Below are 142421 nucleotides of genomic sequence, written 5' to 3'. Positions count from 1 at the left end.
ACCCTATCGGTTGGGGTGGCATGGCACCCCTCGATAAATAATTTTTTTATATACAAGGTCGTTTGATAGTTAGTCAAAATTATCCCGGAATTATAATTCCGGAACTAATTTATCTCATCTCTTGAGATTATTTTATACCATCTAAAAGATGGTAAAAAATAATCTCAGGATAAGTGGGATAAGAAGGGATATCCCATCTTTTAAGTTGGGATGCATTTTATACCTTGTATGGTATAAGGTATAAATTTATTCAGAACCTTTTACCAAATATGACACAAAAAATTAGTGCTGGGATATCCCAGCTTATACCATGCACCAAACGACAAGTCCTTTTGTAATTTGCTTAAATTAGATTAAATATTTGATCCTGCCACCCCCAGTCGTAAATTAGACAAAGGTGTCACGGCTAGTAGACAAGTTTGAATATATCTTGAACATTTTTCGACTCCCATTTTTCTTTGCGCTTTTTTCTTCCTTTATATCAGTAATTCCCTTTTCGGCCCCCCTAAGTTTCTATTTATCTTTTTATTATTTATATTGTCTTTCCTCTTTTCTATTATTTTATCTGTGATCTCTAGCGAGAACACACAAATAAAAACTTTAAAATCCCTTAAATTAAGCATTTCTCTTAATCTCAAATCTGTGAGTATTTAAATCGAAAAATTTGGATCTCAATGGGAATTTTGGATTAAGATAAAAAAAAAATATTTTTTTTATAATTTCTTTTGTTATTACTCCCTCCGTCCATGTTTACTAGTCTATATTTGACTCGGGACACTCTTAATAAGTAATAAATAAAATGAGAAATGAATTAGAGTACTTAATAATAAGGGTAAAATAGGTATAAAATGGTAAATTATGTCTTGGTTTTTCAAACTCTATAACTTACAAATAAAAGTGGACATATATTTTTACTATAATGGACAAATAAAAATGGACGGAGGGAGTGTATTATAAAAATTTATGTTATTCTATAATTGTTAAATTCAATTTAAATTACTTTACTACTTAAATTATGATGGAAATTTCGTAAGTACTACTTAGAAAAAAAATGAAATTTATGATTTATTTTTGAGAACTTGTAGCTTATCTAATTCTACATTTACTTATCGGGAGTATTTATCTATTGAAGAGTTTTTCTATTATTTTTCTTATTTTGATTAGCGCAATTCCCTTATTGAAGATGTTGTTTTACTTGTGCAAATTCATTTTTTTATATACATAAGAGATGCAAGTCCCTTGGTGAAAATGTTCATTTTACTTCTGTTGTTAGTGGGTGCGATTCCTTGTTTAAGATGCTAATTATGTTCGTTTTTTTATTTTTGAGGTGTAATTTTCATATTTGTAAAAAAAAAAAAGATCCTATTAAGTTGACCCGAATAAAATAAAAGGTGATTGATCCGACCTAAATACACGTTCCTAACAAGATGTACATTGAAGAAGATTATGGCACCCGCCACCTTCAAATCCTAGATCCGCCTCTGCTAGTGCTGGCAGAATTCATCTAACTGCACACAACAATTTTAGGGATAATTACATTTTTGGACCGTTAAAAAAAAAAAGCCAATAAATGTATAGATTTTGTATATTAAGTATAAATATACATAATTAAAATATATATTTTGGCCAGCGTTCGTGAATTATTTCGGCCGACGGGCCAAAAATGAAAAAAACCTGGACTATTGCTGAATTTTATGGTTGCTCTGTTTTACAGCATTGGAAGCAAAACCAAATGTCAAACATGCCAGCAGTGTTAATGCCTGGAGATGAAGTACCAAAGTTCATAGCATTGCCATGTCCATGTCATCCTCCCCGACCAGAAAAGCCAGTTGATGAGTTACAGCAGCAGCCGGCATCCCCTGTGAAGCCACCAGATATGGCTGTTGGTGTACCTTTCAATCAAATTCGTAGTCCTTTTTACTTGTAAATATCAATGAAATATATGAGCAATTTTCTAGTTCTTTTTCACTCCTTGAGGTTGCTGAGTAATGTTTCGTGTCATGGATGTCGTATCTAAATTCTTTTACGGTAATGTTCAGTAAATAGTGGCGAAGGTTCGACCAGTAGCACTCCGTCAGACACTAATTCCGGTGATATTACTAGCACTTAGTGGTCGGTTGGTAGGTAGCCAAAATTATCCTGATTATAATCCCCGGACTAATTTATCCCACTTTTTGGGATTTACTTTATCCCATCTTTCAAATGGGATAAAATAATCCCAACCTTAGTGGGATAAGGTGGGATATCCCACCCTTGGGATTATGTTTCATTTTGTATCGTGTTTGATAGGAGGTATAAATTTATCCCAGGATGGATAAATTTATACTTCCTACCAAACACTGTACAAAAAATTAGTACTGGGATATCTCAGCCTATATCATGCACCAAACGATCCCTTACAATTTTTGAGTGATATCACGCTGTTTTGAGCAACGAATGAAAGTGGACAACAATTACACCAGAATGGAGTTCAATTGTGTGTACGAACAAAGTTTCATATTTATCTTATAAGAAAAGGAAGCTATATGGTGTAGAGATATTCTTATAGGTTTGACCACTTAAGAGAAAGCTTTGTGGATTTGATTCAAAGTGTACAATATCACACCATGTTAAGCGTGTTTTTTGGTTTTGTTTTAATGCAATAATTAGCATCAGAGCGAACGATTTGATGAGACGAGTATGAAACGGCAAAGTGATGACATGGGCCCCGCTTAATGTCTTTGCCTGTTTATGAGTCGGTTTACTACCTTTACCTGTAGCTTTTGAAACTCCGACACAAAATAGAAGTAGTGACCATAAAAAATACTCGGATAATGTCAGTGGCACATAATGAATCTCTAGATTAGCCCATGATTATTGGTACTATGTATGTGAAACTTAATTTGAGGAAGAGATTGTTGGTTATACAAATAAACTTTAATATTTATAGTTGAAATGAAAAGTAAGCTACAATGTGAGGCTTTTAGAAAAAGGAAAAAAAAAAAAAAAAACTAGGGAACTTAACTCAAAGCAAACAATATTAAGCCGTGTTAAAAGCATCTCTAGACTGTTTTAGCTCGTCAATACTTACTTGAGGAAAATAAAAGAGGGAAGAAACAAAAAACAGAAACGGCGAAACATGTGGAAAAGGATGAAATGCTCAAAACAAATAAAACCACGAATGTGCTGGTAGTCAGGTATATCAAGTATTCAACTCTTACATCGTTTAAACAAACCAGAAGGACGAAAAAGAAGATACTCCATTCCATATGCAATTGAGATTATTTGAATACTTGGCGATAATATATTAGATCAGGATTTGGTACTTAATAGTGAATTTAATTTTTTTTATATTGATAATATATAAAAAAATTGCATCATTAAATTAGTATGACATATAATACAGGTAAGTCTTAATAGCAAGTAAAATATGTTACATGAAAGCTAGAGTAATAATAAGGGCATAATTATGGTATAACAACAACATTGTACTTATAATGAGAACTTTTAAAACAATATATATAACTAAATTCCCTTAAATAAAACGTAAAAATTAACTTACATAAACGGACATTGCAAATATTTCTTTACACTTTGATGTAGTTAATTAATCATTGCATTAATACAACTTATACTTAATACTATTTCATTACTAGGGATTATTTTTAAAATAACTTTGATAGTGCAAAGAATTTATAGAACACTTGTCATGTTCCGCATCACTGTAATTCCCAATATATATAGTTAATACTACAAAAGGAGAAATCTAATTCAATCGCTTTCTACTTTTACCACTCAAAGTTTTCCTCTTCCAGCAGATTCGTTGTGTCTCTATCGTACAATTTAATCCAAGTCTATTCAATTGTCATAGTAATTAATTTTTAATACCAAATCTCTTACATTGGACAAGTGTTCAAATCAAGTCTTATTTGATCAGTAGTGCAGCACATACAGAACACAAATGATGGTTGATCATGAAGTGCAGCACATCATTCAAAGTTCAACTTCAAAAAAAATCGGGTAAGTTTCTAGTCAGGCCCTCAAGACAGAACCATGGACAAAAGGTCAAAAAAAAATCGGGTAAGTTTCTAGTCAGGCCCTCAAGACGGAACCATGGACAAAAGGCTAAATCCACTTCCAATCGATTGCCCCAGTGCACAACCGTTACACTTCAACACGTAAAATCATGACAGAGATTAAAATAAAATATACAAATATAAAATTATTAATCCTTAATTAGATTGGGTCATACTGATGCATTATTCAAATCAATTGATTCAACACTAATAGCAATCAACGTTCAATTGATTAGATCTCAACCTCTATTACCGCGTACTCAACAATAGAATTAGATAACTAAAAAAGTTATTGGGCCTAATCTATCACGTATACAAGAATTTATTATTAGATTTTTTTCAAGATATAAGCAATTAATATAAGTCAAAATTTAAAGGAATTAATCACATATTTTACAAAATAACCCGTTGAGTACAATCCTTATCAATGGACTGCGTGATCATTAACCCAAAGATAGTAAACCGCAAAAAGTAGGGAAAATAACCAAAATAGTACATCATTTTTTTGCGCGGATTGCCCTTCTTTTGGGGTGGTCTTTAAATTTTGCCCCTCAAATTTGTGGTCTTTAAATTTTGCCCTCATATTCGTGGTCTTTGCCGTTGTCTTCGCTTGGAAAGGTGGGCGAATACCTGAGGTTCTGGGTTTGAACCCCCGCTCAGGCATAAAATAAAAAAATAATTTCGCAAGGCAGATCTGGGGAGTGTATGCCGGATCCAGCATACAATCTTTAAGGAAAAGCTAAAGTTATGCCGGATCCTAAGCATAACTAAAAGTCCGCCCATAAGGCAGTAATTTTCCTAAGACATAGTTTAGTTATGCCTTACGGAGCAGAATTTTAGTTAAGGCATAACAAAATTATGCCCCATAAGGCAAGAATTTTTCCTTAAGGCATAGACTTTGCCTTATAAGGCAAAGTTTAAGTTATGCCTTAAGGAAAAGTTCCGTCTTATGGGCATACTTTTAGTTATGTCTTTGGGGCATACTTTTTAATTAAGGCATAACTAAAAGTTTACATTGAAAAGTAAAAAAAAAATATATATATATATATATATATATATATATATATATATATATATATATATAAAAGTCCGCACCCTCCCGGCGTACTTTTAGTTAAACATAACTAAAAGTCCGGAGGGGGTATAGCAAAATTTAAACTTTGCCTTATAAGGCAAACTTTTAGTTACGCCTTAAGAAAAATTTACGCCTTATGGGGCATACTTTTAGTTATGTTTTATGGGATACACTTTTAGTTAAGGCATTACTAAAAGTTTACCTTAAAAAGTTAAAAAAAAAAATATATATATATATATATCTTAAGAAAGTGTTTCTCCTCCCGTACTTTTAGTTATGTTTAACTAAAAGTCCGGTGGGGTGCATACTTTTAATGGGCAAACTTTTTATGACTCCGCCTAAACTTGTGAAGGAATTATCAAAGTTAAGCGGACCCGACATACTTATGCCAAGTCCGCCCATAAGGCATAAGTATGCCGAGTCCGGCATAACTTTGGTAATTCCTTCACAAGTGTATGCCGGTGGGGGCATAGCGAATTTTAAACTCTGCCTTGCGAATTTTTTTAAAAATTTTGACTGTGTGTGGGTTCGAACCTGGAACCTATGGGTTTTAGCCGAAGGGCAAAATTTAAAGATTTCAAATATGAGGGGCAAAATTTAAAGACCACCCCAAAAGAAGGGCAATTCTGCGAATTGCCCATAGTACATTAGCTTTGGGTTTGGACCTAAACCATACATATTCTTTTACATGAAGCATTAATAGTTTATTACATTTGCATAAGTGGTGTGCTTTTAGTCAACTCTCAAATATTTTGTTAAAAATTTCACGAAAAAGGACAAAAATGCCCCTGAACTATTAGAAAAGGTTTAAAAATACCCTTCATTCATCTATTTTGCTAAAAATACCTCTCAGTTCAAATTTTTGGCTCATTTATGTCCTTTAACTAACTGTCAACACTAAATTTTAAAAAAATATATATTTAAATTAAACATGGCATTTTATTACTGGAAAATTAATTTTTTTTATTAAAAAAAAACTGTAAAACTGGATTTTTATAATTAACATATCTAGAAAAAAAGGTTTTTTTTTTTTTAAATGAGGAAAATTGATTTTTTTTTTTGTCCTAAATTTTTTAGATTTTCATGATTTTATTTTTAGGACACTTTAAAAAAAAAAAAGGAAAAAGTGTTTTTTTATAAAATTTTGTACAAAAAGTGTGGTTTCCTTGTTTAAAAAAATTAAAAACAGATTTTTTTTTTTAAATCTAGAAGAAAATTATAGAGTATTAATTTTGCAGATTTTACTTAAAAAAATCAGTTTTTCAGATTTAAAAATCCAAGTTTTTAATTAAAAAGATCAATTTTCTATATTAAAAAAAAACAGTTTTTCAGATTTAAAAAATTCCACATTTGTTAATAAAAATTCAATCCTAATTTAAAAAAAAAAAAAATAGTTGGTCCTGATTTTATAAAAATCCAATTTTTCAGATTTCAAAAATCGGACTAGTAATAAAATGTGATGTGTAATTTAAATAATTTTTTTTTAAAATTTAGTGTTGACCATTAGTCAAAAGGCATAAATGAGCCAAAAAGCTGAATTGAGAGGTATTTTTATACCTTTTCTAATAGTTCAAGGGCATTTTTGTCCTTTTCTGTTAAATTTTTAACAAAATATTTACTAGTTAAGACTAAAAGTGCACTACTTATGCAAATAAAATGAACTATTAATGTTTCATGTAAAAAAAAAATATATGATTTTAAATCCAAACCTAAAGATAATGTATTATTTTTCTTCTTTTCTCCAAAAAAAAAAAAGAAGACGGATAGGTGAAAAGGGGACAAGCAGCAAAAGTAGAAAGCAATGGGAGAAAAAAAAAAAAAAAAAAAAAATTACAGATGGAGTGTGTATTGGCCACTTTTTTGTAACCCTGACCTAATTTCACTGTAGAGTGAAAGTGGCCCTTTTTTGAAAGTTTGATCCAAACCACGTTCCCCCACCACTTAACCATGTTGTAGCTGGTTCCGTCATCTGCAATGATTTCCTCTTGTTTTTCTTGTCTTTTCTTTCAATACACTTTCTTTTTTTTTCAACCTTTCACCATCACGACCGAACTTGATGACTCTTGCGCTCATTTTCTTATTTGACCTTTTTGTGGATTAAAGGAATGAGTGGTTGTCTTCCAAGTTCCAGTATAGTCGTAAAATATTTTTATATTGCAGTTTCCTTTCTCCGTTGAGATATTCAGTTGGAATTCATTGCAAAAATTTCACCACCCCCGGAGTAAAGCAAAAAAAAAAAAAAAAAAGAATTAACTCACCTATCAAAAATGTTAACTCTCGCCAATTCTCTTTAATTTAATACTGTAGCCTAATAATGATGTTTCCCATTAAATAATTGAGCTTCAGTACCACTGTAATCTGAATCAGTGGGTTAAAGAAATACATGGTCCTATCCCTTACTCTAAATTCATCCAAATAATTATTCAACTGCAACTAGTATCCTTTTATTATGATAATCAACTACCCTTTTTTTTTTTTTTTTAATGTACACTACATAAAACAAGAACAACCACCGTAAAATATGCGACCAAATAACTATGTAATCCGTCTCAATACATTAGATTCCATTTGACCTGCGCAAAGTTTAAGAGTAGAAGATCTGAACATATTATCATATAATATCAAGTAAGTGTTTACAATAATAACAAATAAAAATGTTAAAAGTTATCACAAAATAATTAAGAATCAAAGAAATTTTATTTTTATTATGTACATCTTTAATTAGTCTTTCGGAAATGCACTCGGCCCCGCTTGTAGAGAGTCGCGTCACGACACTCTACTCCTCCCCGACCTCACGTTGTGATTTGTTTTGGGTTGTTGTTGTTGTTGTATGTACATCTTTAATTATTATAGTAGTAAAATAAGAATTTAAGTTATAACAGTATCAGTCGTATTTTACACCATCAACGTGATTTAACATATTATAGCAGGTCACTTATCATTTATTTTTGTTTAGATTGTCAATCAATAATCTATATATCTATATAAAATCGAGAAAAAGACCCGGTGATGTGGCATGCCTCAAAAGCCAGCAAATCTATTTTTCTTTATTCTCAATTTTTTGCCTTTATTTCATTTTAAAATCTATTAGTTAATTAGTAAAAAACAAACGGACGTATCCTTTCAGAAAACTTTTGCACCCTTTCCATACGTTGCCTTTCTTAAGCATCCTTCATTATCTCTAAATTAACCCCCGCCTATTCCTGTACCACATTTCCTTTCTCCAATTAATGTCATTGGTACTTCATTACTTCTATAATTATCTGTTCTTTCTTTTTTTTTTTTTTTTTTTTTTGCTAAAATATAATGATCTGTTTCAATATACCAATCAGTTGCTTTGCCTTTATAGTTTCACATTGCCATTTCTTTTTGCATTACTGAGATATTAATATAGAGTTTCTTTCTCTTTATTTATCCTAATTATTAGTTTATGTTTTGATTTTTAACAGTACTCTGGCTTCTATTTTGGGTATGATTTCGCGTCTTTTTAAATTTTCTCTGTTGCGCATTTATGAGGTCACTCAATTACTGTTTTTCCTCTTTAGTTTTTTATAACTATTTAAAGGAATGATACGAGAAGTTAACCGAGGAAAAAAATCTGTCATCTTCCATAAGAATGACAATTTTGCACAAGAGATTCGAGGAGGAAAGTTGGGAATTTAACTGGTTTGGAGATGAAAGTAAGTGTTCTAATAATATGTTTTTCCTTTATTTTTAAAGAATTATTTAAATCTAAAAACACCCACGTTATGGGATTCTACTGGGCATGTTATTGTTGTATTTAAATCTAAAAACAGAATTCTTATTTATCTTTTACCTCAATGTTTTTGCTTTAAATTCCCTTTATTTGAATTATGTAATATTTCAAAAAAATCCAACAATCACCTCATAATTCCCTATAAGGAGCATTAACTTCCCCATAATTAGCATTGTTAAAGATGGTACACACCTTCACAAAAAAAAAAAACCCAACACATTGCAACTGTTCAATTAAAAAGATAATGTACCGATTCAAAAATCTCTTTAAATTCATCTATTTTTGTTATTCTACGTTACTTCATCATTAATTACTTCTATTTTATCTCACCTTCTTAAATTTTTGTGAATAAATAATAGTATATAATTGTGGGCATTGGAAAAATAATATGGCACCCTTAAAACATTTGAAGCAAGATTATGTTTAACAACCTTGGATTATAGTCAAAAAGAAACGTTGGAATCTTTCACATATATGTATTTCTTAGAGAAAAGGACCAAAATAGTTTATTATATTTGGGTTTGGACCTAAAACCATACATGCTCTTTTACATGGAGCATTAATAGTCCATTATGTTTGCATAAGTTGTGCACTTTTAGTCAACTCCCATATATTTTGTTAAAAATTTAACGGAAAAGGGCAAAGTTGCCCTTGAACTATTAGAAAAGGTCTAAAAATACTCTTCATTCATCTATTTTGCTAAAAATACCTCTCAATTCAACTTTTTGGCTCATTTATACCCTTTGACTAACGGTCAACACTAAATTTTACAAAAAATTATTTAAATTACACATGGCATTTTATTACTACAAAATTATTATTTTAAAAGAAAATGGTTTGTTTTAGAATTAGGAAAACTGATTTTTTAGGGGAAAAAAATGGAAAACTGGATTTTTATAAAAATCTAGAAAAAATGATTATTTTTTTGACAAAAAGTGAAAAAACCGTGTTTAAGAAAAATCCAGAATTTTTTTTTTTAAATCTAGAAGAAAATTATGGAGTATTAGTTTTGCACATTTTACTTGGAAAATTGAATTTTTTTTGTTAAAATTAATCCAAATTTTAATTAAAAAAATTCAATTTTCCAAGTTAAAAAAAAACACGATTTTCCACCCTTTAAAAAAAAAACAGTTTTCCAGATTTAAACAATTGTTCCAGATTTTATAAAAATCCAATTTATTGTATTTAGAAATTCGGACTAGTAATAAAATGCCATGTGTAATTTAAATATATTTTAATTCCATGTGTAATTTAAATATATTTTTTTAATTTAGTGTTGACCGTCAAAGAGCATAAATGAGCCAAAAAGTTGAACTGGGGGTATTATTAGCAAAATAGATAAATGAAGGGTACTTTTAGACCTTTTCTAATAATTCAAGGGCATTTTTGCCCTTTTCCATTAAATTTTTAACAGAATATTTGGGAGTTGACTAAAAGTGCACCACTTATGTAGACATAATGGATTATTAATGTTCCATGTAAAAGAACATATATGGTTTTAGGTCCAAACACAAAGATAATGCACTATTTTGGTCCTTTTCTCGTATTTCTTAGTAGTTTTTTTTTTCATTCAATTGATTCAAAAATTGTTGCTTAAATTTCCTTTTCTGAATTTTATTTTCTTATGCTTACGGGCAAGGAGTTCTAGAAGATGAAGGGAATGAAAATAATGGTTAAATACACATTTTGTTGAAGGATGGTGCAGATAAGAAGATCAATGAAAGATTTAAGGAGAATATTGAAGGAAAGATATATATCAAAGGTTGTTGTAGTATTACATCTTATTTAAAGATAGATTTTATTTTCATTGTTAAATGTTCATCTCAATTGGATTATTAAGTGTTTATCAAATAAAAGTGTAGATCATTTTTTTGTGCTTATTTCTCTTTGTGCTCCTTTTTCTGTTTATTTCTTTTCCTTTCGGTTAATCTAAGGCTTAGAGCATATCAGTTCAATTTTTTATACATATTATTATTATAATATGTCATTTTTTTATTGAAACAAATCAATTACGCCAAATGTAGGGATTAATTTCATAAATTTTTAAGATTTTAATAACGGGCCAATTTACTGGTATTAAATAAAATTACATATAATTATCATAAATTTATAAGATTTTAATAACTGCGCGAAGCGCGAACTAATTTATTAGTGTTAATTAAAATTACATATAATTATCTTTGAAACTACCTAATTATATAAATATATATAATTGGATTTGAAAATGTACGGATGTTAAGTGGAGCAGCCAGCTAAGGCCCGTTGGTTGTGAGAATCTCTCTTAAAAAATGTCATTTCAGGGGGCGGCTAGGCAGCTACTAGTGTGAGGAGGTTAGTGACCATATCAACAAAAATCAGGTGATGATGGAGCCTTAAATATATTTTTTTAATCTTATATGCGTGCAATGACAAAGAGTTTAGAGTCCAAATCACATCTTAACCCCCTAGAGTCTAGATTATCATGAAATTGATAGCTAGTAATTCAGATTATCATGAAATTGATAGCTAGTAATTCATTTATACTACTCCATCTCAAAAAAATTGTATTACTTTCCTTGTTAGTTTATCTAAAAAAAGATTAACACATTTCTATATTTATAAAAATTAACTTTATGAGATGATTTACAGCCACACAAATATTTAAGACTTATTTTGGACCACACATTTCAAAAAACTTCATTTATCTCTTAAATTTCGTGTCAAGTCAAATCAAGACAATTTTTTTGGACTTAAGGAGTACTTATTTGGTCGGAGATTGTACTACAAAAGTACGATGTTCAGAAAATCATCACTCTTCAAAGCCACGGAACTTGGAAGAAGCCACATGCAGCTAGGAGTGTACAAAGAAAACCGACAAATCACATCAAATTGATAATCCGAGTCAAACAGAGAGAAAACCCAATTAGTAATTTGGTTTGACTTAGTTTGGTATTGAGAAAAAAAAAATCAACCAATTTTTGTCTTTTAACATATTATTTCAAGCTTGAACATATAATTTTAAATGGTCCAATAAGTTTTATAACACATGGATGTTAGTAACCCAAATAAAGCCCAAATAAATACTAATGTTGACAAAAGAAATTCAATCCTAACACTAGGAATAACAATAATATGTTGGATATCTATTCTTAGTTTTGCATTGGTTTACATAGTGAAAATACATAACTTAATTTAATTTTTCTTTTATATTTAGTCATGTAATCTACTAATACTTATTAGGCGTATTTATTTTAGCATGAATTAGTACTTTTGGATTATGATCATTTTCATTTTGGCTTAGCGATTTCATTATCTTTTTGATTGAATATTTTTGTACAATGCCATTACTCATCTCACATTTTGTGTTATTTTCTTAAGAAACACCTTAATTAGATAGTTGTATCTTTCTAGGACTAAAGAAATATTCGAAGCACACTTTATATGTTTTGTATGAAGACTTTATCGGAAAAAATCCGAGAAAACTAAACAACCCGAAAACACCTAAGGTTGAAAAACCCGAGTTTTATTGGTTTGGTTTGATTTATAAATTTAAAAATCCGACACAATTGGTTTGGTTTGATATTTGTAAAATCCGAACCAACCCGATCCATGTACACCTCCTACATGCAGCTACTACAAAATGAAAAGAATAATTAGACTATCTCATTTAAGAGCTTAAATTGTTAAACAACACATTCTACTTACTTAATTATGTCTTCATCAAAATCCTCTTCTCCCGGTTATTCACTGTCTAACCCAACAAAAAGTTAATATAAGAAAATCTAAATCGTGTTTCATGCTCTCTAGGACTTTACGCCTACCATATTCATCTGAGCCTCATATTATAATTTCAGTTATTATCCCCTGATCAAAATAGATTGTAGCCAAATGATACAGGAGAAGGTACGATGATGTTGGGTTACATATTAACCATGAAAATTAATTAGTGGAAGTCCTCACAAAAAGTTCGGTACCTGTCATAAGACATGCATAATGTTTCCTTGTATTCTTCGCTCCTTCTCAAGCTTGCTTTTGAATGTTGCTCCTATGACTCACTGCAATTCGGATCTATTTAAACCATTGGATTCTTTGATTGTTTGTCTCATTCTATATCAAATTAAATTCAGTTAAAGTTGCTTCTCTGATCTATGATAATAGTGGAGTAATTAAGTAGCGGGCTTAAAGCCAATCATGAAATTAGGCAGATAAACATGACGCCATTCATTTTGGTTATAGTTGTACTACTACAGACTCCTTTTTAGTAGACCCCCATAGAATATAAAGCGTGGTATTATTGGGTTTCTCGAATTCTCGCGCAGTCCCTATTGGTTTTAGCTCTTAATAGTATTATTATAATCGTTCATGGTTTCCTCCTTTACATCGGATTCTTTAAACTTGTCCAATTACCAGAGGGATCTTGATAGATCATGTAATTAAGCAATGCCAAAATTAATTACCGATAACTATTTAGTAGTGGCACTACAAATAAAATTAGCTTATTAAAGTATGATCTGCTCAAGCCGTTTAAGTATTTTTGCGCGGATTGCCCTTCTTATGGGGTGGTCTTTAAATTTTACCTCTCAAATGGCTGGTCTTTAAGTTTTGCCCTTCGCTTGAAAAGTTTCCCGAAAATATCCCGAGGTTCTAGATTCGAACCCCCTCACAAAAAAAAAAAAAAAAAAAAAAAAATTCAAAAGGCAAGGCTTTGCAAAAAGTTCTGCCGGCGACATACTTTTCTTAAGCCATGCCCAAAAGTCGCCCCATACGACAAAATTTTTTCCTTAAGGCATAGAGTTTGTTGCCTTATAAGGCAAACTTTTAGTTATCTTTAGAAAAAGATCTCGCCGTATGTGGCAAATTTTTAGTTAAGGCATAACTAAAAGTCTACTCCATAAGGTGGAACTTTTTCTTAAGGCATAACTAAAAGTTTGCCTTATAAGACAAAGTTCTGCCCTCTCCGGCAGACTTTTAGTTATGCCTTAAGGTAAAGTCTGCCGCATAAAGCAGAACTTTTATCAAAGCCTCGCCTTGCAAATTTTTTATTTATTTTTATGACTAAGTCGGAGTTCGAACCCAGAATCTCGGGGTATTTTATGCGAAAGACAAAAATTAAAGACTAGCAATTTGAGGGACAAAAACTAAAGATCACCCCCAACAAAGGGCAATCGTGCAAATTGCACGCTTAAGTCATTTATTAAGTCCATCTTAATTTATCTAAAATGTAAAAGTTAGACTGATTTGGATTTGCATATAATACAAATTAAATCGTGAGAAATCGTGTCAAAATATTAATAAGATTTTTTTTGATTTAATATGTTATATATAGCTAATAAAGAAGACGAGGAAAAATATTATTACTTATTAACCAAATGTAAAAAACAAACAAAATGGACTAAAACTTAATAAGAGTCTAGGAATTAGGCTAATTATTCATTATTTAGGCTATCTTGACCTAGCTCATCTCTGCCCAATCCAAATTTTAGGTAGAACTATTAACGACTCAATTGTTAATTCAATCCATTCTTTTATGTAAAACTTACACAAATAACTACCTTTTAACAGCTTCTAACAAGCTATAGCTATAAGTTGAAGATTTACAATTCGTAGCTGCTTTTGGTTGTATGTCAGTTGTATCTCGCGTTTTTTAAATACAGTGAAATATAGCGAAATACAGTGAAATACAGCGTGGCTGTTGAATAAAAAAAAAGGCTATATTTATGGCAATAAAAATCTTTTTCAAATTATATGGTAATTTGTATTAATGGTTCCATGATTCATGCAAACCTCATGAGGTTACACTACAGCTAACGTCTCTCTTTCAAAATCACTCCATTCAAAAGTTTTTTGCTGGTTTTTGTTGTATTCGGTTGTATTTCGTGTTTTTGAAATACACGAAAATACAAAGTTTGGCAAAGTAAAAATAGGTTGTATTCATGGAACATATTCTCTTCTTTCATTTTAAATGGTAAGTCAAATTAAATCAACCATGTATCGAATGGGACATAAGTTCCATAACAACCCACGTTTCTCTCTCCAAATTGCTCCATTCCAAACTTTTAGAAATACTTCTAAATACAGAAAAATATACACTCGAATACAATGAAATATGGTTGATTATTTAAGAAATATAAAATTAAAGATGCGTATATACAATGGAATACAATAAAATGTATCGAAGCGTGTCGTAAATTAGAAATACATTGAAATATAGCGAAATATCGAAACAGTAAGTTATCATTTGAAATATGCGAAAAATAGTATATTGAAATATAGCGAAATATCTGAAATATACAAAAATATGGTTGAAACACCACTTTTGTGACTCTACTTAGAACCACCAACAACCGGAAAAACCCTCCTTTATTGCGCCTTTCTTAGATCATGACGCTTCGCTCCAAAACCCTATCGAACCACTACAACAAGGCGGAAAAAACCTCCCTCCTTCCTCCGCCGCCTTTCTTCGATCCACCACTATCCTCATCTACTCCAAAACAAATCGGAACCACCACCAAAAACCATTAATACATGGAAGCATGAGTTCAGATCGAAGAGCTAGAACCTTAAGGTTTTTTGAGTTTGGAGATGGAGATGGCCCATTAGTGATGGTGGTGGTGGCAGGCTCCGATGAAATTTATGTCCACGAGAATATAAAATACGCAAAAATTAATCGATTTGATTTCCAAAATGTTCATAAACCGAACACACACGGAGACATTTACACCTTTGTAAATGGATGAGATGCCCTTTTTTTTTTCTCGAGAAAATCATTCGCGGTTTAATTTATTAATATTTCTACACTTACATCTACCAAAGTTGTTTATACCCCTCGATTAATCGTTGGCAATCTTCAACTTTGGAAACATCGATGTACGGAATAACATTTGGTGATCCAAGCCAATGAGCCGTATGCGCTGCTACTTGCTCAAGACTCTGCCGCCTTCTTGGATTTCATCGGAGATGGAGACGGTAGTAATAGTGGTGGCGGCTCCGATGACACAGCGGCGTGGGTGGTGTAAATAGAGAAAGGAGGGAGGGGTACGTGAGGGGAAGGAGAAGAGAGGCTGGAGATAGAGAAAGGAAGGGAGAGAGGCGGCGAAGGGAAGGTGTGAGGAGAGAGAATTTTTTTTTTAGGGTTTGAAGACATGATAAATCTTAAATGTGTAGTGAGGGAGAATAGAGAGGTACATGTATTTCAAAAGTTATTGGACCAGTTATGAAATGTAATTTTGAAAAAATAAAGCTACAAAAATTAAATAAAAAATAAGGTAGTTATTATTCATAAATTAGTCTTAGAGGTAGCTATGACAGGTAAATTTTCCTTCTTTTATCTGTCCAAATTTCTCTCAAACAACCTATTTATTAGTTTGCTTATCCAGTTTCACAAATGAAGCGAGTAAAAATAGGTTCAATAGCCTAGCAGCCTCGTATATATTAAACAAACCCTGGCAATTTGTTGATTAAAAAACTATACCACAATAGCACCTTCTTTCAGCAAATAAAGATTCCTCTTTTTTTTTTTTTTTTTTTTTTTGGAGCACTGATTATGTTCAGATATCGTAAGAAATTTACCCTTAGCAATTGTACTCTTCACTGAATAAATTGTACATTTTGCTCTTCAAATGGACTGGTCTTTAATTTCTGCCAGCAATCCAATGGGATATAAGGCAAAAGACATGCCAAATATAATTTGTGGGATATTATGATGAAAACTATGAACTTATGGCCCGTGAAAAAATTGTTTGTTACGAGGGACAAAAATTAAAGACTGGCACAAAATATAGGGGACATAAGTGCCAATGGCCCCTCTTTTCATGCACAACTTCACCAGGAAGTTCATGCATTTGGGTTGCATAATTGACAATTGAGTGATTGACATTCTAGCCAGAACGGCTCTTGGTAGATATACTTTGTGAGTTGGACGATGGTAAACTTGTTTGTTGGGCCCAGAAATGGATTCGTATGCACGACCTGTGGAGGCCCAAATACGTTAAGAGATTTTGAACTGATCCATTTTCATGGTACCAGAACTAATTTTCGGTCCTAGCTAGACATGTCAAATGGGCTGAGCCAGACCTAATTAAGCCTAAAAACTGAACCGTGGGCTTAAAGTAGAATCAGGCCCGTTAATAATATAACACGCCCATGTAAAATTTGACACGCTAACAGGACATGTGGATCCGATCTGGTAACTGGATCCAAGACCCAATTAGACCATTAAATGGTCCGAAATCTTTTTTTTTTGCGCGGATTGTCCTCCATTTTTTCTTTTTTTTGTCCTTCAAATTGGTGGTCTTTAAGTTTTTACCCTTATATTGGTGGTTTTAATTTTGCCTACGAAAGGAAGAATTTTAAAATGAAATTCATGAAAATTAAGTTCTTTTTTTGAAAACGGAGCTACGGCCTCAAGGGTGGTGGATGAATACCACCCGTCGGAAAATTATACCGTGTATATAGATCAAATATAACTCTATACGATATAACTTAATTTGAACACACTCTACACAAGCAAGACCTGCGGTCTAAGGTGTTCATATTGTGTTTAGAGGCACGGGTTCAACTCCTAGTAGCAGCATTGTGTTCTTTTTGTGGACTATTTTGTTTGTAGCGGGGAAACTGTCAACATTCTATTCCTCTCTTTTTATCAATTAATAACCTAAAAGTTTCCTAATAAAGGAGTAACTCTCAAACCTTTAAAGTTGTGTAAAAACAAATTAATAATCTTTAATTTTTTTTTATTTTTTTTTTGTTAAGCAAATCTTAAAGTTTAAGTTAAGTTGTAGAAAATTTTCTTTACCAAAAAACTCTCTACTTTCTCTCTCTTCTCTTTGGTTCTAGGCTTCTAGAGTTCTACTTTTCAGTCATAATAATGATAAAACCGTATATTTATTAGGAGAATTTTTTTATGTTAATTTCGATTTATAAAATTGTAGTTCTATTAAAGTATTTGTATGGATTAGTCAAATATTGCATTGTTTGATTTAAATTTTTGGTGCACATTCAACGCAGAAAAGAAAATATATCGACTTCTTGAAAGCTAAGTTGGAACACCTTGACGCGTTCAGAACTCAAAATTGATTTCGATGTAAATTCTACCTTAGCAAAATTTGAAAAGGCAAGAGGGCAAAATTAAAGTATTTGGATAATTTGAGGGCAAAATTAAAGACCACCCTCAGCGAAGGGCAATCTTGCAAATTGCCCATCCAAAATTATTTCTAAGACTTTTTATGTATTTACTTCTTGTTATTTTTTTTTTTTTTTGGTTTCCCCAAATAAGAATTTTAAAAAAGAAAACGAAATAAGAATAAATGAAATTAATAACAAATTAAGTTTTTCTTTTAAAAAAAAAAAAAACTCAAACGGTATTGCATTTCAACTCTGAGAAACTAAATGCTCACAATTTGACTAATTATAATTATACTATGAAGTTTGAAAAAAAAAATTATATTATGAAAGAACAATACTCCATGTTTTTAGTGATCAAGTTAATTGATCGAATTAGCAGGCATTGGAGTCAAATTAGAGAAGATATTTTTAATCTATCAGGTTGGTATGAGTTAAGTGAGTCGATTATATGTTGTCTCGACCACTTGGCAGCTTAGTCTTATCCATGTGTTTGATGATTGGGTCAATTGATGACATATGATATGTGATACCTTGACCCATTTTAAGGATATGGAGTAGACGAAATTTTTCAGTGGATAAAGGGAAATCCATTGGAGAAAGATCATTAACATTTATTATTGCTATACTCATTGAACAGCACACTAAATCTCTTAGACTTTCTTTGAGCTTAGTGTTCAAAAGTATCACCCCCTACAGACATCTTCCTCCATAACCTGCTGTTTTGAACAACGCTTGCTTGACGTCTTCAGCACTCAAAATTGTTCGATGATCTGTCGCCTAGTAAAATAATTTATGGAAGAGACCAATCATTAGTAAACATTTGGATAAGCGTTTGATAATTGAAAAACAAATTATCTGAAGTTGAATTGGAAATAAAAATGTGGAAGCAATGCAAGTTGAGTTGGACATGAATTTTCCTTGAAAAGAAAAAGACATGATAATTGGAAATGTGATAGTGAAAAACCAATATTTCAGTTGAAAATATATTTCAATTCAAATAATTCAGTATTTAACTTCAAATTTAAATAACGAAATCCAGTATTTACAAACCTTGATGGTCAAACTAGATAAAATATTGAACTGCATTATTTCAACTATTGAAATATTGATAAATGCCCCGGAGGGATAGAATATATATATATATATATATATATATATATACCTCAGACATCCATTTCAAGTGCATAAAATGGAACTATATATCAATTACATTATACAAAAGAAAAGATCCTAGATACTCTTCTGGACAGATTTGAAGAAGGATAATTCTTAAGCGCAAAAATGTCTTTCTAGGAAGTTAGAACAAATACGTCTCGGGTACATCAATTAGTAGGTATGTGAGAAATTAATGCCCCATCCTCGAGGGCAGAAAATTGATTTACCTATTAAATTCACTATAGAATTAGCAGCAATTTAATCGCCTAAAATATATACTCCATTCCCAATTATTGACCAAGAAGAGGTTGAAAATAGAATTGTACCTCAGAACAAGAAGCTCGCATTGAGAAGTCACTGAAACAGCTGACAACACATTGTTCCACGTCAAGACCTAATGCTTCCATTGTGTTTGCTGTGGATAACAGTAATCCAGGCTTTGTTGCGCAACAGACCTCTATACTCGTCTTCTCATTTGATCTCCTTTCTACATCAAACTGCAAAATATATATTTTTTCCACCACCAAACGGACAAATACGACAAAGCTAATTAGAAAGAGTCTTCACATCTCTTATCCTAGCTAATGTATAAAATTATTCCTCCATCTAGAACCAAACAATTTCTTAAACAAATTATATTATTCATGGACGAATGTGGCTAATAGAGATAATTGAGTGAACATTTGTACCATTGGGGTGTTTCTGACAAGTGCCCAAACAATTTCTTAAACAAATTATATTATTCATGGACGAATGTGGCTAATAGAGATAATTAAGTGAACATTTGTACCTTTGGGGGGTTTCTGACAAGTGCTTCATTAGGCTTAAGCTCCTTGAAATTTCCCATGAATTTTATATCCTTAATTTTGTCTTCCATTTCATGTTCTTCACGAAAACTGTTGATTTTATCTAAGAGCTCCTTCACGTAATCAATTGTATCTCCAAGTATGGATGTTCTATCCATCTGCTACATCAATAGAATTTATTCAATTAGTGCATCTACACTCCCACAAAAAAAAAGCTAATAATAAAACAAGTAATTTTAGTTGAAGAGAAATTGAGGCTGTTGATTTGTCACCTTGCTTATTTTGGGCACAATGGATCTAAGCATAGAGAGTCGGTCATTGAGTCGTTTCCTTCTCCTCCTTTCTGCCATTAGATTCTTAGATGGCTGCCCCCCTACCTTCTTGACTTTATTACTACTCTTCTTTTCTAGTCCCACAATATTAGGAACATGACCATTTATAGTTGAAGTGGCTTCTTCCATTTTGACCACCTTGTTATTGAAGCAATTACTAATTGAGTCTTCTTGCTGACCATAATGGCCTTGAAAATCAGTAGAAATAAGACCAATTTCTCCTTCCTCAACTATGGCTCTATTATTGTACTCTTGTTGAATATAAGTTGAAGAATCAACTTCAGCTGGGGCTGTATTGAAAGAATCAAGAAAAGGGTAGGACTCATGAGAAGTACTGAAAGGACATGGAAAGATGGATTCTGAAGGAGAGATGAGTCCCAAAAAGGAAGAATTTGTGGCTATAAATTCTGGGTTTTGTTGGTAGAAAGTGGGTGATTCAATGTTCCATGCATTTGGGAAGAATTCCTTCACTCCACTTGCAAAAGTATTGTAACTTTCTATCCTTGGAGCAAGTAATTCCTCCAAAAAGTCTTGTTGAGTGAGCTCCATCTCTCCCCTTGATTTTCTTCTGTTTTCTCTCACTCAACCGTCAAAAAGTGAATCCAGGTCCTCAAGGTGACAACTAACGTGAATATATATAGACAAATTAAACTTATTTTCTTTTTCAATTACGATAAGGCCCTGTTTGGAAAGCCACCCAGGTAATTGGGATTGAGTGTAGTTGGATGTAATTACACAGTTTGGTCTGTTTGTTTGACCAGGTAATTACACAGTTAGGTGGGAATTGAGTGTAATTGAGAGGGTGTAATGACACTCTCCAATTCTCAAGAGGGGGCTGAGAATTGGGTGTAATTGCACCCTGTAATTGCAGGGTTACTTTTTAGTTTATTTCTTTTTAATTTCTTTTCTTTTTTAATTTCTTTTTATTTCTATTATTTAATTTTTTTAACTTTTTAAATTTCTTTTCTTTTCTAATTTATTTTTATTTCTATTATTTAATTTTTTCTTATTTTTACTTTTTTATTTTTTTTATTTTTTAAAATATATTTTTCTTTTATAGTATTTATATTTCATTTCATTTATTCTCATTCCCAACCTTTACTTCTTGTGGTCCCATATAATTGCTCATATTTTTTTTATTTTTTATTTTATTCATTTAGCATAACTGTGTTAATATTCTAATTTTTGAAACTACCTCTCTTAATATTAGAAAGAATGAGTCATTAACAAACTTGACATATAATGAGTGGCGTTATTAAAGTAGAATTTCATTGGAAATGAGGTTATAGACTTATATTTTCCCTTTCTTTTGAATTATAGGAGTATTTACTTATGTTACGTTGAAACTTACTTATGTAACGTTGGAATTTGACAAAAGAGTATTATGTTAAAAAAAAAATTCTTTTAGATTTTGAATTTAGGTTTTATTTTCGATTTTAAAAATATTTGCTTTAATATTATTGACTTATCATTTTACATTGCATCTTTGTTTATTTTTCACTTACAGTTGATACAATTATTGTTAAACATTTGGATAATGTTGTGGCATTATATTTATAAATATTCTTTTTTTTGTCAAACATCTAATCCCATGATGTTCTCACAAAAGGTATGCTTTTAAGTTTTATAATCAATTAAAAGTAACATATTATTAATTTGAAATTGTATATCAATTTATTTTTTTTACAATATTAGTTACAAATATATGATTATTAATTAACATATTTTCAAGAAACAATGTATTATTAAATAACTAATTTAATATCATTTATATATGCACATATTTTTTTAAATATTAATTTTAAATTTTTATGATTAAATTTATTTTTAAATTAAACTAACTGTATAATTACACATGTGCAATCAAACAGCACGCTTGTAATTACACTGTAATTACATTATGACAAACAAACAAGTCGTTGTAATTACAATACTGTGTAATTACTAGGCTGTGTAATTACTAGGGTAGTAATTACACCAATTCCAATTACCAGGTGGCTTTCCAAACAGGCTCTAAATGTTACGGTAAATACCTTAATGTATCAAGTGTTTATACTAAATTACGTAATAGAATTAATTTAAACATTTAAAAATAAAGTGAAAAATATTATCATTTGAATATAATCTAACAATATCAATACTTGATGCGAATAAATAATTACCGTACTTCTTCTATTTTAGTGTATATATGACAGTACTTGACTTATAATTTATAAAGTTCTAGCATAAAAGATTATACTAAAAATACCATTATACTTTATGATCTTAGAATATACCGTAACATTTTCGGCTTTTGAAGATGTGTTTAAGAATAAAATGAGAAATTTTAAATATTTTAAAATATAATTTTCTAATAGATTATTTTTTTTAAAAAAGTATTATGAGGTGAAGAATGGAATAATAGTATTACTTTGTACATTTAGGTTTTGTTTAAGTTAATGTCACCTGGAGCATAAGGTTAGAATGGAATCTGACCTTTTTACTATTTTCTTATATAATGTATAGGGGGGCCTTTTTCTTTTTTCCTTCCCTCCAAATATTTGCATCTCGTTTTCTGAAGTCTGTTCCCTATGGTAGAGGTTTAGTAGTCTAAGGTCATTTTCCACAGAAATCCGTAATCAGACACTATACATATTTTAATGTTTATGTTCTGAAATGTTTGACCCACCAGTCTGTCTTAATCGAAAAGGATAGATTCGGAACTCTCGCTTAGTCGCTAGCATCATATGAGCCTGCCAAGTTTCTCGCATATTTTTGGTTCTCTGTTACACTTATTAGAATAACTTTTTGCTGATTTCTCGTTGCTGATAAGACTATTGCCTTTTTTTAAAATTACCATATCTGGAAATTATTTACATAATGCAAGCAACACATACTTTTTCTTAGGACCAACATAACATGCATATACTGTATGAATAATTCATAACTTTGCTGCAAGTACAGAAGTTTTTGTCCGCTGAAGCTCGGTCTTAAGAGATGTAAGGTTTATTCTTACATTCCATCATGAGACAGGAAATAAAAATATTTTTTTTAGATTATATGATATAAGTATAATATTAGAATAACATTATAGATTTTTATATCATAGAACTATAGGTTTCAATCAATTTCTTAATAGAGACGGGTCCAAAAATTTCAAGCCAGAGTAAAGGATATAGTTACATGGAATACAATTTCTTTTTTGTTTTGCTTCTGTTTTTGTTGGGCTAAGTCATTTTAAGATTACTCTTAACATAATATAATATTGTCTACTTTGAGTCAAGCGTACACGATTTAGTTGTGCAAGAGCTCGTTCACCATTAAGATTATCTCTACATTATACTGCTAATATTTCGATAGAGTAATCACATTTACCGCTTCTTGAGCATAGTAATTTTCCGGTTAAAACAACATATTACAAGTACTAATCGAAAGAGTTATAAAATAAGCAGTATCTATTGCATGTCCAACCTGTGAATTCTACAAACTATGATGTCTATTTCATAAGCTACAGGTTTCTGGATGGCTACTCAAGCATAAATGATTATTTCTCCATGAATAGTTCAATAGACAGTAATTACTTTTAAGTATCATTTACTGGCTAGTGGCTGCAGAAAGCATAGGAGCTAAGGCCCTATGTCAATCCTCAGCAATATGCCTAACAACTGTCAAAATCGTCGTTTAGTCCTAATCTTACAGATACCTTCCTTAATGACTGAGCTAAACCTGACTTTTCGTATAAAAATTGGTCTGATACAAAGGCGTAACTTCAAATAACAGTAACTTAGATATTTTAGAATCTGCAAACGTATAGGAGTACTAGCATGTATAAGCTGCAAAGCTAACTGCAAGTACTAAGGCAGGGCCAAAAGAAGTGGAATTTCCCCCTTTTTGTTTTGGTTTTCATCCGGGTATCCGAAACCCGTTTTGGAGCCCCAAGTAATCCAAATTTGCATTTTATAAGGTTCATTTTAGGGTATGCTAACGTTGCATACCATAATTTTTTTCATATTCAAGATTCGAACCCGTGACATTTGATTAATGGTGGTGGAATTTTATCTATTCCACCAATGTAATAAACACATTAACAATGATATAAGAATTACACAATTAATAGTTTAAACATTTATATAAGTAACGAATTACTACTAATCTTTTTAAAGTTACCAGTTCATGCGCATTATGCGAGATTTAGCTATCTCTGTTATAAAATAAACTGCTTCACAGAATGATGAAAAATAATAGTAAGTGTACGGTTTAATTTTTTATTACTAGTAGCAAGAATTTGGCGAGCACGAAGGTAACTTTGCATAAAACCAATATAGCGCCGATAGCCTTTTAAAGTTGAGACATGGCATGTTACTTACTCATGGCTCTCTTCTTGTTTTATGTGATTACAAAGTGCTCTCTATTTATGGAGAAGAAGTGTTTATCCAAACACGTTTGCCGACCAAAATTTTTTCGCCTAATATGTTTAGAATTAAAGTAATAGCGTATTAGTGACACCAGCTACAAGACAAGACACCATGAGAATGGGAAACCGACCATGGGGTGAAATGTGTATGTGAAAATTGGAAATTTCCACAAGTACATTTTTGAAAACCACGGCCTGCGTTCCAACTTTGCAGTGGTTTTTTCCCCTCTATATGTTTTAATTTTTGTCATTGATTTCCTAAAAAAAGAGAGTACACAATGAAAATGGTAGAGGATAATATTGCAAACATATGTTCTTCATACAAAACCTATAGCTATGTAGGCTTTGAAGGAAAAAAAAAATAAGGGGGGAGAAAATTATTGGGTAGCTTAATTAGGAACAGGGTACATTTAATTCTTTTGGTCTAGGGGTAAGGGGGAGACAGCACACAATATTTTGGGAACAAAATCGTCGTATGATTGATGTACGATATAGATAGAATAAATGAAACGTGTGTGACAAACAAATACACGAACTTGTGATTTAAAACAAATTTTGAACCCTTTTATTAGTATATTAAAATCTTTTCTAATATCATACTGATTCATCAGTTCTTATATAATTAAAATAATTTGTTTTCCACACAGTACAGTTCAATTTTTCTGCAAAGGAATCACATTGAACACTTTGGCTCCATTTACCTCGTCACTGGCATCATAACCTATATAAGTTCTTGCACGATTTTTGCTATGTTATGGAAGTATTCATTTTTTTTTTTTTTTTTTTTTTAACAATGTAACAATATTCTGTAACAATATTCAATATTTTATATGGTTTTCGTACAATAATGAGCAGCATCAAGTACGGTCGAATATTAATTCCAATAACTCTTGCTAGTTGTTGCCATGCACTTTTTCATGTGCCCTCTCTTCTTTATTTTCACGTTCTTCTCATTATTCTCTTTCGATTGACTATATAAAATAGAGGGTTTAATCATTGGTCAAAGTATGAAAAAACAATATAGAAAAAAAAAAATAAATATAAAAAAAAAAAAAAAAAAATTTAGAGAAACGATCATCCCACGTTATACCTGACTTGTGTTAGCGAAAAAGATATCGTGGATCAAGATCTTTTGGTATATAAAAGATTGTATTTATATTTAAGCTCCATTTAAGAGTTCTTGAATTTTTGCTATGAAAGGAGAATTTGGTTATGGAAGAAAGACTCTTGCTTTCTTGAATTACGTTCTTCTCATTATTCTCTTGAATGACTTACGATTGGGGTTGGCTTGGCTTAGTTACAAATGACTAAGGCCACTTATTTATCTTTGTTACAAATGGGATCTTCAGGGAGATATTATTCTAGATACATCCATAGAAAAAATCTAATCATCTTTATCTCCACTACTCTAGAATATCTAGATTTTTCTTTAGGATAATTATCCAAGATCCTACACTAGACTATTCTAGATAATTCTATCCTCAACTATAAATATCCAAGTGTCTAAAATTTCTAGACAATTCCTAAATACAATATATATCAAAGATATTATATTATAACTTTCTAGAAACTCTTTTAAATATCTATGATATTTTTGTTCTTCCAAAAAATTAACTTTAATATTTCACACTCCCCCTTAAAGTAATTTTTTGGAAGCTATCCCGAACTTGTTGTGGAAGAACTCAGACGAATCTTTTGGACGTGCCTTGGTGAAGATCTCAACAATGTTTTCCCGATACTTCTTCCTTCTTCAAATGATGACGGTTTTCCGCTGATAATTGGGCCTCCAAAGAAACATGAATACTCCTTGATAAAATTCTCATCTCGTGGCGGGCGGTCTTGCCACTATTTCTTATTGGCTTTGCGAACCACGTGAATCATCTTCATCTTTGAATTTTTACATTCTTGAGTTTCCAGACTCCCCCTTTCTCTTAGCTCCTTAACAATTGTGTTATATGGAGAAACACCAGAGTCGGTGACGATCTGACCATTAATTTCCTGCGAAGACTCAGCACTACCGTAGGATCCACCACCAGATTCCCTTTTCAGCTCGTCAATGAACTGTTTGTCAGCTTCAGAGCATCCGAGAACCATGTTATCTGTCTCTCCATATGAAATCGAGCCTTCAACGTCAACCTCTTCATTTATTTGACCGCCGGCTTCTCCATCTGCTTTCAGTATTTGATCTGAGCTAGTGATTGAGTCTGATATGGCAGATGATTGGCCAGAGACCTCAACTTCCACTACGACTCCCTCAATGCTTTCTCTAGAATGGTCACCATTTTCATATATAGTTTTAGAACCTTCGTACTCGGGTTCTACTTCAACATCCTCCACGTCCGGACTTTTATTACTAATTTTAAGATGTAACTTCGTTGATTTCCTCGATAGCGACTACCACGTCACTAGTACGAACGTCATTGGAATCTTCTTGCTTTTTGATGACACCGGTGTCTTCCTTCTCCACGTAATGGACCGTATTATATCCGAATCCACGATCCAGCCTCTTTCGAAATTGAGAGAAGCTAAGGCATCTACTACTCGAGTCTCAGCTACAAAGCACCTTCCCTAATCTTCTTCTTCAGGAGCTCTCTCAGTTTGAGCCATGTAGCTTTCCTTGGCTCGGCAAAAACTTTTTATGTGTCCTCTTCACCGCATCGATAACATTTAATAGTCTTGCCATTATTAGAAGACTCTTTCTTTGTCTTGGCGAGCTTGACCCTCATGGAATTGAGAATGTGTCATCTCTCTTGAGCTACTTTGCTTTGGTCTTCCTTTAAAATTCCTCTTGTAAGCTACGCGAGCATTTCCTTCCCTTCTTTGATAGACACACTAGCCATCTGTTTGGCTAGTAGCTCCTGTGATGACAACAAATTCTCAAACTCCTCCAAGGATGGTTGTTGAGCCCATCCTTGAATTGATGTAACAAAAGGAATATATTCTGGCTTCAGACCACGAATGATAATTCTTCTCATTCGTGCTTCAGAGATAGCCTCGTCCGGATTTAATAAAGAGATTTCTGAACATATGTTCTTAATCCTCAAAAAATACTCGGCAATAGAAAGATTACCTTGAGTGGTGTTCGCCAATTCATCCTTCTTGTTGAACAAACGATCAAGGGTCCTCCATATCTCATGAGCTGATTTGCACATTATAATATGATCAAACAAGTTGTGAGAGATGTATCTCTTCAGGATGAACTCCGCCTTCGCATTAATTTGCTTCCACTTCTTGTATGCACTGCTATTTTCCGGTCCGTCAATAGGAGGACTTGTGTAACTACCATTAACAACATCCCACAAATCCTCTCCCCTGAGGTATGACTCCATACATGTCTTTCATACCTTGTAATTGGACTGATGCAACAACTCCATCCCCAGTCCATTAACACGACCACTCAAATCCATTTAGAGAAACCAGTTGAATCTACCACTAACCCGATCTTGAAACAAAACCCAGCAACCAATCTATGGCTATGGCTCTGATACCATGTAGAGAAATATAGAAGAAGAAAAGTAAATCGGAGAAACCTTCTGCTAGCCCAAGATCGTAACTAAGATCGGAAGATTCAACTAAAGAAGAGGAAGCTATGAAAGGAGAATTTGGTTATGGAAGAAAGACTTTCTTGAATTACTTGAATGACTTACAATTGGGGTTGGCTTGGCTTAGTTACAAATGACTAAGACCACCCCTATTTATACTTGTCTAGGGATGCTTCTAGATATTATTCTAGATACATCCATAAGAAAAATCTAATCATCTTTATCTCCACTACTCTAGAATATCTAGATTTTTCTTTAGGATAATTATCCAAGATCCTACACTAGACTATTCTAGATAATTCTATCCTCAACTATAAATATCCAAGTGTCTAGAATTTCTAGACAATTCCTAAATACAATATATATCAAAGGTATTATATTATAACTTTCTAGAAACTCTTTTAAATATCTATGATATTTTTGTTCTTCCAAAAAATTAACTTTAATATTTCACAGTTTCTATGTTTTTTTCCTAGTGCAAAAGACATTGAGGGTACCTAAAAGATCATTCGGAATGTTAACAAGCTTTTGTGTAATGCATGCAGTATATGGAGTGGGTACAAGTACTTAGCTTGGAATATTTGTACGTGGTGAAAGAATCAATTGTTTGCAGATTTGTATTTTCTGTTGATGTAACCGGAAGAGAATTATTCATGTTAGTAATCTAGCATGGGGAATGCTGTAGGGCAGTGATGATGATGAGAATATTTCCATTTTCGTGATAATTGAGAATAAATTACAAAAAACGTTTGCTGTTGCCTGTTGCGTCTTTCGATTGTCTTATCAAACATAATACGTACTGAGGTTTAGTTTCCTCGAAAGTGTTATACAGTACGTCAGTACGATCTTTTCCTCTATTATTGCTTGAAACAAACCTAAAGATTCGATAGTAACAGGAATAAATAATAAATTAAAACTCACTCGGCAAGAAATCTTTTACCCGGCGGCTCTCAAAATAGCAGAAATTGTTACTATAAAGTACCAATTACCAGCAGAAGCGATCGACTTCTACTAAAACATTGTTTGATTCCCTCACTTATTGTTGTACTATATTCCTTTACTGTTGAACAAAGTCATCAACCTTAGCTTTTTACGTATGCGTTGACATAGAACATGGTTTATGCTAGGTTCTAAGTACTATTTAAGTAGGTAAAACTAGATATAGATGATGCAGTATCGTCACATGGCATGGCAGGCTGCAGTCCGGTGCACTAAGCTCCTGTTATGTGTGGGGCGCTGAAGGGCCAAACCACATTTGATTCTTACTACACAATCTTACCTTGTATTTTTGCAAGAAAGCTTTCCACTTGATTTGGACCTGTGACATCCTGGTCATATAACAATGTAACAACTTTTCTGTTGCGCCCAAGCGATAAACATTTATTTACTATAAATTCCAAGCCCTCTTATATACTTTGGTATTTTCTGAGACCTTGATAACAAAGATACTATGACATTTTCTGTTATTTGTGCTGTTAATCACACACTCTTATACACTTAACCACAGTACTGTACCCTTCAAACTTGAGGGTCTACACATTGAATCTAATGAAAATAAGACTAATGGGTTAAGGACGTGCTTAAATTAGTTTTAATACTTAATTATGTTAGAAAAATACGAGCATTCAATCAAAAACTATAGGTTAAACTGGGTGAATTAGCTGAGTATCTTAAGGAAGCCGCACATACAAAGATCGTCCTTGGAGGAAGTGAAAGATAGCTTAATTAAATTAAATGAGAGGATAACTTTTCGAGAAAATGATAATTTACTTTTAACATAATGTTTTATTTCTGCTTTGAAATGTGGTGCATAATCTTGCTTCAGATTTCGCATATGATAGGAACACACAAATAGGATGAGGACTTCAATATATAATAGTAGTTTTTTACAAGTATATTACAGAACAGCCCCTCTCCCCGCTCCCACCCTCATCAAGGAAAAAGAAAAGGAGAAAGAGCAAACAAATGCTTCCCTAAAATTAGGAAGATGACTTCATGAGTCGCCTCTAGCATATTGCATTTAAAGTTTGAATTTAGACTCCATTTTTCAGGAATAGAATAAAATTAAGATGACATAATATGTATCATGTACCCAATAAAATCGCTCAATGAACAGCTCAAGTCTCATTTTATGGGACACTCTAAATGCACTTAACCTGGTAGTAACCTGGGAGCTGGCGAGTTATTGATTTTTGGAAAATCAGTAAGTGTGCGTTAAATAAGTTTTGAGTTTCGTGCACCATCAGTGTATAGAATTTACTACACCATCAGATAAATTTAAAAGGTAGTATATTTACCTTTCTTATATAATTACTAATTTATGACCAAAAAAACATTAAAGGAAAATAGAATCCTAATTGAAAGTAACTAAAATTCTGTCTTTTTATTTGTAAAATTTTAAATTTTTCATGGTTCCCATCATTTTTTATTAACTTTCATGGTTTTCAATCTCACTAAAGTAATTCTTCAACACCAAAATTAATTTAGAATTGAATGCTATTTACTAAAGTATTATTTTTTCTCAATGTCATGGTAAATCAACCACCCAAGTAATTCTTCAACCCCCAAACATTATGAATCTTAAAAGAAATAATTTGTCAACGTCTCAAACGTTGGGAACTTTTCTGATTTTCATGAAGAAATTGTTGCAATTCCTTATCAATTGAAATTGTAGCGGCAATGATATCCATTAACAATATTCCCAGTTATGGTGATGTAGGATTAGCCTATCTCAAGACTTCATTTTTATTCTATCTTTCTAGTGGGTCAACTTTGTTCATTTAGTTCTCACTTCTCACCTTTCTCCTTATATTGGGGTTTCTTCATCACCAAATGGCGATTTACAGAAAAGGGAAGATGAAATGAATATTGGTTGGAAGACAAACCATGTTTGATACTGTCTAAGCCTCTGTTTGGATGGTTGTTTCTCGTGGTTTATTAATGTACAGTATGGTATGGTACAGTATGATGTTGTATTGTATTGTACTGCATTAATGAACACAATGTTTGGATAGACTGTATTGTTTGTTGTGGTTTAATAACATTTGTATTGTTTGGTTTATTTGTATGGTCGAGTACAATAAAAAAAAAGTACCCAACCAAACAAGCCTTGTGGGCGAGGAATTTGATGGTGTTTAGGGCCGACCCCTTCATTTGAATGGGCCTTAAAATGGCTAGCCCAACTTGCCTATAAAGGCAGAAATAATGGCGGCGGGCCAGCCCTTCATTTTTTTTTTCAATATTTTTTATAAGATTTTTTTTTTTTAATTTAAATTACATTTTAGTATATACCAATTTGTTAACATTTCTAATATATGATTATGTGGAAGTACATAATTCTACGACAACTTACAACATATTCAACACCTATACATTGTCAAGCACATTTGAATCCATTTATGATAAAATTGTCTTAATTAACATCTCCATCTTCATCTGACGAAATGCAAATTTAATTAGTTTATAATTATCAAATAACCACGTTTCAGAAACTAATCAGTAGTATTTAAATTCGCTTAATAATATTGTCATACCCTATTTTAACCGGGGTCAAAATAGTTTATAACATCCCGGTAATTCCGGGGTTAATTAAAGTTAGGAGTCGCCACCTAATTATTTATGGTGAATTAGGGCACCTAAGGTAATTAAAGTTATTATCTAAAGTTGATTTTATTAAAGTCTACGAAACCAAAAAGATCTGAGTAAGGGTTCAACTAACCTAGAGGGAAGGTATTAGGCATCCTCTAAGTTCCATTAACAATGGTTAATCCGACCGGACTTAAATTTAATTAGGCTAAGTGTAAATATTTTAGAAAAAGAAAATAGTTTTGTAGATATGGCTAAAGTTATAGATAGAGATGTAAGAATGCTATTTGAAATAAGACTTGTAGAAAATAGTAATTTGTATAAAAGAGTACTTTCAATGCTATTTTAAAATACGACTTGTAAATGTTATTAAGGCTTTTAAACGAAAGTATAATAGCATTGTTTAGAATAATATTTGTAAAGGAGATTCAACAAACGTGAATTTCAATAAAGATTATATTGTATTATGATGTAGAAAATCTAAACTTATTTTTTGTAAATGAGATGTAAAAGGGAGTGAATTTCTTTCTCTTTCACTAACTTTATTTGACTAAAATATGCATAACTCTTGAAAATGTGTTTATAAAATGTACTTTGAATTTATATTTACATATATAAGAAAATATATTGCAACGTGAATTCAAGATTGTTTGTAGCAAAAACTGGCATAGAAAATAACTTTTGAAATGTTACAAAGACATACTCTTGAAAATCAATAAAGGTGAATTTTATGGAATTGATTGGTTTTTCTTAAGTTAACTACCCATTATACCAAATTACTAACTCTTCTAAGGTTCACCTAATCTAAGCAAATAAAACAAGTAAAGTGTTAGTTGTGTAATTACAAATTAAATGCACAAAAATAAAATAAAGTAAAATAGGGGAGTAAAAGGATTTGGACGGACTCAGCCCGTTTTGGGCTGCTACTGTTTGCTGCTCCTGTTATGCCATATGGGCCTCGGCCCAATATCACTTTTTGCACAGTTGCGGATTGGATGACTTGAGAAATATGTTGGGCTTTAGCCCAACGGCCGAATGCGGGAGGTGACGAGTCCGGGGACTCGTATTGCGATGTTCATGCATAAGAATGAAAGAAAAGGAATTAGTGCATGATCAATGAATAAAGCGAACGTACGAACGTAAACTCAAAGAAAGACAGATTAATAGCTCACATTAACTCATATACGTACTGTGTATATCTAGTATAGTCCATATATATATTCATAGGGAACATAGAAAACAAATCTGTCAAATGACCTTTAATCGATCAGTGAATTGCTTATAGTTAAATACATTAACGTTTTCTAAGCTAACAGTAGGAAAAGAGATTAAACAACTGCGGCACCCCAATAACGTATCCCAGTGACGAAAGAAATGAATAAAGTAGGCCTACGGAAGCAAACAATTATGAACCAGGTCCATCTTAATACCAATATGATGCACAAACTAATAATCCAAAGCCCTCATAAGTGATGTGCCCTATATATACTTTAATATACAGATTCTTATATGTCGAAGGTATACTGGAATTATATACATCTGGCATGTTTAGGCATATTTCCTATATACTCAAACAGAAAAACAACACTTTAACTCCAATGAAGACATGCTTGAATCTACTTGGTGTCTTTTAAAGCTTCAATCGAAGGGGTATAAGAACAGATTTCAGCAGAAGAAAGGGGTGCTACGAGAACACTCAAAAATACTGTGAAGACAGATTTCAGACCAAACGACAGCTGAAGACACTATGATAACAGCATCCTATAAATAAGCCGAAACTCCCAATTTAAAGCAAATTCAGACTAAACAAGAAGGGCTGCTGCCTGACACTTAAGGGAACACAACCTATTTTCATGCCCGTGCAAGACTTAACGACTTATGCCAAATTAAGGAATCACCAAAGAAAGCAAACAAAATAGCAGACTAGGTATATCGAACAAGTTCAACTATCAAATAAGGTAAAGAATATTATTCATCTGGTTATAATCATGCTAAATAAACTACTGCTCTAACACATGTAATCCTATTAAGGCAAATCAACTATACAATTTCCATATCTCGGCAAACTAACTGATGAAACACACTTCGCAAAATAGCTGATCACCATGTCGAATCAGAATCATACTAAATTCGGCGAATCTAACTACATCAGTTTATATGAAACAGAACTTAAAGCAGATTAAGAAAGGGAATTTCTGACCTGTTTTGCGTACAGTGAAATGGGGACGGGCGTCTCGAATCTAGGCTCGAACCCGATGAACTCGAACTCGAAAAAAGTCTTTCGAATCGAAATTTTTGATATCGCGAACAATATCCTCTTGTAAGAAATTCATTTTATCTCGAATAATTTTCGAATGTAAGTAATGGTTCCCCGATTGTTGCCTTTTTTTCCCTACTCTTTTCTTTGAGATCTCGTCGCCTTTTTATAGGAGACAACGGTTAATGTTTTGATTTTCAAATTTCAAATTCGGAGAAAACGCCAAAAGAGGTGTCAACGATTCGAACAAAGTCGGTAAAGCTCTCTTTTGTAGTCACAGTTCAGAGGAGAAAGAAGGATTTTGCACTAGAGAGGAAAGAAATAGCCATTTGAGGGTGTCACGAGTTGCGATTGATCTCTGCTTTTCGATTTTCTTGTGCGAGAAAAATCGGTCCTTTTAAAAGTTTGTTGGCCTCTTGTGGGCTATATTCAAAGTTGCGTGAAAATGGGATGTTTCAACCCTCATGGTGTGAAAGGCTGGTTTGGTTTGAAAGGGAAAGAGATGAAAGAGAGAGTGAGTAGAGGGCTTTGCACGAAAATGGATGGGCAAAGATCTGCCATTGTTGAAAGTTGATTCACATCTTGTTTGGAAGAGGAAAGAAGTGAGAGAGAAAGAGAGGGACGAAGGAGAGTGCGGCTGCTCTTTTTTTTTTTTTTTTTTTTTTTTGTTCATTAGGTTTTAGGGGTGAAGAAGAGGGGTTGGGCCGGATCGGGTCAGGTGGAAAAACGGGCTGGTCCGCTTGGGTGGAAAAATGGGCTGGTCCGTTTGGGGCTGGTTTTATTGGTCCGAAATTGGGCTTCACATGTTGGTTCGAAAATTGTGGCCCTTTCTTCTTTCAATTAATTCCTTTTTGGGTTCCTAATTTGACAACTAGTATAATATATACGATGTAAAGACAAATAGTAATTAGTATGTGTAAAGTAAAGTTAATTTAACGCGTACAAATCCTAAAATAAAACGACGACGAATCATTTAAAATTTGTAATAAAGTAATGAAAGTAATGTTGATATAAAATAGTGAAGATGAAAGTAATGATATTAATGGCAGTAAAAATAGTAGCGAAAATATTTAGATTTAATTAATTTAAGAGCCCAAGGAAATAAAATGTGAATAAAGGAGGGACGAAATTGGGTGTCAACAAATATTACCACTTTGAATTTGGTAAAGCTCGGCTACTAATTTGAGTAACAAATTTGACAAGTTCATGATGGATGCAATTTTTATATGTAGTGACTAGAAATTTTAGTATTAGGGTACATTTGGTGATTAAGAATTTAGTAATAGGGATTTAACGCTAACTGAGAAAAGTATTGTACAATACTAAGACTAATTCGATAATCACTATTCCTACTTTTTACTTCTTTTAAATTTTAAGTTAAAATTAAATTTACAATCAGGAATACAACTTCTGTGATTGGTGATTAGGATTCAACGCCAGTGAGTAAAGTATTGTGTAAATATTAAATCTTATTTGTAATTACTTTTCCTATTTTTTGCTTCTTTTTTCACAATATTCTCTTAAATTTTTAATTTAATCTAAATAGATTTTTGGCCCACGGGCCGGCCTCGGCCCAGCCTCGGTCAAGCCTCAAGGGCCAGCGGGCTAACTTGGGCTGGGCTTATAAGCCTCAGTTTAAATGGGCTTAAATAATCTTAGCCCAACCCCTCTCTCTTATAGAGAGGGGTGAGACGGGGGTGGTATAGTGGCCAAGCCCGTTTGTGACTCTATTTTATTAGAAATTAATTTATATATATTAATAAAACTCAGGTAAAGAATAAAATAGGAACTTTAAAAAATAAATAGGTAGTGGGTGGGCGTGGTGTAAGGTGGGTGGTTGTGGGATGAGAGTGGGGGTAGTAGGTGGTAGCGTGGGGGTGAGTGGTTGTGGGGGTGGCATTGGGTGGTGGTGAGGAGTAGTGGGTTGGGGTTGGTGGAAGGGTGGGTGGTGTGGGATGAGGGTGGGGGTGAGTTGTTGTGGGGTGGGGTTGGGCGGTGGTGAGGGGTAGTGGGTTGGGGTTGGGGTGGTGGGGGTGGGTGGCAGAGGAGTGGGGTAGTTAGGGATGGGAGTGGGTGGTAGGGCAGGAGGTGGGGTGGGGGTGAGTGGCGGGAGGTGGGGTGGGGTGAGTGGTGGGATGGGGCGGGGGTGGGGTGGGGGTGAGTGGTAGGATGGGGTGAGGTGGGGTGAGGTATAATGGAGAAATGAAATACGTAACCACGGAAAAATCATCAAATCCGTGGTTTAAAAAATTGGGACTTTTCATGGTTATATAACTATGGAATGAACCACGGGTTTACAACACCATACCATATAATTTTAAAACTAATGAAAACAAACATGATTTCATAGAAAACCATACATTAATGAACCACGGGAAATCACCATCCAAACAGGGGGTAAGTCAAAAGTGTTCAGTTCCTCTAATATATAAAGAGGGATTTAATCACAACCGTCCATCTCATACCAGATCAAACACATCTCCACCGTTTGATCAAGACAACTGGAAGCAAGCACCTCAATCTCCTGCCCTACACATTGCAGATTTAGGAATTACTAGGAAGCTTCCGCATAAATAATTTTCCTTTATTTTATTACTGATTTGGTTAGTTTGTTATCTATATAGCTACTAGATGATAGAAAAGTGTACAGATAGGATTGTTTCTTTCTCATTCTTTATTTGTATTTATTGCCCGTGCTAAGCTCGGACCCAAACCAACATAAAAATTATTTGTATATTAGTTTTAAAATATTTCAGCTCTTACTCCTTTGTTTACGGGTCCGATCACTTAAAATGGAGAATTGACGTGGGACTACCTTGTAATCGTCTCATATGAATATGGTAAAGAATAGTCTATCTTAAAATGTTTATCAAAGCTTACGTAATTTAATTCTTGAGAAGTGAAACATGACATGTATTTTGAGACGGAGGGAGTAAATGCTTAAACCTCTTATAGTGAAATTTCATCTTATCCTAATGAGGTGGTCAAGTTAATAAAACATGAATTTTTCCGTTATGACTTATGCGCTTCCGACTAAAAGAGTTTTTCTATACTTTTTTTTCCAAAATACCTATCATGTTATGCTTTTTGAGAGTTAAATTATATGAATTTTGACTAATATTTTAGGATATATTCTTCACCATATTAATGTGAAGAGAATTGCAACTTACTTAATTAAATTTTACTTTCAAATATTAAACTAATCTAGTCTAATTTAGCTCCAACAATTAGTTAAATTAAAATGCGAGAAAATAAAACGTGATAACTATTTTGAAGCAAAGAGAGTAAAATGCTTCTGCATGACCCTTATAAGTTTTAAGATTTTCTGGTTTTGTTGACAAAGGTTAAAAAGAAAAAGCAGCACACGTTGATTTATCCATGTGGCAAACCAATGACTAACCATCAATACATGAATGACGCAAGAGGGATTGGAGACTAAATATGGGCCTTGAAAAATATCTCAAAAGTTGCCATTATTTACCAAATTACATGGTGGCAACTGAAGTAAAATAAAACTAACTCAAGGGTAATATATAAAAGAGGGACAACTCAAAATGTAAAAGTTGGACTAACACATGTCACTGTAAAGGGACTCTAGAAAATACCAAATCTAGCCCCTTGAGGACGACAAAAGCACAACGTCCTCTCTTATATATAATTATTATAATATAATGTCTGGCCCAAACTCAGCTGAATATAAAAGCGAGATATTTTAACTAAAGAAATATAATTTGTGTTAATACAAGTGTACAACAACAACAACAACAACAACCATATACCCATTGTAGTCACAAGTGGGTAGTTATATAAAAGTAAAATTTTCATTCCACTCCTTTAATATTTTAACTTCCATTTTGATGAAATTATAACTTATGTATCCTAATTTTCTGAAGTTATTTAGTTCTAAATAAATAATCTATACATAGTTAATGAACTTTTAAGACAAATACATAATTTAACTTGTGCGGCGGATGGGAAATTGGCTGCCTCTTAATTAGGGATTAGGGGGTTCGAACATGGATATGGAAAAAAATCTTTGGAGGAAGCGCTCCCCCCAAATAGGTGCGATGCAGTGCGAATTATCTGGATTAATTGGGCTCAAATGCGGATATCGAGCACCAATCAGAAAATCAAAGAACGTGAAAAATGAGGTAGGAGGTTTGATAGCTTTTGAAAAGTAGACTTTAAAAACAAAAACCAAAAAAATTGACATAAATAAATAAGATTAGGACCTAAAAGTAATTAATTAAAAAGTTTTAAAAAAAATTGAAAATTATTGTAAGGACTACAAAAGTCCCCACGCTCGATAGCTTTTGAAAAGTAGACTTTAAAAACAAAAAACAAAAAAATTGACTTAAATAAATAAAATTAGGACATAAAAATAATTAATGAAAAAGTTTTTAAAAATTTGAGAAATTATTGTGAGGACTACAAAAGTCCTCACATTCCCTCTTATATATAATAGTAATATATTATAATATAATGTATAGCAACAGTGAAATACTCAGTGGAAATAACACAGAAAATTTCTACATTCACAATTTGTTTTTCTTGTTCCGCAATTACTATATACTACTATATAGAAGCATGGGTTAAACCCATGCTTCGTCGTCAGTATCAAGGGCAAATTCGTCATTTAGCTCAAGGTCATCAAAAGAGATATTTAGCTTTTCTCAACATATAATTCCAGAAGAATCTTTTCGGTTCTTTCATCTTTTTGTTCCAACTATGGACAAACATGGGTTGGACTTCAGAATTCTCTTTTCTCCGACTTCAGTGCTCTTCGAACTGGATATGCAATTTTAGGTCAGTTTTTGTCTCAATCTTTAGCCTAATCAGATTTTTCAATTTCATAGCTAATGTTTAAAAATGGGCTCAATTTTCTGTCAGAAAGAAGTAGCGTTGTGCTTCATCGGATTATGCTCCCGCTCGGTACAGAAAAAACCTCTTATTAGCTTCAAATTTCTTGCTTACCAAACCAGTCACCGGTACCTATTTCAGTAGTGAATGTAATTTCTAGAAAAAATATAGGGTTATCTTTGTTTCATACTCACATTAATGGTTATGCTGTATCCACCTCTATTTATTTGCAGGCAAGAGGTGTCATTATGTGTTGGAGCTTGGAACCTATCTAATTCCACATTCTAACAAGGCAAGTGGTAATTCATATTGTCCTCTGACTTGATCTATTTCTCTATCGTTTTCATTGAACTTTACAGCAATCTGATGCAAGTGCGGGAGTTAGGGTCTATGTGTTGATTGGATAGTTAAAGTTGTTAGAATTCGTTAGGGATATTTGACTCTATTCATTCTATAAAGCCAATCAGAATCGTAATTAGATTCATTCATTCGTATAATAAGAAGTCTCTTATCTCTCTTTCTCAATATTTCTCTCTAGCTAAATCTCTCGGTTGAAACCCCGACTTAGCATTACAGTTCTTCAAGTTTCACAACTTCTAGATCTCGTTCGTCACCTCGATTGCACCTTGTGTGCATCAATTGTATCGTAGCAATCGATCCTCGGCATTGCGATTAGGACCGAAAGAAAGAACCAAGATAAACCAAAGTAGGAAAAAAAAACATGGAAGAAAAGCTTTCACGTATTCAAGAGCGATTCTAGAAATTGATGGAGTGCATGACCGGTATGATTGAAAGAAAAAACGCTCAACAAGAAATTGTTGGAAATCAAGGAAGCCATTGGAGTTATGACTCAAGAAGGAAAAGATAAAGAACAAGTAAGAGTCGAATCATCAACCAAATAGAGTTCGCCTAATGGACAACATATTTTAAAGGTCAAAACAAAGAATCTCGTAATAGTTACGCGTATAATGGAAATGATTCTTCGGTAAGTGGAGCCTCGAAATTCTTGAAGACATGCTTCTTGCCACACTTTTTAAGATGAAGGTGATGTATCTTTAAATGTGGAAGAAATATAGCCGCTCCTTACGTGTTTGATCAAATGCCCGAGAGAAATTGGATGTCCGGGAATAAGCATACTATCTCATTATGTACCTTTGGCTTCTTGGTACTCTATTCAAAGTTGGTTATTTTAATGTGAATTCTTGTAATGCTTTCACGATGGAATATGAGAATATTATTTTGGTTAATGGAAAGGAGAAGCATAATAGAGTTGGTGCAAAGCAATGGGGATTGGATAAGTTTGTTGTTAATAAAGGCCAGCAGCAGTTCTTTCACCTCAAATCTGGTCGAATTAGGTTTTTTGGGGTGAAAATTGCATTTAATAGCAGAACTTGTGATGTGTATTCAAGAGCTGCTTGGAAGGAAGTGCTTTCATGGCAAGCTCATGTGCCTTCACTTGGAAAGAGGAGTTCGAAATCTTTTGGGCGAAATAAAAAAGTTTCGGCAGTCAGTAAATACTTTAGCCATATTCCGTTGATGCTAAGTCCCTATCGTGATCTACCTCGGTCGTCGGAGAGGGAGATTGGTGAAAAAGGGTAACAAGGCCGTTTGTCAAGTGTTGATCAAATGGACTGGAATTGATGTTGAACACACTACTTGGGAGTATCTTTCAAAGCTGAAACATATGTTTCCATCATTTAATCTGATGCTAAGTATCGTCATCTGCCTAAAGCTTTTTGGAAATTTAATCTGATGCTAAGTATCGTCATCTACCTGTCGTTTTGAAAAAAAGATTGGTGAACAGAGGCAACAAAACTATATGTCATGTGTTAATCAAGTGGAATAGCATAGTTGCTGATTAGGCTACAGGGGGGGCACCTTTCCGACCGCAACACAGGTTTCCATCCCGAGGTCAAGGATGTTCTTTACGAAGCGGGTATTCAAGTGCGTGAGTTAGGTCTATGTGTTGATTGGATAGTTAAAGTTGTTAGAATTTCGTTAGGGGATATTTGACTCTATTCATTCTATAAAGCCAATCAGAATCGTAATTAGATTCATTCATTCGATAATAAGAAGTCTCTCTTATCTCTCTTTCTCAATATTTCTCTCTCTAGCTAAATCTCTCGGTTGAAACCCCGACTTAGCATTACGTTCTTCAAGTTTCACAACTTCTAGATCTGCTTTCTGTCGCCTCGATTGCACCGTGTGCATCAATTGGTATCGGCAGCAATCGATCCTCGGCATTGTTTGCGATTAGACCGAAGAAAGAACCAAGATAAACCAAGAGAAAAAAAACATGGAAGAAAAGCTTTCCACGTATTCAAGAGATTCTGGAAATCAATGGAGTGCATGACCGGTATGATTGAAAGAAAAACGCAGACTAACAAGAAATTGTTGGAAATCAAGGAAGCCATTGGAGTTATGACTCAAGAAGGAAAAGATAAAGAACAAGTAAGAGCCGAATCATCAACCAGCAGAGTTCCGCCCAATGGACTCATTTTAAAGGTCAAAACAAAGAATCTCGAATAGTTCTCAGCATAATGGAAAATGATTCTTCGCAAGGGAGCCTCGAAATTCTTGAAGACATGCTTCTTGCCACACTTTTTGGCGTAAGGGCGTGATGTATCTTCTAAATGTGGAAGAAATATAGCCGCTCCTTACGTGTTTGATCAAATGCCCGAGAGAATTGGATGTCCAGGAACAAGCATACTATCTCATTAGCGTACCTTTGGCTTGGTACTCTAAGTTGGTTATTTTAATGTGAATTCTTGTAATGCTTTCACGACGGAATACGAGAATATTATTTTGGTTAATGGAAAGGAGAAGCATAATAGAGTTGGTGCAAAAGAATGGGGATTGGATAAGTTTTGTTGTTAATAAAGGCCGGCACAGCTTCTTTCACCTCAAAGGTGAATTAGGTTTTTTGGGGTGAAAATTGCATTTAATAGCTTGTGAGGTGTATTCAAGAGTGGAAGGAAGTGCTTTTCATGGCAAGCTCATGTGCCTTCACTTGGAAAGAGGAGTTCGAAATTGAAATAAAATGCACAAGAATACTTTAGCCATATTCCGTCGATGTAAGTCCCTATCGTGATCTACCCGAAGTTTTCGAGAGAGGAGATTGGTGAAAAAGCAACAAGGCCGTTTGTCAAGTGTTGATCAAATGGACCGGAATTGATGTTGAACACACTACTTGGGAGTATCTTTCAAAGCTGAAACATATGTTTCCATCATTTAATCTGATGCTAAGTATCGTCATCTGCCTAAAGCTTTTTGGAAATTTAATCTGATGCTAAGTATCGTCATCTACCTGCGTTTTGAAAAAAGATTCATGAACGAGAGGCAACAAAACTATATGTCACGTGTTAATCGTTGAATAGCATAGTTCGCCGATTAGGCCACAGTGGGGGCAATGCAACACAGTTTCCATCCCCGAGGTCAAGGATGTTCTTTACGGGGGTATTGATGCATAGAGTTGTGGTCTGCGTGTTGATTGGATAGTTAAAGTTGTTAGAATGGGATATTTGACTCTATTCATTCTATAAAGCCAATCAGAATCGTAATTAGATTCATTCATTCGATAATAAGAAGTCTCTTATCTCTCTTTCTCAATATTCTCTCTCTCTAGCTAAATCTCTTTGAAACCCGACTTAGCATTACAAGCTTCTTCAAGTTTCACAACTTCTAGATCTCGTTCGTCACCTCGATCGCACGCGCGCATCAATTGGTATCGCAGCACCGATCCCCGCATTGCGATTAGGACCGAAGAAAGAACCAAGATAAACCAAGAGAAAAAAAAAACATGGAAGAAAAGCTTTCATGCATTCAAGAGCAAGGATTACGTAAACGGATGGAGTGCATGACCGTATGATTGAAAGAAAAACGCGTATCTAACAAGAAATTGTTGGAAATCAAGGAAGCCATTGGAGTTATGACTCAAGAAGAAAAGATAAAGAACAAGTAAGAGTCGAATCATCGAAATCGCCCAATGGACACTATTTTAAAGGTCAAAACAAAGAATCTCGATAGTTCGCGCATAACGGAAATGATTCTTCAAGAAGGAGCCCTCGAAATTCTTGAAGACATGCTTCTTGCCACACTTTTTACGCTGAAGATGAAGGTGATGTATCTTCTAAATGTGGAAGAAATATAGCCGCTCTACGTGTTTGATCAAACGCCCGAGAGAAATCGATGTCCAGGAATAGCATACTATCTCATTACGTACCTTGGCTTCGGTACTCTATTCGGGTTGGTTATTTTAATGTGAATTCTTGTAATGCTTTCACGACGAATATGAGAATATTATTTTGGTTAATGGAAAGGAGAAGCATAATAGAGTTGGTGCAAGCAACGATGGGGATTGGATAAGTTTGTTGTTAATAAAGGCCAGCAGCAGTTCTTTCACCTCAAATCTGGTCGAATTAGGTTTTTTGGGGTGAAAATTGCATTTAATAGCAGAACTTGTGATGTGTATTCAAGAGCTGCTTGGAAGGAAGTGCTTTCATGGCAAGCTCATGTGCCTTCACTTGGAAAGAGGAGTTCGAAATCTTTTGGGCGAAATAAAAAAGTTTCTGATCATTAAGAACACTTTAGCCATATTCCGTTGATGCTAAGTCCCTATCGTGATCTATCTAGAAGCTGTATGAGAGAGGAGATTGGTGAAAAGGGTAACAAGCCGTTTGTCAAGTTGTTGATCAAACGGATCGGAATTGATGTTGAACACACTACTGGGAGTATCTTTCAAAGTCGAAAACATATGTTTCCATCATTTAATCCGATGCCACATCGTCATCTGCCTAAAGCTTTTTGGAAATTTAATCTGATGCTAAGTATCGTCATCTACCTGAAGCTGTTTTGAAAAAAAGATTGGTGAACAGAGGCAACAAAACTATATGTCATGTGTTAATCAAGTGGAATAGCATAGTTGCTGATTAGGCTACAGGGGGGGCACCTTTCTGAGTTGCAACACAGGTTTCCATCCTTGAGGTCAAGGATGTTCTTTACGAAGGGGTATTGATGCAAGTGCAGGAGTTAGGGTCTATGTGTTGATTGGATAGTTAAAGTTGTTAGAATTCTGTTAGGGATATTTGACTCTATTCATTCTATAAAGCCAATCAGAATCGTAATTAGATTCATTCATTCGTATAATAAGAAGTCTCTTATCTCTTTCTCAATATTCTCTCTAGCTAAATCTCTCGTTGAAACCCCGACTTAGCATTACAGCTTCTTCAAGTTTCACAACTTCTAGATCCGTTCGTCGATTGTGACCTTGTGCGCATCAATTGGTATCGAGCAATCGATCCCCTCGATTGCGATTAGGACCGAAGAAAGAACCAAGATAAACCAAGAGAAAAAAAACATGGAAGAAAAAGCTTTCACAGTATTCAAGAGTTACAGAAATTGATGGAGTGCATTTGATCAAAGCATGATTGAAAGAAAAACGCAGACCAACAAGAAATTGTTGAAATCAAGGAAGCCATTGGAGTTATGACTCAAGAAGGAAAAGATAAAGAACAAGTAAGAGCCGAATCATCAGAAGTCGCCCAATGGACGACCATTTTAAAGGTCAAAACAAAGAATCTTTAATAGTTCGCGCATAACGGAAATGATTCTTCAAGAAGGAGCCCGAAATTTTCGAAGACATGCTTCTTGCCACACTTTTTACAGAAGATGAAGGTGATGTATCTTCTAAATGTGGAAGAAATATAGCCGCTCCTTACGTGTTTGATCAAATGCCCGAGAGAAATTGGATGTCCAGAATAGCATACTATCTCATTATGTACCTTTGGCTGCTTCGGGTACTCTATTCAGTTGGTTATTTTAATGTGAATTCTTGTAATGCTTTCACGATGGAATATGAGAATATTATTTTGGTTAATGGAAAGGAGAAGCATAATAGAGTTGGTGCAAAGCAATGGGGATTGGATAAGTTTGTTGTTAATAAAGGCCAAAGTAGCTCTTTCACCTCAACCGTCGAATTAGGTTTTTTGGGGTGAAAATTGCATTTAATAGCAAGAACTTGTGACGTGTATTCAAGAGCCGCTTGGAAGGAAGCGTTTTCATGGCAAGCTTTCACGTGCCTTCACTTTGAAAGAGAGTTCAAATCTTTTGGGCGAAATAAAAAAAGTTTCGTGAACAAGAATATTTTTAGCCATATTCCGTTGATGCTAAGTCCCTATCGTGATCTACACCTAAGTCAGTTCTAGGAGAGATCGGTGAAAAAGGGTAACAAGGCCGTTTGTCAAGTGTTGATCAAATGGACTGGAATTGATGTTGAACACACTACTTGGGAGTATCTTTCAAAGCTGAAACATATGTTTCCATCATTTAATCTGATGCTAAGTATCGTCATCTGCCTAAAGCTTTTTGGAAATTTAACCGATGCTGGCATCGTCATCTGCCTAAGTCGTTTTGAAAAAAAGATTGGTGAAATGAGGCAACAAAACTATATGTCACGTGTTAATCAAGTGGAATAGCATAGTTCCGATTAGGCTGCGGGGGGCACCTTTCGAGCCGCAACACGGTTTCCATCCTCGAGGTCAAGGATGTTCTTTACGAAAGTGGTATCAATTACCCAGGTGAGTTAGGGTCTATGTGTTGATTGGATAGTTAAAGTTGTTAGAATTCTCGTTAGGGATATTTGACTCTATTCATTCTATAAAGCCAATCAGAACTGTAATTAGATTCATTCATTCAGATAATAAGAAGTCTCTTATCTCTCTTTCTCAATATTTCTCTCTCTAGCTAAATCTCTCGGTTGAAACCCTGACTTAGCATTACAGTTCTTCAAGTTTCACAACTTCTAGATCTGTTCGTCACCTCGATTGCACTGTGTGCATCACAATCTGGTGATTATTTTGTGTTTTACAATAGCCTATCTAGAGGGGGTATGCCTCGATCAATAAGCTTGCGTAAAAGGTCTACCGACCATGCCAGGATAAGAGCATAAGCACACGAGTTGCCATGTTAACCAAAAATCTAATTAAAATGGAATAACTTTGTGCAGCTTAAGGTGTTTGACGATATGCCTAAAACAACCAAATAGTTTTATTTTCCCATAAGTGTTTTAACATAAATATCTTTCCTTTTGCAAGGCCAGAACTTTTGATAACACAAATATAATTTATTTGAAACATGTTATGTAGCATATTCTTTAATGGGAACCTATTTGGAAATTTATGTGTCTAAAAAGGGAAGTTTTTCGTGAAGAAAGTGAATATGGATAACTCTTTCATGATGCCCTATATTCTGGTCGTGCTAGAATTACTAATGTTATTTGGTCAAGAATTATCATTAGCAAAAATATTTCTTTCTATCTCTTTGTCTAGACAATCTATTTGAACACTAAGGTATACATGATTAATATCATCGATTATTTCTTCTTTTTATTTGATATTTAGGTCAGTAGAAATGTGTATCTGTACAATCCTTCTAATGTGTTTCTCAATCTAATGATGATTAAATACATTGCTTTGATATCTGAACTCCATGCTAGCCTCTCTATTTTCATTGTATAAGTGTTTTTTTTTTTTTTCTCGGTGGTATGTGTGTCTATAATTAGGTTATTATACGTTAATGAATAAGATGGACCCATCACTCGGCCCATGATTTATGCAGCACCGAGGTGATAGTATATGTTTTGTTGTTGTCCAGACACATGTTCTGCTTGATAGTGAACTGCAGACAGCTCATATTAAGAGGTAAGAGAATGAACCTTTTGCTTCCCCATTAAGTTAGAAGTGTTTTTTCAAGTTGCTTTATTTTAATATTAATGGTCGCGATATTTCATTTGTTGAAATGTTGACATTTATAGCATATAAAAGGAGTGGAAGGCTCCTACTGGTCCAGGGCACATTGGCATGTTATTTACGAGGAAATGGTTGCAAGATGACAACAACTTAACGTGAGAAAACTGTCAACAAAGTAACTCTTTTTATGTTGAGGTAAAATAATATGCTCTTTTCTTTTCTATTTTTCAATGTAATGATTTCTTCTATGTTAATTGTGTATTACATATACTATTGGCAACAGAGACACCAATTGGCATTTTCAAGAAAATGAATATTTAAAAACTTGAACCTAACAGATACCTGGGTAATTCTGCTATTATTTGCACTTCTTAACTTTTGAAATTCTATTCAATAAGTATCTTTCTGTACCTCATTATTTTTGGTCTTTGCCATCAGTCGGAGTTACCTTTTCTATGTTAGATTATATTTACATCTTGCAAGTAATAACATGTTTGCCCTATAGCCTGTCAGGATAGCAGACACTTTACTTGATCTAACTGATCATTTACCTAATGTAGGCATGGAATTTATGTGCTATCTTTTATCTGCAAACTGCTCATTGGAGGACGTTAAATAGTCTTATGAGGTGAGTATATACCAACTATGGACAGATAATGAAGAAATATTCTGGGATAAAACATTCGAGTGATATGGTAATTGAATTTTTCATTTTTTTTAGCTCTTTATCTTTTCCGAGTAATATTTGTCTTGCGTAGTAAGTTGTCTGCCTACCTAATATGATTCAAATAGATGTGTACTTACGAATATAGTTTATGATAGCCATCGGTAGATACTTAGAACTTTACACAAAAGGCGACTTTTTTTTATTAAACCATGTAAGAGTTAAATCTGCTGGATAGCCATACGATATATATCTGTAGATACTTAGAAATTACACAAAAGGCGACTTTTTCAATGAAACCATGTAAGAGTATTATCCATTTATTTTTCATCTTTCTTCTCCATATCAAGGTGTTCTGCCAGTAAGAGCTGGTGCTTTTTAATGCCACTTTCTAATTATGTCCTCCACTCAAATATCACTGAATAATGTTTTTCTTGATTTCTTCCTAACTGGTTTTGCAACTTAAAAGAAGACAAAGATGCCTCCTCTTCCTTACATACTTCTTGGAGAATACCTTAGTTTTCCTCTTGAAATTAACTTACACTACGACGCTCTCCATTATTTGCAAGCTAAATGTTCATAAATGCAGGAGTATATTTCTTTAACAAGAAGATCCCCTAAGGCTGTTGATACTATTTTTCCAGAGTCAGTATATCTCCAAATATCAGGATATTTCCTGTACACGAGAATCTAACGTGCCTTCCTTTCTGAACTTCATAGTAGTACCTAATTCAGTTTTGTTTCTAACTGAACCATTGTTGCGACAATTTATGTATTATTACTTGCGGAGAAGTTGTATGACATCAACAACAACATACCCAAATAAATCTCACAACCGGGGTTTAGGGAGTGATCACAGTGTCAAACCTTATCCCTACCTTTTGTAGGTAGAGAGCTGTTTCCAGCTTTTTGCAGAATTTGTTATAAGGATTGAATAATAAGATATAACAACTTAAAACTAACTATGAGGGTAACGAAAACGAGATATAACTGGTAAGAATTTCAAAAGTAGAATCTTTTGTTCAGCTGTGAATAGAAGGCTGGGAAGGGAGGTACACAAAAGCCTTGCCTGAGAAGACTAAAGTATGAAAAATGATGGAAGTGGAAGTAAGAAATGATTATGGAACTTTTAGTTTCTAGATATACATCTCTAGATGCTACTATATATCCTAAAAAGTCCAGAAGGAGGGCCTAAAATTTGTTTCTGCTGGTGCTTGTAATTTTTCTACTTTACTGTCACATTTAAATGATACATTGATTTAGGCAGAAAACTTAAACATTGTATGACAGAGAACATTTAAAGTCCTGTTGCATGATTCAAATTTCTTTCACTTATATGGTCTCTTGGCACATGATTTGAGAAGTTAATTATCGAACCTAAAGTCTATCTACAGTTGATAGAATCGGAACACGAGAAGCAGACAAACTTATCCAAACATCATGTCGCCACCGCACAAGCCAGATAACCACCTTGCATTGTAGCTATCTGAAATTTTCTCTGTTCGTTGGTTCATCCATCTATTTTATAATCCCGTGAGCATCTGGTGTTTTGGCTCTTTCTCCTTTTAGTTTTTGCTTCTTAGATCTTTGCCACTAATTCATTAATTTGTTCTTGACTTTGTTCAGTTTTATTTTCCGTCTCTAACTTAGTTTATTGATTAAGCTATCCAAGCTTTCTGATCTATACATGGTAGCTTATTGTTTGAACCATTTCAGACTGCTGGAAAAGGTTGGGTTGCGGAGATGTTGGAAGTGGCTACTTGGCTGAACTGAGTCGAACCAAATGTTACTTTGCTATGGAAGTCACAGATAAAGTATCTTTAGCCAGCCGCCACGAGGCTTCTTTGTGCTCAGACCAAAATACAAATTTTACAATCCCTTGATCATCTTTTTCTTCCATCACTCTACAAACACTTCGAGACTGATAAGTTCTCATGTTTGGTCATGGATTCTACCCTGGAGGGAATCTCCACACTCTTACCAGAGACAGCAAAGGAACATTTTTCTGAACAAGCGGTGAAGTATAACCTCCTTTCAGTCTTTGGAGTATGATTTTCCTATTAATACTTTCTGAGTTCCACGTTGAAAAACAAAATAGAAGTTTTCCTTAGATGTCTTCTCAGGCGATGAATTTGAACTAATTCTGGAGCTAACAAGGCGTATTTACTAACAATGGAGCAATGTGGCATACCAAAGTGCAATCCCTCTTATAGTTATAGCAGGTTGAATTATAGCAAGTATACAATGACTTCTTTGCAATGCTCAAATTCTTATGTAAATGACATTTAATTTTGCAGTGTCGAGACTTATTGCTGTTCAACGGCTAACCCTGGAGGATGATGTCTGAGGAGTAGTCACATGGAGTTTAGAATGGTGAATTGACTATGAAATGAAGAACCACAGACATTGACACGGAAGCGAAGTTGTATGCTGGTGCCATTTGTATAGAAAATGACATTCCTGCTAGAAACGCGAACTTCTTTTTGCTTGTTCTAAATCTATATAAAACAAACTCAGACACTTCAATATAAAAGTTGTGGAAAAGATATGTCCTTTTTGTTATTTGTTTGATAGATTTGATGGTATTCCTTTAACTAAAATTGTCTACTATTCTTCCTATAACTTGAACTCCTATCATTAGGCTCAAAGTCTTCATCTATGTCATTGGGCCCGTGCCGCTATCTAGTACTTATATATTATGGTTTCAAATCATTCCTCCACAAGCAGTCCGTCAAAACTACATATGCAATGTACAGTCTACAGATAGGGGAGGGACGCAGGTTACACAGGGTGGTAAAGCCAGAGAGAGAAAATGAATTACCAAATTTGAAGAGTTATGAAGACATAGGGTTTCCAAGGAGAGAGATTAGCGAAAAAGGAAAAAGATATAGTGTTTGAATTTCGGAGAAAAGAAAATGATTTGAAAAATGTTGGTTAGCTGCTTTAGCAGTGTAAAAGAAGTATACATTGAAAGTGTACAAAACTTAAACTCATGTTAAATCCAAGTTGTATTTAGTACTCGATGCTTAAAACTTAGATTTTCTTTTGTCCTGCTTTCGACATTCTGTTTTGCTTTAAATGTGCATCCTCCAAAATTTAATCATCATGACAAGGAACATATTTTTTCAAGGGCAATTAGTTACCTAATTTACTAAATCCTTGTGTCATGTTTCTATTGAAATCATTAATTATATTAAAGGAAGAGTAATGGTTCGCGTGACAACATAATAACACTTGTTAAACATGAGAAGATCCCTCTCTTAACATCTTACTAAACAAAGAAAATTAGTTTTCTCTAATTGATTTTGCAACTTTGAACGTGAACCAGGTGGAGTACAACTGATGAAAGAGTTAGTTAGAGTTAGTTATGCCAGCTGTATATCAGTGGTATGCCAGCTGTATACAGGCAGTTAGAAGTCTGATAGGAGCTTAAGTTAATCATGTAGATTGTTAGGTAGTTATTAGATTAGCTCATTGTGTATAAATAAGTGATCAATCATTGTAAATGTATAGATTTTCATATTGTCCATTTCATTTGAATGAATACAATTTCTCTCTAGTTTCTCCTTTCTTCTTCATCTCTGTTAATGTCTACTTATTTTGCCATTACTGAGCTCGTTTAACATGGTATCAGAGCTTTGGATGAACGTATCCTAGCTCAGTATAAATCGATTCTCTATAAACTGAATCAAAGTTGAAGTTACTGTATATTCTTCAAATCAGAAAAGATCGAGTGACGTAGAGTCTAGATCTTGGAGATTCTGATTGTCCAGTACTTAATTCAATACAAATTTGTTACTGATCACTATTTTCTGGAGGAAAAATGATGGAACACTGAAGGAAATCGATCAAATGTTGCTGCAACTTCTAGCAATGGTCAAGAGTATGATCAAGTTCATCACAATCATCCATTGTATATTCATTCTTCGGATACACAAGGTTCAGTGCTTATCTCAGTTCAATTGCAAGGATCTAAGAATTATTCACTTTGGAGTAAGTCTATGCGTATTACTCTACTTGGAAAGAATAAACTAGAATTTGTGTTAGGTAATTGTAAAAAGGAGTCATATGATTCTAGTTTACATGAACTTTTGGACAGGTGCAATGCAATAGTTTTAGCTTGGATTATGAATACTGTTTCTAAGAGTTTGATCAACAGTGTTATACATGCTTCTAGTGCTCATGAAATCTGGGAGGATCTAAAAGAAAGATTTGATAAGATCAGCACATCTAGGTCATTCTATTTGCATAAGGAAATTGCTAGGCTAACTCAAGGTGTATAATTTGTATTAGTTTATTTTTCTAGACTGAAAGAATTTTGGGATGAGTATGAAGCCTTAGCACCTCATCCTAACTGTAATTGTCCTGAAAAGAGTATACTGAGCATTTTAGGAAGCAGAAGTTATGGAAATTCCTAATAGGACTCAATGAATCATATGAGCACACTAAGAACCAAGTGCTGATGATTAGTCATCTGCCTAGTACAAATCAAGCTTATGCCATCATCCTAAGTAGGCGTTTGGACATGCGATTTAAATCATGATATGAAATCAGCGTTTGGACATGCGATTTCATCTCTGATTTCATCTCATGAGATGAAATCCCAAATCATCCAAAAAGGCATGATTTGGGATTTGAAATCATGATTTCAAAAAAAATATAAATGTAAAATTTGACCGATACGTTTATTTTTGTAAAAAAAGACCCATAAGTTGGTAGATATATTTACTAATCATGTTTACCAACCTTAAGTTAAGTAGATATATTACTAGTGATACTTATGATTATATTAATTAGAGTAGTTACATTACTATTCATGTTAAATTTTCCTTTTATTGAACTAAAGTTTGATCAATTGATGTTGTATTTTTTAGAGAGGCCTTCTAGTAGCGTATTAATTTTAGTATGAACTACGATTTACTCATTTAGTAAAATCGTAAGTTAATCTGGGAAAATTTTTGATGGTTTTCACAACCTTCGTGGGTTTTATGTTTATAAAAAAAAAATACAACTTAAGAAATCCAAATTGCATGTCCAAACATGATTTCATCTCACGTCCAAACGGCTCCTAAATGTAGAAAGTCAAAGGTTGAACACACCAGGATCATCTAGTGGTACTGAGTATTCAGAATCCGCAACATTGATGAGTAATAGAGTGAATAATCATGGTTACAACAACCAACACAGGAGTGAATATAATAGTCAGCATTGCAGTAGCAGTGGTGGTCAGACTAGTGGTTATGGTGGTCAGGCTAGTGGATATGGTGGTGGACAAACCAGTGATTATTCTTTTCCATACATACACCATTCTACTAATAAAATTCAATCCAACATAATTTTTTTCTTTGGCGTTGATATTTCAAATAGTACTTTTTAACGATCTAATTCACCAATACTTCATGAATAGGAATAAAATTTTAATTCAATCATATTGCATGAAGTCACATAAATTAAATAGAACAAAATGGAGTAATTGCGCATATTAAAACAAAAGATGGGCCGGGTGGGGATTTTTTGCAAATTTGGCCCCATGTATAGAGTTTCATTATGAAGTAGCTAATAGATAGAGGGTTAGCCCGGAAAGAAGAAAGATTGACCTGTACCATACTATTGTGGGCAATTAGCAGGAATGCCCTTATTACGGGGTGGTCTTTAAGTTTTATCCTTCAAAATGGTGGTTTTAAAGTTTCTGTTCGCCAGTGAATCAACTATTGCGTTCAAACCTCCACCGTGCCGAAAATTAAAAAAAAAAAATCGTAAATTACCCGTAAAAGCGTAGTTATATAACTACCGCCAGTAAAGCACTTGGCAGATTCGAAAAATTAACTTACCTGCGTAATTTTCTGCGTGTGCTTAAAGGCGTGCAAGTCTTCGCTTTTTTTACATAACTTGCGAAAAAAATATATTAAATTTTAGGTGAAAGCGGGATTCGAAGTGACCAAAGATTATCAATGCGCGCAAACCTTGACACCACCAATCAGCGGCAGAAACTTAAAAGACCACCCCAAATGAAGGGCAATCCACGCAAAAAAAAAAAAAAGGTACCGTTCTCGTCCAATTCAAATGATTGGCTTATCAACGGAGATAACTATGGCTACTATTTGGAGCAGCTGAGAAGCATTACAATTTGCATAATTCGTAGTTATTGCTTACTATATTAAAGATTGGAGAGTAACCAATCATAAAGAATAGAGTGACATTCACCCATTATGATGCTATTGAATGATTGAAACGACAATATTATTATTAGAATTATTAATTACAGTATAGTAATAATGTCATTTGACCCGGCTTCATTCTTTTGAGAAAATAACAAATTTCGAGCTCAATCACATTACATAGACTGCAAAAAATGGAACAAATACAGTAATTCACTAAAAGCCCATTCGAATATAGAAGCTAAGCCAGTTGGGATTATTTGCCATGACATTTAGGCCCAACTTGTTTGGGACAGAATGTTATAACTTATAAGCATTTAGAAAGGCTGGAGTCTGACTGGTTGTATTAGCTTCTTCTTGTCGTTCATCAATTGAAATGATTGGCTTGCCGAAGAAAGTAGACATTAAGGTCAGGTAGAGGTAACGTAATTTGTAATATCGCACAATTAGCACTTATTGTTGCTTATTAAGATTGGAGAGTAATGATTAATCAATCATTACAAATTAAGCCAACCAAAAATTAACACACCACCCGTTACCTACACATTTTATATTTACCACAATAAAACGGCCTATGTAATCATACGCTATAAATCCAATTCTATGACATTATCATCACCTATAAAATACTATACAAATAATTCGAGCTTAGCACAAGTACAGACAGTCAACAATTCTTGGATAATTATACATTCTTCTTCCTACCATCTCTGCACTTCAACAACATGACCAAAAATATCCATTTCTTATTATTTTTGTTCATCCTCTTAAACACTCTTGGATTCAGTGTTCATTTAACCAAATCAAATCCACATCCTCAATTCCCATGTCAGCCACCTCATCACAAATATCCATTCTGCAACAAAAAATTGTCAATCTCCACTAGAGTTAAGTCCTTAATTTCCTTACTCACAATTGATGAAAAAATTCTACACCTCTCTGATAACACAACATCAATACCAAGACTTGGTTTACCATCATATGAATGGTGGTCAGAATCACTTCATGGTATTGGTACTAATGGACCTGGGATCAATTTCAATGGACCCATTAAAGGTGCCACTAGTTTCCCACAAGTTATTCTTACTGCAGCTACTTTCAATAGAACTTTGTGGCATTCAATTGCATCAGCTGTTGCAGTTGAAGCAAGGGCTATGTATAACACAGGTCAATCTGGGCTTACATTTTGGGCACCTAATATTAATATTTTTAGAGACCCAAGATGGGGAAGAGGTCAAGAAACACCAGGGGAAGATCCTATGGTGGTTTCTTCTTATGCTGTTGAGTATGTTAAGGGATTTCAAGAGTTGAATTCCAAGGCTAAAGATGTAAATAGACATGGGATTGGGGAAACTAGGAGGATTCTTAAAGAAGATGATGATAGTGATGGTGATAGGTTAATGTTATCAGCTTGTTGTAAGCATTTTACTGCTTATGATTTGGAGAAATGGGGTAATGTTACCAGATATAACTTCAATGCTGTGGTAAACTTTTTTTAACCTTTGTACTTAATTGCTAGTTTCCCAGTTGTTGTTATACTAGATTTTGCTTTTGGGTGGTCAAAATTATTGCCTGGCATATAACTTATTACATTGCATTGAAGCTTATACTCACTAGTTGATCTCAATTTGATTATATTTAGCTGGAAAGACAATAATATCACCAAAACTTATATACAATCTTCTTTTTTTCTTGTTTGTTATTGTTCAATTTACATGACAAATCCTTGCACATTTTATCAGCCAGAGGCAGAGAGTTATGTAGTATAGGGTTATGTCACTGGTTACCGTTTCTGGTACTGAATTCTTTTTACATACCTCCTTTCGTTATTGGAGAATGGGGGTTGGATAGAGGCAGATCCAAGATTTGGAGCTTGTGAGTTACTATAACGACCTAAAACTAATATACTTTAATAACTGGGTTCACAATCAAGTATTTTAAGATATTTAATGAATTTGTTAATACATATACAAGGTATGAGCGAAAGCTACTGGATTCACGTGGACCCGTAGCTTTCATGCTACATCCACCCCTGAGGCTGGTATACACGTGTATATCACTTAAACCACCTACAACTTGAACTGTGGCTGGCCTCAAAATATCTGCTTTTTGTCGGGGTCAGATTAAGTTGCTCAAGTAATGGTGAATACAAACACCAAGGAATCCATATACACGATGGAATTGTGAAAATCATACTAGTGTTAATTTCTTTATTACTTTACATATTAGGTGACAAAGCAGGATATGGAGGACACGTTTCAGGCGCCTTTTCGTAGTTGTATCCAGCAAGGTAAGGCCAGTTGCTTGATGTGTTCGTACAATAGTGTGAATGGAGTACCAGCATGTGCAGATAAGGATCTCTTAGATAAAGTCCGAACAGACTGGGGGTTCGACGGGTAATATTTCCTTCTTCTTCTTTTTTTTTCTTTTTTTCCCCTCTACGTGTAGGCTTTTTTCAAATGAGACTTACTTCAAACTCATGTGTAATTGTTGAATGACTTATCAGATACATCACCTCTGATTGTGATGCTGTGGCTACTATATATGAAAACCAAAATTACACCACATCGCCTGAAGATGCAGTTGCTGTTGCTCTTAAAGCAGGTTTTACTGGCAGTCTAATTAAATTTGTTATTCCATATAGCTCCTGTTTTTCCAAATCTGATTCAACATTTCTGGCAGGAACAAATATAAACTGTGGAACATACATGTTGCGACACATGAAGTCTGCATTCCAGCAGGGGAATGTGGTTGAAGAAGACCTAGACAGAGCACTGCAATACTTGTTTGCTGTTCAATTTCGGCTTGGTCTTTTTGATGGAGACCCTGCTAAGGGACAGTTTGCAAATTTTGGACCTCAAGATGTCTGCACTTCAAATAACTTGAATTTGGCTCTTGATGCAGCAAGGCAGGGCATTGTGCTTCTTAAAAATGATAAGAAGTTCTTGCCATTGAACAAGAGAAGTGTTTCTACATTAGCTATAGTTGGTCCTATGGCAAATGTGAGCTGTCCGGGTGGTACTTACTCAGGTTAGAAAATCCATAATCCTTGGGTATGACACACTTTTTCTCCATCAGTAAAATAATCCAATATCACATCCGAAATATAGAAATATATGTTTATTTCTTTATGCAAATTCCAAAAGGAATCAAAATGGGGAAGAACATAGTCCTCGTTCGTACATGTATGTGTTTGTCATTTTAAACAAGGTAAATGCTCGAATTGGATGCATATAATTTTGAGGTTCATGCTAGTGCTAGATATAAATCTGGAAAAGGATTTGTGAACCTATTAAGAAAATATTATTCTATAAAGTGAAATATAAATGTACATTCTGGTCAGGAAAATTTCTACATCACCAAGTGAGTCTTCTTATTCTTGTCCTCATAGTTAGTTAGTTGCTCAGGGCAATTCCTTTTTGAGTTAATATTTTGTTAAAATTTGTTTAATGTAATTTATTATCCCTTGTTATGTTACAGGAGTGCCATGCAAATTAAACAGCATCCGTGAGGGGTTTCACGGACATGTAAATAGAACACTTCATGCAGATGGTTGCCTTGACGTAGGATGCAATTCCACTGCTGGTTTCCAGGATGCTATTTCTATTGCTAAAGAAGCTGATTATGTACTTGTTGTGGCTGGGTTGGATTTATCCCAGGAAACTGAGGATCATGACCGATATAGTCTTCTTTTACCTGGTTACCAGACAAACTTAGTTACCACTCTTGCAGCTGTAAGTAAGAAACCAATCATGTTGGTTCTTACTGGTGGTGGACCTGTTGATGTATCCTTTGCTGAGAAAGACCCAAGAATTGCTAGTATCTTATGGGTTGCTTACCCTGGAGAGACTGGTGGTAAAGCACTTTCCGAGATAATTTTCGGATATCAAAACCCAGGTTAGTATAAACGCATACTGGAAGTTGATAGCAATTAGTTTCATATGCTAGTGAGTTTTAGTGCCCAATGAAGTATAACCTAGTTTAGCAAAGGAAAGAGTGTAAAAGGGGAAATTTATTGCTGTTTGCCTCTGTTTTTGCAAAATAAGAACAAGCTGTGGGTTGAGCTTTTATAATAAAATGCAGGTGGAAAATTGCCCATGACTTGGTACCTTGAGTCATTCACTAAAGTGCCAATGACTAACATGAATATGAGAGCTGATCCTGCGAATGGTTATCCTGGAAGAACCCATCGATTTTACACTGGAGAGCTGCTATATGGATTTGGGCATGGATTGAGCTATACAAGCTTCGCTTCGCAACTCTTATCTGCACCAAAAAGATTGAGTTTATCACTTGCTAAATCTAATCGAAAAAGGAGTATACTTGCCCAAGAACACAGTAGTCTTGGTTACATTCATGTTGACGAAGTGCCAAGTTGTAGGTTGTCAAAATTCTTCGTTCATATCTCTGTCACGAATGATGGGGACATGGATGGAAGCCATGTTCTGCTGTTATTCTCAAGTATGCCACAGAATATTCAAGGTGCTCCACTGAAAACATTGGTGGGATTTGATCGTGTGCATGTCCCAGCACGTAAATCTATTCAAACAAGTATCTTGGTAGATCCTTGCGAGCTTCTTAGCTTTGCAAATGACCAAGGCAACAGAATACTTGCACTTGGTGAACATACTCTCGTTTTAGATGATATTGAGCATGTTGTATCCATTGAAATGTGACAAGAGCCATCATGGTTATGAGGACGTCAAATGCCATCTGCATCAGAGGTTTTTCTTGCCTGATGAACATTGTTGTGAGCTGATTCTCCAATTCTTCTTCATTCAGCGCTAGCGCCAGAGCATGAAGTTGAGGAATTATAGGATTTCAAGCTCAGGTGCTGTTATGTAAGGATAAATCAGACTAACTCCTATCTGGTTTATTTGGAAGAACCATTCTTCCATGGGAATAATAGAAACAATAGTCTATTTAGATAGGTTAGGAGTGTGACAAGCAATGAACATTTGGAATCTGGACTTGTTATTTGTATGCTCGCTCATTTGTACAATTACAGATTCAATAAGAATGTGAAAGTTTTGCAATTGTCCCTTTTATCTGTTGGGTTTTAAAGTCACAAAGTGATGAACTTTAAAGAGGCAGTATGAATTGGGAAATGAAGGGAAATGAAATTTTGGAAAAGTAACTTTCCAAGTGAGCATTCTCCCGCATTGGTGGTAGAAAGTGATATGTGTGTGCTTATATGTAGAAGCACATCTTCAAACTCATAAAGAGTTGAGAAGAGGACCTCCTCTCGCGCCGTCATCGTCGCTCGGATTCGGTCAATTCGGTCAATTGATCTAATTGATTGACAAATTATCCGATTCGAATTCGGATTCGGTCAAATGATCTGATTGATTGATAATCTTTTTGGACCAAATTTATTTTTCCACTTTCATTATTTAATTTTCCTTTTCCTAATATTAATTTGCGCATTCCCGACAGTCTTAACTGATTGACCGAACAATGGCTATAAAATTTTCAGAGGCTTCGCCTCAACTGCAATAACGAGAATTCTACTCTGCAAAATTTCCTCCCTGAAAAACAGTTTTTCATCCCCTCTTCTTGCATTTTTTCCAAAGACAGAAAAATAGTAAGTGTCGTGTGATTACATCCGTTGGTTGAGTTCGCTGAAGTTCTGCAATTTCGATTGCCAGTATTGCAGAATAGAGTTTCGTTCTATCTTGGGAAGAATTAATCCAAACCTTGGGTAATTGTGAGATTAAATTCAAGGAAAACAGGTTTTTCAGGCTCGAAACTAAACTTTCGTTCTTAACATGTTTTTTTGGTTACAGTTTATACGTTTGATTACCGAAGGATAACATTATCCTCTAATCGCTTATGGTTGTATAGATAATAGGAGCTAAATTAAACTTAAGATGCCTCTATTAATGCTTCAATACTAAGAACTTGAAACACACTGTTTCTATCGTGAAGATATAAATTCCTTGTGAACTTGCTCAGACAAAGGAGTTTTTGTTTCCCGAGTTGTTTGAACATCATTTGACATGCAAGCTACAACAATTTGATCAGGACCATCTTTGAGCTAAAAAGTTTGTCTTCACGTACTAGATTTATGATTCACGATTATTATGTGAACGTTTCTTTTCGTATCAACGAAAGGATGACAAAGCTGATAGCAAGATCATTGATGCAAGGTTTGGAATGATGAGAATGAGATGCAAAGTGCAGAAAGGAAATTGTGAATCCATGATGACATATGGAGTACTTCAATGATTAGCACATATGGAAGTTGTAAAGGTCGTCATGCCTGCAACATACAGATGTCCTCACATGAAACAAGAGCACGACTGTTCCTTTTTTTCTTTTTTCCTTTTCTTGTTAATGACTTGTGAGAGAAAATGGTTCGGGGTGTGGTACTCACCGAGCTGCAGCTTCCTTTTAATCTGTTTCTTAATTTTTCTGGTCACTGTGCTTCTAGGTGGTGGGGCCAAAAGCTTACTGTCATTGTTGATTTGCATGTGAAACAGAACAAACGAAAAAAGCACCCTTTTGCTAGCTTCACATGCAATGGTAGCTTCAGGATTCTTTCTTTCTTGTTTACAATCAAGTTGAGCCAAAAAGGAAGTGACGGATAACTGCAATTGTCCTATTATCTGAACTTTGGTGAACTACTAAATTGCAGCAGGTATATTCTAATAAGAGTCACCAGCTTCCTTATACTTCCAGTCAGATTTGATAAATAGTTAATTTCTTTGTTTGTATCAGCACATAATCCATCGATTTTGGAAGTTAATCTGCATCCTTACAAAGGGGAGGCCTTATCTCTTAGTAGTTCAGATCATATTCATCACCCTTTAATTTGTCTAATAGCCAAAAAGATTACAATTTCAATAGTGCACAAGTTTGGATTTTAGTGATATAGTATTAAAATTCATCACCGTTTTTGTCTAATAGCCAAGAAAACATACCAATACTGTCACAAGTTCGAAGACTAGTCACACTATATTCATGACTTTTTTAGTCTAGCAACCAAGAAGATAACAATTCGAGTAGCTTCAAGAATTCCAATTATAGTGATATCGCCTAAATTTTATCACCTTTAGTCTAATTGCAGTGAAATGATAATTCTGGTAGTGTCAAGGGTACGAATTCAGGTAAATTGTGACCACACACTTTGAGCATTTCCTACTCCACTTTTCACTATGTATAAAAGAAAGGAAAAGAAGGGAATCCTCGTCTTCCTTGTAGACTTGTGGTCAACAAATCGTTAGATTCCAAGTCAGTTAAGTCAAAGATCAAATCTCACAAATTTAACATATCTGCCAAAAATATTTATATCAAACAGTGCAATAAATTCAAACTTGCTCCTGCTACATTCAAACTTCTAATCCAGTATAATATATAAAAATCATTGGAGCCTTTCCCAGAAATTACCGAAGATAAATTCCCAAAATTAAGGACTAATATCACGGGGAGTTCACAAAAGAACACATTATCTCGTCACAGCTTCGCTAATTTTTGCCATTTTGACAAGTTATTTTCATTTATTCTCATTCTTCGAATGCCCCCACTCACATTCACACGAAAATTTTACTCAAACTCTAAGTCTATACCAAACTATGTGAGTTTATCGTGATTAAGTAATAAATTGAAATAAAAATTACATTAGTTTGTCATAATTAAGTGATAAAAATGTATGTAGTAGAAAATGTGCCATGTATTATTTAGTTTGGAATAAGGGCCCAAGACTTTTGTAACCCAAAAATAAAATTTTGGAACCAAAATAACCCATTAAAAAAAAAAGAACGTAAATAGGCTTTACGCGCGGTTTGTGGGTAAAGGACCGAAAGTGTAGTTTTACGCGTTTTTGCGCGCGGTAACTGTAATCCGTGCGTAAACTCTGCAAATATATCGGGCGCCCTTCTTCCCCTGGCCCCCCCCCGAATTCAAAAAAAAAAAAATGAAAATCTGCCATAAAAGTCCTTTCCGGGTCCCACGCGATCAAAACATCGTTTTCTTGTTGATTTCCAACCCAAAAGTGGTATATTGAAGTCTAGGAATAAGTGTCTTCGCAATAAAGCGACGTGTAATTCAATTCAAAAACTCAAAATCAAAGCTTCAATATATTTATTTCACTACGATTTTTCTATTACATTACTAACCTAAGCATTACTATCGTGGGAATATGGACAACAAAAAACTTTTACGCACTTTTTTTGTGCGCAAAAGGGCCGTTTTTCAACTCGTTTTTAGTTTTTTTTTTTCATTTGTTAATTTTTTAATTGTTTATTTATTAACCTAAGCATTACTATTGTGTGGATATGGACAAAAAAAAAAAATTTACGCACTTTTTTTGTCCGCAAAATGGGGCTGTTTTTGCCAGTTTTTTAATTTTTTTAATTTGTTGTTAATCTGTTAATTGTTTATTAATTGTTTATTTAGTATTTGGTAATTGTTAGATTAGTTATTTCAATTGTTAGACTAGCTAATTATTTATTTAGTTTTTGTTAAGCCAATTGTTTATTTGTTAATAATTTGATTAGTTAGTTAATTGTTTATTTAACAATTATATGCTAATTAATTTTTTATTATTTAATTAGTTAGTTAATTGTTTATTTATTAATTATATGCTAATTGTTTGCTAGCTAATTGTTAATTTTTTTGATTTTTTAATTATTAATATTTATATCTTTAATTGTTAATTTATTTATTTGCTAATTAGAAATTGAAAATCCTTAGTTTAGGATTCAATCCTTTGTATAATTTCTCGGTAAAAGATTACATAACAACTACTACATATTAGAGATTAATTAAAAAAATAATGATTAATTTAAAATGCGTAAAAAATATGCCACTTTAATTCTTACTTCATGTATTAATGATTAATTTAAAATGCCTAAAATAGAGGACACACCGTGGAGCGGGACCACTTTCGACGGAGAGAGGTACTTTATCTGACATGAGCATAGGTCCCGGTATGTATGGGATGCATCGGTATCTCGGAGAGTGGTTCGTACCGTGCGGGGGAGTCGGCATGGGATATTCTAGAGGCTATTCCCCCGCGTCCCTTTGTGTCATAGATATACTACGTCGGGCGGTATCTGCCGGTGCATCGAGGTTGGTCGGCTTGTGCACGATAGGGCTCTAGTGACGCTATGATTGAGCGGCGGAGGAGACCCATACATTTCATCTTTGCACCGGCGAGGCTACCGTCGCACTGCGGGATATCGAGATGATTTATGGTCACAAATTGATGGACGGCATTGTTGCGAGCCTCGGGGAGATTTGTCAGTATCGCCGGGAGTTGGCTAGGCTTCTTGGTTTCGAGCCTGCGCAAAAGGGATATGCGTGGACGAAGTCGGTTGTTGCGGTCCTACCCTCCATTGCTCACTTGCGCCTCGTAGATGCCGCGTCGATCGGCGGCGCGACACCTCGAGTTGATGTTGACCGACGTGCTCGCTTATGTCTTCTCATCATATTCCCATCATGTTCCCGAACACGTCGGTGCGGATATGAGCATTAGTTATCCGCACTTTGTGAGAGGACCCTGAACCTACCGGGATGTTATAGTTGGGGAGGCGGGTCACGGCTTACATGTACGCAGATTTGATCGAGCCTCTGCGGGCGAGAGGGTTGAGTCGTTGTATTTAGTCCTCTTCGCCGGTGTAATATATTTAAGTGTGTGTAGATAAAACACTAAATATATTTTTTTGAAACGACGACTGATAAATAATTTTTTTAATTACTATGACAGATATAGGGTGTGGACTAGGTCGAGACCTTTTCAGCCCATAGCTGCTCACCCTCCCGATGACTATGTTGCTGAGGATATGCCATACGCGCGAAGATGGTCGCGAGGCCGTACTAGAGGTGTAGAGACACGCGCATGTCATTCTCCCGTTTAGGGATCGGTTAACCGTATTGACGGCGCCCGAGGTTAGTTTTTTTGATTTAACATTAGTTTGTTATTTTTGTTAGTCTTTTATTGTTAACTAGTTGAATTCCTTTTATAGGCTTTCATATGGACGCCGTATGATCAGATTTTGGGTTAGCTGCCGGCGTTTTGTAGGGCTGGTGAGCACATGTGGACTGCACGGTGTCCATTGATCCATATGGACATCGTTGAGCATCACGCACCCGATCGCGTATTACGGTAGTTTGGGCATGTGCAGAACATACCCGAGCTACACATTGAGCACACCCGACTACACCGGGGACGAAGCGTTCGATCGACGGTGCGGCATGGCGGGCGCGTATGCACCGGGGAAGTCAATGCATGGAACGCGAGGATGACGACTCTAGCGGCGGTCGGACATGACACTCCGATCCACGAGGTACATGACGTGGCACACATACATATCACTCGCTCCGGTGCCAACCCTCGACGCGCGCGTCCCGACGTGGCCGAGGATATGCATCACTCGCAGGAGCATAAGAGGCACTGGTAAGTTTCTTCCATCGTCGTCTTATTATGTATTACTTTACGAATTTATTCAATTCTTAAAATTTCCAAATATATGCAGCTACGGATGACTCTGATGGTACGCCATGAGAGCATTCCCCTTACGAAGTCCACCGACCCCGGGATAACGACATATGCAGCACGGATAGTTCATCTCACCGACACTAGTATGACACAGGCACAGGAGTGGCATCGTGTCGATGAGGATGTACCAGGGGTGTTGAGGGTGGTAGGGCCGATAGAGGTGGGCGGGTTGATACGGCCGGTCGGTGATGGTGATCGAGAGGTGGTCGGGCCTGTGAGGTCTAGTAGATGGAGCGACGATGTAGCCCGTCCGGCCCTCGGAGCCCGTCGGCTACAGATATCCCGTCGACTTTACGACCTGGATATACGCCAGAGATGGTCCCACCTTATGATCCTTGGTCATCATTTCCTGGTGCCGGTTGGTGATCTACGTATGAGAGATGGAGATGAAGACTTGGATATTATTTTCGATGACTACTTTCTGCCGTTCTACGGCGGGCCTACGGTACCATGCAAATCTGCCCGCCGGTCGCTCGGGGAGCCCTCTCATACGCCATCTCGTGAGCTCCGCGACACACATGTTTATTTTTTTATAATAAAATAATGTATTAATTAATTATTTTATTAATCTAAACTAAATTATTTACATATATTATAGGTTGATTCTTACGCGCCGGGACCGTCTCCGTCGCTCGTATCGATCTCCGTCTCCACCTCCGCTACGCCTCCGGTAGCGCTCGGGAGATTGTTGAGGAACCACCTAATGAGCCCTCGACCGGCCTATCTATGAGGCCGTCGACACACGTTTTTTTTTTTTACAAAGAAATAATTTATTAAATAATTGTTTATATGTTATTTCATGTTTAGTTTATGATAAATCTAAATTAAATTGTTTATATGTTATTTCAGGTTCATTCTTCTCGCTCGTGGTCAAATTTCCTCCGATCGAATCATCTCCGAGGCGTCACCGAGGCTACTCGGTGGAGGCCGCCCCGTCTCCCACGGTGAAGATGTTTTCACCCGAGCTCGAAGAAGGGAATAAAGGGTGATCATGCGCGTAAATCATCCCGTCATTCAGAGGAGGAGAAGAGATCCTGATGATAGTGAGGGTGGTGGGGTTAGTGAGGATCCTTAGGCCTTAGGAGATTGTATATGTGTAAATAAAATGTACATTTTATGTTAATATTATATATATTTTTGGATATTTTTTTTAATGATAATTAGTTATTTTAGTATTTATTGTTGATTAATAATAACTCGTGCGACGTCCATAATTAATTAGAACCCTATAACGACGATCTAAATGTATATGTATAACAAGTTTTCAAACTTACTTCGGAAAGACTTTACAACCTCTAAAACGACGATCTAAATGTATATGTATACTTGATGAATGAAGCCGATATTTATTACCTAAAAAAATATTAAGTTCTACATAAAATATTTATATTCTCGGTGTTATTAAATGTCATTAATTTTCACAAAAGTATTTAAAAGTTTTCAAGTTCGAGTTTGATTTCCAAAGAACGGATGTCAAAGGTGGGGAACTCACTCACGCACGCACCGTGCGGTGAGCTAGGACTAAAGTAAATGTACACCTGATCCTTTTACACATAACTGCGGCAGAAAGTTTATTCTGTGCTCCTTTTTTTTTTTAATTGCTACATTCCAAAAATTTATTTTTGCGTTAAAAAAAGACATGGCTCTTGGAATAACTATTGAGTGCAAGCAATGGTTGGAACTATATAATCAGAGCCTTGTGGAGATAATAAGTACTATTAACATTCCGACAAGATATTGTACACAAATTACAATCTTCAATTTGTATTTAAAGTGTCTAAAGTGACAGCTCAGTGTCCAAAAGTGCTAGTACGATGGAAACAATACTATGTTTGAACTTTAATGATCTCTAGATTACTGCTTTCCAGTTGTCGTTAATAGTACCCACTCATTAAATATGCGATTTTCATTAGCAAAAAAGACTAACGAGAATGTGACATATAACAGGATGTAATAATTCCTCACTGTTCTGATTCAAGTTTGGTAAAATATTATGCATACTTACGCGGAATCATATCAATTTACTATGGTTAAATAATTTAATAAAATGAAATATATATATATATATATAATTAATTATGATTAAGTCAGAAAAGTTATTGTACAAATATATATCATCAAAACTATTAATTTGACGTAACCATAGATGCAAATTAATTTTTCCCAATAATAAGAAGAGAGAAAAACGGAATGTAAATGTACCTGTGTGGACTAAGAATATTCTGTTTGTGTTAAAGGAATGCGATAATTACTTTTCTTTTTCTAGCAAATATTTTACTCTAATTCACTGACGGCAGAATTCGAGGAAGTGGATTCCATTATTTTTACTTTAGTTTTGAAAGATTAGCTGGCGTTCTCTTTTTCAAATCGTAAGCCAATTAACATTAGAGAATTAAAAGGAATTTGTACGAGTCAATTCTGAATTTTAATGTGACTAGTTTTTTTTTTCTTTTGAAATATTATCTTTTTGGAGATAAATTATTGACTATATTAAAGTATTATAATTTTTTCCGATATAGACTAGATTCAAAGACTACTTGTAAGATAGTTAGGTGGACCCTAGTGTTTACGTGGGGCAAGCCCAAGTCGTTCCCACCAGCACCGCACGCCCATTTCCAATCAACTGTCCATATCCTTTTGTTATCTGATTTGAATTTCAATTTTAATTTCATCTGTCAAACCTGAGATATCGTTTGAATGTGGTTTACCTTTAATATTTGGAAAATAGTTTCAAAGAGATCATGCATGCAATCAGCTTTCCAATAAAAAAACATTTATACTTATTTGAGAAAATCAACTTCCGAATCGCCTTTGGTTTAGAAAAAACATTAGCGGAATATATTGACAATCCTTTAGAATTAGCAGTACACCTCAATAATAGACATGACAAAATATTTATATTTGCCAATTTCGGCTCAAATACAAGCTTATGCGCTTCTCGCTTTCACAAGTTCATTGGGTAAAATAGAGTGAATCAATCCGGCACTAGATTGGACAGATCAAAGTTATTATATACAAAGTAGATCCTAATTAATGATACTAGACGAATTTCTAAATTACGCGACTCCTGATTACAATACATGCGAAGCTAATATTTACAATATTTATACTATTACATAGTTTATCACACCCCCGTTAAATCAAGGAGGTCATTGTACGCTTTACATCGTCTCTGAATCATCAAAGAAGACGCACGGCATCTTTAATTCAAGATATCCGCGATCCGTAATGGGGATTCGACGCCAAGCGACACGAACTTTATCGCAACTCTTCACGCATTTAAACGTATGTCCATCTCAATATGCGTGAACAAGTGCGTCGCTGAATCCCGATTACCGGATGGGTAAAAAGGAATTAACATTATCAAAATTTAAATAAAGTAAATTTTAATTTTAACCGACAACGGAAAGCTCCGGGCAGGCTTTCTTCTCGAGGGGGATACTACATTAGAACCCCAAAGGATTCCCGCGACGGAAAAATAAGCCGAACCGGAGAGGGACGCTTTATGGAAACCCAAAAAAGGGAAAAGGGGTCCCTTGCCAAAACCCCCCCAATTTTAAGGATCAAGATAAGATCCCGGAAGGGAATTTGGGAGATTGGAAAAAGGGGAGCCCAAAAGGTAAAAGACCACCGTTTCCACCCCTTAAGAGTACGTGATATGGAAACCCTTTGGGATCACGATGGGATACTTTTTAACCGGATGGTGAGATGCCCGTTCCAAAAACGGAATCGAACGCCCCAAACCCTTTATCGCGGGATCATGGGGCCGGGGGCCCCCTTGGCCCCAAATTTTAAAGGCGCCGGAAAACCTGATAAAGGGAAGCGGCTTCCCCGACCCCCATAAAGGGCCCGGAAAACCCCGGAGAAAAATGCCGCTAAGCCCCGGGAATTTTTAAAAAAAGGAGGCCCAAATCCTTCATAGAAAACCTTTGCCAAAGAGAAAAGGGGGGATTTATAGCATCGGGCGGTTTAAATATCATCAACATAAAAGCAGAAGCAAGTTTAACCACAATAAATAAAGAAAAAAGGACGGATAAAGATGTAAAAAACCCAACGTGGAGACATACCCCCAAAAGCCCCGGGAACCATGAACCGGGAGCTTAAGGCCCGCAAAACCCATTTTTTCTGAAAGCTTTTTAACGAGGGGGGCCCCCCTTTAAACCCAAAGGATGATATAAATTTTTCATTAAGTTTAGGGGAAAGATTCTGACATCCAAACCCAAAAACCCCCAAAAAAGGTGTCTTAATGCTCAAAAAAAGGCCAAAATTAGTACCGGGGCGCACCGGACAAGGTTTCGTCATAAAAACCCCAATTCCCCGAGCCCGGGCCATCCGAAAGACGGCCAGGTTTTTAAAAAAACCATCGAATTTTTTTAAAAAATTACATGTAACCAATAAATTAAATCGGGAACGGGAACCCAAACCCCCGACGTTTTATTTTTAAATTTTAGATTATATTCATAAAACCCCGAAAGCTTAAATTTGGGTTTTCTTGTAGAGGGACAGTTTTTCGGGGAGAGAAGTGGGAATTTTTAAAGTAGGCCCGGGCCTAAAACCCCTGCGGTTGTTTTGGGAAAACCGGCGGCGGGGGTCACGGGCCGGGGCGGGGGGTGATAAATTGGGCTTCCAGGGGAGCTGGGGGGGGACAAAAACCAGACATCGCGACCGGGGGGGGGCCAACTGGCAAAAAAAGGGCGGGTCGGGGTTCCACCCGGGAAAGCGGAGGGGGACCGGGGAACGCCCGGGATGAGCAGGGGGAGAAGAAAAGCATGAAGGGGGCCGGGCGGAAGAATTCAAGGCCGGGGGAAAAGGGAAAAAAGGGGAAAAACCAAGCCATTGCAAACGCCCAGACGATGAGGAGGGGAAAACCATAACACTTATATCCCTAATTCAAGGGATACCAAAAAACACACGGGGGTTTTTCCCCGGTTTTTTTGGGCCCTTTTATCGTGGAAAAAGTGGATAAAAGGGGACACCCAAAACCCCCTTTGGGAAAAAAGGTAAACGTTCACAGAGAACTCGTTGGTGATTTATGCCCGGACTTCAGCAGCGCATATCGGGAGATGAAAGCGCGTCTGGAGAGCACGATGGTCGTTATATGGGGACGAGGAGCGGGGACAAGAAGAGGCAAGACTATGTTGTTAATGGATTTAATTGCGCCGCTATATTTTGAGGGACAACTGGGCAAGAAACCGAAAATTTATACCATCGAGGCGCAAAACATTGAAATTGCCCATTTGCTAATTCCCGCCTATCACACATTGAATGTTTTTAATGTCTCTTTAATCGAGTCCGTATTAACGCCTTAAAAGACAGAAAGATAGAATACACTGGGACTTGTTGAGATAGTGAAAGTCCAAAGAAAATTACTATAATCATCAAGAAAGTTAAACATAATACGCGTGCCTATTAGAACTTAAAACAGGAGATGTCCATAAATCGCTATGAATAATGTCAAACGATAGTAGTAAACGACAACGAATCGTAAAATGGCAATTTACGACATATTTCCCCAAAGGACAAAAAAAAGAGGTGCAAAAAGAAGTACGGCCCCATACATTCAATTAAGGCATTACCACGGCTATAACTAAGGATAAAGCTCGACGCATCGAAAGTGAACGCCACAAACAGTGACGCGTTAAGGAATGCGGATATCATGATGGGACCATTTCGTGGCATCGGTAGGATACAATTTCTGCTCTCACATCTCATTAAAGCGGCTCCCCGCCCAGAATCCTTCACGTAAACCTAAGAGATCAAACTCACCGTAAACATTATTATCCTTAGAGAATTTACGACGAAACAAGGTTTTTACGAGTTTTGGAGCACGCAACATATCATGGAGACGTAATCGACATTAGCGGTGTAGGCCGGATGTGTTTAATTAGCCCTCGAATTGGAATAAGCTACCATTACCAACAATGATTCCAGCACTATTGTTCAAATTAAAATAAGACGCGAGAGTACCGAGTTGTTAAACATGCTGTATAGTCGCTCAGAATTATGTACCAATTGTCATCCCGTCGATGCAAGGATGTAGCATGTACGGGCGCCTTACGCCCGTTTGGAAACAGACCCCCCCGGCGGGAACGGTAAGAATGTTCCGGGGGTCGGGACCAACCCAAGAATGCCGGGGCCCCCGGGCCCCGGAAGGGGCCCCCCCATCGTTTTGGTTCCGGGGGAAAGGGGGGTTTTCGCTGGCGGGGTAAAGGGGGTAATTTGTGGTTGGCCCTGCTGCCATCGGTTTCCACGGCTTCCATTTGCCATGGGCTTTTCCGCGGGACGCTGTTGTTTTTTTTTTGCCCTTTTTCCGGGGGAATTTCCCCCACCAATTTACGTTTAAGGGGAATTAAAGGCCCAGGGCCCGGCCGGGGAGAGTGTCATTATCAACAAAAAATAGCCGCCCGTAAAAATCGGGGGCATCCCTGGGGAAAGTTTCGTTGAAATCGAACAACCAGAAAGAAGGGGGACATCTTTCCCCTGGAAACCCCGGGGGGAAAAAGGGTAACGTTTTGCATTTTGCCGGAAACCAAAAACCGACGCTGATTTGGCATCAAGGAAACGCCAAATTTATCCCAGGGGGACTCTTTAAAAGTAATAATCCAAAGGGGGCCCATTTTTCGGGCGAATTTTGGGCCCGTACGGCCCCACGGGAAAAATTTTGGGGGAAATCACAACTCGATTCCGTTTTTTTAAAAAATCATCCCCCCACGAGAATGGAAAAATATCACGGGAAAAATTTTTGGGCCTATCCCCAAGGGCCAACCCCATCTAAAAAGGGTTTCCCGAAAAAAGGTTACCGCCTTTTCGGGTAACGGGGTAAATTCCGGCCACCGGGGGAAAGGGGGGGTTCAGGGGACCTTTTTAACGCGGAGATTTTCAATGTATCGTCATCTGTGATAACGCCTGCTTCATGCTCAGAGCGATTGGGATTGCTGGATTTCACATTCGCGATTGCTAAAGTAGGACTGAAATTTTTGTTGTCGCCTACGATGGAGAAGAGCAATATAGCGGGACAGCTAGTGGTTAATGAAAGAGAGCAGAGAAGGTGGATCGCTAGTGGTCTGGGAAGGAACCAGTCTGATACATTACGTAGAAAATCAATCGTGCTCTCCTTAGACATGATCAAAGTTTATTATATACAAAGCAGGATCCCTAATTGAATTTTATACTAGCTTAAATTAAGGACCTGACATTACAATACATATGAAGGGAATATTTACAATATTTATACTATTACATAGTTCATCACGAGGACAAGTTAAGTCATAAATTTGGCGGAAGATGTTTCAATTGAGTATTTTCTACAGATAATTAAAGGTCAGTTATCTTATCTACTTAACAGGCCTATTGAGAACACGTGTAGAAACTTTTTCAAAACTCGAGTCAAATGTATTCTAATATGAACACTTTATCTTGTGTTGAAATGCTAAATTGAAACACGTCTTAGTTTGCATGTCTAAATGAAAATATATTAGCAAGTTTACGGAGTTTCCTAGTGTTATTGTAATTTTTTTTGGTGATTATGTTATTATAATTTGTTTAAACCTAAACCGACTTTTTTTCAAAACAATTTTTTTGTGGTTTAGGTTCGTGATTTCTTTTGAAAAACTTTCCAAAATCAACGGACTAAAGGTGAGTTAGTTAGTTTCAAAACATACGAAAATATTTTGTTGAATCCCTTTTCTTTTCTTTTTTTTACAAAACTTTAGTTAGAATTTATCAGTCATTCATTAGATAAAAGCTCCGTAATTTTTCCAAAAACCGGAAAAAGAACTTAGGTGAACCAAACATTTACAAGATTTTTTTTTTAAAAAAAATCTCTTACAATTTTCAAAAAAAAAAAAACGTCATCTAAAATATCCTATTTGCTACGAGCCTACGATAACGACAAAACTTCATGTCAAATTGTCAATAGGTGTGATAATAATTAATACATGAAAAAAATTATATTAGTGGATAAACCTTAAATTTTGAATTTCAAGATGACAAAAGGAAATAAGGAATAGTCCTCGTCATTCTTTATTATTTTCCTTTTGAATATCAATCAAAGAAAACTGTCCCCATCCTTCAAAAGGCAATAAAATATCCACTATCTAGTATCTTCCTAATCCCACCCAACTTTGAAGAATTGCACGGTATTCCCTTCAAATGGGCTGGTCTTTAATTTTTACCCTTCAATGGGCTCTTTTTTAATTTTTATCTTTCAACCTAATTTATACCTACTTTATAACTTCATCATAGATTCTTCTAGCCAACATGCCTTTAACTATACGAATCGTACATATTCGTCATTGTTAGTGTATTGCATGTAAAGACGCCTCTAATGTTTTTTTGTTATATATGCCCTTTAAGTTAACAAAACTATCGAGTGACATATTTGTTCACCAAGATAAGATAAAGATATTTGATCCATTGAAATTCTCTTAATATTACAAGACAAAATATCATCGCATTCTAAAACATAAAAAATATTTGTAATTACAATCCATTACTATTGCATTACATCAAAATTATACAACTAAAAGAAAGCAACGCAATTACAACCATCTTTTGAACACCTTTTCACAAACAAGCAGATCATTTCCCTTTTTCAAAAGATTTTTTTTTTTTTACTAATGATAATACCATTTTTATTTTTTTAATTTTGATGATCCTGAGGTCTTTTTTCCGGACATTTTTCAGCTTCCTTTTCTGCCCCAATATTTACACAATAATGATTTAACAATTGCCGCAATAAAACATAAACATAAAAAAGAGATATCTTACATTAAACTTATGACACATGAACGAAAATGTTCCGCCGCAGTCACTAAAATTTTGATAATAATAATACCGTAGCAGATCACATTTTTAAGATTTATAATGGCTTACACAACATCTAACGTGGTTTGGCCCTCTTTCATACATTTCACGATAACCGAAATTTAGTTGAATTATTTGAAGTCCAGTAATAGACGGAGGCAAATAACTCCATCGTCCACAAACCCTTCCACAACTCCGCATCCACAAACCCCTTCCACAAAGAATTCGTTTCTTCCATACATTTATAAAACAAGTGAAAAGAATAAGAGAGAGAAAAGTGAGGGGTTGTAGGATAAGCGCTGAGCTTTCAAAACGTGCACAAGTAATAAATCATTTCTACAGATAAAGCTTTACCACAAAAAAATTTAGAACTATTCAGGCTATAATATTCAGGAATTTACCTGGATCAAATATGCCCTATACTATGCCAACTCAACAAATATGCCCTCCAATATTTCGTTAACTCAAGGGCATATATAGCCAAAAAAAAAAAAAACGTTATAGACATCTTTGCACCAATCTTTTAACGACAGTAGAAATATGCACTTCAGATAGCTTCTCAAAAAGACATTTGAGCCTTTGCCATATATTCTTTAAGACCCGAGACATAATTTGTAGATGGTATAATGCGAAAATATTAATTTATGCATCACGAAAAAATTATTTGTTTTGAAAGACAAAATTTAACAACCAGCACAACATAAAGGAAAAAGAGCAATTTGCAAGTGACCACCCAAATTTCCCTCTCTAAAACTTTGTTTTCAAGAAGCTCCTCTTCACTTCTCAAAATTACTACAGTGGGCCATATTTCTTGGGCCACCGACGCGCAAATATCTCTCCGTGTGGACCCTCTTACTACACTCCTTTAAACATCGAACTCTCAAAGCCCATAACCACCCTCACACTACATGTATCTCCACACACCACACTATAACAATAACAATAACAACCCTCTCTCTCCTTTAAACATAAAAGAAAAAGAAAAAAAAACCAAACCCTTTGATTTTGGCGGCGGCAATGGAGAATCAAAAAGTTAAGCTAATGTGTAGTTATGGTGGAAAAATTCAGCTACGTCCACACGACCATCAACTTTCATACGTTGGTGGCGATACCAAAATCCTAACCGTTGATCGTAACGTCAGGTTTATCGACGTGGTTGCTAAGTTGAATTCTCTATGCAATTTGAACAGTGAGATTTGTATTAAGTATCAATTACCTGGTGAAGATCTCGATGCACTTGTTTCTGTTATTGACGATGATGACGTGGAACAAATGATGGTTGAATACGACCGCATGCAGAGAATTTCCACAAAACCTGCTAGGTTAAGGCTGTTTCTGTTTTACCCGATTCGTTTACCCGAATCACCGTTGAATCCGGATTTTTTATTCGGGTTCGATAAGGATTACAACCCGAACCCGAACCCGATGCCAACAGAGGATCTTCTACAATTACAATTCCCTGAAAATTCGGTAAAAAATGAGGGAATAATTAACGGCGTCACTACAGTGGCAATTCCGAAAATGATTAGTGGTACTGACAGCTGTAACAACTTGCAGGTGAAGAATCAGCAATCACGTGACAGTCACGTGAATGGTGGGGGCTATGGTGGTAATGCGGTGCATATAGTTTACGGTGTACCAGTGATGACTGGTGGGTATCATACTGGATTTGGGCAGTTTAGTGGTGGTGGTCAATATATGTTGGACCAGCCTGTTTATAATTTTGTGCCAGTGACGTCATCAGTGATGGTGCCAGATCAGCAGCATAAGATGATGGTGTCTACTACGACTGATAATAATACACTTAGCCGTGAAATTAAAGGTTGATTAATCGTCAACGTTAATAGAGGTTAAAAAATCATCTTTATCCTTTTCTGTTTTTTTTACTTTTTTGGGCGTTAATATTGGTGAGATTTTAAATGGTACATAGAGTAAATAGTGACTGGTTGGTTTCTGGTTTCATTTTTTTTTTTTGTCCATTGTCGTTATATGTGTAATGAAGTTTTACTCTTTTTATGGAGAGTATATGTTTTGTTAGCGGACTGGAATTATATATGGTCATGATTAGGTATAATTCACTATTTTGTACATTATTTGTGGGATTTCATCATTGCATGCTCTAGCTACGCGATGATTAAGCCTAAGGTTGATCGGTATAGCCATTTTTGTTTTTTAAAAAAGCTTAAGGTTGTCTTTTTTTAATTCTTTTTCTTTTGGTAGTCCTATCTGTATATATTATCTTACATATTATTAATGGAGCCACTGCATAACTTTTTCTTCTTCCTGCTTTTCCCCATATTTAGTAAAGCTTGTTTGTTAGTGGTGAACTACAAGCTGGATTATTTTTCTGTTACATAATTAAATGAGTTACAGGTCACTAGAATTTGGGAATTTATGACTGAGTATTACAGTTGAAATTATTGTTTTTATTTTACTGTTAAACTGTTTGAGAACTCATAGTTGGTTATGAGTTTAGTTCCATGCTTGTTATACGTGGACTAGTTATTATGGGGGTGAATAATAAATTATTCAGAGATTTCATTGCAGTAAATTGTTATGCAGCTGAAAAGGGTGAGCGATATTACACCTTCTTCCTTACTCAAAGCTTGTTAACCAAACAAGACCAATCAATTTAAAAAATTAAGATTTTAAATAATTTGTATCATGCTGATATAATCATCAGCTCTCAGCTACTTCTAGGTAGGAACTAGGAATAAAACGCATCACACCTACCTATTATCTTATGCTACAAGTAAATTCTATTCCTTAAACTGTTTTTAAATTCACCCATCCCAAAGTGCATATGATCATTTTTTCCATATTAGGTAATATATTCTGCTTTCATTAGTCTAATTAATAGCTGTCATGTTCAGTGTTCTGAACAAAATGCAAGCTATTGGTTCATGAATAGCAATTATTATTATTCACTTTCAAGATTCCTGCATGTAAATGGAGTCTCTTGATAGGGCCATAAGGATGAAGAAGTGGTGTTGGCCCAACTCTGGCTAAGAGTTGGCCCTTGCAATTTTGGATAGCCAAAAATGGATCAATCAATGAAGTACTATCCTGAATCCTTCAACTATTTGACATTGGGCCAGAAAAAAACTGTGCATGCTAAATTGCTAATACTCCTGCCCTCGTTTCACTTGAAATGTTGAAATTGTTGATGCAGTTTTTAAGCTAATAAGAGTAATCTAGATTTAAAACAAAGTCAAAGTTTTCCTCTAAGTAAGTCCAGATATTGAGTTCATTGTTTAAACAGTTATTGGACTATTGGAAATAGATAAACAAAGTAACCTTTTCTTTCTTTAGTGCATTAGAAAAGTCACTTAATTTTTGCACTTTCACTCAAAAGTCACCCAAATTTAAAAGAGATATATCTTCCTATTTTTTATGCCACTGCACCTGATTTTAAACCTAAAAATAAAATTAAAAAAATCAAACCAAACCCATTTTGATATGGAATAAACATTACGATGAGTCTTTTGGCAAAGTTGGACTTTATCTTTTGATTAGGGAACTCGATAACACGCTTTGTTTCCCCCTCTTTTCTGGCTCATTGATAAATGCTGACCTAAGATTTTTTATTTTCTGTTCTCTTTTGCTATCCTTTTTTGCTTTTATATGTCTACGCAAATTATCTCGTCATAGTTGTTTGTCAGTGTTTTCAGTTTGTATTATTTAGGCTACTATTTTAAAGAAAAAAAGGATAAACGGTCAAAAACACACCTAAACTATCACTTTTTTTTTTTTGTGTTTCATACCTGAACTATCCGAAGTAAGCAAAACACACCTAAACTATCACTATATAGTTAGCAAAACACACCTGAACTTATATATGATGGTGTGTATACTGCACTCTCTTTTTTGGTTTAAAAATAGTGCCACGTGGATAAATAATTCCACCATGGCAGAAGTTAATTCCACATGGATAAATAAAGGTTAAAAATTAAGGGGTAATATATTTGGGTAAAATTAGAAAACACGGTCATTGATAAAATTTAATGGTCTCTTGTGGTTTTGTAAAATTCTCACCGGAGATCTCTTCTTTCTCATTTTACATCAGGTGAGCCACATAGCTAAATCTTTTCATTCATCAATCATACTAATGGTTTGAAGCCGTGCTTTCCCCTATTAAGCTCCAATTTCCCCCAAGAAGATGAAGGGAAACTAACCAAAAGGAGGAGAAAATCTTATTAGCCCTTACGAAATAAGAAAATGAAGAACAAGGTTGATAATGAAGAAGAAATAAATGAAAAAATCTGTACAGGAGAAGAAGAAATGAAGAAAAATGGTTGAGAAATGATGAAGAAGAAAGGGGAGAGCTTAGGGTTTTAACAAATTAATTGGAAAATTTTTAAAAATAAAAATAATAATGATCATATATTGCGTATATAAATATATTCGTGCTCATATTAATACACATGCCAAATGGTTTCAAATTTTGATACCAAGGCTCGGTGTTGCCTCACGCGCATTTAGGTGGGGTGAGCGCGTAATATATATATATATATATATATATATATATATATATATATATATATATATATATATATATACATATACATATCTATTCTTTCATATCACTTTAATATACATACGCATATATACATATAAACACCAAAAAAAGGATAGTTTAGGTCATTGTTTTTTATCCTTATCTCCATAAAAAAAAAAAAAAAAAACAATCAGAAGAAGAAGAAATAAAGAGAACAAAGAGAAGGATATTGAGTAACAGGTGTGTAACTAGAACCTGACCTTTTTGCCATTTTTTCTGTAGTGCTTTGTCACAAACAAAATATTCCTTGTGTGATTCACAGGTTGGCTAGTCCATAGAGCATAGATAGAATAATCTTGGGAAAATATTTCCAAAATAATGATTTCAAATATGATGATTTTTGAAGTGTCACTAACATTAATCAACCAAATACTATTATAGTTGTAGATATTTTCCAGCCAAAGGGCAAAACCCCATCTGCTCCACCATGTAAAACATTGAAGGGCAACGATCGAAGACAGACCAATACCTTATAACATGTGAGACTGTGACCCAGGAAGTCAAGTTTGTGTACTAATACCATTATTAGCTAATAAGAACAGACGCAAGGAACAATCTTATACATAAAATTAAAAAGAAAAGAAAAGGAAAGAGTTGCAACAATGAATAATGGCACTTTCTAAATCCATACCAACCTATCTCCCTTGATTTGATATTCAACATCAAGTATTTCGCTTAAGAGTGGAAAGTATTTTATTCACCGCTCGTCATAGGAAAATGATTTTCATATCCTAGCTAAACAATAAAATTCGTCAGTAGTCCTATTTAGCAATGGATTAGTGATAAACTTTTTCTCGTCTATCACAAAATTCTTTGAGATAGTTACATCAAACGTCAATTTACTTCATGCTCTTCGACTTTGTGACAAAAATCCACCTAATTCCATTTTTTTTTCATAGTGACTGAAGGAAGAAATGGTTACATTTCAGCTCAAAATTACAGAGGTAAAGGTCATCTAATCTGCGCTCTTTGCTATATATAGCACTAACTCTTCTCCTCCCAAACCGGCCAACCCTCTCCCCTTTTGGCAAAAACTTAAAAATAAATAAGGACTTTGCAAAACATAAAAGTAATCAATCAACGAGTCAAGTAAAGGAGTTATTGTTAGATAATATAATCCATAATATCTACCTAATAAAGTTAGACAATATATAATATTAATGGAATGAAAATTTCTTTCAGCTCAAAAACAAAGTCCTAATCTCTAAGCTCTTTGATATATGGCACTAACTCTTCTCCTCCCCAACCACATTCCCTTTTGGATAAGGACTTTGCAAAACATAAAAGTAATCAATCAACGAGTCAAGTAAAGGAGTTATTGTTAGATAATATAATTATTGTTGTTGTAATGGAATGGAAATTTCCAACAGGAGTCTTCCTTGCATGACCTCAATTAGTGACCAATATAAGGGAACATATTATCAGTTGGGTAAAAACTTACTCGTACTAAGTGTTCAAACCAAATAAATAGATACATGACATTTATATCACTTAACCATAGTTAATTATATTTTATTATTTAACTAAATCACTTAATCATGATACATTAAATTGATTTGATGCAAACACTAGAGATAAATATTGGACCTCATCAGCTGTGTAGGGAGCGAGAGAAGAATAATAATGCACTTTATAGTCGAATAAATCGCATGGCATATAGCAGCTGCCGCATATTACGGTCAATAAAGTGAGCGTCACTTTAATGAAAATAACTTTATTCTGGATATCATGACTGTATAAATACGCTACTTGTATCCCATTAGTAAAATAGAATCACTCTTCTTCTATTGGTTTGAAACATATCTTTCTCAATAACATGAATGAGCTTCCAAAGTACGCTTATCCTTACCCTGCTCAAGGTATTTCTAATTTTTGCAAATTCTTACTGTTAGCTTTTGGAACGGATCTAACATATAGTTCTGTTGTTTTTTCTTACTTCTTAATTAAAACAAAATACTGCTACAAGGATATTATCAAGGTCCACCAGTGATGCCTCCCCCCCAATACTACACAGCACCTCCCCCTAGAAGGGACCCTGGCTTTCTTGAGGGTTGGTAAGTCCTGTCTCTGATCTATTCTACTTGATTGTGTATGAAAAAGAAAATTAATTTTACAGTAATAGATAAATTGTAAATTACTGTGTTTTTCCGTTTGCGAAATCTTACAGTAACTCAAATCAAATCTTGGATCCTCCTTTAGAGCTAAGATTGTTTTTCCGTTTGCGAAATATGATTTCTTTTTTAATTCAGTCTGGCAGCTCTGTGTTGCTGTTGCCTCATCGATGAGTGTTGCTGCGACCCTTCCATCATCTTCATGTGCTGATCTTCCATTGCTACTCTGCCTGCAGTAGAGTTCAAAGTGTACAATTTGTGCACTTTTCTAACAGATCTATATATATTTATGTAGTTATCTTCATTTAATTTGTGAGGCCATGCATCAAATGTTTGGTCCCTTGCTTGCATAAACTTACGAAACACGCACAGATCTTCAGTTATGATTTGTTGCTATCTTTCAACTAATATCTGTTCTCGCATATTAACCTATTTATCCCCCTCTTTTTCTTCTACAAAGATGTCAATCAAATGTGTGGCTACAACCACCAAAAAAATAAATGTGTTTTACAAATTTAATTAAACAGGTTCAGATAGCTCGGAGTCACAGTTTGATAGTTTCAATTTCATCCTCTATCTCTTCACCTTCTACTAACGTAACACCCTCAATTCCAAAGTGAAAAAAGAAGCAGCCTAGATTGGCTTTGGTTAAAATTTTAGGAAGGAAGGATAAAAAAGATTTTTTATATACTATAATAAAAAAATTGATAAGGGGTAATGTACTGGCGAAACGCTTAATTTCGGCAGGAGCATAATTGAGGCAGCGTAAGGGCCCGTGAGTGTCTCCATCATGTATGAATATCGAATAGAATGCCTCGCATGAGGTAGCCTTCTTGCTAATTTTGTTAAAGTCTTTAATTTGCATCATAAACTTGGGATTGGTAATCATATGATATTGTTCTGAAGCATAATAATTGGTGTCTCTATCAGTTGATGGGAGATGTTGGGAGAGGGGTGGAAAAAGCACAACATATTACCAGCACTGTGGAGGCAAACGCAGCTCATTTTTCAATTTGGGGTTCTTTCCACGTCATCCTTTTCATGGAGAAACGTTACTCGATTCATGCAGATGCATCAAACTAGGCAAGTTATATGATTACATGATAAACTTCAATAAATTGAAGTAGGATTTAGGAATACATATGAATGTCATTCCATGGTTAAGTGTCACGCTTAATTATATGAAGGACACATGACATCACTCCTTGTTTTAGTGCTTTAACTAGATCCGGACAAATATCTTCCAAAAGAAGTTTGAATATTCAGTTCTCTACAATTTAAAAAACTAACATCCTAAGAACCAGCATTGCTTCTTCATTTACCTCCCTGCTCCTGTTAATATCTCAGAATGCTGTATTTAGGAAAGGTTGGCTTTTTCTCTTTCTGTTTCACTGTTTATCATGTATAACATAGTTAGTCCTCCACCATACCCAAACAGGAATGGATAAATTGGTAATAAGATACGGAGGGGAATATTTAGAAAGGTTGCGTACCACATGATGATTAACATTTTAAAAGTTGGATTTATATCACCTGATTTTCAAGATCCAAGAAGTAATCAAAATTAGCTGCCATGGACCATAGTAAAAGTGAATGTCACAGTTACTGATGCAAGAAGATTTTAATGTTCATTTAGCTACCATTCTATTCACTCTCATTGCTTTAAGTTCAATCATGTGTGGACTTCTATTAGCAAACTTACTGGGCCTCCTCAAAAGACTTCATCATTTTGGACCTACTAAAGATTAATGGAAATGGCCTTGCTTATCTCGCACCCTCCGTCTTGTGAGATGTTGAATATTGTTTGGCTGAAGAAAGTCTTCAGCGCATTGAAGAGAGAAAATCTCATAGGCTGTACACTTTTGAAAAACGTTGCTTTGCCCATTTGAAAAAGGTTAATTAGATATGTCAATTTGTTTTTTTCTTTTGCCGGATTGAGATTAATTAGAGTTCTTCATTTGTTTTGTTTATTATTTTTAGTGGCATCAAAATGAATCCAAAAAAAGAAAACAAGAAAATAAAAAACATCTCAAGGGATACCTCCATGATCTTGAAATCGCCTGATTGATTAATTAGAGTTGTAGTATGATCAAAATTTAACTCTACACTGCCTGGATGTAGTTCTAACTCATTAAGGAGTCTCTTCGTTCACATACTAGATATGCAAGAATAATGATGTAAAAACACTTCACGCAGTGAAATAATAGACTGTTAATAATGAATGAATTGTGATACGATTGGTGATAATGTACAAAGAATATTAATTATCTACCGTAAGGGCATTTTTAAGTTATTCGAGAATTATTTTTTACCATAAGATAAACAAAACATTATTTACACATTATTCTATGCTAGGATTGTCTTGTGAATGTAGTCAAACAAATTACCCACAAGAGTTTTTCCCTTTCTCCTCCTAATTGACCTTTCGCCTAAAAGAAAAAGAAAAAAAAAAAAACAAAAGGAAATATGATCATGGAAATAACGGGATGCACATGTGGATTAAATTTGTGAGCACCAATAACGGTGCTGACCTGGCAACAAAAAGAAAGAAAAGATAATCCCTGATTTTAGGCGGGTAGGAAATTCCACTATATCACCGTACATCCAAATACTACCCCCGCGTTAAATTAGATATTTTCGACGGTCCAATAGGCCCCCCACCTAATAATACGTCATCAACTAGGTACCCCACCCTCGGACTTGTAAGGCTCCATTTTTTTGCCACTCCAAAACTTGAAACCAAATTCCCAAACCAAAATTTATCTTTCCCACCCAAAAGGCACAAACAGTTCCATCAACAGCCTTTATCTATCCCCACGTGTACGTAACGTAAATCTACGCCGTCCATGATAGGTGGCAAAGGTTAGTACGCCGGGCAGCAAAGGAGATAAAATCTCAACCCTAGGATTTTCAATCGAGGGCTCATAAACTGCCCGAAACAGAAACAGGGCAGATCTTGTTGCCTTTAAGAGGAGATCGTGGCCTTCCACAATTTTCATCCTTCAGGTTAAAAAAGAGGGTCATCGAAACCCTCGCCTTTTCTTTCTTTGCTTCTTCGCCACTTCATTCCGGTGAAGAAAATCTCCTTTATTTCCTTCTTTTCATTTTCCCGTGGCGGCAATTGAATTTCTCGGCTATAAAATCATGGGTTCTCGTCATTTTCTCGCCGGAGATTAATTGCTGTTTAGTTCTTAACCTCTTTCTTAGACCCTTAACCTTTCTATATGGCATCAGCTGTTTTATCCAGTATAAATGAACCTCACTGGGATGAACGAAATGTTTATATGAGGAAATATACACCTAATTCCACTCCTCATCCTCAGTTTCACAGTCGATTCAACCCTAATCCAAACCCTAACCCTAACCCTAGCCCCAATTTTAATCTTACCAGACAAGTCCAAAATGTATCAGCCTTATCTCATCTCCGGCAGGCCAATGAGCCACTTCCAAGGGCTGCTCCGTCGCCATTGCCGCCACCAAGGGCTAACAATAATGTGCCGTTCAGTGGGAAACCAAATGCCGTTTATGATCGCAACGACTCATTTCACAGAGAGTATGTGACTTTCAATTTGGGTTCTTATTCGAGAAATGAGTTGAAGGACCTTAAGAAGCGGCTAATCTCTGATCTAGATCGGGTTCGGGGCGTTCTAAACAGGATAGAAGCCCCAGATTTCGCTTCCAGGACACCGATAGCACCACAGGTTCAACTGAACCAACCGGCATTGGCCCCCAATGTTAGCCGGCATCATCGGAAACATGAAAAAGTTGGTGGTAAGAGCAAGAAGCTCACTGGACAAAAGCGAACAAGAGCAGTAGCCTCGGGGAAAGATCATCCTAAGCGGCAAGCAGTAGAAGGGGATAAGTTTTTTGTAAGTATGATGAGGAAGTGCAGGCAGATATTGATGAAATTAATGAAGCATAGGCATGGCTATGTGTTTGACAAACCAGTGGATGTTAAGGGTCTGAAACTATATGATTATTTTGATATCATCAAGCACCCTATGGATCTTGGAACTGTGATGTTAAGGCTGGACAGGAATGAGTACAGAACGCCACAAGATTTTGCAGCTGATGTGAGACTTACATTCAACAATGCCATCACTTATAACCCAAAAGGCCAGGATGTCCATGCTATGGCTGTAGAGCTTCTTGGTGACTTTGAAGAGAAGTTCAAACCAGCTTACAAGAAGTACGAAGCTGAGCACCGTGAAGTTGCCACTATTATGCAGGTGAATCACCAGAAGAATCTGTCTCAGCCTGCACCTATTCCGCCACCAAATGCCTTACATGAACCATTGCCGGTTGCGAGAAAATCAGAGCCCGTGCGGTCACATTCCACATTGTTGAATCAACACCAATTTCAGAGTGTACCTGTTGCACCCTTTTTTGCACCCCCTGCTGTAAAATCTCCTCCACAGCCTGTTTTTACGCCAAATTCAGCTAAAATGCGCAAGCCGAAGGCTAAGGATCCTAACAAAAGGCATATGATCCATGAGGAGAAAGCGAAGTTAGCGGCCGACTTGCAGAATCTCCCCTCAGAGAAGATGGATCAAGTCGTGCAAATTGTGAAGAGGAGAACCCCTAATCTAACACAGGAAGGGGATGAGATTGAGCTTGACTTTGAGGCCCTTGACAATGAAACGCTGTGGGAGCTGGAAAGGTTTGTTGGTAACCATAAGAAGGCTATGAGCAAGTCGAAGAGACAAGGAGTCACTGAAGATGCTGCTGCTAAACAGCTCAACAAGGTATGTATAGCATTTTTCATACGTTTGTTAACTAATCTCTATATTGTGCTATGTTTTCTGATCAACTTGTTGTCTTTTGTAAAAAAGTCGCCTGGGAAGGCACCAACACCAGGACAAGCAATGCCTCAAAACAAGAAAGTGGGTGTTGGGGATGAGGATGTTGATATAGTTGAGGAAATATCAAAACCAGAGCAAGAAATGCCTCAAAACAAGAAAGTGGGTGTTGGGGATGAAGATGTTGATATAGTTGAGGAAATATCAAAACCAGAGCAAGCAATGCCTAAAAACAAGAATGCAGACATCAGGAAAGAGGATGTTGATAGCGTTGAGGAAATACCAATACCAGAGCATGTAATGCCTAAAAACAAGAAAGTGGATGTCGGGGAAGAGGATGTTGATATCGGTGAGGAAATACCAGGTGAAAATTTTCCTCCTGTACAGATTGAGAAGGATGGGCCGTGTGTGAGTAGTGGGTCGAGCAGCTCTAGCAGCTCAAGTTCTGGCAGTGATTCTTCTTCCAGTGGTATAACTTTTTTTCTGTCGTTCATTTTGATAAACAAGTGTGATGGTATATTTACTTTTGCTATGGTAAATGTTTGCAGATTCAGATTCAGGAAGTTCTTCTGGGAGTGATTCTGATGAGGATAGTGTACAGTCTCCTTATGTTGAGGCAAAAGAAGCTGGTACAACCTAAGCCATTTTATGGGTTTGAGAATCAGATATTGGTGTCTCGGGATTTTATTCAACTAAATAGTACTATGGTGCTTCTGTTAGTATTTTCTCTGGCTGGTTTTTGTGCATCTGTTTAAGCAGCTCAGAAGATATCACAGTTTGGCTGGCTTTTGGAAGTAGGACTAGCTCAAGATTTAGGATATTGAGAGGTTTTAGTTAACTACAGAGTAGTGGTAGGTAGGATGTTACAAATGGGGACTGACAACAAACATTTGGGTTTATTTTTTGCTTGTATACAGAAAACCACCTGCTGATTTTCAGTGTTTAGGAAGGATAGAAGTAAATTGTACAGTGCTGAACGACTGAGTTTGGGAAACAAAGTTGTAGTCTCTATTAACCCAAGAAGAAATCTCATCTAGCTCTTCTATTTGCACTTCTTATTTCTTTACTGCTTTTATTTTGAGATTGTTCCCTAGCTCTGCTGAAGTGAACAATAATTCTACCTTAATAAATTGGGCCAATATGAAAAAGCAATAACAATGTGCCCAGTGTAATCCCACAAGTGGGGTCTGGGGAGAGTGTGAAAAACAATTAGCACAAATTTGAAACAGGCAATCAATCAAAATATCGAATACAGCAATTAATCAAGAATCCCTGAAACTCAATCCAAGCTCAACTTAACTGAATCACACCTGCTTTAGGAAAATTTAACCCAGATAAAGGATAATGATTGTTACTTAATGAAACCAACTGAAAATGTTAGGTGTGAGGGGGAAGCCGATTGATCCAATGGTCAATAGTCTAAATGACAAATTAGAACTCAAAATTTTAAGGCACGCTAGTAAAACATCAGCACAGATTCGGTAAGTGTTTTCTGTATGGGAAAAAGATACCTGAACCTTAGTTGAACCTCCTACCACATGGAAAAGAGAAACTTACTCTTCCCACTCAAAAGGCTGTTCTGATATTTCTCGTCTCAGAAATTTGCTCTTCTTGATGCCAAGGGCTTTGTGATATTCCATAAATCACTTTACCTGGAGTTGTTTCACTTGTGCGAAAGAGAAGTGCTGAGTGCTTACAGTGCTGTTGCAACTATGGTAATTTTAAAGGCCTGTTTCAAAGGCTACAAACCTGGACCAAAGTTTTTGTTTGGGTCATTGTCGCTGCTCAATGACATGCACCCTTCTGTTGAGCACTCATTGAGATGTCTTTTCCTATCCCGTACTTGTGAACGCTATCATAATGTTGACTTAGCCGGTCTACTCTTTGTTGTTCGCACGAAGAATCCATACCTTTAGTTGTTAATAGAATTCAATCCGAAAACCTCCTAGTTGGAACCAACTTGTCATGATAACAATGGGACTTCAGTCCCAGGCTTCCGGATCAGTCTGAGATAGCACCACCAAGTAGGAGTTAACATTAGTGATATAATAGGAAATATAATAGGAACATGTAGGACGACAGGCGATGACTTAGCTTCAAAGTTCTAAATTATGACCTTGAGAAAATGATGCAAGTAATAGAGGAAATGTTTACTTGAGAGAACAATAAGTTAAATGACTTCTCTAATAGTGCACCCAAAAGGAGTCAGAGAAATGGTAAACCATAAGTCGGGCTAAGATCAAATTAAACTTTAATAGGGCAAATCTCGCTCAGTCTTTAGGTCCTAATTTTAAATGTTATTCCCTTATTGAAGAATTAGGAGCCAGTTCAGTGCCTGTCCATCCCAACAAAAGATGACTATACATAAGAGATCTTGCAACAGCAAGTTCCTAGAACTGAAAGCATCAAGCACCTATTTTAGAGAGTGTATTTTATATAGAGTTGTAAACCGACAGTTTTTTCCTTCTGACTGATGCAATGAGTAAGTGACAAAATGGATAACACTACTCACAACCAATAAAGTTCTAAATATCCTGATAACTTTAGTAATATTAGAGTTCTGAATATCGGATATCCTGGATCACAACAATGTTTAATAGCAAAGGCTTGTAGCGACAAAACAATGAAAGCATTTGCACTAATCAGTGCAGTCAACACACATCTTTAAGCTCTATGAACTGCTCCCCTTCATTTCATATTGATCTCACAAATCACATCGAGTTAGATGTTCATCCATTAAAGACCCAAAGTTCTGTATGTTTTCATGCTTGTTTGAGTAATAACAACAAGATTTTCCAAAATCGTGCTAAAACTAGCTAGGATTTCCAGGAAAATAAATGCCATTCCTTTGATCAGAAATAAAGAGACAGACAAATTCTGAGTGGCTGAAGCCGAGTTAGACAGGCGAGAAATGGCTAACTATCAAACATGTACATTACCAAAAACTTAGGAGTTATAATACTTATATAAAAGAAAGTTGTGAAAGGTCATAGATACTTCTGGTGATCCGGAATATTGAAAACATAGTGAATCTGGTCAGCTAACCATTATTTACCCATCCAGGTGCAACTTCTCATGGGCATTGTGGGAAAACACTTTTATGTGCTTATTCCTTGATTCTATTAAGGTTGCCACAATGTTGTAGTTAAGACTAAGTGGAGATTCACAAGTCGAAGACAGAAATTTCTTCTGAAATATCTAATTGTACACGAAAGTAAAATGATGCTAATGGGAAGAATAATAACTGTCTATGAGAGTAAAATGCAGACTGACTGCAGTTAGCATGTGGAGTCAGATATACGCTTTCATATACTTGACTCCACATACTTCAATTTCTCAGAACACTGGAATAACTGGGCCTTTAAAGTCTATAATACTGAGAAAATAATCCTATTCTGTAGGAGAGTTTGATGATTGGTATCATTAAAAGAGAATGTCGTGAACCTACTTCGACATTTTTACACTTTACCCTTTAGTTCTTTCTCTGTGTTGCAACAAAACTTAGATAAGACTCAGAAGTTTTACTCATACTAGCTCCATCTACATTAAGAAACTGATTCCCTTTTAGCTTCCAGAGTGACACTGCTAAAGGTATATGGTTCACAAAAGTCCCACCTGTAGTCTTCCTCATTGAGTGCTTACAAGAAGCAAAAAACTCTGCGTTACTCCATCCCAAAAAGCACTAGCTTATAGAACTAACTGGGAAAAAATAGATTCTGGATCAGAAGTAAAACATGTTTGCTATTCCCTCAAGTAAAACATAGCACTCAGATTTATTTGAATGAGGAGAGACAAATCAAGGAACATGTATGATGTAACAACATCGTGGAAATTGTTGACATCACCGAATGACAGAAAGTTTGTGATGGTAACAAGATGCTTCAGTTGCATCACAAGTACCTCCTTTGCAAACCATGTACCATGAAGGCAATAAGATCCTTCTCAATCCATCAAATCTTCCACTTATTTCCACGATCGCTTAACATAAACAACCTAAGAACTAGTTATTTCATTCTATGAAGCCTGTGACATGTCAACAATAACAACTATTACCTCAGTCTCAAACCAGAATGGGTTTATGATTTCTGAACATATTTAGATACTATCTACTGTCATTGCTAAATTCAGATGGAATTTTAAATGTAAAAGTTGTAACTCGTACTACTTTTAGTTATCAGGAAATAAAGAATTTGACGCATTAATTCACTGCAGCTAACCTTCTCTGAACAAAACACCTCCATCTGCTTAGGAAGGAGGGATCAAGTAGTAATATTATTATTATGTAAGATAACAGAAGCCTACGGAATAAAAGTTATGTAAAATTAGGAGTCATGGGGAAATCATTAGTTAGGTGGATCACAGATCATTGATGAACATCATATCACAGTAACTTCACATCCACGCACAACTGATGTTTGCATATAGACAATAAATAGATCACCTCACAATAGATCCGTGACAGAAGAACCCTAAAGCTTACATCACTCATAGCTTTAACACAAATAAAGCACAAATGGAGAAATTAGCAGATCGCATGGTAATTACTATAAAGGAGTAGATGCAGAAAAAAATACCTTAAATTTGAAGCTGCAAGTTTCTGGAGGGAAATTGCCACATGAATCTCCAAATCAACCTCAGAAAAACTCAGAATTTGATCTACTCTACATATCTGAACTCAAATGACCAAAATGAACTCTAATTGTTTAATTAAAGTTATACCCAGCTCACGCATAAGGTAGATAATTTTATTTTATTTATATTTTAACCAGTTAAGTATGATTGTCATTTTTATATCACTGAAATTGAGAACAAAACAGATAAGAGGCTTCTTAAATCTGTGAAATTCAAAAGCCATAGAAACAGAGCAGGGATATGTCCAGACTTGAGACTTATAACTTGTCATTATAAAGTCGTACCAACTTTCAGGTAAGGACCAATTTTAGCTAAATTAAGTTGTGCGGTGGAATTGCACTGAGCGATTTTTTTTTTTTTTTTACTCCTGCCTCTTGTTCTTCTGCTGACGGCAAAAATAAGGAGGATTATTGTGGATTTATAAATTGTGATAAGAATTTAGAGAAGCGTATAAGAAATGGCATAGTAGATATGACAGAATATTTTGGAAATTGGGAAATGATTCCTTAAAGCATGAGCGGTGAATCATTTATCTTGCGGAAATTACTCACTTGGAATGGTCAAATACAATTGTCTATACACAGTATATGTATCTTGGGTGCCCTATGCTTTATTATCTGGCTGCATCTTTTACTTTCCCACTTCCATAGATATGTAGATTTAGGATTGAAGTCAATGGTTCGAGCATATACAGAGAGTCATTTTTATATTTTTTAACTATGTATACATACTTCGAGTTAAAAATAGTGTAAGTATAATTATGCTGTAACTATGCTATTTTTTATATACATCTGCCTCTGCTGTCATAATCCATGTTTATTTACCTTCGGAATTTCTACAATTAAATTTCCTTTTAGGCATTGGAACATAGAAAAACACATCATGAAATTGACTTGCAAGTTGTATTATGCACGTTAGCTATGCGGCAAAAGTTAGCAAATGCTTACTACACAACGGTTGTTAAGTGCGTGGGGCCACTCTGTGCTGAATGACAACGATCCTACTACACTAAATTTGAGAGACTGCCACGTTATGTATCTCTCTGCGCTTAGGTTTTTCACTTGTTTGAAGTCCATTTTGTCAAAGTAAATGGTGTAAAAACTAGAGACAAACCGATTTAAAGATATTTTTTGCATCATTAACTCGAGATGCGTGGTAAAAAAGATAGCAGTATGCTTATCATAAGGAATTAAGAATCCGTCAATTTAGTTAGTCTTCCTCCGATGACTCTTGTTACTACCCAGTTATCATAAATTTTGGCTGAAACAGTCACCATACCAAGCAAATAATTGAGAACTCAGAAACTTATTCAGCTTTTATACATTATTATATACATCATACACACCTGCACAAACAGATACACAAGCATATTAACAAGTATAAACACACATTTCCAACATTCATTGCCTTCTCAGCATCAGAGTTTCAGACTACTTTTGTTGCCCTATTCATTGCATGCATTAGTTTCTTCAATTGAAGTATTCTTATCCCTCAAATTGTTGCCAATGCTCAGCAAGCTGCTATACCCTTTCTTTCTCAAAATATCACCTAGTATAAAAGCTGTTATGATGCCAGGCAAAAGTAACCACTCCTCTTTGACCTGTTTTTTAAAAGAAACATGTTCAGTCAGGCAGATGTAACCCCATGTTTTGAAATTGAAACAAGTGATGTATTGTAAATGAATATAATCACTTTACATTGATAACACCACATTTTAAGTCGAGCAACGCCAGTGCCCTTCCATATGGGTGCTCTGAAGAGAATTCAATTGCCGTCATAAAATCATCTTGATTTCTTCCCTTTGCACAATGCTTGTGCTCATAATCCAATTTTTGACCAGGGAAGAACTTTATCTGTGAAATGAGTATGGAACTGTACGTTATGGAGAGCAAAGACCACGTGAACTTGTGAAATCCTCAAAATTACGATCAATAGCCCAGTAAATTTGTGAATAGTGGTACTCTTAGGCATTTAATGCGCATGTTTATGAATCTACCCTGTATTAAGGAAAATATTGAAAGGAGTAGAGGAGAAAACTCACAATCCTGGAACCACCAACCAACTCCAAAAGGTAACCATCATCGCCACTGCAAGTTTGAAATTGGAGGGACCAGTGGGAATCCATTAACAACCACGCTTTCCCAACTAACTTAGCAAGAGTATGCGTCTCACCAGCTTTGTTGATGCCGATCAACTCCTTTTGCAATGTAGAATCACTCATTCTCTTTGATATCTTGGAGTTCCTGCAGTTAAAGCATGAATTTCAGGAGAATAGATAAAGTTCAATACAGCTGACAGTTAAGAAGTAAAGGTGACAACAGTTTTTAACTTTTCTTAATTTAACAAGTTCACTGGAATTGTAGAAGTGCTTAGAACTCTCACTTAAAGTCAAAACAAGTACATTATTCTATGCACTTTCAACTATCAGATGGTTCCCTTCCATCAAATCAATCAGTTAGGCCTAATTTAAAACATAAAAAAGGATTTACTCCAAGTTCATTTTAAAGGAACAACAACTTTCTCAATAATTTGATACTGATGTTAAAGGTTATCTTTAGTGTTAACTATATGACCGAAACAAGATGTTACAATCGATTGAAACGTAAATGTTGAATTAGAGGTAAAAGAAAAGTAAAGCAGATATATACACAAACAAACATGCAGATCTATGAGAAAGTCAAGAACTAGAACAACACTAACAGCAAAGTATACCAAAAAAATACATACCTCATTTGTAGGCTAACGATCTCATCACCAGCATCATCAATGACACGAGTCCAATTCTTTGCATACTGAATCCTTCCACGAAATGTGAAAAAACAAGAAATTTTTGAGAATGCTCCGGCGCAAACCATGTGAAACACATATGGTGCAGCACTAGGTGTTGTAACTGATACAGCTACTCGTATACAGATTGGTTCCAATGCTTCTACTTTATTGGTTGGCACAACTTCCAACCATTTCTCCATTGTGAGTTTTGAAGCTGGGCAAGTCAAATCGTTTAAATAGAGAGCAGTAGAACCTATAACTTCAACAGATTTTGAAATCGACAAATGATGGGATGACTGGGACATGATTTCTAATAGAAGATGTCCACAAGGTTCACATTGGAAGTAAGCAACCTGCTTTTCCCCAGTCTCAGAGAAAATAGTAAGTTTCTTTTTTGCATTGAAGATTCTATCAGGCTGTGACTTGCTAAAGTAAACAAAGAAGCCTCCCTTGTGACCTTCAGGTAAGTTTCTTATGCCTATGATCTCCAACATGACCTGTAAAAGTAGTTGCTAAAAGTTACAAACTTTGAACATCACGTAGTTCAAAGCTAAATCAGTTTTAACAGATGATAACTGTATAATGTATGGGTGATGAAGAACCTAAGAAATGGCAATAGTTCTATCAACGGCATTGAAGATTAGGACAGACGAAAAGGTGATTCTGTTCTGTTGTTGGCGATCAAGCAATTGAGGTTACACAAAAATGCGTTGACCCAATTCTAATCTAACAAAATAAGATAGAGAACAGCAGGCTTAAATTTCCTAACAAAGGTTAAAGTTTTAATCATATAATTGATGCCCCATTGAAGTAGCATGGAATGAATTGATTATCTCTAACTCTCCCTCTTTATATACTATTTTAAAGATGTAACACTAATGAATTTCATTGAATGTATATACCAAATTATATCACAACCCCAACAAAATAAAAACAAAAGCAAAACAGGCTTTAGAAACAACCAGAAAAGATACAGAAAATTACTTCCAAAACTTTCATCTCTGGAAGATGAATTATCTTCTGATCCGCATGGAAGGTATCTTCCTTCTTGCTCACGGGATTGGAGGCGTAAGCACAAGTTCTAAGAGGAGATGGTGTATTTCCTCTATACATTGCACCTGCCCTCCAATATCTTAAACCATATATTTCCTCCCAGAGTTTTGTAGTTCCAGAAAACCCAGTATCCAGCTTCTGCCCTTTTGTTCTGTCTGAATCAGTATCATCATGATTTAACACCTTACCCATGATATCAACAAGATCTTTACAATACGAAATAGGATGTAACTGGTGAGTGTGCCATATAAGGTCAATGTCATAAGTTGGAACAGAGAAGCTCTTAATTGATCTTTCTATGTTTCTCCGGATTAAGTGTAAGAAACCCTTGTATCGAGCCACAGCTCCTTCAAGATAGACCTCATTTGTCATGTGGGGTCTAGACACCTGGAGGAAATACATGATATAAGACCTCAAATGATGTGTAACATACTAGCATGTCTGAACAATCTGGTATCAACAAAAAATCATAAGAAAACATGCTAACTTATACACCAGTCCCGATAATGCAAAAGATAAACGACAAACAGCCACATTACCATCCACCATAATTTGCAAGAGATAGTTGAAGTTTGCTACTTCACTTCTCTACCTCCCAGTTCTGGTTTTTCCTTATTCATGCCTTTCAGATTCTCCTATATCATTCTGTTTATAAAGTTTGTCCCGGACCATTGATTGTCAAGCACTCAAGCTTTATATTCAAATAAAGTTATAACAGAAGTTAAAGTTTCTGAGTTTTGACAAACTGAATTTCTTAATTGTTCGGCCTGTGCTTTACTAAATGAAGTGTTTGCATCCTTTTGCTCACCTGGTAGAAGAAGGGGCTTTGCCTTTTAACAGCAGAGACTAAATCATAGTTACTGCAGTTTTCAGATTCTAGAATTTGTGCAGGGTTTTTATCTGAAAGAGCTCTTGCTGAATCCAAGTCATACGGTTCATTCGGATACAAATTTTTCCATGTCTCTTCTGTTTCCATTTTTGATATTCCTTTCAAAGAAGATACAATGTTATGGTTGTCAAGAATCCTCCCATATAGTTGCTCGCAGTCAGTCTTGTATCTAACCTGGAAAGGCAGAATAATCATTCCATGTGTCATAAAAAGCACTCAGTCACAAAGGTAAAACTGAAAACAAATGTTTCAATAGTTCAAAAGCTTACAGGATTGAGCCTATGGCAATGCCAAACCCATTCACAATCAAGGGGAACAACCAAAGGTCCTTCAAAGAAGGGGCACTCAGAGTGTTTTGCCAACAACGGTAGCCAACACGAATTGTACCTGAAATAGGGATTTTCATTCGCAAGTTTTACAAAATAAAAAAAAATCTGAAATACATGAATCAATGTCAAATTCCCTATATAACAGAAACAATCTCAAGTCCCTTTCAAGGATCACAGAACATAATACACAACTTGAGCAAGAAGCGAAGAACTTCAAAACTAAATTACTACTCTCTCCGTTTCAATTTGTTTGTCTTACTTTCCTCCATTTAAAAAAGAATGTTACTTTCTATATTTGGTAACTCTTTACACACAAATACCTACATGACATACATGACATATTTAAGACTAGGAGATTCAAAGGGCGTTTTGGTACATTACAGACAACTTTAGTTTAAGATCCCAAGATTCAAAAGTCATTCTTTATTTTCTTAAACTCCATGCCAAGTCAAACTAAGACAAACAAATTCAACAGATGGCGTATCTGGCATTTACTATTATACTCAACTCAATGCAATATTACCCCAAGACCAGAAGACAAAATAAAAATGTCTAATAAAGAAAGCTATCTGAACAAGCAGTAAAATCATAGCTAAGGGAACAATACTGAAAATTTCAACTATGGGGATTTACCTATAAATTGCCATATTCAAACCAGGGCCTTCATAGAGCCAACGGTTCCTATCAATGGTAGCAAGAAACTCAAGGTGCTGTTTGGCTGCAGCAATAAGGTCTACATTTATTACAATCTTCTGTGCTTCATTCCACTCCAACTGCTGCTCCATCTCCATTGTTTCTTAGACCACAAGCTATTGGGTTGACAACACAATCAGTAAATTGCAGAATGATGTGTTTTAATTATTTAAAAAAGATTGGGTACAGAAAAGTCGAGGCAAATCACCACTTCGGAGAAAGTTAATTGAGAACCTCCAGACAACTCTACGGAGACAAGATTCTTATTTATATTGTCTAAGTTGATGTTTTCAATGTGTTTGTGACTCCAAATATATGTAGATTTTTCCGAGTAATTTCAAAGAAAGCCTCGAGTTTGAACATCAAATATTTATAGATTAGCATGACGATGAAGCCGCGAATAAGACTACTATCATATGACAAAGTTTGAGACTTGACAAAGTCCAGCATACTTTTCTATGACAAAACTACCCTGTGACAACACGTTTTTCTTAGTCCCAAATTGAGCGCATAAACCTTACTTTATACTGCGCTTGAAATTCATTTAGTCGTTTCTTGCTGACATAAACTATTCACTTAAAAAAAAAAAAAAAAAATATATATATATATATATATATATATATATATATATATTGACTAAACTACCTCTATTAAATAAACATTGAGAATTGATCACTAACACTTAATAAAGGCAAATCTAAAAAGATAACATTAATTGTTCTTGATTTAATAAGTAGATTTTTTTTGACAAAAAAAAAATGTTAAGCGGATACTTTTTTTGATCCGGAGGGAGTACTTTGGATCTAATTTAAGTCTTGCTTTTATCTTTTGCCCCTAATCAAAGCTCCAACCTAAATGTAATTTTAAATTATAGTAAAAAATAAAAGATTAAATTTAAATGGAAATCTACATGGTGTAGATAACATTAGGCCTTATTTATATCTAGTAGCTATACTTTAAATTAATTACATCCCATAACTAAAAGGTGTATATCAATTACTGTACATAACTAAAACATTTAAACACGGTTAAAATAAAAAACCAACCGCAACATAAGGCTTGTATTCATATTTTCCCCTCATCAACCCATTTTCTCTCTCATTGTCTCTCAATCTCTTCCGATTTTTTCTCCATTATATCTATACACGATCCTCCACCGATTCCATTACCTAAATTCTTGCTGCGCATTTCTAGGTAAGTTATTTAGGAGTTTTTTTTACAAATTTTTGTTTATTTTGTTAAATATATTCTTCCAATTATTTGATTTTACGCCATTGTTAGGGTTTCCGCCATTGTTAGGGTTTCTACTACATGTTGCTTTGATTTTTTGGTGTAATGGCGGAGAAAAGCACTCCATGCAGAGTTACTAGAGGTATACACAATTATGTGCACCATTATGATGATGGTCCATCTTTTGATTTGTGTATCACTCAAAATGATGAAGAAATTGCAGGCTCTGTTGCTAGAATGGATGCTGAGAGTAGTATTAAGAGGCGCCATGACCCGGTAAGTATGGAAACAATGGTAGATGAAGGTTCAAAATCTACCAAACGAAAAGATGTCATTGATTCATCGATATACGAAGCATCCCTACCAAGTATTGAAAAGCGGAGAAAAGTTATCGATGGTTCTTCGGTTAGCAAGGGAAAAAATGTTGTTGAAGATGTTCCTTCAAAAGCGGGGAGGTATTGTATTTATTTCATATTTATGAATACAATGTTTATTTGTTATTAGTTTTTAATTTTGATACACTTTGTGATTGCACATTTTAGTGTTGAATACAATATATATTGTTGTATGTATTCTATATTTAATCTGTATATCAGTCTACTTGTGTATACTGTATACATTTTTGTAGAATTGAATACAATTTGTCATTTGTCTTGGTAAGTATTGAATACAATTTGTAGAATTGAATACATTGTAGAATTGAATACTATGTATACACAAAATGCAATGTATACATAACTACTGTTCAGTAGATACATTGTTTCTTTGGATACATTTAGAATGAATTTGTATTTTGTTGACTGTAGTATAGTTAAATAGATACATTATTTTTCTTTCGGGATACAATTAGTGTATTTAAATTTGTCATTCTTTGCATAATGAGTTTTTGTCCGTTGTTGAATGAATAATGCGAGTAAGTTTTTTTACGAAAGATCCTCCTACTCATTCGGTGCACATGAGTTGTTACACCAATGTTGAAGTATTTAAAGATCTCAAGGACAAACTAGCGATAAGCAAGTACAAAATATTTGGGGAAACTTGCTTTGGTGTATTCACCAAAATGCAACACCGTGATGTTCAAGCACAAATGTTGAGGTCTTGCGCATGGTGAGAGAACTTATTGGAAGTACTCGATGCTTTTTTGATTGATATAAATGGTAATGAATTGCGGTTTTCTATTAGAGAATTTGCAATAATAGCTGGTTTGAAGTGTGTTGGTGATGAAGATGCTTTTAAAGTTAACCGCAAGGGTAAAATCAAGATTTTGGAGACATATTTTGGTGGTTCTAAGAAAATGCCTTCAAAGGCAGATTTGATTGAATGCTTCACAGATAAAAATTGGGGCCTCAATGATGTTGATGCCGTTAAGATTCGTCCTCTATTTCATTCATACCTATATCTTGTCCAATGAGAAGAATGCGGTAAAAATACCAAGGCTACACTTTGATTTGGTAGAGTCCGGAAGATACGTGGATTACCCATGGGGTAAGAAAGCATTCAATGAGTTGATTAAAAGTATGACTCACAAGATGACTTCTGAGAAAAAGTTTTATAGGCTCCATGGAATGCCACTTGCTATGCAAGTTTGGCTTTATGAGTGTTGTTCATTTGTTGACGCCACTCTTTGCAGTCAAGACGGGCAACAACATTCCCAGAATCTCTGAATTGGACGACCATTGAAAGTCAACCAAGCTTTAAGGAACTGATGGACGGCATGTTTAAAGAAGATAACACCCCGGTAAAATGCTGTACTCAACATTGTTATATAAGTTCCCTTCATGTATTTAAATTTTACTGTTTCTTTATTTTATATTTTGATAAATGCATTATATTTTCTTCTTGTAATCATAAATATGGAACTACGTTTTTAATATTTATTTTGATACAATGCGATCTAAAGACACACGGTGTATCAACTTTATACTTCTTTGTAGTCTATGTTGCATTTTCTTGATGTATTCATAAATGCAAAGACAATTCTTGGATACAATGTCATTTTGACTATAGTATATACTTGATACACTCGTTTTTTATATCAAAGACACGGTGTATCAACTTTATACTTCACCGTAGTCTATGTTGCATTTTCTTGATGTATTCATAAATCAGTAAAGACAATTCTTGGATACAATGTCATTTTGACTATAGTATATACTTGATACATTGTTTCGATATTATTTTGATACAATGCGATCAAAGACACAGTGTATCAACTTTATACTTCACTGTAGTCTATGTTGCATTTTCTTGATGTATTCATAAATCTGCAGTACAATTCTTGGATACAATGTCATTTTGACTGTAGCATATAATTCATACACTGTATACTTGACTACTTATATGTTGTATTTTGATACAAGTTCTGACAGTATTAAAATGTTGATTAGGAAATGCGTATTTTTGCCAACATAGTCCCGACGGTCAATGAGCTTGCTTGTCTTCAATTGCCCCCACTTGTCAATGGTGTACCAGAAAGTACCACTGTCCCCGTCCTTGATGATGATGATTTTGCTTCTACACAACCCCGTAACGACACACATCAAAAGGGAGTTGTTCAATCGAATCTCCACCGTCTAAGAAACGTAGGCGGATGTCCGTTGGGACTTCATCATCAAAGAAAGCAGATCTGCAACCCGAAACAATTCCAATTTCCAACATTGCTCCCCGTAGGAAGACGCCTATTGTACAAACAACAAAGTCGGCTTCTCCAATTGGGAATGAACAAGTGCATGTAAATACCCCATCTGTCCAGTTCCCGACATCTGCCAAACAAGACGAGTTGTGTCTCATGAGGCAAGAAATTGATGAATTTAAGAAGTCGGTGAGTGTAATTTATAGCTTTTAGTTGAAGGATGAGTTCAAGGAGTTAATGTGTCTCTCCTATATTTGATTTTCTTCAATATTTTTAGGTGAAGGATGAGTTCAATGTTCTCCACAAATTGATCAATGACAACTTGACAACGATTCTTCAAGCTATTGAAGCAATTAAAGGGAATAAGGATTCTGAAAAGGTAAAACAAAAACAATTTGAATATTTTCAATTGAAATAATCTTTACATAAATGATCTTTTTTTTCTTTAAGGGAGCTGCCAGAGAATCTACATTTCAGCAACATGATAATGGAATACACAATAAATCACCGATACAAAACGAGAGTTATACGGCTCATTTTCCAACACAGGTATCTGATGAGTTGCCTGTATCAATCTATTTCTGTATTCAAAATACTTGACTGTATCTTTTTCTGTATCCAAAATACTTGACTATATCCAAAATACTTGACTGTATCCAAACATGTATGCATGTTTTCAATTATATTCAGACTTTCATTTTTATGATACGTTAAGTGATTGCATTCATATTTTAACATATTGTATTCATAAACATAACATTGTATTTATGTTTAAACTTATCTTCATACTTCCATTTTTTATGATACGGTTAAGTGATTGTATTCATATTTATCGATCGTATTCATAAATATAAACGATCGTATTCATATCTCGGTTCAAAGATACGAGATACTTGAAAGTCTTATATACACATCTGAGCAGGTTGTGTAATGCTTGTTCATTACTAAATTTATTGATTTTTGCCTTTCCATTTTAGGGCCTAGTGGGAGATGTTGGTGTGAACGAGGTTAATTCTACTGGTGATACATTAAGGGATTCAACACAGGAAATTCAGGGACCAAGTGACATTTTGGGAGATTATGTCGAACCAGAGGTACTACATTTAATAGTTTATTCAACTCTTCGTTGAAATTTTGTTATATGATAAATACATTTCGGATTACGATTAAAATTTGTCATATGTTTGTTTATAGCCTTTTGGATCACAAATCCCTATCAAGACAAATTTGATGTTATCGTTGTTACTCTGCCGCCATACCTATCAACGAAGGAAGCAACATATTAGTTCATAATAATATTGTGCAAGGTGTATCTTCTTCTTCATTTTGTGCCGTGCATCGATGATTCTAATCAAGTGACGCCGCACAATGTCGTTGTTGAGTTTGAGGGTATTCATGTTGGTAAGGAACTGGAGCTCCTCCCTCAGTATGAGCTGGCGGATGAATTCCTTCCAACACAGAATACTATAACAAAAATTGTCATGACTTTGCGTAAAGAGAGGCGTCCTGGACCTTTGCAAATGTCTCCTTACATGACAAATTTTGGGTCAGCTTCGGGTAAGCATTATGACTTTTTTTTTTTTTTTTTTAGATTGTATTCCACTCGCTTGTAGTTAATGTGATTAAAGATTGTATTCAACTCGTTCGTATTCAACCAGGTAGTTCGGTTAAGTTGACAGAGATATTTGACAAAAAACACCCATTTGATAATAATTGCATCACGGGGCGACATGATGCCAAGTCGTTTTCGGTGAATTCTCAAAATGGGTAAAAGAGGGGCCGCTTGTTAGGCATAATAGCGAGTAAGTTAGTTGATCTATCGTATGTACTTGTTGTATAGACATAGTTTCAATAATGTTTTGATATATATTTTGTGTGTATTTTATAGAAAGAACAAAGAGGACCACTACAAAAAGGGTAAGGCAACACTGCCAACATCCATGGATTGTGGTATTAAGAAAATCGGCGACAAAAATTGGTTCTACCTTTTATCAATGAAGGGTCATATGTGGAATGACGAGGTGTGATTTACCTTCTTTTTTCACATACATTATATTGCTTTGTGATTTAAATATTAAATGTTTTTGTTCGTTTTTATTGCAGCATCTTGATGTCATGTTTTACTACTTCCGGAAAAAAGCCAAATATGATACAAATAGCACATACAAGTTTACCACTGTAGACTGTGTTTTCAATACCAAAATTGATGCTATTCACAAAGGCTATCTTGACCGGATGGTGCCATAAGTGTTGGAAAACAAGAAGATGTTTTATGTGAATACGTTAAAGGCCACCGGTTACATTGCAGCATCGTCCCGTGGCATTTGGTTGACTATGTATTCATCCCAGTCAACATTAAAGAAAAAAACCATTGGCTGTTGGGTAGTCCTTTCATTCCTTGACAGACGTCTATATATATATGACTCGTACCGAGCGGCTGGTCATGATGCAACTGTTAGATCTGAAATAGACAAACTCGCCAATCTATTGCCCTTGTATTTACATTTAACAGACTTCTACCAGTCCAAGCAGGGAGTTGATTGGAATTATAACCACGCGTACAAAGACAAAGCACCTGCTGACAAATTTGACGTCGTGTTTGTTGACAATTTGCCACAACAGAGTCCTGGAAGCATGTACGTCAAATTTTGGATTTTTAAAACTGACATATATGAGGATAATACATCATTTAAATACAATTTTTGTTTCTTTCTTTCGTGCAGGGATTGTGGAATGTATGTTGCTGCATATGCGGAGTATTTGAGTCAAGGAGAAGGTATTCCACATGGAGACCTTGATGCAGAATTACTTCGTACGAGATATGGTGCTCTTTTGTGGGATTACGCTAAAAGGAAGATGGAAGCAAATGCCGAAAGCGATAATGAGGCACCTCCGAAGCTAGTTAGACCAAAGATAGATTTTGATCAAGTTGAAAAAATCATAGTTAATTAGTTTGTAGTTGTGTGGTTCAAAATGAGATTATGATGTTTCTAGGGAAAACATTATCTTTATGTTTTTGTAAGGAGTTTTTGCTGTCAAAATGGCAGTTGTTAGTATGAATTCACAATATACAGTTTATTTTTTTGATGAATACAATTAAATGTTCTTACATTGTTGAGTTAATCATTATGGGATGCCATTGTTTTACATTTGTCGATTCAATCATTGGCCATTTGTTGTATATAGAGATGTTAAAATAATAATCAAAGATAATACGAGTTGTACTTAGAATTGTTACGGATGGAATTAGTTTTTTTACATTGTTGAGTTATTCACTTATGGGATGCCATCATTTACAGTTTTGTTAAAATTTGGCCATTCTTTGTATCCAGATATTTGAATGTATACAGAATTAACTTTTTTAAACTTGAATACATATCTGTATTCAGAAATATAACACTAATGTATACATAATTAAAACATAATTGTATATCTAGAAGAATGCATACGGTTATTCTCTATCTCTCGATTACTTGTCTCTACGAATTCGAATTTGATGAATCGAACATGATGCAATTGGTTTCTGATTTTGGAAACAGACACATACATAAAATACAAAGTATACCGGTCACGTATACATCCAATATAATACAGCGGAAATATTGCAAGTTATTCATAGAGAGTTCCTTTATTTTCAATGGGCAAAATTCGCAAGGAATTGCCCTTCGTGAAGGAATTACCAAAGTTTGGGGATGGTCTTTAAATTTTGCCCCTCTTTGATATTTGAAATCTTTAAATTTTGCCCATTAAAATAAACCCATAGGTTCCTTTGTGAAGGTTCGAACCCACGCGCTCGGGTCAAAATTTTAAAAAAATTCGCAAGGCAAGTTTAAAATTTGCCCATTAAAAGTATGCCCCCAAAGGGCACTCCGCGCAAAAAAATGATTTTCAATCATCCAATATCAACAAAAAAGAAGAAATTCATCAAAAGTTATAAGCCAAATACCGCTTTAAAGTCGACGTGGTTCAATATAGAAATGCAAATTACTAAGAAAACAACAACTACTTTTTTTTAGGCTCATTAACCCGCAAGATATCGTGTCCCGTATGTCCACATCTACGCACGAGTTTGTACGTGTAATTCATTCAAAACTTATCACGCTTCTTTTTAAGGACTAATCTTTTGGCATGGAAACAAAGTTTGCCGAAATTAAAAGTATTCCACCCTCGATCCGGCATAACGGATTTTGGGACATCATAAGTCTTTCACATTTTCCTGTTTGTACAAGTTTGAGCAAAGAGGCTTTGCCGGAGATTTTTTTATCTTATTCAAAAGGTGGCATCTCATCGACTTGGAACATTTTGCAACCGCAAGTTTTCTTTTCAATACACACAATGAAACTCCTTTCATCAATTCGGTGTGTAAGTATTCTCGTTGATGGAAACCTATGCAACAATATACAAAGTCCACATCAAGTTTTTATTACAAACATAATGCCATGTCAATATATATTTTTTTTGTAAGAAATAACTTATGTTAAGAATGAAGGAATTATGAAAAAAATAGTTATGCACGAAAACAAACCTTCATGCGCGTAGATTTATGCTCATTAATTTTTTTTGATGAATGTATACGAACCATTTTGTCGGTGCAATTCCATCGTCCATACAAAGTAACTTCCCTTAAAATCATATATTGGTAATTCTTGGAAAAGATACGAGTGCCGCATTAATGGCGAATATTTGATGTTAAATTATAATCGGACAATAAAGCCTAGCCCACTTTGCCCTTTCGAATCCAAGTTATCCTTCACCCGAATATCCTCTTTTTTTTTAAAAATTTCGCATAACTTTGTGAAAGTTCGAACACCGGACCTATGCATACTTTGCCTTATAAGGGCAAAATTTAAACATTTCAAATACAAAGAGCCGGGCAAAATTTAAATGCCATTAAAAGTAGGGAGAAGGGCACCGCGCAACAAAAAAATGATTTTCAATCATCCAATATCAACAAAAAAGAACAGAATCATTCATCAAAAACCAGCTAATAAGAACAGCAAATATCATGACGCTTTAAAGTCGACGTGGTTCAATATAGAAACCAGAAAAACAGAACAAATTACTAAGCAAACAACAACTACTTTCTTTTAGGCTCATTCCTGCAAGAGCGCCTATTGTGTCCTGCATGTCCACATCTACTGCACGAGTTTGTACGTGTATTTGAAAACCATTCAGATAAAGACTTATCACGCTTCTTTTGGCCTTCCGGCGCGGTCTTTTGTACCTCGGTGGCAACACTACTTCTTCGAAATGTATACGGGGACATTCCACTCACTCGATCCGGTAACGGATAAATTGGGACATCATAAGTCTTCATCACATTTTCCGGTTTGTACAAGTTTGAGCGATGTCGTCGACCAGTGAGATTTTTCATCTTAAGAACAGCCCAAGCATGGGGGCAGGGCATCTCATCGACTTGGAACATTTTGCAACTGCAAGTTTTCTTTTCAATACACACAATGAAACTCCTCCCTTCATCAATTACGGTGTGTAAGTATTCGTTGATGGAATTACCTATGCAACAATATACAAACAGATTCACATCAAGTTTTTATTACAAACATAATACGCCATGTCAATATATAATTTTTTTGTAAGAAATATACTTATGTATAAGAATCGTAAAGATGAAATATAAGCAATTGAAAAAAATACGTATACAGATGCACGAAAACAAACCTTCATGCGCGTAGATTTATGCTCATTAATGGTCAGCAATTCTTGAAATTTTTTCCCAAGCGTTGTGAATGTATACGAACCATTTTGTCGGTTTGTGCAATTCCATCGTCCATACATCAACCTAACTTCCTCCAGAAAATCATATATTGGTAATTCTCTAGCGATATACGAGTCTTTGCATTAATGGACTCGGCAATATTTGATGTTAATGTCCATGCTCGGTTAACGGACAATAAAGCCTAGCCCACTTTGCCCTTCCCACCGAATCCAAGTACTCCTTCACCCGAATATCCTCTTTCTCAACTTTTCCCATTAGCATATCAAAGTCATTCGTGTGTATGCTTTTGCCATTTTATAGTATACACCACTCAACACTTCATGACTCTTCCTATAGTTATTATAAACATTTTTCCAAAGATGCCATATGCATGCTAAATGCGGAATAGTAGGATAAATTCTAGCAACGACCTTGATGATGCTTTCATGTCTATCGATACAATACACATGTTATCCCTTACCCCATATGCTTCCTTGAACCGTTGAAAGAACCATGACCAAGACTTATCGTTTCTCGAATCGATCACGCCATATGCTAGAGGCAAGATATTACCTACAAATTCAATTGAGAAAAGCAAAAGGTTACCGATTTTTACTCCACCGTATTCATTGTATGCAAAAAACAAGACATTTGTATACGAATTACCTGCACCATCCAAAGTGCTCGCTGAAACAAAGGTGCCATTGTATTCTTGTTTTAGGTGGCTCCCGTCTACAACCACTATTGGTCGACAATAGTCGAACCCTTTTATAAAGGCATATAATGCTATAAACAGATATAAGAACTCATTTTCAGGGGATTTTTGCATTCTTATATGAGAACCCGGATACGTTTTATCCAAGATGTATACATATCCGGGTAACTTCTTGTAAGAATGGCTCTCCCCTCAACTCGATCATAGCCTTTTCTTTAGCACGATAAGCCTTCATGTAATTCACATCCACACCAATTTCATTTTTCACATCATCTACTATATCCTTTGGCGTATACTTCCTCTTGTGATTTGTTAACTTTGGTTTAATAATGCCCTGCTATAAAACCACTACTTGCTTGAATACAAGAATACACCTTATCCTTTAATGGACATGTATGTTTGTCCACAAACTCTCTAACTTTGAACATTGCGTTAGATTTGTTAATGCTTGAAGCTTTCATTTTCCAATCACATTGTTCGATATACATACAATGGTGTAGCCGCAAATCCGCAATTGTATACTTATACATTCAGTTGCCGACACATATCAAATCATTAAGCAAAAAATTGAATACAATTTCATATACCAATTTAAACTAGATAGTCAGATATATGTAAGAAATATCAACTTGTTAAATACACATCACTTAATGAAAAAATATACAATTTTATTGTTATATACAAATAAATAATAAACCGTTTAACAAGCATACCTTATAGAATTTGATCTCTCTGTACGGAACTGAAACCTATTGTCAATTGCATATTTTTTCATCACAGCCTTCAAAGTATCCTTGTCATTGTATACCTGATTTACCATGATCTCCTTGTGATTATGATTTGAAATGATCAAATCATTATACACAACTATTTTCGACAGAAGTTGACGATGCCATTTCGTCGCATCATCCGTATTCATAACTTGTAATTGGCGATTGTATTCTAATTGCGGTATGTCACCTTCAACTACACTTTCACTAGACACATTGTATTCACTCAACTTATCAGTTGTGGTAATACACAAAGGATACATCCCAAAGCGCCTACTATCTTTCTTCGTTCAACATACACCCCGACACTCATGTCGTTGTGTATTTCAAGCGGCATAGAATCACCTTCGATCATGTATTTGATATTAATTGTTTTGTTACTTGTATCTATTCCTACTGTTTCGCTATTACATCAACTACATTCTCATACGAGGCATAATCTTTGAAAACTATTGCATCGATTGTGTAATTCACAAAACGATTCTCATCGTTCCAAATCCCGGAATGTCGAATTACTGCCGGTATGGTAGACATTTTTTTTAATTCAAGTAATGCTAATGATTATCAACAACTTCAATGCAAAACTACTCGTTGTATCATGAACATCAACCGAACTATTATTTACCTTCGAAATTCAAATTAGTCCAAGAATTTCGTATAGAACAACTCCAAAAAACCGTAGAAACTCATACGAACAACAAACAGATTCGATTGCGACAATCTAAATTAAAATCGCAATTGATTTTTGAGATTGTATTCTCGAACGTATTCTAGATGTTTGAATTGAATTTCTTGTTAGGAGGTTAAGCTCGTTTTTTCCGTTTTTGAATATTATTTTTTGAATTTGAATTTGAGTAATTGTAATCAGAAAAGAATCGTGTGATATTTTGGAAGCCAGGTCATTGAGAGTGATTCTAGGAAGATTTTACTTAGTTTGCCTTGTTTAGGAGATTTCATCCCACGATTTTAGCAAAATTTAATAACTGTATTCATGAATACAGTGACACTTAATAACGAATACAACATGAAACAAGCGCTTAGTTTAGCTATATGTTTGCCACGAAAAGTAAATAGCTAAACTGTAGCTATGCGGAAAAAAAAAACCCCAAATAGTAGTCATTTATGAAATTTTCCCAAAAAAAAAAACAAGGAGTGCAAAAATAAATCGAGCAAAAGCCCAAAAGACAATTGGGTAAAGTATATGGGAAGAAAGTGTGAATGGGATCCAAATCAAGAAACCAATGCTATTCCTGTTTTATTATTGAATTAATTGGTGGACATGCTAAAGGACATTTATTTTGAATTCGATAACTTTTGTAAAAACACTTTGACATATTTATTTATTTTATTATTGTGAGAATACAAATCCTGTTAAACAATTATACGTGTTTGTGAAAATTGGTTGTCAACTTTGCTTAAAGGAAGATTTAGAACCAGTATGTTCATAGTAAAGGCAAAACTTACTTCCACCCCGTGAATGTATTTAAGTTGACTTTATGAGTCAATGTCAAGCAATTCAAAAAAGTAATTTTATGGGGCTGAGCAATTTTGGCCAAAAAAATCAAATAAGTGTTATTTTTGTGTACTTGTTTCATGAAAAAATAAGTTTTAGTTGTCCGTGAGGTCTTGCTAGCATCTCAAAACACCACATGAACCTATAGATCTTTGAAGACCAATACGCAGAACTTCGGGCAAGTTTCAATTTAAGCAGCTCTCTATCAGAAGAGAAAATTACAACAAGGATCACTTACATAAAAAGGCAAAGAACTTTTTGCTATTTCTACAAAACCAACTATACATATATGCCTTCACTATTGCAACCATGCTATGCATTGTAAACCTGCATGCTGAAGGAGATAACATTAAATCACCAAAGAAATTGCCTGCTGTTACAAATTTGGAGCAGAGAATGGATAGTGAGCAATAGCAATAAATGGTGGCGCCCAACAGATATGTTGGTGGACTAGGTAGTCATATCACAATTTCTTCTGGTTTTGAATCTTTTTCAGGATTATCCTCTTTTTCCAAATATTCTGCTTCAATTGTCTCCTTCAGAATGAAAAGTCTCTGAATAACAACAGGTTGAGTCAACTGCTTGGCTTCTCTAATTTCAGTCTCTTCTTTGTTCAGGTTGTATGCGTCAAGCATGATTTTGATCCACTTGTGCAGCTCTCTTGGAGTTCTGCTCCACACAAGAAAGCATATAAGATTTCACGTGAGTCTTTATAACTGCGAATGCCAACTTTGATTATCTATAATATGAATACCATGAATTCTTGGCGCATGAAAACACTAAGCTCTTACGTGTAAATAGCATTAGGATCCTTGGCATCGTGTTCGTGACCAGGGCTGAAAGCTGTTGCCAATGATGAGAACCGCTCTTCAGGATCTGTGATGTTTAGCAAGTACTTAAGCAGCTTTATCTCTTTTGGTGCCATACTCCTTAGACTACTTTGTGTCGCCTTGTATAGACGGTGCATTATCTCCTTTACCTACACCCATATGTCAGCATCAGCTTTAATAAGTTATCTAGCACTTCAACTGAATAAAAGGTTGCCATCAGAATTCAGCGCGAGGGAAATTCGAGCGCAAGATAGAACATAATAACAATTGGGACAGGTTGACCCACTACACCCAATGTTTGCTTGCATCCAAATGGGTTGAGAAACTAATCATAATCTAGTTTGTCCAACTCAAGTTTGGGATCGCCACAATTTCATGAGTCAAACATGGGTTGGATTTTGTCAGGTTTGGATAAGTTAAAAAAGATTTGAGTCGATAAACATAACATGAGCCAACTGACCCAATATTTGTTCAAGTCAAAATGGTTTGGTTAAGATGGGCTGAAAACCATTTACAACCCAACCCGCCCAGCTTAAGTTTGAATATGCTATGCTTTTATAGACCAAATTTGACATCGCTAGTCCAGAATGGCATACTCCACCAATCCATAGATTCCAACATCAAAAACAATTATTTAAAGCTACTTATTTAAGATCAGCAAGGGAAAAACAATTCAAGGATCTCAAAGTGCTTAAGACGAATATAATTGTTCTGTAATATGGTTAGGACGGTTAAATAAGTTACAACCTAACAGTCCACAGCCCAAGTTTGAAAAGTGCAAGATGTCTCCATTTCACTAGGCAAAACTTGAATTCACAAACTATAAACTTCCTGACACATCAATGGATGTGTGAGAAAAAATGCGGTATGAAAACCTTTTATATGTGTAATATGAAAGAGTCCATCTTCCTGACAAGTCTAACACATAACGCAAACCCAGAACAGTTATGGAACATCGGCAACATTACCATATGAGCGGATAATACGTTCCTTAAAATATGATGAAATACAGCATTTCTCTTCAAGAAAATGATTAACAGGGAACTTTTCAAGAAAATGATTAACAGGGAACTTTTCTGTGTTTGTGAACCAAAAAGAGTAGACTATACAAATGCTCGTACCTCATTTCTCATGGTGGAGGATTCTTTTGCCGAAGCCCAAGCACCATTTATCAGCAACACTAAAGAAGAGTCAAGTTCTTTGCTCTTGGCAAGGCTTTTAATCTTATCACATGCTGCATCTACTGATGGAGAGTTCAAGATGTCATCAAATTTGGCCTGGGCAGTATCTAATGTTCCCACAATCTCCAATGTGTTGTCATAAGCACTGACTGCAGACAAGCATCTAGTCCCAAGTCTGGCAAATGCTGCTCAATAAAAAATTCACAAAATGCGAGAAAATGTATCAAGAACATTTAAAATATCATGTAAATCTGCTTCATGGTTAAACCCAAATAGTTGGATTATTTGTAGGAAAATGGCTAAAATGACGATTATACTATACCCCCGCAAAGTAAGTGTGTGTTACAGCAAATTCGGGTATAGTATAAGGCCAGAAGCATCATTTTAGCCATTTTCCCCTATTTGTATAAGGAAAGCACACAAATCACATATCAATACGGAAAGATGAAAAGAAAGAAAGAAAGACTTCTGCCTGTATGTTACAATTTTTTTTTAAAGGGAGCCATGGAGCAACTATCTAAAAGATTATAATTGGCTTTAGTCAGGGTTCAACTGTTAGATATCTTAAAGCTGAGTCAGGGTTCAGCTTTAAGATATCTAATCTTGATTATGAATAAGAAACCATTTAAAGGGTACTGGCGAGATCAGAACTATCTTAGATAAGGTAATCTTTCGTAGACACAGCTACCGTCAGTAAGATACTAGTTACTATAAGCAACAAAAAGCCCTACTCAAATATCACAATTTTTCAAATCAAAGAGATTGATGGTTCTTGTATCAAAACTTTCAGTAATGATCATATCAAATAATTGACATGCTTTTTTTCAAATAAAATAAATAAATGGCACCTCATTAGATGCTTACTAGAACAACCAAGACTTCAACATAAGAGTAAGGAAGAAAGGACTTGTGACAAGCTGATTTAGTGAAGTAACTACAATTAAAATAAATATATAAAGTAGAAATGGTGTCAGTTAAGTTCAAAAACAATTTCTAAATTTATATTCCAAGTGCAAAGATGCAAGTTTAAGTTTCTACTCTAGACTGGTCAATATCTATCTTATTCTAAATGTCTAGCTTCCTGTAAGTTCTGAATAATGGCATATCCATCCATATTGTTTCCTTAACAATTGGTATAGCATATTACTAGCTATATTTATCTTTAGTGTTTCCTTCTTTAGAATAAAGCCCATAGGCGTTGAGACGCACACCTTAATGACTTAGTCCTTTCCATCCCCAGCTAGTTTAGCTTGAAATCATATGCCATGAAATTATAGGTAATTTTTATTTTCCAGAAGAAAAGTTCAAAATGCATCATGCTGCAGAACAGTTTCGATTCCCTTCCATTGCCTAAAACCATCAAAGCTAAAAGAACAATAATGCCACTTTACCATCTCGGTCCTCCAAGCTGTCATAAGTTTCTGAAAGCAAAGTCAGGTGCTTAAAGAATTCACCATTGAAGTCCTTGCGCCTCTTAGTAACAATTGCATTCAAATCCCTCGGGTTATCTTGTATCTCTTTGAGAAGTTCACTATGCCTTTCCATATCATCATCAATCTGCAATAGCTCATTCCTGATCAAGAACAATTCGGGAACATCTAAAGCTAAAACCTTTACTAAGTAAAACCACATAAATATCAAAAGGTAAAGCCTTTTCAAAGTAAAACACGGACTTCTCATTTTTACCCTTCAATGGAAATATGCATTAAAAGAAATTTAACATACCTTCCTAACTTTTCTAGCCAAGCTAATTAATTTATCCTTCATTTGAGAATCAGCTTCTTTTTCAGCTCGAGTTTGACACCTATTGTAAAATCTATCCCTGTACTTGTTCCATTCTTCTCTAAAAACCAAGTACTTTCTCCAATCTTTTGACTTGGGTTTTTCATATAGGAACAAATCAATCATTTTATCACAAAACTGAGTAATTGTATACCCTTCAGCAACTTCAACATCAGCTTCTCCCTCTACTGCCGCAGTAGATACACCACTGGCCAACACCTCTAAACAAGAACCACACAAAATATTTATTAATCAAGAAAAGTGAAAGAAAAAAAAAAAAGATACCAGAACAGGAAAAGATGAAAAAGTAGTTACTAGTTATTGGGGTCTTGGTACTTGTTCTAGTTGGTGTTCTTGATGTTGATTTCTTGGAATTGTCCAAAAGCAAGGCCAGAGATTTGGGAGAAACTAAGGGTAATACTGAATTGGAAGGTGAAAAGGGGGTGTGAAAAAGAGAGAGATTTGTGGTGGTCATCATTTACTATGCTTGCTCAAGGAGCTCAGACAAAACTCCAACAATGGCTGATTCTTGAATCTTGATTTTCTTCTATCATGCGTAGATAAGACACACTTATACGACGTCGTATTTACCTCACACTTGCTAAAACCCTTCTAAACCCTTTGGAGTTTTTTTCTTTTTGATTTTTTGGTTGGGGTTGTCTATCCTTTTTAAGGCCTTCATTTTTTTTTTCTTTTTTTTTTTATTTTTACCATAGTGTTTTCGTTAACACAAATAATCAACTTGTTCAGCAAAAGAGAATTTATAAGTTTCAAAATGGAAACTATACCAAATTACCAATCTACGTTGTTTTGGTTGGGATTCAAATTTTGCTGGGACATTAAAATACGCAACTTATAAAGGAGAGAATAAAAAATTGTAAAATGTCATCAAATCTAAGCAAGGTTATTTAATTGGGGCACAAGATCAGCCTACTTGGTGAGTTTTCTGCATTTTGTAGTTAACGTGGAGGATTCGACCCTCATTAATCTGCACAATATCTCTTCTTCTTCCCTCCCGCTTTTTTCTCCTGCTATAATTAAAAATACAAAGCATTAATTAAACACAAATATGTTATTACACTTCTATTTTCTAATAATTTTTTTTGTGATCGAGTGGGTATTTAAAATGAAAATGTGCATGGACCTTAAATAATCTACGTATTTTTAAGTAAGAATTCTATAACTATAGGGATAAGAGGGTGTCTAGCTGAGCTTATAAGCAGTTTACGATTTATTTCCGTGTTTGGTAAAAATATAAAAGTGTTGATAAGCCAAAATAAGTCATACGTCGTATTAGCCAGTTTGACCAAATTTTTGGAGGCTAAAAGTGGTTTTTTTTTTCTTTAGAAAAAATGCTTATTTTAAAAATGATGCTTGGCCAAATTTTTGCAGAAAATAATTACTTCTGGAGAGAAGCAGAAGGTGATTTTAGAAGTTAAAAATGGTAGTTTTTCCCCAAAATCACTTTATTTGAAAAATACTTTTGAGAAAATATACTTAGAAGTACTCTTTAAAAGTTTGACCAAACACTAAGCCTGTTTGGATATGATTTGAAATCATGATATGAAATCAGGATGATTTGAAGTTGAAGTTTTGTTTGGACATGTAATTTGAATTTTTTTTTTCATATATATAAAAAACCTACAAGTTGTAAAAACCATTAAGACTTTCCAATTCTTATACAATCTTACCAAATGAGGAAATCATACTTCATAACAAAGTTAATGTCTGCTATAAGATTTTTTAAAAAAGTTACAATATCTATTGATCGAAACTTTAGTTCAATAAAAAGAAAAATTGAACATGAGTTGTAGTATAACTACTCTTTAATATAATCGTCTCATATGGTATTGAACATGAGCTCTTTAAAATTGAACATGAGTTGATAAACATGATTGGTAGATATATCCACAAACTTATGAATTATTTTTTACAAAATATAAACTTATGAGTCAAATTTTATATTAAGAAAAAAATTAAAATCATGATTTAAAATCCCATTTAAAATTTAAAATCATGGTATAAAATTAAAGTTGAAATTTTATATAAATTACATAAACAACCGCTTATTTGAACTCAAAATACGTGATCAGACGCCTACTAAATAGTGCTCAAAAGTATTTTATTTTACATAAGTTGCTCTCTTTTAGGTTGAATGGGTTTACTATTCTACCCCTAATATTATTACGTAATCCCTAAAAAAAAACCCCTAACCCTCTCCCTAACTTTATTCTTTCATACGACTCCTCCGAAATCCAGCAACTTTGCGGCCCCCATCAAGAAGCAACTAACTTCCCAAGCTTTTCTACCTCAAAATCAGGAGTGGTGAGAAAGCTTTCTCCTTTCATCTTCCTTATAAATCACTCTTTTTTGTTCTGTTGCACGCTGAGAAAGAGCATCTTAATCTGTGTTTTCTTCTTTGTTTTTTTTTTTTTTAAAAAGAAATATCTTAGCTTGGGGTTTAGCTTGTAAGGAGCTTAAGGCAACTTGAATGAATCTGGGATATCATGAGGAAATCACCTTAATCCTTTATGTTAATTAAGATATATGTACCAGTACAACGTAATATGTGTTTATGTTTTGCTTCATTTGTTTTGTATCTTGATATTTTGCTGTCTTATTTTCCTTGCAATCCTGCATCGATTACATTTTTTTTTTTAGCCGAGGGTCTATCGGAAACAACCTCTCTAACCCCACATAGGGAGGGGTAAGGTCTGCGTACATCATGTTCTCCCCATACCCCACTTGAGGGATTACACTGGGTATGCTGGAGTTGTTGGACTTCAATTTTCAAACGTGTTTCAGCTTTGGGATTTAGCTAATTTTTTTTGTTCTTCTTGCATGGATTAAAGTTATATAATGTGATAGTTTCCGCATTACTCTTTGAAGCTCATTCTCTTTCTCAGCTGGCGGCAAAAACTAGACATCTTTTGGAGAATTCGGTGGGCAGAGCTGAATAACTCATTACTCTGTGGATTGGTTTGTTTTGGTGAAGTATAAGAGATGCCCAAAGAGCTTCCTGGATTTTACTATGATGCGGAGAAGAACAGATATTTCCCTATTAAGGGTCCGATTCCTGGCTCCTCTAAGAAACGAAAATCACCTCCATCTAAGGAGAGACACAAAGGGAAATGCATGAAATCAAGGAGCAACAATAAGTTACTCCATGTTAGAGAGTTGTATGGTAAAGTCATTGAAACCAGAAAAGGGAAACTAAATATTCAAATGGAATTCCTGAAGAAACACGCATCATACCCTCTGATTTGGAAGTATGATGGGACTCAAAGAGTTGTTGACAGTGCTTTGGAGCACTTGACTGTTGATCTAAACACGCCAGAGGGCCTGTTGAAAACTGATATTCTGTTGACAGGTGGCATGAATGGCTCTCTGTGTCTATATGAAGTTGGAAAGGTTGGACAAGAATTTAATCAAGGGGTAAAATGCTTGCCAGATCGTGTTTGGCCTCTCAAAGCCGGATACGGAGAAGGGTACTGTGATTCACCTGGACATGTCTGGAGACCTCCAGGAGCTTTTGTACATATGCCATCCAATATATCTTGTATAAAGATGTCCCAGAAGCACCCTGCATCTGTCAGTGATGCTTCTTTAAAGCATGTTCTGATAACTACTCTGGGAGCTGAATCATCTGGTGGAACAGTCAACATTCTGAACCTGAGTGAACCACTAGATCTTAATTCAAGTATACCAACTTTTAGAAGCAGGATTTCTGAGATTACTTCATTTGAGTATACAATTTGGACAGCAGATTGTAGTCATGATCAGAAACAAGCAGTAATAGGCACCAATAGAGGAGCTGCAATGTTGGACATAGAAACAGGAGTGAAATCCTGGGTTTGTCGGTCTAAAAGCGACATTTTCTCCATACAATTTGACAATTCAGAAAATATTGTTTTATGTGGGCTAAGAAATGGAACAATTTTGGCCATCGATACCCGTCAAAAACCAGGAGATTTTTCTGGTAGACTTCCTCATAATAGAATTCCGTGCCATCCTGATGGACCTTCTAGTAGGTTTAAAAACTCTGCTAGAGATTCCTTCCAGATCAAAGGGAAGATGTACCATGGCAACACAATATCTATGCCTTCATCTGTATGTTGTTTGGCATCTTTGAGACTTTATGATCGATGTTTCCTGGCAAGCTCCATGGATGGATCAATAAAGCTTTATGATCAACGTCTAATGAGGGGTGCAATTCAATCTTATGAGGGAAATAAAAATTCTCATAGTCGTATACAGCTTGGAGTTGACCCCTCAGAGACAATTGTCATGTCAGGTGGAGAGGACTGTCATTTGCGGCTATGGAGTATCAAATCTGGTGAATTGCTATTCAGCGAAAAATTCATGGATACGATCCCCTCGGTTGTACGCTGGCCAAAAACTGGATGTCTCCTAGGAGTGGGAAAGCAGATCCAAGGTGCATGGCTTGGATCTGAAGAAGGGTTGTTTTTCATGGACTGGCCTTGAGGAATGTTCTTTGTGATTTCTTACTTGGAATATTCAGAACTTTGCACATACGGCTGTCAGCTGGTTTTGAATGATACACAACTCACCTGATTATGAATGGGAACTGAAAGACATTAATTTTAGCTTGTCGACAACAAATTAGGAGCGGAGACTGAAATCTTGGCTTTGCCTTAAGGAGTTTCTTCCTTCTCATATTATGTATAACTTACAGAAAGGAGATTAGAACTGAAAAACTCCAGGATTGTAGGTTGTAACTGAGTCAGACTTTTACTAGGTTTGTTTATTAGATTAATTTTATTTCAAAAAAAATGTGATAGTTTAAATCTAATTCTTTTATGCTATCAATGTAGTTCAACTTAGCTACTCGTACCCTATCTTTTTTACATTACCAATTCACGTTTCATGTGTACAGTTTTCATAATTTGATTGTTAATTATAAAAAGCAATGAGAAACATGATTACTTGGTATCAAAATAGTTTAGCTTTTGGTTTAATTATTTTATTTATGTGAAGTTAGATTAGCAAACTGCTCTTTTGGAATGAGTTTTATTTAGTATTGGAGTGTTCTTTTGACAAAATTCACGTATAGTACTTGATAAATCATAGAAAGAAAGAGCTTAAAGAATATAAATAATGTTACCTTTTTAAACTAAAACTTAAAAGGTAATTAAACAAGAAAGGAACTAGAAGATATTCTGTTGAACTTTGATTATTTTGATTTGTACTGTTGGAATAAATATCATTATATGTGTATGTTTATAGCTAAATCAGACATTCTCTTCAGATTGTTTGTATTCTATCATGTCGACTTCTGTACGGACTAATGCTAAGTGGGACGATTAGGCTCATATTAAATTGAATGAATTGTGTGCGCAAGAGATTAGAAAAGGAAATAGGCCAAATACTTATTTGTCCAAAGATGGATGGAAGAATATATTAAATGAGTTCAACAAGAAGACGGGAAGAAAATATAATAAAAAACAAATAAAAAATCCTTGGGATCACATGAAAGCCAATTGGACTCTTTTTAAGCAGTAATGAAAGGAGAGACAGGTTTAGGTGGGATGAAGCAAGAAAAACAGTTGTTGCAGATGATGATTGGTGGGAGCGAAAACTTAAGGTACATCGCTTGCGCTTCTCTATACTCTATTCTTAACTCCTTTAATTGTAACATCATTTATTTTCTTACAGTAGTTTTAAATTCTTTTACAGGAGAATACAGGAGAATTCTAAATACAAAAAATTTAGGAACAAAGATCTCTCCCTTGTATGGTTTTGGTATGATGCAGTATTTACTGATATTGTTACTGGAGAGAAAGCACGAGCAACAACTCATGAACAACTACCTCAAAATGGATTGGACGATGATGAAGGAACAAATTATGTTAGTGATAATGAGTGGGACCAATTTAGTCATCATAATGATGAAAGAAGTGATGAGAGTGATGATATCCGGAATATAGATTCCATTAGGTTTCCAGAGCCGTCATCGAAAAAGCGAAAGTCGAGAAATGGAAGTGGCACCAGCAGTCAGGTGAAAAAGTTCAAGACAACATGGTGCATCAACTCTAAAAGAGGATATACACTCTCTAGTTGAGACATTGAATAAAAGCACATCTACTTCTCATGCAGCATAGAGGTCACTTTTGACAAGTGTATGGACCTTTTGGAAAATATTCCTGGTATTTTTACAGGGATTGATGTTTTCAATTTTGCTGTGAATGTGTTGACTCAGAAAGAGATGCGACAGGCATTTTGCGATATATGCATTTTTATAACATTGACCATCAAATAGATATCATACTTGCTACAATGGTGATTCACAATTACATTAGAACGAAATGTAAGGTGGACGACGCATTCCAAGAAGCTGAAAACGACGTCGCATAAGCATGTCTTATCTATAGAAGAGAGAAGAAAATCAGGATTCAGGAATCAGCCATTGTTGGAGAATTTTTCTCAGCTCATGGAGCAAGCGTAGTGAACCATGACCCATTTCCTCAGCTTGGAGACATAAATCTCCGCCACCACAAATCTCTCTCTTTTTCGCACCCCCTTTTCACCTTCCAATGCAGTGTTACCCTTAGCTTCTCTCAAATCTCTGGCCCTGCTTTTGGAGAATTCCAAGAAATCGGCATCAAGAACACCAACAAGAACAAGTACCAGAATTCCATCAACCAGTAGTAACTACTTTGTCATATTTTCCTGTATTGCTATCTTTTTTCCCCCCACTTTTCTTGATTAATAAATACTTTCTATGGTTCTTGTTTAGAGGTGTTGGACAGTGGTGTATCTACTGCAGCAGTAGAAGGAGAAGCTGATGTTGAAGTTGCTGAGGGGTATATAATTACTCAGTTTTGTGATAAAATGATTGAGTCATTCCTAAATGACAAACCCATGATTGATTCATTCCTAAATGACAAACCCAAGTCAAAAGATTGGAGAAAATACTTGGTTTTTAGAGAAGAATGGTGAAAGTACAGAGATAGATTTTACAGTAGGTGTCAAACTCGAGCTGACGCAGAAGCTGATACTCAAATGAAGGAAAATTTATTAGCTTGACTAAAAAACTTAGGAAGGTATGTTGAATTTCTGTTAATGCATATTCCATTGAAGGTTGAAAATGAGAAGTCTGTGTTTTACTTTAAAAGGCTAGCTTTAGATTCACGAATTGTTCTTGATCAAGAATGAGTAATTGCAGATTGATGATGAAATGGAAAGGCACAGGGAACTTCTCAAAGAGATACAAGATAACTCCGGGGATTTGAATGCAATTGTTACTAAGAGGCGCAATTACTTCAGTGCTGAATTCTTTCGGCATCTGACTTTGCTTGCAGAAAATTATGACTTAGAGGACCGAGATGGTAAAGTAGCTTTGCTGATGGAATTATTGTTCTTTTAGCTTTGATGGTTTTAGTTATGGGTCGTTGTTGTCAATGGAAGGGAACTGAAACTGTTCTGCAGCATTTTGCATTTTGAACTATAATTTCATGGCATGTGATTTCAAGCTAAACTAGTTAGGGATACAAAGGATTGTTGCTATTAGCTTCAGCATTGTTGAACGACCATTCAAGGGCTGCTTAAGCCCTGAAGCTCAGTGCAACACGGGTGGTCACTTTGTCTCGCCTAAGTAGTGGTTTGGTGCAAGCACTAAGTCAATGCCACTGGGCTTTGTCCTAAAGAAGGAAACACTAAAGATAAATAGAGCTAGCGATATAATATATCAATTGTTAAGGGAACATTGTGGATGAATATGCCATTACTCGGTGCTGAGGTAGGAAGTTAGAAATTCAGAATAAGATAGAAATTGACCAGTCTAAACTCTAAAGTAGAAACTTAAACTTGCGTCTTTGCATTTGAAATATGAATTTAAAATTATTATTGAACTTAACTGACACCATTTCTAGTTTATATATTTCTTTTGATTGTAGTTACTTCACTTTCTTGGACTTTCCATTACATATATTTTTAACTTTTCTCCTAATTTGCACCTTTCTTCACCAAGACGCTCACTTTAATTGCGATTTGCAGTTTAAGCCCCAACAGACACTACCAGTGTTTCTGGTTTTTTCGCCTTTGACAACACTGGTCAGACTGTGACTAGTCCTTTTTTCCTTACTCTTATGCTTGAGTCGTGTCTGTTCTAGGAAGTATCTAATGAAAATGCCGTTTATTCTTTTTATTTGATAAAGAGCATGCCATTTACTTGATATGATCACTGATGATAGTTTTGAAATGAGAACCATCAATCTCTTTGATTTGAAAAATTGTGATATTTGAATAGGGCTTTTTCTTGATTATAATAACTAGTATCTGACTGAAGGTAGCTGTCTCTACCTAAGATTATCTTGTCTAAGATAGTTTTGACCTCACCAATATCCTTTAAATGCTTTCTTTTCATAATCAAAATTAGATATCTCAAAGCTGAACCCTGAGAACTAAAGCCAGTCAGAATCTTTAGATAGTTGCTCCATGGTTCCCTTTAAATAATTTAACTAACATAAAGGCAGGAGTCTTTCTTTTTCTCTTTTCATTTTCCATAATATGCAATGTGTGCGCTTTCCTTATACAAATAATCCAACTATTGGGTTACCATGAAGCAGATTTACATGACGCTTAAATGATCTTGATAAATTTTCTCATATTTTGTGAATTTTTGAATGAGCAGCATATGCCAGACTTGGGACTAGATGCTTGTCTGCTGTCAGTGCTTATGATAACACACTGGAGATTGTGGGAACATTAGATACTGCCCTGGCCAAATTTTATGACATCTTGAACTCTCCATCAGTAGATGCAGCATGTGACAAGATTAAAAAGCCTTGCCAAGAGTAAAGAACTTGACTCTTCTTTGGTGCTGCTGATAAATGGTGCTTGGGCTTCGGCAGAAGAATCCTCCACCATGAGAAAATGAGGTATGGACATTTGTAGTCCATTTGGAAAATATTCCCTGGTATTTTTATAAGTAGTTATATTTTCAATTTTGCTGTGAATGTGTTCAGAAAGAGATGCGACAGGCAATTTGCGAGATATAAATTTTTATAACATTGAGCATCAAAGAGATATCGTTCTTGCTATAATGGCGACTCACAATTACATTAGAAAGAAATGTAAGGTGGACGACGCATTCCAAGAAGCTGAGAATGAGAGATATATTCCATTTGTTGATCCTGATATTGACATACCTGTCGGAGCTAACGGTGTAAATGCAGAAAATACAGAAAATCAAGGAGATAACATGTGGATGGCAATTCCTGATCAGAGTATTTTTCGTAGTTGAATATTTTAATTAAATAAAATTTCATTAAGCGTTTGCTTCTCCGGTGCAAATATTTTTTGAACGATTTAAATATGTTTTGCACGATCGAAAATCTCGTAAAAGTCACTTTCTTATTAGTGTAAACAACTTTAAGTATATTTAAATTATTTTAACATAAAGCTTGTTTATCCGCACTTTTTCTGCTAAACACTTTAGCTGCTTATTAAAAGTTTTAGCAATTCTATCTAAACTCGTAACTGCTTATTTATTAAATCAGTTTCAACACTTATCAGTCACTTTAAATCAGCTAAGCTAAACAAGCTCCAAGTCTGGTATTTCCTTATTTTTCTGTCCCTCCTTCAAAGATCTGCACTTTTTCTCCTTTTGTTTTTACAGAGCAAAAGATTGAGTTCACTCCATAAGACCAAGATTTACTTTGTCCAACTGGAAGCTGAGCTAGTCACAAGTTGTTTATATTCGCTTGGCTTTTTTACTTTGAGAATTATATATGCTCTTAGTTTGTCTATTTGTTTGCTTGTAATAGATAAGAAACTTATTCACATTGGGTGTTCACACAAAATCAATATAATTTATCATGGTTAAGTGATTTGACTAAGTAAAAGTACATGTTAGTTAATCATGATTAAGTAAAAGAACTCTACACCCAAACATATGGCATGCATGTATTGATTTTGTGTAAACACAAGGTGTGGGTAAGTTTTTACCGTAATGGTTGTGACATTACCTGATATATTTGGCCATATTTGTAATAGGCTTAAAACGAGAGAAGTATTGCCAAAATATGACTTGGTGAACTAGAGAGCTTTTTCTAACCAAGGAGGATATTTCTTTTTGAAATACTATTCACAACTTTTTTAACTGTTAGAACGTATATATATACTCATTTATTCATTGATGTAGTATATACATTGAATATGAATTAATTTTTCATTCTTATAAATTCATTGCCTAATAGCATCTAACCCCTTCTAATGTGAATTAGTTTTTCATTCTTTATTCATTGCCTATTGTGGCATATAATGCCTTTTTCTATAGACTCCTTGTAGTGTCTTCCCGAAGTTCGTGTGCAGTACTCCACAACTACCATAATGTACTAATAACAATTTCCTTTCTTAATATTGGTTCTCCAACCCAACCAATGAAGTTGTTGACTAGGTGAACAAGAGGCCGATATAGGATAGGCTTTGATTTCCTAAAATAAACTATTGACAAATGATAGAATAGTGACGAGTGATGTTGCATGTTAGAAAAATGTCAAGAATGTCAAAGAAGCATACATCTTTAAACCGACAAACAGTGATGCCCCGAATATACGAGTATTATGCTGTGCAAACAATGGTATGGATGATATTTTAATTTGCCAGAATTAACAAAACGCAAGACATTTGTCCAGATTCCAATTTCCACGACAGGAAATTCATACATTAAACGGACGTCAGCAACAAATTCATATTGATTGTCGCTTATAATTCCATTTCGTTCACATTCCACAGCCTCAAAATCAACACTGGGAATCATGGCATTCAACTGATCAGTTTTTCCATTGTGTGAAGGTACGGATTGTATAGAATTCGAACCGCTGCCTCCATCGTCTTGGATTTCAATTAAGTCCATAGCTATATCCTTCAGCGTGATACATAAAGAATACTTACTGAAGAAGTTTTTATTTTCCTTTTTCTGGTCTAAATATACATTGACACCCATATATGTATGGTCATTGGCGGGCATCTGTCACTAACAATGTATTTTATCTCCAATCCTTGAATTGTTGTATCTATTCCTAGTTGAAAAAGCAATCACTCGTGACCAAACCACTAAACTTTGATTTGGAATCGTATAATATTCCTTCAACTTCAAAATTTACGTATCTACCCTGTCAAAAAATTAAAACAAAATACACATTATAACGATTTATTATGATACAAATATAATACAAAGTGCATACACAGTAACGACACATTACATAATCAAATATATACATACTAGATTCATCATTCATACATATTTTATACACAACTATACATATCATATGGTTTTAAACGGCAAAAAAATAAAAAAAAAATAACATGGAAAAAAACAAAATTTATAAGAAACTCGGCATTAACATATGAACACCTGATGCGTCCCATCTTCCATTGTGTTGTACCATTATTGAATGAATTGTCTCATCTTATCTGAAACATACGAAATTTTTGATCCGTAACTTTGATATTGAATGTTTTATGAATTTGAAATTTTCAACTACGCTTAAATGAATTTTCAAGACTCTTCAACCGTGATGGTGAAAATATGGTTTCTACTTTAAATTGTCCAAATGGGAGAAAAAAAGGGGAGAGAAATTAAATGTAGGATATATATCGGTTGACCGTGATCTTTGGGTTTTCTTTTAGTATATAACTTCTTTTCAAGATTTGTTATTTTATATAGGGTTTGTAAGTTTTCTAATCTTATTTTTTGCAAACTTGAAAGTATTGGTATTTTTGTAAATACACCCTCTATATATGTATATATATATATATATATATGTAGTCAGCCCATTTTAATTTGCCAGAATTAACAAAACGCAAGACATTTGTCCAGATTCCAATTTCCACGACAGGAAATTCATATATTAAACGGACGTCAACCAGTCAATAATCTGTAGCCGTTTTGGCAATTTGATCTTTTTAAATATTCAATAGAATAATATTTTCGATATTTATGCGGTTTTGAGCATGTCCGTTGCAATAATTAACTTCTTGTAAAATCGCTTGCAGTAATACTAATATGGACCAAGATGGTACTGATGAAAGAACATTTTTACTTCAATTTGAATTAAACGCATACTTTAGATTACAACATGTATATTAATACCACAAATCAAATGTTCCACAATAAGTATATGTACCCACTCAAAGCATGAGGCAAATTAGGATTTGAATTTATAGGTTCAAAACTTGGCACCAAACTCATAGCTCGTCTTAGTTATTGAATTCGTAATTAAGTATTTAACATATTTAATGAATTTTCTAAAACAAATATAAGATCCAAGCAAAAACTACTGATTCTTGCGAACCCATAAGTATACTCTACTTCAGCTCGTGCGTAAAAGTCCAATAACTACTAAACACAATAGTACAGAAGTATTTTTATGAAATGGTCATACAACTTTTATTTTATTGTACTAAAATCACAAAACTAATAACAAAAAGTAATTCGCCTATATATCACAGAAAAGAAAATATGCAGAAAAAAATAATACTAGATTCAGTCTCATAAAACACAAGTGGATGAAGTTTTTTTTTTTTTTTTTTTTTTTTTTCGTTTTTTTCAATTTCTTTTTTTAATGATGTCACATGAATCTTATGTTAAGTAAATTGATGAAGCAGTAACCCCATTCTCATTCCAGGACCAGATTTAGCTTCTTTTTTTTTTTTTTTGTGATATATAAAAATATTGAGTTAGTATTTTTTCAATTGCAAAATTAATTTTATGTTTTTATTTAGTGGAATAAATTTCCCAACGCGATCATCCTTCTAAAACGGCGTGGTCATATGACTCTCCTTCATCAACATTACTGTCTCATCCAGTGAGATCCAAATGTATCATCACAACAACAATGGATAAATACGTTCAACACTTCCTCAACAGGCTATCTTTAGCTTTCATCATCACAGCTACCCTTATCCTTTTCACCCTTTTCATCCATACCCCTCAAACTTGCGTTAATCCCAATCTCACCAAACCTAAACCCCATCACCATTTCCCCAAATCCACCTGTGATTTCGCTCACCGTACATACACATCCTTAAAGAAACACAATCGTCGTATATGGTCCACAAAAGCCTGGATCCAAACAGTTCAATCCTTTAAATCCCAATTCAAAACTCTCCAAGATAAGAATTTATTCACTAAACATTCACGTGCCCTGGTTTTATCTGCTGGGCCGGGTCAAGCTGTTATGGCCCTAAAAGAAATGGGCCTGAAGGATATTACTGGTGTGGAGGTTGTGGATTCACCGCCACTTGTTAGACGTGCTGATCCACATAATTTGCCGTTTTTTGATAATGCGTTTGATTTAGGGTTTAGTGGGTATTTGGATCGGGCATTGTTTATGGATAGATACGTGGCGGAAATGGAGAGAACGGTGAGAATTGGAGGCGCGTGTGTGGTGGCTGTGGAAGAGTGTGGTGGTGATGAGGTAGAGCAAGTGGTGAAATTGTTTAGGAAGTCTAAGGTGTTGGGGGTAAAGAATGTGACAATGGGTGGAGAAATAAGGACTAGAATTGTATTGAGAGTTGTAAGTGACTGAAAATATCTGAGGCTATAAATTGGAGAGTTCAGTTGATTTGTTGATCCTCTTCAAGACTCAGCTTCGAGTAAAGGAAATTGATTTTTTTTTTTTTTCACAATTAGGTTGTAATGGATACTGTATTGGTTAATATCAGGTGGATGATTATGTACATTGGTACTCTTGTTCATTACAATGAGCATAGACTAGGGACTTGGAATCACATATTTCGCTGGTGGATTGTATTTCAAAGCTTGGTAAGCTGAATGTCTGAAAATAGCCAAAGGTTGAGCATCCCGGATACTCAAAGCAGATACTTTTGCGATTGTCTTATAACATTTGATTTTGGTGTACGCATAATTTTCAGAAAGTTAAACATGAAACATTCCTCATGTTTCCCTTCAAATTCATCTCTTTTCTCAAAACAGGCATATCCAAGTGTCAATCAGAGAGTGAAAATTCATGTATAGTTGCTAGTTCAGCTTTTTAATAGACTCGTTAGTTAGTTCTTTAGTTTGAAGAGTTCAATTAAAGATATTTAGAAAGGAAACTATTGCTGTAGAAAGTACTGCTTGATTTACTTGATGGTTTACACTAACAAAGTATATAACTTAAAACTCACTATATACCATAGATATCAATATGATGTTTGGTTGACAGGGTAGAAATCCGAATGTTAACCAAGAACTGCAAGTTAGGAACATTCTATTTCCACAATTAGAATGTTCACCAAGACGCTCACTTTAATTGCGATTTGCAGTTTAAGCCCCAACAGACACTACCAGTGTTTCTGGGTTTTTCGCCTTTGACAACACTGGTCAGACTGTGACTAGTCCTTTTTTCCTTACTCTTATGCTTTGAGTCGTGTCTGTTCTAGGGAAGTATCTAATGAAAATGCCGTTTATTCTTTTTATTTGATAAAGAGCATGCCATTTACTTGATATGGCCACTGATGAAAGTTTTGAAATGAGAACCATCAATCTCTTTGATTTGAAAAATTGTGATATTTGAATAGGGCTTTTTCTTGATTATAATAACTAGTCTCTGACTGAAGGTAGCTGTTTCTACCTAAGATTATCTTGTCTAAGATAGTTTTGACCTCACCAATATCCTTTAAATGCTTTCTTTTCATAATCAAAATTAGATATCTCAAAGCTGAACCCTGAGAACTAAAGCCAGTCAGAATCTTTAGATAGTTGCTCCATGGTTCCCTTTAAATAATTTCTTTAAATAATTTAACTAACATAAAGGCAGGAGTCTTTCTTTTTCTCTTTTCATTTTCCATAGTATGCAATGTGTGCGCTTTCCTTATACAAATAATCCAACTATTGGGTTACCAATACCATGAAGCAGATTTACATGACGTTTAAATGATCTTGATAAATTTTCTCATATTTTGTGAATTTTTGAATGAGCAGCATATGCCAGACTTGGGACTAGATGCCAGACTCGTTAGTTCTTTAGTTTGAAGAGAAAGTTCTATAATTCAATTAAAGATATTTATGAAGGAAACTATTGCTGTAGAAAGTAGTGCTTGATTTACTTGATGGTTTACACTAACAAAGTATATAACTTAAAACTCACTATATACCATAGATATCAATATGATGTTTCGTTGACAGGGTAGAAATCCGAATGTTAACCAAGAACTGCAAGTTAGGAACATTCTATTTCCAATATGTTAAATGCAAAGAACCAAGGTATTAGTAATCGCCAACTCATCCAAATTGTCTTGTATGGTTGAATGGAAGTGGCGCCTCCATATTGGTCTGGTGGTTGATATACATCTACTGATGGAATTGGTAAATAGTAAGGACTAATTGCATGGTGTATGTATAACTCTCGCAACAAATAAATCGAAATTCGGCTACGAGTTATTATCCACTTTGTGAAGGAAAAAAGGTTCAACAAGTAACAACCACTTCACATTCATATATATGACTTGTATTCTCCGTCTTACAATCGATTTACCAGCTAACCACAATGACCAACTGTGAGTTAACCTCATAGGTGTTATGCCAAAGAAAAAAGGTTCAACAAGTAACCACTACTTCACATCATATATAGGACTTGTATTCTCCGTCTTACAATCGATTTAACAGCTAACCACAATGACCAACTCTTGAGTTAAACTCATAGGCGGAGGCAGAGTGTGTGTGGTGGTTAATTAGTACTAGTGTTTACAATGCCTCACAATAAAATATGCAGTAAAATTACAAACTTAATAGAAGCAATTCTTGACAATGTGGAAAATTTTGCTTCCATCATTTGACTGGAGCCAAAAGGTTGCTTTCTTGACTAGCACAATATGAGTAAAGAAAGAGAGTTTAATAAGAGAAGGCTCATTTCCTTGAGGTTTCGCTGCAGGTAACAGACAAAAGGAGAAACGAATTAGAGAAGATGATTGACGAATGGTTGTTCCACCCTATTATTATAATAGCAATTTGAGTTATATCATTAAACAAATTATTGTCCCACACCACCATAACAAAGACCAATACTATTAGTTTAATCATAATCTCATAAACAACGTAAAATAAGTGACGTTATTTTTGAACTAATTTTTAGTTGACACCTTCCCTAGCAATGCTCTTCAAGAATAGAAACCACTGAAAATCAAACAAACATCCAGTTTGCTATCTGCAAACCTGTCTTGTCCCCTGGTACCTTTTTTCTCAGCACGCAGTTTTTAATCAGTTCTTCATTTTAAAATTACAATAAAATATGAGTGGGAAATTGGATACTGTAGATAACCAAAGATAAATGAGATATATAGCTATAGTCAGATTTTGAGTTGGATGACCTGATGGGGCAATTTTCTTCCATGAGAGTAGGATGATGGAAGTGGAGAATTGCTGGAATACAAGATTGGGCAACTGTGGTATCATCTGCCTGGTCCTGCTTATACAATCTGCCTTTGCACAAGAAGGTTAGTCTACATAAATCATTCTATGATCTCTTTAATTTGAAAAGGATATAATGGTTACCTATTGCTTTTATATCAATAATAAGATAGCTGCTCCTTCCTCCTTTCTGAATGATATTGATCGTGTTAATTTCTATAGTGTTGTTTATAGTGTTGTTGAATTCCCTCAAGAACCCTAAAGAGGTTTGAGGCAATCCTCTTTACTTGAATGATTTCTCGTTTTCTTTCAGCCCTAGGGACTTCACTGAATGAAATCCTAAATAATATAAATAATCACTACATAAAGACACTGATATCATTTGTTCAAAAAGAAATAATTACCTCAAACTATCATATAAAGCTGTGTTTGACTGCTCCACAGATAGAATAAAATATGAGTGCTGCAAAATAGCAGGCCTATAAAGCAACTTACACTGCATAAACAGATCGCATTGATTTATAAAAATAAAAATAAAAAGAAGAGCGTAAGCAGATCGGTAAAACAAACTTAGCTGCCTTACAAAACACCATAATATCAAACACAAGGCACACACAAATCATTACAACAGCAAGCAGTAACCAGCTACTTGTAGCATATCTATGATGATGTTTAAGCCAATGAGAAAAACCTCATCGTAATATGCAGTTGTCTTATTTTTATTTTACTTAAATTAAATCTAACCTCTAAGTTTCAATGTGATTTCAAGCAGGATTTCTAAGTATACAGTGCTGTGCTCCTGCAAACTTTACAGAGCCACGCACCAACTTAAGTTGGATTGCCGATGAAACTTGGTTCCCTGAAAATGAAAGTTGCATATCAAGGCCAGTGTACAAGAATGCACACTATGAACGAGTTCGATCTTTTAGCTCAGACATTGGTCATAAGTGGTGTTACAACTTGCCAACCAGGAAAGATCATGACTATCTAGTAAGAGGTACATTTCTTTCTGGCAATCAAGAGAAGACTCTCCCACACACTTCTTTTGTTGTTTTGATTGGTGTCACACCAATAGCCACTGTAAAGTCATCTGATGAACTTAAGGTTGAGGGGATTTTTCGAGCTACTAGAAGCTATACCAACTTCTGTCTATTGAAAAAGAAAGGAAATCCTTACATTTCCAAGGTTGAACTCAGACCAATAAATCCAGATTATCTGAAGAGGGAGCCTTCAGAAGTACTCAAACTTGTACATAGAGTAGATGCTGGAAACAAGGGTGCGGAAATCAGGTATTCTTTCATTCTATCTCAGAATTACATTTTGGATTGACAACACAGTATACTCTTTCATGGTAACAAACATGTTTTTGTCTTAAAGACAAAAAAGGACAAACATATCAGTATCAGGAAGTGATAATATGAAAACTTGCCAACTCAGGTACCCATATGACCAGTATGATAGAATTTGGAGACCAGCCTCACATCTAGAACCACAAGTTACTCTCGCACAGGCATCCATTTTTCAGCAGGTCATTGCAAAAAAACACAGTTTACTGCCTCCTACATTCGTGTTACAAACAGCCCTCACCCATCCAGAGAGATTGGACTTCCTGCATGAAGACCTTGACACAGGATATTATACTTACTCTCTCTTCCTGTACTTTCTTGAGCCCAATGACTCAGTTCAAGCTGGACAAAGGGTGTTTTATATATACATCAACAACGAAAAGAGACTCAAGGTTGATATACTGGCTAGTGGTTCCAGATACCTGGATGTAATTCTGAAGTTCAGAGCAAATAGGGTTGTCAACCTGACGATGATCAAGGCCTCAAATCTATCTCAATTGGGACCCATTTGTAACGGTTATGAGATTTTAAAGACTCTTCCTCTGGTTAAAGAAACAGCCATGGAAGAAGGTAATTTTACTCAAAGTATGCATAGTAGCAGAATACATGCATAAGCAGAATTCAAAATGTCATAAAAGAAAAGCATTACAGAAAGTGCATTTATTATCTCTCTATATGTTTCAGTTGACATAATTGCGAATGTGAAGAAGGAATTATTGCAACACAACAAAAACAATGAAATGCTGAAGAGTTGGTCTGGAGACCCTTGTCTTCCCCTTCCATGGCCGGGTCTAACTTGTGATCAAGTTAATGGTACTTCAGTCATCACTCGGATGTAAGTTATTCCCTCTCTATCAAATACTCAAAGATTTTTTTTCTTTTTTCTTTTCTTAACATTTTCAAGTAATATATCTACCACTTTTTCAACCTTACTTCTCCGTAGCATAGTCAGCACATTTGAGATAGACGGATAACACTTCAGGTCATTTAATCCTTTTCTCTTATTCCCTACCACAGGAATCTCTCCTCGGGTGGCCTTACTGGACCAAGCCCTCCTAGCATCCAAAAACTGATGCACCTGAGGAAACTGTACGTCCAAGCCTTTGTTATCAAGACAAATATTTCATCTATTCGTTTTCTTTTAAAGCAAATTTGCAATCTGGTGTAGTTTTACTAAGCAATCAAGTTATTTGCAAAGACAGGGATATCAGCAATAATGCCTCTAGTGGCACAAACTCACTGTATTCATCATCCTTCACATTCACTACAAGGTAAATCTTTTATGTTGGTTTCCGCATAAAATAATTGCAAGACATGAAGAAGTTAAATAATATCAAACAGAGGATTAACCTCTGAAGGAATACCAAAGCAGTACAAGAAGTTTTATGACCAAGCTGCCTTGATGCTTCATATGTATCAATGAAATATATGATGTGACACTAATATCTTCGTTTCCTTGTCCCTTCAGATACTTAAGCAGTAACATTCATAGTGGCAACAAGCTTTCTGATAGCATCAAGGAATCTAATAATACAACAGAGTATGACACCACTGCCCTGTCTTCAGAAAAAAAAAACAATTTCTATCATTTTACACTGTCCACTTTCGCCCCGGAGAGGGGAAATCAAGAGGATATCAGAAGCAGGGAGCTGACAGAGAGAGAAATAAGCCTAATTTTTTTTCTCCTTTTTACATTTCAGCAAAGGGATGGCTAATGGTAAACAAAAGTCAAGTTCAGCGCATAAACTTGTGATAGGTGCAGCTGTGGGTACAGCTCTCCTAGTGACCCTTGCAGTTGTTATCTCTATGGTCTGCCTCTACAAAAGACGAGTAATGGCAGGGCCAAAGATTCTTATGAAAAGTTACTCGATCACAAGGAGTAAGTAGACTTTCAGCACACTAGAAATCTATGTTGCTCGAACTCTTTAAAATGCCACCGGGTGCGTGTCGAATTCTCCAAAAGTAGTGCATATTTGGAAGATTTGACACGGGTAAGGAAACATTTTTGGAGAGTCCGAGCAACATAGCTAGAAATAATCCTGCACGCATAATGCATGATAATATACCATGATAATTTAAGTGTTTTTTTCTTCTTGCTTGCAAGAGCTTAAGATCGGAGTCAATAAGAATAAATCATAAAACTTCCACGATTAAAAACAGAAACTGTAACTATATCATCTGTTGCAAAGGAGCTTTCGTGACAGGAACTCGAGCAATTTGAAAGAGAGTTAATATCTTTAAAAATTTGGTACTTATACCCAATGAGGCAATATGCTCAAAATTTTCTTTCAAATACAGATGCAGTTTATTCAATACCAAGCACAGATACTACCTTGCTGAAGTCAATATCTATCAGGAACTTCAAGTTGGAATATTTACAAGCTATTACACAGAACTACAAAACTTTGATAGGTGAAGGTGGCTTTGGATCCGTCTACCGTGGTACCTTACCTGATGGTGAAGAAGTGGCTGTAAAGGTCAGGTCAGCCACTTCGACTCAGGGGATTCGAGAATTCAATAACGAGGTACCAATCTAGAGTATTTTTAGACCAATTTCCTCCCAACTTTTTAATTTGCATTAAACCAACAAAAAAGATGCTACCTAAAATGTGAGAAAAGCATCAGTACATGGTCTGAGCAATAAATCTTCTTTTTTCTATTACTGTTCACAAGGGAACAAAACTAACTACTTCCTCCTGATTTGACCTGTGCTCTTCGGCAGTGGCGTACGCAGGATTTTTGTTAAGCAGTGTCGACATTTAAAGAAGTGAATAAATGAATAAATTAATATAACAACACCACAATTTAGAAAAACACAATTCAAGTATAATATTACAACTCTCCTCAACGAGTTCTCTTTTTTCGAAACACTTCCATAATAGACTCATTAAAAATATTACAAAATACTTCGTTTCTATATAAGACACCAAACAACCACTCAAAAGCTTATTATCCTTCGATTTTGTAAGTCGGTTTTAATCAGCTTCATCACTGAGAAAGCTTTTTCAACATTTAGACTAGGTAAAGGGTGAGATTATAATATTTGGCAGTCAAACTAATGTAACTGGTTCATTTGGTTTTGCTACTCTAATTTAGAGCAGAGTCGAGGGATCAAACCCGGCTGGCTACAATAACTTTTCTTCATAAAAAGCTAAAAATATTGAATACTCGGATTCGAACTCTAGACCTAAATGGAAAAATAGATATCCTTAACCAGTGAGCGGACAGAGTACTTAATGTCAAGCAGTGTCACTTCTATAATATTAAGCAAATATTTCGATCTGCAGGTTATTTTACATATAAAAGTAAAAAAGTTTCTCCGGTAAAAGGTGTCGAATGACACCCCTTGCCTCAACGTGCGTCCGCCCCTGCTTTTCAGGAGCCATCTCTATAATAATGCACCTCATCCATGCATAACAAATAGCACAGCTTGCAAATTAACCACTGCTATAATTTGTGTCACAGCTGAACCTTCTCTCAGCTATTACACATGAGAACCTGGTCCCTCTTCTTGGCTACTGCTGCGAGAATGAACAGCAGATTCTGGTTTATCCCTTTATGTCAAACGGCTCCCTACAGGATCGGTTATATGGTACCCCATTCATAAACAAATTCCTATCTCTCACTTTATCATAAGAACCAGCACTAATTTCTTGTTTGTTCCCTCATAGGAGCAGCGGCAAAAAGGAAGATTCTAGACTGGCCAGCCAGACTTTCCATTGCTTTAGGAGCAGCGAGAGGCAAGTAACACAAGGCTCTGCTATAGCCATATCTATGGACTTAAGCATGCGTAAATAAAAAGAGAACTTGCTTACCTTTCAGAAATAGATTCAAGGCATATCATGAATCTAATAGAGTTTAACAATCAATCATTCCCTAGTACTTATCATGAAGGAACATTTGTAAACAGAAAATACCAAATTCGTCGGTTTCATTATGTTATTTCCTCTTTTCCTTCTTGCAATGAATGATGCAAGAAAGTTTAAACTTCTTCAGGTTTGATGTATCTTCACACTTTCTCGGAGCGTTGTCTGATCCATAGGGATGTCAAGTCAAGTAACATACTCCTGGATCAAAGCATGTGTGCCAAGGTTGCTGATTTTGGATTTTCAAAATATGCATCTCAAGAAGGGGATAGCGGTACTTCTTTAGAAGTAAGAGGGACAGCTGGGTACTTGGATCCAGAGTAAGTATAATCTCTTCAAAATTGTGTCTTCATTAGGAAATTAGAACAAGAGATAAGTTTCTAAAGCATAGCCTAAGGGACGGTTCTTCTACCTTAATATGGATTACTCTAAGTGATTATTATTTGACTCATCGCCAAGAGAATCTAGTTGGAGCTTCTTGTTTCATAATAATATGCATAAACAAAGAACTCCAAGTATTAGTATATTTATTTTCTTCATATTCGTTATGTATTCACTATAGCACAAATGGTTCAAAAATCTTTGGGGAAATCCAGCTCATGGCCTCTTCATGATTTCCTTTTGAATAGGTACTACTCGACCCAGCATCTATCAGCAAAAAGTGATGTCTTCAGCTTTGGAGTTGTCCTCCTGGAAATCCTAACAGGTCGAGAGCCTCTCAACATAAACAAGCCAAGAAATGAGTGGAGCTTGGTTGAATGGGTATGACACAACTTAGCAAGCTTTTCCTTTAACTGAGATTCTCCAGATACAACTTGCTACTATTACTGAATCCTATGAAAACATGAGTTACCGAGATACAAAATGATCACCTTGAGAACAACCACCAGATGGAAAATGGTGAACTCATTACCCAGACTTAAAATAAGAGTAGGAACAAAAACCTGTACCCCCAAAGTGATCACATCTTCAGGCTTTAAAATGACCTCCAAATCATATAGAAGTAACCTTACTGTCAGAACCAAAAGCCCCTCTACTGTAGCACAAAATTGGAATAATATTAAAGTTCAGTTCATACTCAATCAAGGAAACATCATGTGACCTGAAGATTCAGGAATCAGAAATATACAGTCTCTTGCCATAAATTATTTGCCAAACTACAGTGCCATCAAAAGACAGAAGTTCTTTTGAATGTTTGAAACCCTAGCCTCAATTAAAGTATTAAACCTGGTCATGTGTGGAGAAGCTCAATTTTTTCTTCTTCTTTTGAACACAGAAAGAGCGTGTTATATTATGACTTACGTGGTAATTCACAGATACTTAATGATAAACTGATGTTGATAGCTTAACTACTTTGCAACTGTATATACTTTTTTGATTTGCATGTTTACATCTGATCAAATGCAATTATCCACTTTGAAATACAGGCGAAAACTCTAATAAGAAGCTCAAGAGTTGAAGAGATTGTGGATCCTGCTATCAAGGGAGGGTATCATGGTGAGGCACTGTGGAGAGTGGTCGAGGTGGCGTTGGCATGCACAGAGACATACTCCACTTACAGACCATGTATGTCAGACATTGTAAGAGAGCTCGAGGATGCATTCATAATAGAAAACAATGCATCAGAATACTTGAAGTCCCTAGACAGCTTTGGAGGATCAAATCGTTTTTCTATAGAAAGGTCCATTGTCCTTCCACCTATTAAATCTCAAATAGAGCCATCCAGTCTCCTCTCAACACCAGCCCCACCACAACCAAGATAATTGTTTTAGTGGAATGGACTTACTGACTGCAACAGACAACAGATTTCTTAGAAAAGTTCCTGGACAATTTTTTGCAAATTACTCCTCAAATTCCTTTAACTTAAATGTCATTAATTGTACATTTAGTAGAGAAAATTTTAATACATAACAGATCTTCCAAATACATGCCTTCCACAGGAATTGTCAACTTACGCTGTTCTTCCACTCTGTGCATAGCACAAGGACACGTCCATCGTGTTTGAGAATCCTTTATCTCACTACTCTAGATCATTCGACTATGGCACTGTTCTCTTGGAGACTAAAAAGCTCTAATCACTGCAAGCTGAAAGTTCAAGTCACATAGATAATATATGAAACAGAAGACTTGACAGTCCACTTTACCACACAGACATAGCAGAGAACAGGAAATTTATATCAAAGATACCTAATAGCAGATTACTTAAAAGTTTTCTGGATCAAGAATGAATACAAATTTGACGAAGTAACCAACGAGACTATATTGCTACCACCCCAATCAGAATGGATTTGAGGCTTAGTTGTTGTTGTATGTTACTACGACTGTAGTATCCCAACTGCAGCTTGCATGGTGGGCATCTTTTTATTTCTTTTGTAGGGGTTTTTTCAGACTCACAATAAAATACATTTAGAGAACTTGACCAAATCAATAGCCTGCAAAACTAGCATTTCCTGTACTTGCTTATATGAAAATTCATAATTATTTCTTTTACCAAAATATAGGGAGGAAAAGACTCTTCAAGAGGGAAAGCAAACAATTGGTAAGAAATGCAAGGTCAAGAGCAGAAACACTGTAAACTTGATGAACCATGAAAAACAATTACCATAGCAGCTTTTAATGCAATATAATTAGTAACCTTCACCAATCAAAAGAGCATAAAATAAAGCTTTCTCCAAGAAAAAGCAATCAACTTCAAAAGAAGCAGAAGTAGCTTATATAAAGAGAATTAAGCAGAATTGCACTGAAAATTATACGTTGAATTGAGCACTGCTGAACTGCCTTGGACTTGAGAGCAGTTCCAAACAAAGCTCCAATGGATGAAGCTTCTCATTCAGCTATCCCAATTTACTCCTCGTCGCGCCTCTGTAAAAACAAATGGTGACATCCCAAAGTAGCTAAGAAGAGGAGATGTATGAAGTAGAAGGAGAAGGTCGGAAGGAAGTAGACAAAAGTGAGAGATATTGGTGATCCCAACAGAAACAGAGGACTCTCACACTGAGCTGAGTCCCCGTTAATGTAGATAAATTTGGACAAAGAGCACCATGAAGCTGTCGATTATGGTGGATTTTTTATTTTTTTTTGTAGTACACTGTATATACAGTGTTTTCACACTTCCCCTCCAGTGTGACTCGAATCCTGACCTACACGTGGTCGGTGTAGGTGCTTTACTAACCGTCTGTCGGAGGGGCGCAAGTTTATCATAAGTGCAGAATTGCGATTGACATCTAACAGAATTTTTTAGCCAAAAGTACATATTAGAGCAAAAATAAAAATAAAAACTCAAGTGGGATTTTTCTTTTTCACCTTCCATTTGAAAAAAAATTCCCTCTGTTCCTCTAGCATGCCTGTTTGGCCAAGCATCTTCAACGTCAGCAGTGATTTTTCTCTTTTGTTTTTTCTTCAAAGTTGATGTGTTTGATCAAGCTTTTTAAGAGAAAAAAAAGTGTTTTTAAGTACAAGCATAAAAACTTCTTCTCAATGAGCACGCTTTTTTACAATGTGATGAATAAATCCAACTCTTAAATCTAAATAATACGTTTAATATGGTAATGCTTAATTAATATTTTTTAAAGAAAAAACATTTTCCATGTAAAAAAGGGAAAACTTTGCGTTAAGTAGCAAGCAGCCGTTTAATATGGAGAACAAAGAGAAGACGACTGAAGTATGTGTACAACTCTGTGTACAAAGCTAATCTCAACCATGACGTAAACTTTGTCCTGCAATCAACTTGTTTTACCCATCACTTTTCTGTAAAGACGGGTCAGCCCAATCTAAGGGCCCGTTTGTCTATGAGAATATTTTTTCACTTTTTTCCGGAATATTTTTTCATTTTTTTTCATTTTATGGTATTTGGCCATAAAAATTTTAAATCCAATTTGAAGTTGTATTTGAAATTTGAAAAATAACCAACATTTGTTTTTCACTTTTTTTATTTTTTTTACTTTCAATACATTCAAACAACCAAATACTCTTTGCAAAAGCTATAACCAAACACAACTCCATCTTCAACTCCAAAATAGCAAATAAAGTGAAAAATATTTGGTTTTCATGGCCAAACACGTGCTAAACTTCATTTTATTATTGGCTTATAGTAGATCTGTGGAAGAAGAAAACCAGTAATAATAGCTAATTTGTTATTTGTTATTAATATAAAACAAGAATCCTTGACTATCATCTTTAATTACATTAACTAATCTCAATCCCCCACCCCACCAACTTTAATGTAATTTTGTTCATGCAGGTTGGATCACTTACCAAGATTTGCGACGCTTGAAGGTGCTCTCAAGCTAGCAGCAAGTAAACTTTTGGCAGAATTGTCCAAGTTTTTTGTTCAAACCATTCAACTTAACAGTAATCAATTCAAAATTTTGGTTGGGTGATTTTGAACAGTAATGCCAGGAAAACAAGAGAAACACAAAACTTTCCGGGAGGAGAACAGATATTACCGTTAAGCTAAGCAAACAAAGCACTTCAACTGGCACGATGTACTTTATTAGGTGTCATATGATCAAAATCTCATAAGGAATGTGCAAAAGAGACTAGGAGAGACAAGAAATCCATTTATAACCGGTAAATCAGTAACAATGCTTGTTCCAAAGTAAATAATATATAATGCCTTAAAAACAATTACAGTTGCATCCTGAAGTCAAGTCTCCTCAAAAACCTGAAAGCATGCAAATGTCTCTAATGGCCTTTAAATATGCACTAAGACTGCAGAAGGTTCTAAGATTGATCTCATGCAGAGACGGTAGCTGGCAGGAGGCCATTATGCCTAAGCAGTGGTTCTGGAGAAGGTTCCCGGCCTCTGAATTGCACGAAAACCTGTATATGCATCCAAAATAATTAGTCTTGGAAAGTTAACCAACAGTGTGTAATTCAGACAAGAGATGGTAGAAATGTTAATAATGCATAAGAAGTCAAGGGTGAATTGAAGTGACACCTCTAGTGGAGCCTTTCCACCTCCAAGAGCAAGAACGGTCTCCCTGAATCTCTGGCCTGTTTCTTTTACAGCCTGCTCAAAGTTAAAAGCCACTATTAGTTGAACGGTGATATAAAAGACTAAAGATTACTGAATCAAAAGTTCCAAACTTCACCTTCTCATTCTCTAGTCCAACATCCTCGAAAGCAGAGAACGCATCTGCAGACAAAACCTCTGCCCACTGCAGAAATTGGAAAATACTTTGTAGTCACAGGTGGTTAAAGCAAGACTCTAAGTTTCAACGAAAAATGTTTTCTTTCCCAGAAATCATATTTTTTAGAAAAAGATATAAAACCACTAGAAAAAGGAGATTTCAACAGCCTAATTAGTAGAAACATCTAAAATACAAAAAGTAATTTCTTAAAGACGGAAATACTTATAAAGAACGTGGTTTTTAGGAACGGGTGATAATAGAACATCCACCAAAAACAAATTACCAGTATCATGCCAATATAAGAGGAAATGTTACGTTGCTGAGCAAAAGGCAGATACAAGCAACATTTTCAGTATCTTTTTTTTTTCCCATCCGGTTTCCGGTACCCACGGGGCCCGACTAATCCGGATTCGTGCCGGGTAGTCCCACATTGGGGGGCAAAGCACTCCCTAACAATGGTGGCTCCGTACCCAAGGGGCTCGAACTCGAGACCTTGGTTAAGGATGGAGTAGTACCAGCCACTACACCACAACCATTGTTGGTACATTTTCAGTACTAGCCTAACACAGTTTGGTAAATATAGCATATGCTATCAAAACAAAAACGGATTTTAAGATTGAGATAAGCAGTAAAAAGTCTAATTATAACCAACAAGACTACAAAAGAATAGTACGTTCTTAAATTACAGAAGTGAAAGCTAAATTTAAGAGGCATCCATAGATTTGAGAAGACATAACTCCTCCATTTTAACCCCACAATATCTATACACAAGTCTAACAGGAAATACAACTAACTGGAAATATATAGGAGCTAAGAACCACAAAAAGAGGGGAGACGCACCTTGTAACTGTAGTATCCAGCAGCGTATCCACCAGCAAAAATGTGACTGAAACTGGCAAGGAACTTATCCTCTGGGAGTGGAGGAAGCACTTGGGTTCTCTTAGAGACCCGTCGGTCAACACAATAGATTGATTCCGAACCACCCGGAACATATTTTGCATGTAACTCAAGATCAACAGTTGCAAATCTCAACTACAAAGACAATGTATAACAACATTAATGATGACAATTTTTAAATAAAATACCTTCACCATAAATAAACAGAAGAAAAGATCCACAGAATACATTACTCCCAGGAAGCAATTTAGAGTTCCAGAAATGCAATCACATAACGCAAAGGAAACTAACCAACAGAGACCTTTCGGGTAAAAGTGCAGGCACTGGTGCATGAATCAATATGGTAGAGAACATCCCTTTAGTGGCTATTACCCTTTTCACATACTTTTGGAGCACTTACTATTGGCACAACTTCATTAATTAACTAAACTTGAAGACAAACCATGAATGACCATACAGCCAGCAAAATGTCCCAATTCCTGAAGACGTGATTTAGACAGTGTGCATTCAATATGGCAGATAACATCCCTTTAGTGGCTATTACCCTTTTCGCATACTTTTGGAGCACTTACTATTGGCAAAACTTGATTAATTAACTAAACTTGAAGACAACCTGTAAATAACCATACAGCCAGCAAAATATCCAATTCCTGAAGACATGATTTAGAGAGTGGGCATTCAAATCTTGTTTCTCTCTCCCTCCAATTTCAAAGTAGACATGGAAAGGGAAAAAATATGTATATTAACTTTAGTATACTAAAAGAACATTAGAAATGAACCAGCAAAATAGAATATGTTAAATGCATGTTCTGGAGAGACTATTGTCTCCCACCAGGAGTTTTAGGGGAGGGGGCTCCGATCGTAGAACATGAAAAGTTTGGAATATATTTTGTTAATAAAGAAAGATCAATCAAAAGATTATTTTTGGAAAAAGGTAACAAAGGAACCAGAAATAGAGAAAAGTGGGGCAGCACTCACCTGCCGAAGGCTTAAGGTACCAGCACGGAAAGTCCTAGCGGCAAGAAGCTTCTTGTATATGCCTTCTGGGAGAGTCTCTCCAGTCTCATGATGCTTAGCAATACCCATCAGAGTATCCCTGCAGCAGCCATCAATAAAATGAGTAATCAACAGCTGACAAATTCAAAGGAAAAGAAACACGGATTTACTAGTTTATAAAAAAATAAAAATAAAAAAAAAGAGGAAAAGAAACACGTATTTCTTCAACTATAACTAACCCCGTGTTTTTAAGCGCAAAAACCGACAAGGTCCGTGTGACTTGAAGGGAAAACTGAAGCGCAGGATCCATTGAAGTGAAGGGTACAATTTTGATAAACTAAACAAAATCAAACATCTATAAACTTACAATAAAAATTAATTCCAATTAGAAGTAACTTATTGAGGGAGAATGTTGGCATGGAGACATCTTAGAAGTGACAGACAGCCTAAAAAGCATATGAAACGAGAGTTAATCAAAATGGGCGGCGTTTCATTTTATTTATGTTAATCAAAATGGGCGGTGTTTCATTTTGTTTAGTTTAAGAAGAACTTTTTTGTTATTGTTTTTGGAGAATTTGTGGAGGATTTGACTTTACATATCACATTAGTCGCAATTTCTTTTTGAGGCTGAAATTGAAAGACTACAAAAAATGACTAACATATCTTTAGATGACTAAACATAGTTTACCAAAAAAAAAAAATCGAAGAAAATAAAAACTGTTATAAATATTATTTATTATTGTGGATGTCTATCTGAGGAGAAAAATTAGGGTTAGTGACTTTGGGATCAAGTTAGTTTTCCCCTATAATATAGGAGTTCTCTTTCATTGTAAATTCATCCCTCAAGAGAAATAATAGACCTCTCCTCTCTTCTCCCTTTCTCTACAATATTCTTGTTCTAACTTTGTTAATTTATAACAAAAACGTTGTTTGAAAGAGGGCAATTTGTTCAAAAACAGAAAGCAGGAAAAGTGAGCCTTAATATATTTTTTTAGGCTGAAACTAATAGAATAATACCAATTTTTTTGAGAAACTGGTACGGTATAGAATAATACCAATTAAGCATCTTAAGATGCCACTAAAGATGTCTAGCAAAATATCTTTTAAGAATATAAAAACGTCTTTTAACAATGAAGCAATTTGTTCCTTTTTCTTTAAACTTGAAACTGACCTAGACGCCTGACAGGCAGGGGACCTCTGAAAATAGCTATTTCAAACAACATTTTGTCCTCCGCTTTGGTTTTGGAAACCAAAGGGGAGAACTTACTTGGTTTTGCAACCAAAACTAAACGGTTCAAGTACATTGCAAAGACATCATTGTACCTGTGATAGCACCAATTTTCCATGAATTGCGATGGCAATTCCACAGCATCCCACTCTACGCCCCTTATACCAGCAACCAAACCCTCATCCTGCTTAGTTAGCATATGCTGAAGGGCGTGTCCAAATTCATGGAAAACAGTCTCAACCTACAAAAGCAGAACGTAATCAATGCCAAAAACACACCTGGTGGTAATTTCACTTCTGTAAAAGTAAATGTTTGGTAGTATACTACCACAAGTTTTTCATGAACTATGGATACAACCCTGCAAATGATTTGAAGCATCATGTATCTCAGAAACAAGCTAATGAAGAAGTCAACAGTGCATAACTTTTACTGTCGGTCGAGAACTTGAACAAGAGGATCACTCATGTCCTGGTGCTATATGTTCAGACGTCGAGAGAAGAAGCACCGTAGCCTGGGCTTTTAAAAGAAGAAAGAGAAAACCCAGCCATGGGATGTTTCCCAGTGGATAATAAGGAAAGAGAGGAATAGAAGAGCGTTTGAAGAGTTGAGAAAGTTTTCTGCACGTGAAGATTTTTAGCTTACGTCTGTTTATTCTTTTGGTATACTGCTTATACACAGGGAGTTACCCAATATTGATAAAATCAATTACATTATCTTAGAAAAATTCCCAACACTAAAATTAGTTCAAATATCTGCTAAAATATTTGCTCATGTCCCTCACATCACCACTCCTACCCACCCAAAATTATTTGAAACGACTACGCTGATGCAAAGGCTAACAAGTAGGAGATTGGCCAAAGCTGATGTCATACCATGCACCACAATAGCTTATTAAGTTATTAGTCCAATCATTTCAGAACACCATGAATTGAAGGCACTTAGAGTCAAAACACATGCTTACCTCACGGAATGTCATTAGGCTGGGCTTATCCCCAACAGGTGGCATTTGATTACAAACCATGTGTGCAACAGGCAATCTAGCAGAGGCACCATCTCGTGACAATACACGGCTTCGGCTAACAACTTCATCCATCCATGCACCTCCACGTTTCTCAGATGGACGGGAGTATGGATCAAAATAGAAGTAGGACACGGGACTTCCAGAGGAATCCTTCACGCGATAAAACCGGACATCGTTGTTCCAAACCTAAATCAGACACATCAGTGAACAACATTATTTGTCAGTGCATACAGGAGCGGAACAAAGGTAAAGGGAAAGGCAAGTAAACTAAGTCTTACCGGAGCTAATCCATCAGCAGGCTCAACATTGATACCAAACAGCGTATTTACAAGTTTAAAAAGACCATCCATAACTCTAGGCAACGAGAAGTATGGGCGTAGTTCTTCCTGTAATAAGCAGCATGTGAACTCAGAGCTGTACACAAGCATCAAAAGAAACTTCTACAATGTCTAGCATTTATTGAACGCACAAGACAGTGGTCTATTAACAAAGAAGGGACTTATTACTCCCTCTGTCCCAATTTATGTGATACACTTTCCTTTTTAGTCTGTCCCAAAAAAATG

At 35.2% G+C, this 142421-nt stretch overlaps 14 protein-coding genes, 2 long non-coding RNA genes and 1 pseudogene across 24 annotated transcripts in view; 12 read left to right on the top strand and 5 right to left on the bottom strand.

Annotated features, from left to right (window-relative positions):
• LOC132046728 (uncharacterized protein At5g65660-like) overlaps nt 1-2063 on the top strand; it is a 2922-nt gene extending 859 nt beyond the window's left edge. The window contains exon 2 of the mRNA XM_059437457.1: nt 1715-2063. Within this exon, the coding sequence (XP_059293440.1) occupies nt 1715-1927 (213 nt within the window). The 3' untranslated portion in view covers nt 1928-2063. The remainder of the gene's footprint in view (nt 1-1714) is intronic.
• Nucleotides 2064-18573: 16510 nt separating this feature from the next.
• On the bottom strand, nt 18574-20907 carry LOC132046727 (transcription factor bHLH93-like). Its single transcript, XM_059437456.1, has 4 exons — nt 20223-20907; nt 19935-20108; nt 19471-19641; nt 18574-18766 (listed from the first exon to the last, which is right to left on the bottom strand). Exons 1-4 carry the CDS (start codon nt 20829-20831, stop codon nt 18680-18682), a joined length of 1041 nt encoding a protein of 346 aa, XP_059293439.1. The 5' UTR covers nt 20832-20907; the 3' UTR covers nt 18574-18679.
• An 18243-nt stretch (nt 20908-39150) lies between these two features.
• On the top strand, nt 39151-49257 carry LOC132046725 (uncharacterized). 2 transcript variants are annotated; one of them, XR_009412775.1, is made up of 5 exons: nt 39151-39218; nt 46534-46616; nt 46730-46859; nt 48712-48861; nt 49045-49257. It is a non-coding gene; the product is annotated as an uncharacterized LOC132046725 (long non-coding RNA). The 2 variants fall into 2 exon arrangements; XR_009412774.1 differs by having other exon boundaries at nt 46478-46616.
• Nucleotides 49258-54097: 4840 nt separating this feature from the next.
• On the top strand, nt 54098-58522 carry LOC132046724 (probable beta-D-xylosidase 6). 2 transcript variants are annotated; one of them, XM_059437455.1, is made up of 6 exons: nt 54098-54970; nt 55728-55882; nt 55993-56090; nt 56169-56516; nt 56967-57383; nt 57570-58522. In XM_059437455.1, the coding sequence occupies exons 1-6, from the start codon at nt 54212-54214 to the stop codon at nt 58160-58162; spliced, it is 2370 nt and encodes a 789-aa protein (XP_059293438.1). In that variant the 5' UTR covers nt 54098-54211; the 3' UTR covers nt 58163-58522. The 2 variants fall into 2 exon arrangements, with proteins under 2 accessions (XP_059293438.1, XP_059293437.1); XM_059437454.1 differs by having other exon boundaries at nt 54101-54970; nt 55716-55882.
• Nucleotides 58523-73809: 15287 nt separating this feature from the next.
• On the top strand, nt 73810-74619 carry LOC132047866 (uncharacterized). Its single transcript, XM_059438845.1, has one exon. It carries the CDS (start codon nt 73810-73812, stop codon nt 74617-74619), a length of 810 nt encoding a protein of 269 aa, XP_059294828.1.
• A 4169-nt stretch (nt 74620-78788) lies between these two features.
• On the top strand, nt 78789-79794 carry LOC132046722 (protein CYSTEINE-RICH TRANSMEMBRANE MODULE 11-like). Of its 2 annotated transcripts, none has more exons than XM_059437453.1 (3): nt 78789-79209; nt 79317-79400; nt 79600-79794. In XM_059437453.1, exons 1-3 carry the CDS (start codon nt 79167-79169, stop codon nt 79698-79700), a joined length of 228 nt encoding a protein of 75 aa, XP_059293436.1. In that variant the 5' UTR covers nt 78789-79166; the 3' UTR covers nt 79701-79794. The 2 variants fall into 2 exon arrangements, 1 of the variants encoding a protein (XP_059293436.1); XR_009412772.1 differs by having other exon boundaries at nt 78965-79209; nt 79317-79404.
• Nucleotides 79795-82443: 2649 nt separating this feature from the next.
• On the top strand, nt 82444-85311 carry LOC132046721 (transcription factor GTE2-like). Its single transcript, XM_059437452.1, has 3 exons — nt 82444-84206; nt 84294-84729; nt 84809-85311. The coding sequence occupies exons 1-3, from the start codon at nt 82686-82688 to the stop codon at nt 84898-84900; spliced, it is 2049 nt and encodes a 682-aa protein (XP_059293435.1). The 5' UTR covers nt 82444-82685; the 3' UTR covers nt 84901-85311.
• Nucleotides 84437-89706, bottom strand: LOC132046723 (uncharacterized). The gene is made up of 2 exons (XR_009412773.1): nt 88835-89706; nt 84437-86266 (listed from the first exon to the last, which is right to left on the bottom strand). It is a non-coding gene; the product is annotated as an uncharacterized LOC132046723 (long non-coding RNA).
• Nucleotides 89707-90178: 472 nt separating this feature from the next.
• On the bottom strand, nt 90179-94877 carry LOC132046720 (glycine-rich domain-containing protein 2-like). Its single transcript, XM_059437451.1, has 8 exons — nt 94566-94877; nt 93873-93990; nt 93523-93777; nt 92646-93101; nt 91620-92158; nt 90934-91135; nt 90590-90745; nt 90179-90492 (listed from the first exon to the last, which is right to left on the bottom strand). The coding sequence occupies exons 1-8, from the start codon at nt 94721-94723 to the stop codon at nt 90337-90339; spliced, it is 2040 nt and encodes a 679-aa protein (XP_059293434.1). The 5' UTR covers nt 94724-94877; the 3' UTR covers nt 90179-90336.
• A 631-nt stretch (nt 94878-95508) lies between these two features.
• On the top strand, nt 95509-97266 carry LOC132047865 (uncharacterized). The gene is made up of 3 exons (XM_059438844.1): nt 95509-95997; nt 96079-96310; nt 97038-97266. The coding sequence occupies exons 1-3, from the start codon at nt 95961-95963 to the stop codon at nt 97264-97266; spliced, it is 498 nt and encodes a 165-aa protein (XP_059294827.1). The 5' UTR covers nt 95509-95960.
• Nucleotides 97267-98348: 1082 nt separating this feature from the next.
• On the top strand, nt 98349-99780 carry LOC132047864 (uncharacterized). The gene is made up of 5 exons (XM_059438843.1): nt 98349-98676; nt 98765-98866; nt 98938-99036; nt 99465-99581; nt 99682-99780. Exons 1-5 carry the CDS (start codon nt 98446-98448, stop codon nt 99778-99780), a joined length of 648 nt encoding a protein of 215 aa, XP_059294826.1. The 5' UTR covers nt 98349-98445.
• Nucleotides 99781-100373: 593 nt separating this feature from the next.
• On the top strand, nt 100374-101548 carry LOC132048304 (uncharacterized). Its single transcript, XM_059439211.1, has 3 exons — nt 100374-100508; nt 100591-101123; nt 101211-101548. The coding sequence occupies exons 2-3, from the start codon at nt 100753-100755 to the stop codon at nt 101437-101439; spliced, it is 600 nt and encodes a 199-aa protein (XP_059295194.1). The 5' UTR covers nt 100374-100508; nt 100591-100752; the 3' UTR covers nt 101440-101548.
• A 5818-nt stretch (nt 101549-107366) lies between these two features.
• Nucleotides 107367-111628, bottom strand: LOC132046719 (uncharacterized protein At4g37920-like). Its single transcript, XM_059437449.1, has 6 exons — nt 111310-111628; nt 110938-111215; nt 110604-110769; nt 109153-109397; nt 107993-108180; nt 107367-107870 (listed from the first exon to the last, which is right to left on the bottom strand). The coding sequence occupies exons 1-6, from the start codon at nt 111470-111472 to the stop codon at nt 107660-107662; spliced, it is 1251 nt and encodes a 416-aa protein (XP_059293432.1). The 5' UTR covers nt 111473-111628; the 3' UTR covers nt 107367-107659.
• Nucleotides 111629-113152: 1524 nt separating this feature from the next.
• LOC132046717 (uncharacterized) lies at nt 113153-115953 on the top strand. 6 transcript variants are annotated; one of them, XM_059437446.1, is made up of 2 exons: nt 113153-113319; nt 113901-115953. In XM_059437446.1, exon 2 carries the CDS (start codon nt 113998-114000, stop codon nt 115477-115479), a length of 1482 nt encoding a protein of 493 aa, XP_059293429.1. In that variant the 5' UTR covers nt 113153-113319; nt 113901-113997; the 3' UTR covers nt 115480-115953. The 6 variants fall into 6 exon arrangements, with proteins under 6 accessions (XP_059293429.1, XP_059293431.1, XP_059293430.1 ...); XM_059437448.1 differs by having other exon boundaries at nt 113186-113319; nt 113884-115953; XM_059437447.1 differs by having other exon boundaries at nt 113214-113319; nt 113847-115953.
• Nucleotides 115954-116516: 563 nt separating this feature from the next.
• LOC132047863 (uncharacterized protein At4g37920-like) lies at nt 116517-120408 on the top strand (annotated as a pseudogene).
• A 6757-nt stretch (nt 120409-127165) lies between these two features.
• Nucleotides 127166-134513, top strand: LOC132046715 (nodulation receptor kinase-like). Its single transcript, XM_059437441.1, has 14 exons — nt 127166-127458; nt 128145-128661; nt 128810-129288; nt 129403-129553; nt 129736-129807; nt 129921-129989; nt 130187-130258; nt 130419-130597; nt 131017-131243; nt 132184-132310; nt 132390-132458; nt 132715-132904; nt 133214-133346; nt 134012-134513. The coding sequence occupies exons 1-14, from the start codon at nt 127365-127367 to the stop codon at nt 134345-134347; spliced, it is 2715 nt and encodes a 904-aa protein (XP_059293424.1). The 5' UTR covers nt 127166-127364; the 3' UTR covers nt 134348-134513.
• Nucleotides 134514-137123: 2610 nt separating this feature from the next.
• The window catches only part of LOC132046716 (probable cytosolic oligopeptidase A), a 10633-nt gene continuing 5335 nt past the window's right edge, over nt 137124-142421 (bottom strand). The window contains exons 9-16 of the mRNA XM_059437442.1: nt 142137-142244; nt 141799-142044; nt 140933-141078; nt 139592-139709; nt 138557-138748; nt 137678-137743; nt 137524-137595; nt 137124-137405 (exon numbers count right to left, since the gene is read on the bottom strand). Of these exons, the coding sequence (XP_059293425.1) occupies nt 137319-137405; nt 137524-137595; nt 137678-137743; nt 138557-138748; nt 139592-139709; nt 140933-141078; nt 141799-142044; nt 142137-142244 (1035 nt within the window). The 3' untranslated portion in view covers nt 137124-137318. The remainder of the gene's footprint in view (nt 137406-137523; nt 137596-137677; nt 137744-138556; nt 138749-139591; nt 139710-140932; nt 141079-141798; nt 142045-142136; nt 142245-142421) is intronic.

This window comes from Lycium ferocissimum, chromosome 2 (genome assembly GCF_029784015.1).
Source record: "Lycium ferocissimum isolate CSIRO_LF1 chromosome 2, AGI_CSIRO_Lferr_CH_V1, whole genome shotgun sequence".
Lineage (NCBI taxonomy): Eukaryota > Viridiplantae > Streptophyta > Magnoliopsida > Solanales > Solanaceae > Lycium > Lycium ferocissimum.
Note: the sequence above shows the minus strand (reverse complement) of the source record. Positions and strands in the feature narration are given on the sequence as shown.

Excerpts from the sequence above, each read along its gene's own strand:
- LOC132046715 (XM_059437441.1), top strand. The coding sequence starts at position 127,365 with ATGATGGAAGTGGAGAATTGCTGGAATACAAGATTGGGCAACTGTGGT. Across the intron at positions 129,554-129,735 it reads ACTTCAGTCATCACTCGGAT|GAATCTCTCCTCGGGTGGCC; the intron begins GTAAGTTATTCC and ends TCCCTACCACAG. Across the intron at positions 129,990-130,186 it reads TCCTTCACATTCACTACAAG|ATACTTAAGCAGTAACATTC; the intron begins GTAAATCTTTTA and ends TTGTCCCTTCAG.
- LOC132046721 (XM_059437452.1), top strand. The coding sequence starts at position 82,686 with ATGGCATCAGCTGTTTTATCCAGTATAAATGAACCTCACTGGGATGAA. Across the intron at positions 84,207-84,293 it reads CTGCTAAACAGCTCAACAAG|TCGCCTGGGAAGGCACCAAC; the intron begins GTATGTATAGCA and ends TTTGTAAAAAAG. Across the intron at positions 84,730-84,808 it reads CAGTGATTCTTCTTCCAGTG|ATTCAGATTCAGGAAGTTCT; the intron begins GTATAACTTTTT and ends AAATGTTTGCAG.
- LOC132046724 (XM_059437454.1), top strand. The coding sequence starts at position 54,212 with ATGACCAAAAATATCCATTTCTTATTATTTTTGTTCATCCTCTTAAAC. Across the intron at positions 56,517-56,966 it reads TCCGGGTGGTACTTACTCAG|GAGTGCCATGCAAATTAAAC; the intron begins GTTAGAAAATCC and ends GTTATGTTACAG. Across the intron at positions 57,384-57,569 it reads TTTCGGATATCAAAACCCAG|GTGGAAAATTGCCCATGACT; the intron begins GTTAGTATAAAC and ends AATAAAATGCAG.
- LOC132047864 (XM_059438843.1), top strand. The coding sequence starts at position 98,446 with ATGTCCGTTGGGACTTCATCATCAAAGAAAGCAGATCTGCAACCCGAA. Across the intron at positions 98,677-98,764 it reads TTGATGAATTTAAGAAGTCG|GTGAAGGATGAGTTCAATGT; the intron begins GTGAGTGTAATT and ends CAATATTTTTAG. Across the intron at positions 99,582-99,681 it reads GAGATTATGTCGAACCAGAG|CCTTTTGGATCACAAATCCC; the intron begins GTACTACATTTA and ends GTTTGTTTATAG.
- LOC132046727 (XM_059437456.1), bottom strand. The coding sequence starts at position 20,831 with ATGGAGCTCACTCAACAAGACTTTTTGGAGGAATTACTTGCTCCAAGG. Across the intron at positions 20,109-20,222 it reads TTGTGCCCAAAATAAGCAAG|ATGGATAGAACATCCATACT; the intron begins GTGACAAATCAA and ends TTGATGTAGCAG. Across the intron at positions 19,642-19,934 it reads TTGTCAGAAACCCCCCAAAG|TTTGATGTAGAAAGGAGATC; the intron begins GTACAAATGTTC and ends TATATTTTGCAG.
- LOC132046717 (XM_059437446.1), top strand. The coding sequence starts at position 113,998 with ATGCCCAAAGAGCTTCCTGGATTTTACTATGATGCGGAGAAGAACAGA.
- LOC132047865 (XM_059438844.1), top strand. The coding sequence starts at position 95,961 with ATGGCGGAGAAAAGCACTCCATGCAGAGTTACTAGAG. Across the intron at positions 95,998-96,078 it reads TCCATGCAGAGTTACTAGAG|GCTCTGTTGCTAGAATGGAT; the intron begins GTATACACAATT and ends AAGAAATTGCAG. Across the intron at positions 96,311-97,037 it reads GTTCCTTCAAAAGCGGGGAG|AGAATTTGCAATAATAGCTG; the intron begins GTATTGTATTTA and ends GTTTTCTATTAG.
- LOC132048304 (XM_059439211.1), top strand. The coding sequence starts at position 100,753 with ATGTTTTATGTGAATACGTTAAAGGCCACCGGTTACATTGCAGCATCG. Across the intron at positions 101,124-101,210 it reads CAACAGAGTCCTGGAAGCAT|GGATTGTGGAATGTATGTTG; the intron begins GTACGTCAAATT and ends TCTTTCGTGCAG.
- LOC132046722 (XM_059437453.1), top strand. The coding sequence starts at position 79,167 with ATGAATGAGCTTCCAAAGTACGCTTATCCTTACCCTGCTCAAG. Across the intron at positions 79,210-79,316 it reads TTATCCTTACCCTGCTCAAG|GATATTATCAAGGTCCACCA; the intron begins GTATTTCTAATT and ends TACTGCTACAAG. Across the intron at positions 79,401-79,599 it reads GGACCCTGGCTTTCTTGAGG|TCTGGCAGCTCTGTGTTGCT; the intron begins GTTGGTAAGTCC and ends TTTTTAATTCAG.
- LOC132046720 (XM_059437451.1), bottom strand. The coding sequence starts at position 94,723 with ATGGAGATGGAGCAGCAGTTGGAGTGGAATGAAGCACAGAAGATTGTA. Across the intron at positions 93,778-93,872 it reads ATTGCCATAGGCTCAATCCT|GTTAGATACAAGACTGACTG; the intron begins GTAAGCTTTTGA and ends CTGCCTTTCCAG. Across the intron at positions 90,493-90,589 it reads TAAAATGTGGTGTTATCAAT|GTCAAAGAGGAGTGGTTACT; the intron begins GTAAAGTGATTA and ends TTTAAAAAACAG.
- LOC132046719 (XM_059437449.1), bottom strand. The coding sequence starts at position 111,472 with ATGATGACCACCACAAATCTCTCTCTTTTTCACACCCCCTTTTCACCT. Across the intron at positions 111,216-111,309 it reads TACCAAGACCCCAATAACTA|AGGTGTTGGCCAGTGGTGTA; the intron begins GTAACTACTTTT and ends GTTCTTGTTTAG. Across the intron at positions 108,181-109,152 it reads CCTCCACCATGAGAAATGAG|GTAAAGGAGATAATGCACCG; the intron begins GTACGAGCATTT and ends ATATGGGTGTAG.
- LOC132047866 (XM_059438845.1), top strand. The coding sequence starts at position 73,810 with ATGGAGAATCAAAAAGTTAAGCTAATGTGTAGTTATGGTGGAAAAATT.